General features: G+C 43.7%; 1 protein-coding gene across 2 annotated transcripts; it reads left to right on the top strand.

Moving 5' to 3' along the window:
* Positions 1-71326: 71326 nt before the first annotated feature.
* GLRA1 (glycine receptor alpha 1) lies at positions 71327-143885 on the top strand. 2 transcript variants are annotated; one of them, XM_033096431.1, is made up of 9 exons: positions 71327-72188; positions 101047-101174; positions 106632-106699; positions 122605-122828; positions 126039-126121; positions 127285-127422; positions 129956-130170; positions 137414-137560; positions 143421-143885. In XM_033096431.1, exons 1-9 carry the CDS (start codon positions 72133-72135, stop codon positions 143709-143711), a joined length of 1350 nt encoding a protein of 449 aa, XP_032952322.1. In that variant the 5' UTR covers positions 71327-72132; the 3' UTR covers positions 143712-143885. The 2 variants fall into 2 exon arrangements, with proteins under 2 accessions (XP_032952322.1, XP_032952321.1); XM_033096430.1 differs by having other exon boundaries at positions 143397-143885.
* The last annotated feature ends 294 nt before the right edge of the window (positions 143886-144179 follow it).

Raw genomic sequence — 144179 nt, 5'->3', positions numbered from 1 at the left:
AACAAAACAATGTCAGATGATGTTAGGTTGTATGAAGACGAGAAAATAGGACAACGTGATACAGGGTATGCAGCTGGATGAGACAGCAGCAGACTTTGGGATGAGTTTTAGATAGCTGCTTCCCACTCTGGTTCCTGACTTAGCATCAGTTCTAGACAAGCTTTTGTGGCTCTCCCCTGAGAATGGTGCTCGGTGCCTCCTCCTCATGGGAAATCTCTGGGACTCCTCGGCCCAGCCTGACTCCATTTCACAGATGAGAAACCAAGCGTAGGGTCCAGCTCCTATTTGCGACCCAGCAGGTCCCTAACTCCATTTAATGTCAAGTGCCATTGTTCAGGGTACAATATGTCTGAGGCCACCTGTTTGACTTTGTTTTGTTGCTCTGTTGGACTACTGGACTTATTACACACCGAACTGAGCCTGAGGTGAGCCTGCCAAATGTGTCTGGCAGCCGGCTTGGCTGTGACCCAGACCAGCCAGGACAGAAAGAAGCTGACATCTCTGCTGTGCTGACCACTCACATGTTCCTGCCCCTCCGTCTGCTCTGCCCAGAAGAGCTGGTGTATATTGGGACAGAGCAGGGTGCGCTCTGGGGAAGATAAACACAATTAACAGTGTTCCACCCCTGCACAGCTCAGACAAGCCTTATCCAGAGCTCTTCACACCTTTGTAGGACAAATCTTTGGGGGAGACCATATTTATAGACGTGGACTTGACATCACACCCACCTGGATTTGAAACCCAGCCTTGCCACTAACCAGGGGTGTGACCTCGGGCAATTCGGTCACCTAACTCTTTAAACCTTAGTACTTCACCTACACAGTGGGAATAACGTATATATCTACCTGGAAAATCTGTTGTGAGGGTGGAATAAAATATCTAACGAACTTAGTGTCAGGGCACATGTGTCACTTAAGAGTTTAGACAGACATTTGGAGCTAGAGGGAAATTTAACACCCTCACCGAAGAGATGGGGAAACTGGGGCCCAGAGATGGAAAGGGATTATCCAAAGCTAGCCAATGGGAGAGCCAGAAAGAAACCTCAGCCCCTGGGTCCTATCCAAAAAGACGGAGAAGGCCCAGCCTTGCAGCAAATGGCTTCAGCAGCACTGGTTAAACAAAGCAATCAGAGTTTGCTCTGATTGAAAGTTCGAGCGGTCCCATCAGCTTGCTGTGTAACTTGAGGTAGGCAATGAGGTTCTCCACCTCATGAAATGGCCAGGGACTATGGTGAGACTTGCCCCACGACTGGGAGGGCTAATTGCACGTGCCGTGTAAATTCGATTCAGCCACACCAATCTCTGCTGCAAAATACCTGGATCGCGCTGATTCTCCCTCGTCCAGGTGATCATGTTGGCCCTGCAGGCTCAGGGCCAACCACACAGCAGGTTGAAGTCCCTCTACAGCAGGAGGTTATCTCTGGATTTCTGAGACACTCAGTGCCAGTGTCCTCGGGCTGCTGTGTGCTCCGCAGCCATCATTGGCCCTCCGACTCAGTTTCTAACTTTCGGCGGTTGTATGTACACCACTTCTGTCCCTGTTCCCCAGTCAGAACATTCTCCAGAGAATCACAGCCCTGGAGAAAGATTCACCCCAGTGAATCACGTGGGAAGATGATGAGGATTATCGTGGTGGTGGGTTATGGTATCTAACAGCTAGCGACACGTTTTCTGTGCCAGGCACAGCACTCAGCTAAGCATCACCCTCTTCACAGAAAGCTGTGCTCCTAAATCTCATCACCTGCATTATAATACGCGGGGGAGGGGGGATAAATATGGATCCTATCAAGTTTGATAGTGCTTGTATTCAAATTTTCAAATAAGTAATCAACCTTTATATGTATTTTAGGCATGTATGTGTGTTTGTGTGTGTGTGTGCGTGCGCGTGCGCATCTGCAAAAAGAAAGAGTGAGAGAGAATTGAGTCCAAGATAAGACTTTAAAGATATACTAGAATTTTACCCCCAGAAAGTATACTAGCAAATAAAGTCATTAGCTACTACAGATAACGACATAGAATCGACAAGGTTAATCGACAAGGTACGATGTTATGACAATGATTTAAAACTTGATTCATAAAAAAGACAATGAAGTCAGACAAGGAGTAGTTATACAATGCATGTTCTTGTCCAGGCTTGACTCTGCCACATAAACTCTCCAATCCTTGGTTTCATCCCCTGAAGAACAAGGAGTGAAACTGGAAGATTAGGGCCTTTCCAACTGCAAATGTCAGTCATTCCACATCCAGTGAGACAGATAAAAAGGGGCACAGACTCTGGCGATGGGCAGGCAACCAAGATAAACCTACCCAATCTCATTACTTTGCCAAACACCAGCTTACTTTCCTCAAGCAGCAGAGTACCGAGGCTGAACAGTAGGCTGAACAGTACTTATCAAGGAAGGGTTGGTGGGTTGGTGGATTGGTGGGTTGGTGGGTTGGTGGGTTGGTGGGTTGGTGGGTTGGTTGAACTCTAAGTGCACAGAATTGGATTGATCATAATTCCTGGTCTCATGATTGGCCCTAGCATGACCTGCTTCTGTGTATTTGGTAATTTCTATGAAATAGGCTTTTTTTTTAAGATTCCACATATAAATGATACCATGCAGCATTTGTCTTTCTCTGTCTGGTTTATTACACTTAGCATAATGCCCCCACCCCCACGCCAGATTCATCCACGTTATTACAAATGGCAGGATTTACTATTTTACGCCTGAATAATATTCCGTGTGGTTATTTTTAATAATATATTTAGTATCCCCAACCCTCTCTCCAGTCAACAGGTACAGCCTTAACAATAACTTACTTCTACTCATATGAATACCCGTCTTATCCTTCTGTCTTCCCCTATCTGAGGTACGTATCAACCTAAATTTTGTATCCGTAAGTCCCTTTTTCTCCTTTTTACAGTTTTACTATATCTGTATGAATTTTTTTAAGTATTTCTAGTGTAGTTATTTTTATTTTATGAAGTGATTATCAAATTGGATGAAAATGTGAGTACTTGCTTTTCAAACCCTTTATATTAAGGTGCTAAGATTCATCCATACTGTTGCAAGAGGCTATATTCCATTGCTTTGACGACTTTATAAGATGAAACTATGTGAACATAACACCATTCATTCATACACTTTCCTAAAAATGGGCATTTGGGCCATTTCCAGGTTTTTGCCACTATGAACAGCATGGCTGTGAACACTGTTTTATATAGCTTTCTGCTCTTCTTCTACAGAAGTGTCCTGGCTATTGTCCACCCTTTACTGTTGCATGTAAATTTTAGAATTATCTTAATCAAGTTCTATGGGAAAGAAAGAAAAACCTGTTTTAATTTTCATCGGAAATCCATTGAACCTACAGAACAAGGTTAGGAGAATTGACCCTATGATACAGTAGTCCCTCCTTATTTGAGGTTTTACTTTCCACAGTTTCAGTAAGATGCATCAATTGTAGTCCATAAATATTAAATGGAAAATTCCAGAAATAAACAAATCATAAGTTTTAAATTGAGTGGTGTGATAAAATCTCAAGCCACCCCACTCCACACTGCCTGGGACAGGAATCGTCCCTTTGTCCAGCATATCCAAGCTGTATATGGTACCTGCCCATAAGTCACTTAGTAGGCTTCTCACTTATCTGATTGGCTGTCGAAGTGTTGCAGTGCTTATGTTCAAGTAACCCCTGTTTTACTTACTAATGGCCCTAGAGCGCAAGAGTAGTGATACTGGCATTTCAGATATGCCAAAGAGAAGCCGTAAAGTGCTTCCTTCAAGTGAAAAGGGGAAAGTTTTAGACTTAATAAGCAAAGAAAAAAATTGTATGCCAAGGTTGCTAATACCTACAGTAAGAACAAATCTTCTATCCATGAAACTGTGAAGATGGAAAAAGAAATTTGTGTTAGTTTGTTGAGAGAGAAACCACACTCACATAACGTTTATTACAGTATATTATTATAATTGCTCCATTTTATTATAAGTTATTGTTGTTAATCTCTTACTGTGTCTAATTTATAAATTAAACTTTATCACAGGTATGTATGTATAGGAAAAAAACATGGTATATACAGGGCTTGGTACTATCTGCAGTATCAGGTACCCAGTAAGAGTCTTGGAACTTATCCCTGACAAAAAATGAGGGGGAGGGGGTAGTGTATAACGAATTCCTGTCCACGAACATGGTATATATCTCCTAAATAAATCTCATTTATTTAGGTGTTCTTTAATATCTCTTTAATTAATTTTATATCTTCTTTTTATAAGCCTTACACATATTTTTGTTAGATTTATTTCTAAGCCCTTGATATTCTCTAATACAATTATAATTTCTTCTCTTTACCTATCAATTTTTGTACCTGTTGCTTTTTTTAAAATCTAAATTCATGCCAATTATAATGACTTTTTAAACACAAAGCCTGCCAGGCAGGTCTCCAATAAGCAGGGAAAGTTTTTAAACTTCAGTATCGGGTGGGAAGATGTGGAACTGAGACTTTCTCAGAAGGTGGATTTCGTCTTATATGATTTGAGCTCTAGTCCTCACTGTGCCATTGCTGGTCTGTGGTCTTGCACGAAGTCTTTGCTTTCTCTGGGCTCAGTATTACCTATGGTAGCTTGTCTCAAAATGGCTACCTTAATATCTTCCCTCCCTATACAAGCTATTTCCCTATTGAAATGGAATCTATTGCTCTACCCCTTTGAATTTGGACTAGTCTATTACTTCTTCAACAAATAGAAATGGTAATTTAATATTGTGTAATTTCCAAAGACAGGTCATTAGAAGCCTTGTAGCTTCTGTCTGGGTCTCGTGGAATGCTCACTCTGGGAGGACCCAGTCACCATGTCAGATGAGACCACCATCCTGTGAGGAAGCCCAATCTGGTCATATGGAGAGGCCAGGTTAAAAGAGACATGCCTAATCAGCCCTTGGCTTCTCCAGCCATCCCAGCTCAAGCAGGAGATATGAGAGTGATGAAGTCTCCCAATGATTTGAGCCACAGATGCCATCTGAATGCAACTTTATGAGAGACCTCAAAAAGAACTATTCAGCTGAACCTAGCCAGCATACAAAACCATGAGAGAAAATAATAAATTGCTGTTTGAAGCCATTAAAAATTAGATGGCTTATGTACCAATCAGAAACAATAAGCAATAGATAACTGAAAACCAATGTTTTTCAAACTGGATTAGGTAGAATTTTCCCAAACAAACAAACAAAAACACCTTTGCTGGAGAATAGATTGGTTTGTAAGGCTCTATACTTTCCTCATCACCGACTTCATTCAGGGAAGCCTCTTTCTTCTGTCTTATAATTTCAGTCCTACAAATAATTTATTTAAAAACAAAAAGAGAAGAAGAAGAAAGAAAAAGGAAATAAGCAAGGGAGTTCTAATGCCATCACTTTGACAGATCCCAGACCAGATGATGTCTAAGTTTCCTTCTATCATTATCTTTCTATGATAATATCACTAGACATCATCCAAAGAAAAAGCAATTAGGACAGTGTCAAATGAGAAATGGTGGTGAGAATAAGGAATGCTTCATCTAAAGGGGAGACATACAACCTGGATTCCCTAACAAAGACTGGACTTGTCTAATAATTAGGTGACCTTCGAGTACGTAATAAGGAGGTGAGCTCCCACCCATCCTCCCACCCGCAATCCCTGCTTACCATCGACCTACGTTGTACATGCTTTTGGTCTAGGTCATAGTTCTTACATTTAATTCAAGACCTACTTTTAAACTTTTACCAGTACTATTATTTATTCAATATCGTATTTCCTTTACATTAGAATACTTTTTCGTATAAATGAATTTTGAGTTGATTCTCCCCCAATACATATATACTCCAAAACACATGCACAATTATTAAAATAACATTCAATGGCAGACTAATTAAAATCACCACACAACTGGACTAGCGGACCCTTTCAACTCTACGGTCAAATAGTCTTCAAAGGGTGTATTAGCTTGTAGCCTTTGAAAGACCTGTTTACAGTGTTGACCGTTGGCTGGTGTCTAGGAACTTGGATTTTGGGAAAGTTCCCACCTTTCCCATAACTGATAAGAGAGGCTTATTGTGCCTAAATTGTTTGTACAAACAAAATGGTTTTTGCGGAACACCTCCTTTCCTTCTGGCATCGGCAATTTTGGTATGTGACAAGCAGAGGCTGCTTACATGACCCAGTAAAACCCCTGGCTGCTGAGTCTCTAAAATAATGAAATTAAAAATTTTATATATATATATATATATATATATATATACAATTTTGAATATATATGTATATATTCAAATATATACATAAATATATATATTGAATATACAAAAAATATATATTGAATATATATGTATATGTATATACATATATATGTATATATAAATGCAATTTTGAATATATATGTGTGTATATATACATATATATGTATGTACACATATATATGTATGTATATATACATATACATACATATATACACACACACACACACATATACATACATATATATATTCAAACTTGCATTCATTCCCGAGGCCTGAGCCAGCTTTCCTCATTTATTTCAAGGTCTTGCTCAGGTCCTCTTCTTCATCCCTAACACTTTCTCTTTTTCTCATATTGACAAATCCCCATAGGTGAAATACTCAGATTACATTATAAAAAAAAAAATAACATTTATTGAACACTAACTCTATACTAGGCCCCATCCGACGTACTTTACATGAAGCCTAGATACTAACTTTTTTCCAAAGCAACTGTAAGGAACTACTTATATTGGCCTAGCTTTGCGGGGTTCTTTAGTTCCCATGCCTGGTTCTTTTCTGCTCTTGGTCCTATTATTACAAAGAATGATATCATTACTTAATCCTCTAAATGAGATGCCTGCTAAGATCCCTATTTTGGAAAAATGTCAACCCCATCTTGCCAAAAGCTAACCACACAGCAGACATGTAATAAGAAAAGGAAAAAGTTCCCGGCTTAGCTTTCCAGAATGAAATTAATTGTAAGAATTCAACTCTTTCTAAGTTTGTGGGCACTCATGCCTTTCCCCCTGAGAGTTCGTTATAAATGATTTTGCACTTTCTGTGCTGAGTAATGTGGACAAAAACTCACAGCCTGGAGAGGAAGTAGAACACTGAAGTATGGCTTAACCTTCCTACTCCAGCTTGCAGGGACTCGTTCAATATTACTGGGCTGGTTCCTCCTGCTCTAAAAATCACTGATACTCTCTGCGCCCACCATTTCATAGCCTGGACCACCCACCTAAGGTTAGCTTTGTTAATTTTACATGCCTAGGCCACTGAGAAGCTATTAAAATTGGCTATGCAAGCATCTCCTCAGCCAAATAGGCCTGAAGTCTTAACCTGCTCAAGACACTCTTAAGCACTCTTAAGGATTTGTTTTTCCAAATCCTACCTAATAAGACATTCAGTTTGAAATTATTAATTAAACAGACATTTACCAGCTCCTGTTGTGTGCTGTCCATTATAGGAGATTGGGGATGCATCGGTGAATAAAATACTCTAACTTCAATAAGCTAAAATGTATAAAACCAAACACTTAAAATAGGTGATAGGTCAAGCTCCATTGCCACCACCTCCATAATACTGAAATGGTAGTATCATGAAGACAGAAATTATATCTTAGATATTATACTCCAAGCACCTAAAAATGTGACTGGCCCATGATAGCAGTTAAAAAAATATATTTTAAATCAATAGAAATATTCTGTGAAAATTCCATGAAAAGAGAAGTTATTTTGGTTTGGGATATCAGAGAAGTTTTCTTGGAAGAAATGGTAACTGAAGGAGACCTTGAAGGAGATAGAAAATAAAATTTGAGAAATGACTTTTTTATTATAAAAGTAATATAAGCTCTTCTTGAAACACTTGGAAACATAAAAATGTTTTTAATATTTAAATTATTCATAAATATAACAGTCAAGAAGTCTAGGTAGATATGGCAGGAAAAGAGTTTATTGCAACTCTCTCCCCCAATACCTAATAAGCATCCTCAAATTTCTTATTTTAAAATGTTTACAATAAAAATCAATAAAAAAAGTAAAAGCACCAGGAGCACCCAGGCCTGTGGGGTGGTCAGAACAGAAAAAAGCGCTAACTTCCCCCGTCCTGTGCCCCCTAACCCACCCCAGGCCCAGAAGACTTCATGGTACATTAACACCATCCCCGAAGTTCTCATGAATATCCCAAATTTGGAGAGCAATAAATTGTAAAAGGATTATTCTTACTTTCCCCCCTCTGATTTAAATACTGTTGAGGGAATTTATAGAAATGATTGATGGAAAGTGAGGGTAAAAACTGAGTTAACTTCCTTGTGCAGAAGAAAAGATTCAAGTTTCCATGAGGAAATGGGGAAACGATTGCAGTTTCAAGAGTCTATTCTGTGATCTCCACCAGACCATGAGATTAAGAAACACTACCATAGATGAGATTAACAAAATCTCAGAGGAGATCAGGATCCAGTTTCATTTTCTGGTGATCGGTAGCAGTCAGATGACCACATTATATATATCAGGCAAATATGCATTATCCAATGTTGTGGCAATTATGTATTTTGTAGTTCCATCTATAAATACCTTATTTTTAATCATTTGCAACATAAAATTTAAGTATAAGCAAATCCCTTAGTCCCAGGTTCCAATCTTCTGTTACACCTAAGCCAACTTAATTTAGAAATATGGACCCCCACCACTATTCAAATAAAGCAAAATTTACTCATTTCAAGCAACCAGAAGACTAACTAGAACTTCTCACACTACCTGTAAGCAAAATTTTAAAAATAAAATAGAGTTTGGCAAGTGTGCCAGCATGCCAGAGTAAAATACTAAAAGGATGAAAAGTGGTAGGCAAAAGGCAGCTGAAGGACCCCATCTAGAAGAAAACATGCTCTATGAAACAAAGGAAAATCCCACACAAATGCTTCACACTACTGAAAATGTTAGTAAGACTTCATAAAACAACTCAGATCCCAAATGATAAAAGAACAGAATAAGATTAAATGGCTAATTGTAGAGCTATGGAAACAAATTAAGACCCAAGATACAATTATTATAAAACTGATAAGTAAATTAGAAACAAAAGAAACCAGATAGACATAGCTATACAATGAATCACTGACATGAAATAAAGGCTTAATATAATCACAGTGAAACAATAAAGAATAAAATCAAAACAATTACAGAATAATCAATACAGAGGACAAAGATGATCTAACTTAAAGATCACTGGTACCCATTACAAATTTATATTTAACTACAAAAACACAGTAAAAATAGAAATTATCCTTCAAACGAAACAAAGTCTAAATCTATACACTGAAAAAGCCCACAATAATAAAATAAAAATTGATGTATGAGTATCAAAACCCAGTTATTAATGTAAATGTGTGTACGTATATGTATAAAATATTATATAAAATATATATTACATAGCACGTAATATTATGAAACACATATATTTTCTATATTGTTTCTTCTAAGGCAAAAAAAAAAAGTCAAGCTGGTCTAACAGTTCTCCTCAGCAACTTCCATTGCCAGAAGATAATAAAGGGATAGGTGCACAAAGTTCTAAGAGAAACAAAATATGACCAAAGAATACTGTATCCTACCAAATCACCATTCAAGTATAACAGCAATTTTTTAACATGAAAAATTCAGGGAGTCCAAAACATACAAGTCTTTCTTTAAAAAAATTAATGTACAATTAAGTCAAAACAATGAAGGCAGGAGTGAAAAATCTGGGCCCATTTGTACTAACGTACCATCAAAAGTCAGAAGATACACAGTTTGGAAAGAATTAAATTGCAAACACATTGTTGACTGACTTCACCTAAGTTAAGAGCAAATATGCAACCTTAGATATAATCATGTGACTTACTTTTGTGATTGTCAAGATAGCATTTGACGTATCCCTCATGACTACACGGGTCCATTCTGCTATCAAAATTTTATTTCCCCAAAAATACATTTGGGCAGGCAGGATTGATCCCCGTATGTATATCCCCATACATAAATCCCTATTCTTTTCTACTCCCATGATATTTATTGCTCACCTGGCTCATCTCTACCCAAAAGGCTCTTATTTATATTTCCAAGCCCTTCCTATATATTACCATTATAAACAGTACAATAATGTATTTCCAGAGCTTTAAATATCTTCAACATTTTGACCCAATGAATTCTCTTCTAAGAATTTGTGTTAAAAAATAGAGATATGGGCAAATACGTATGCTTATTATAGCATTTACAAAGCCAAACTCAACAAGCAATATAAATGCCCCCAAATAAAGAAATGATTAAATTATGGCAAAAAAAAAAAGGAATGTTTACATTTTTTAAATTGTTGTGATACCACAACATGAGTACAATAGAATAATACATGAAAAGAATGAGGGTATAACAAATGTGAGGGTGTACATATATATGGTAAGATTCAAAATGTGTAAAAAATTATGTATATGAATATAAAAGATAATAGAAGAAAATATGCACACTCTGGTTTTCTCTCTAGTTTTTAATAAATCATAATTATTTTTATCAAAAAAATTATGAAAAATTTAAGGTATACAGCGTATACAAATTAGAGAAAAAAGTCACCTAAACTCCATTATTAAAAATATGTAATCCTTAACATTAGGTGAACATAATTTATTTCCATGTGTATATGACTTTGCGTGTGTATAATATATATAACAATTAAAATGATTATAATATAGATCTGCCTCGAAAATGAAGTGTAATAAGTATAATTATACTCAAGTTTAACAGATAAAAATAAGAAATTATTAATAGAAGGAACTATTGGCCTATAGAAAACAGGTGTTTTTTTTTTACTCCAAGAAATGGAATTTCTTAAAATATATCTCTTAAAAGGGAAATTATGAGAGATTAAGAAACTATAGGATTATGGAGACCACTTCAGGGACAGTGTAGGTGCCTGACCACTGCACTGTACACCTGAAGCTGAAGCTGAACAATAATGAATGTCAACTATAATTTTATACATATATATATATGTATATATATATACACACACATATATATATATATTCACAGGAGGTGGAGAACAGCATAAGGAATAGAGTCAGTGGAACTATAACAGTCATATACGATGTCAGAGGAGTAGTAGATTGGGGGAGGGGGTTATCACTTTTGGAGTAGTATAAATGCCTATTACATTGTTTTGTACACCTGAAACTAATAATTTAAAAAAAAAGAAAAAAAAGAAACTATGGTACTTTTTTCTTTTTTTACTACCATGTTTTAATTTTGGATAGTGTCATCTGAGTCTCTATTATAAAAATGTCAGAATTCACAATCTTACACTTTATTCTCCACATTCAAGTTTTTTGTTAGTTTCATTATTTCACACTGTCAAGGTGTGTAACATTTCTATTCTAATTTGTAATCACAATTTCCAGTTCCTGAGTCTTCACTCTATATTTACGCTCATCACCTGTCCTTTAACTGGAGCTTCTCTATAGCCAATTTCCTTATTCTGATTCATCATTTCATGAGCTAGATATTTTTTTCCCCAACAAGCACTTGCAAATCTTGACTCGTTTCATTCTTACATACTTGAGACAATGAGATTATTTGTATGTATACCCAAAGGACAACCTGATTGGGTATTAATTTGCTTTAGATGAGTTGCACTATTGTGACCCAAAGTCTAAGTCTTATTCTCTTCTCCCTAAAATTTTCATCCACATCTAAACCATTTCACATATTAATTTCAGAATATGTCACATGAAAATTTAGTTCTCTGGATTTTGCCTTTAAGGCTTGAGAAGTGTTTTTGTGTGGGGTCAAGGGAAGAAGCAGTATTTTAGGTTCTGGGAATACAGTAGTAACCGAGACAGACAAGGTCCCTTTTCTCAGAGAGTATGTATGATGAATGAGAAGATGAAAAGGACAAAAATAAAAAACAGAGCCTAGACTGGCAAGGTCTGTGATGGGGGTGATGTCTGGCTATGCCGTGAAGGAGAAATTAGGAGACCTGGTTTCTAGCATTGACTTACTGTTTGTTTATGAGAAAACACGGACTTTCTCTGGACCTTGGCTTACCTCTAAATTGAACATATTAAACTAGGTTACATCTGAGATCATTTTCCAAAATTTCCTTCCATAAATTATTCATGTGATTCTCTATCTTCTGCCCATATAAACCTTATGTTGGTTAGTCCCACCTCTTTTTACAGGAAGCCCTGCCTGAGCACTTAAGCTCAGTGATGGCTTTGCATTCAATGCAACATGTGATGTGAATTATAGACTGCTTCTTCTCAAGCAGATAGGAGTTCCCAGAAGAAGAGGCCAGGTCTTGTGTTTTATATTCTGCACAATACTGGGCACATTGTCCAGGACTTCCAATGAAGGACAATTTAAAGTCACAGAGACACTGCCTGAGTAGAGCCATAGTCCACCAAAGAACGTTGGTAAATTAGTCATTGGTGAGAAAACAGCTTTTATTCCTGCCTTTATTATCAACCATCATGCCAGTCTGTGATTCATTTCCCTTCTAAAAGGTGAGGTGCCACTACTGCTAAAACAATATTTAGTATATTGCAAATCTGAGAAACATGATAGTCATAACATATTAAATACTTTTTTTAAGTTTTGAAGATCCATATCTGCTCTAGTCCCAACTATTTGTGAACCTTGAACTCCAGTTTATTTCTTTGGAGAACAAGGAAATAGGATTATAAACAATCTCTAACGTGCATGGGTCAAACTCAAATGCCTACGTTGTTTACATGGATGAAATCGCTGAGTTTTACTGCAATGACATCTTAAGTTATAGTTTTTCAACACAAACTTAATATTTGTTCTTAATTTCCACAAATAATGTATGTTCTTCCATTTTTCTTGAAAATTAAGGCCTTCCAAGTCCATCATTCATTTTCCCACTTTGATAAAGAAATGTATATAAGAAGTATATTAGGTTCTTTTTAACTCTACGACCAAAAAAGGCACATGCAAAATGATAAATGTCACTGCCACATAGCCTCAATGTTGGCAAAATCAAACTGAAGACTGCAAACTGAGCCCTTTACCTAACCCACCCGAAAGAGGCAGCTGCTCCTTCTTTCCAGTGAAATGTTTCCTGTTTTTTGTTTTAACAAGAGAGGCTAGCAATCTGTATTTTTGTGTCGAGTCCTCCAATTTTAAAACATTCGCATGTACTTCAAATATTTTAAAATACTATACATTAGGTGAAGATCGCCAAAAGCTACAAACTTCAAGTTCAAAAATAAATAAGTACTGGGGGTGCAATGTACAACATGATGACACTGCTGTGTCATCAACTGATAGTTAACACTGCTATACGGTATATTTGAAAGTTGCTAAGAGAGTAGGTTCGAAAAGTTCTCATCACAAGGAAAGAAAATTTTGTAACTATATGAGGTGATGGATATGAACTAAACTTATTGTGGTAATCACTTTGCAATATATGTGTATGTCAAGTCATTATGCTGTACACCTTAAACTTATAGTGCTGTATGTCAATTATATCTCAATAAAACTGGAAGAAAAGAATCAAATAAAATGAAATTTAAAAAATAAAATAACTATACGAAAAATGCATATGAAAGGTAGCCCACAGATTGCAAGTCTGTAATTCCTTTCCTAACATTTCTCCAACTCTGACGTGCAGTGAATTTCTTTACTTAAGGTAGAGGTAGGGGGTGAATACTACGCAGAGTTCTGCTGCTATTGGCAGGGCTGACATTTCCCTTCTTACACAGCAGCACTGTGCAGACGAGCCTATCTGATCTTTCACTGAAGAAACGTGCTGCATGCAGGGCATCATGCTGAATGCAGTGGAGGGAATCACAGATGATTCGTGTGGGTCGCACCCTTCTCAGAAGACGGTGCCTTTGAGCTTTATTATGCAAGGAAAACGCACTTCGATTTCCGATTTTTAACGATAATATATACCCTTGTGGTTTATCGCAAACAAACCACTTTCACATCCCTTGTCTCACAAAGTGCTCCTATCAACTGAGAATTACCGAAGCTGAGATTAGTATCGCCATTGCTCAAATAAGCAAACGGTTCAGCAATGATGAGGTACTCATCTAAGGTCACAGAGCCAGTAAGCAGGAGAGTTGGGACTCAAAATCCTGTCTTCTGATTCTCAATTCTTTGATTTGTTCTTTTTCTAATATCTCATACCATACTAGTTCACCCTGATTCAATCAATTGTATATATAGGCAGCCAGGGTCAGACCTACAGTCCACTCTCATGGAGAGAGAAAAGTAAATATGCCAGATGGGACTTCAATTCATAACCTTATTCACTAATATCTCACGCCCAGACCACCAAGCATATTGCCTACTCATATTACAGTTACAAAATCTAAGATTTATGGTGTCTTTTTTAACATCTTTGTGCCATCAGTACCATGTTTCCCCGAAAATAAGACCTACAGGACAATCAGCTCTAATGCGTCTTTTGGAGCAAAAATTAATATAAGACCCGGTCTTATACTATAGTAAAATAAGACCGGGTCTTATACTAATTTTTGCTCCAAAAAATGCATTAGAGCTAATTGTCCAGCTAGGTCTTATTTTCAGGGAAACACAGTAGGTCTTTGATCAGAATTACAGCAATCTTTTTTTTTTCTTTTTTAAAGAAATCATCTTTCTTATGAGTCTGGTATAGTGACAAGGTCTTAGAACATGATAATCACTCAAGACATAATTATTACTAATTGAAAAGTGTTACTGATTTATGCTTTAATCCAAGATGGAAAAACAGAACCTGGATTTACTCTCTCACCTGAACTAAAACACTAGATAAAATACATGAAAAGAGTCATTTTTCAAGACAATTGTACATTAGGCAATGAAGGACAATGATCCTTGAGAGAAAAACAAACAAGATGAACTGTACAATTACCCCTGCTTATTGCCTTGAATAATTACCTGTCAGGCCATATCACAGGCCACGCAGGCAGAGCCCAGGGTATTCCCTGATTGAAGAAACTTAGTGGAGAAATCAGGTACACCAAGGTGCCTAGAGTTCACAGGTCAGAGAACCAGAAAGGAGAGAGCTGAAGAGAAGGGATTTCAGAGATGGGCAGAGGGCCCTCCTCAAGTATTCAACAGAGTACTGATCAGGACATGTGTGTGATGAAACTATGGAATGCCAGGGAACTACCTGAAAGGATTAGAAGGAACAATACTCAGTGGTCATACAGGGCTGGAAAGAGAGCCATTTCCCACCAGCCAGACTGGAGAATCTCATAATTTATGGGGCATTGACTAAATAATTCAGAAGACTTGCATGCCTCAGTAGTGGAGAATAATAAGCCCTAGAACAAAAGTTGCTCTGCTCTCACCTAGCAAATATTAAAAACAAGACCTGAAAGAATCAAACTGTTTCTTTAAGAATTAACTGTTTCTTTACAAACTGTTTCTAGTTAAGTACCTTAACTCTCTCCCAAAACAAAGCTCAAGAATATTTATAGGGATACAAAAATATTCAGCACTTTACAAAGTAAAACTCACAGTGTCTGTCACCCATCAAATCAAAAATTATCACTCATGCAAATTAGCAAGAACATATGACCCATAATGAGGAGAAAAATCAACTAACAAAAACCAACCTAATACTGACATAGATGTTAGAATTAGCAGATTAGAATGTTGAAACATTATAACTATATTCCACATACACAAAAAACTAGAGGAAAAATTAAAGATGTTAATTAGTGATGTGGAAGAAATTTTCAAAAGGCTAAAATCAAACTTCTAGAAGTTAAAACTACAATATCTGAGATGAAAAAGACTCTGAGTGGAATGAATCACAGATTAGGCATTACAAAAGAAAATATTAGTAAACTTGTATATTGATAGCAACTATCCAAAATGAAACAGAGAAAAAAGATTCAAAAGAAACAAAACTTTAAATGGTCTAACATCCATGTACTGAGGGTTCATGAAAGAGGGATGGAGTTAGAAAATAATTTTGAAAAAAAAATGACTAAAATGTATCTATTATTTTATGAAAACTATAAACCCATTATATTACTTTATAAAAACTGCCATAACAAAATACCACAAACTGGGAGGCTTGAACAACAGAAATTTATTATTTCACATTTCTGAAGGACAGAAGTCTGAAATCAGGTGTTGGCAGGGTTGTTTCCGTAAGGGCGGTGAGAAAGAATCTATTGTATTCCTCTCCTTTAGTTTCTGGTGTTTGTTGGCAATCTTTGGCATTCCTTGGCTTGTAGAAGCATCACCCCAATCTCTGCCTTCATCTTCACATGACATTTTCCCTCTGTGTGTGCCTGTGTTCAAATTTCTCCCATTTATAAGGATATCAGTCGTATTATATTAGGGTCCACCCTAATAAAATCATCTTAACTAATTACATTCACAATAATCTTATTTCCAAATAAGGTGATAATTCTGAGGTACTGGGGATTAGGACTTCAACATATTAATTTTGGAGGTATATAATTCAAACCATGACACCCATAGACACAAGAAACTCAACAAACCCCATGCAGAAAAAGCATTAAGAAAACTACACTGAGGCATACCAGCAACAAATTGCTCAGAACAACGATAAAAATAAAACTCTTAAAAGCAACCAAAGAAAGAAAGAAACATTACATACAAAGAAAAATAAGGAAGACAGCAGATTCCACGTCAGAAGCAATGCAAGCAAACCAACAGTAGATCAACAAGTTTAAAGTAATGGGGGAAATGGTTAATCTAGAATTCTATGCCAAGCAAAAAAAATATTTTTAAAACGAAGATGACATAAAGACGTTTCCAGACATACAAATCCTGAAAGACATGTTAAATAAAGAAAATCCTTAGGTAGAAGGACAATAATAGCAAATGGAAAAATGGATCATACAGAAGAATAAAGAACACTGGAAATAGTGATTATGTGGGTAAATATATGAGATATGCTTCTTATTATTTGAATTTCTTTAAAAGAATTGACTTTTCAAACAAAAATAATTGTGGAGCTTATAACGAGGAGTAGTAAATTATATGACAATGTTGGCACAAAGGCTGGGAGGGCAGAAATGAAAGTATACTATTGTAAGACTCTTATACCATATGTGAAGTAACAATCTCTCCTAAAGGTAAACTGTGATAATCCCTAAAGCAACTACTAAAATTAAAAAAAAAAGAGTTATGGCTTAAAAACTAACCAAGATATCATAAAAAAAAAAAACCAAAAAGCAGCTGTAAAAAGAGGGGAGAACAAATAACAGATGAGACAAATCAAAAAACAAATAGTAACAAACTAGACTTAAAACTGACCATATCAATAATCATGTTAAGTATAAATAGTATAGATGACCAATCAAAAGGCAGCAATTGTCAAATTGGATTAAAAAAAAGCAAGACCAGACTATATGGTGCCTACAAGAAACCTTTTAAAATATAAAGACATAAATGGGTTAAAAGTAAAAGGATGGGTAAAGATATATCACGTTAATCTGACTCAGAAGAAATGCGGACTGGTTAAAATCAAACAAAATATATTCTAGGGCAAAGAATAATATCAGGGATAAAGAATGCAACTTAAAAATGATAAAGAGGGAGGAGGGATCTAAGATAGCAGCATAAATAAACTCTGTGCTTGCCTCATCCCAGGAACGCATCAAAATTACAACTAAATTATAGAACAATCAAGCTGGAGAGCCATCTAGCTGAACAGAAGTTTTATAACTAAGGATATAAAGGAGAAACCATGTCAAGACTGGTATATGCCATAAGACTGGTATTATGCCATAACACCACAGGACAGAGCAAGTCCCACAACTTATTCCCTGTGGAGAGCTGTGGAGTGGCTAATAGAGAGGCGGGGGTCAGAGAAATTTCACGTCTCCTCATCTTGGGACTCAACTGTGCCCCTCACCAGTCATTGCATGAGAGGTCTTATACAGGCAATGACAGAGCCAGGATGAGTTGCCCGGGTCACATGCTGTGTTGAGCAGTGACCAGAATCCCAACCTCCAGTTCTTGGTGGTGTGGCTGTACCTGTGAAATAATATTGCCATGCTAAGCTCTTTAATAACTGCGAGGGTTTTCTGCACAAAATTTCCTTGCTGGCTCTGGCATAATCAGCTCTTCCACCCGGACAGACATCTGAGCAAGTGATTGGTTCTCAGTGACACTTGATGCTGCCTCACGATCAACAAACATGATTGACTAGAAAATGGGCAATAGACCCAGGGAAGGGTGAAGCTGAAGGAGACTTAGGTGTCAGCTGGCCCAACCCCTTCCTTTTATTGTAATACTGGCTTCTGTTTATCTATCACTTATTATGTGCTCGTGCTGTTTGTATTCTTTACGAGGATTAGCTCATGTAATTCTGTGAAGTCAGGACCTTTAGTCTGTCCTCGAGAGATGAGGAATTTGAGTCCTGAAGAGGTTATGTAGGGCCTGAGGTCACGCAGCCCCAAGTGGAAGAGCCAGAATTTGAGCCCAGGCAGAGGAAGCTGTTGGCCAGGGTTACCCAGCCAGTGGCAGAGCTGGGCCAGAAGCAGAGAACTTCAGAGCTGGGAAGAAATGTAGGGTGCCTCAGCATTAGTCTCCTCCTTGTGTAGATGAAAATACTGAGACATGAAGAGGGTAAGACTGCCCCAAGTTTCTCCAGTGAGTCACTGCCAGGACTGGGGTGCAAACTCAGGCCCACCCACCAAAGCCCTTTCTTTTACTTAGGCTCCCCAGGGCCAGGTAAGTCCAGATTCAGTGACTTCTCTCTATAAGAAACTAGAGAGGAAAAGGGAACTGACAGTCTCTCCTCTGAGAACCCATATGAAACCACTTAGGAAGGTGTCTTAAAAACAGGTGAGTAATTGAGCCAATAATAATTATGGGAGCGGAAACACACAACCCACTCTATCAACGTGGGACTGCATTAGAGAGAGACACATCTTACAGACCCAGAAACATGCCTAGCCAAAACAAAACAAAACGGAACAACAAAACCAAACAACTAAAACAATAATAATGGCAACAGAGGCATGCATGAGAAAACAATTTAAATAGTAAAGGCAATTCTGCCTCCATTCCCTTCTGTGATGGAATGTTCCAGTGTAAACGTGAGAGGGAAGATGTGAAAGACATGGGTTCAGTCGGTCTTGATTTCTATGCTTTCTCTTAGTGTGAACATTTTGCCACACTGAGTCATGTGCAGCGTTTAAAGATTTGAATTTTTACGTGTAGCACAGTTGCTATCTATACATATTGCCAATCAGTGTTGATATAAAAGATCACGTTTACTATATTTTAATTATGAGAAATGTATGGCATTTTCAAAGGTAATTTTGATTAGGCATTATTTTCACTCTTTGCCTAACTGCAGAAATTAACTTCATCTTTGAGCATCCGTGAAAGGCTTTCTCTGTTGCCCAAATGGCCTCTAAGCCAGGCTGACCATAATGGAATTAAATTAGAAATCAATAACAGAAATACATCTGAAAAATACCTAGAGATCTGGAAAGTAATTAAAATGCTTCTAAATAACCCATGGGTCAAAGAAAAATCAAAATGGAAATTACTATTACAAATAAAGTTGCAATGAATATTTGAACAGAATAAGATTAAAAATGCATCAAAATTTATAGGATGCCACTAAAGCGAAACTTAGAGAGAAATATATAGCATTAAATATCTATAGTACTAGAAAAGGAAAAAATCAATTATCTGTTTTTACTAGATAAGAAATAATAAAGACCAGAGCATTAATCAATGAAATAGAAAACAGAAAATAGATAAAATCAATAAAACCAAAAGCTACCCCTTTAAAAAAATCAATAAAGTTGATAACCTCTACCAAAACTGATCAACAGGTAAAGAGAGAACTCACAAATTACCAAAATCATGAATGAGAGAAGTGCTATCACTATGGATTCATTCCACAGATTTCAAAAGGAAAATAGGAGAGTGTTATAACAGCTTTATGCCAATAAATTTGATCATTTAGATGAAATAGGCAAATTCCTTGAAAGACACAAACTATGAAAGTTTACTCAAGAAGAAATAGATAACCTAAATTGTCATATATCTATTAAATAAATTGACTGTATAGTTAAAACCTCCCCAGAAAGAAAACTTCAGGCTCAGATGACTTCAATGGCAAATTTTACCAAAAATTTACCAAAGTTTTAAAAAAAACATTTTTTAAAAAAGTAATACCAATTCTACACAAAGTCTTTCAGAAAATTCAAGAGGAGGGAATACTTACAGGACTTCACCACCCTTTTCACACGCCAGTGTGCATTTTGACTCTGTAAGGCCATGATGTACATACAGTATTTCCCCAAAAGTATTTTGTTTTGTGAGACCAGTATTACTCTCATACCAAAACCAGACAAAGACAACAGGAAAGAAAGCTACCAATATCCCTCATGAACATGGATACAAAAATTCTTAACAAAATATAAGCCAATCTCATCCAATGCTACATAAAAAAGATAACACATCATGACCATGTGAGACATGTGCCAGAAATACAATCATACATTGATATAAAGACTTGTACACAAATGTTCATGGTAGTTTTGTATGTGACAGCTAAAAGCAAGAAACCAAATGCCCAACCGGTGACTGAATAAACAAATTCCATGCAGTAGAATACTACCTAGCAATAAAAACAGATGGATTATTGATGCATATGCCAGTAGGGCCAATTTTAAACAGGATAAACTCTACATATTGGCATTATTAAAAAACCAAGATATGGAAAGTTTGCAAAAATCATACATCAAGCTTATACCAATGCCGGGCTGAAAAACATCTAATCCTCACTTCACTTGGAGAGCTAGGTTGGTTTGGTTTGGTCATTAGTTGTTGCCAATTCTCCTTACCAAAATCAAGGCTTCCTGCAGTAAGCTCTAAATAACACTGTCTACAGTGGGATGAGTAAGCGTTACATGCAAAAAAATACGGTTCTGTGATCAAAAGGGTGGGAAACTTAAAACTAAAACTGTACTCTTTCTTACAGGACTTTGCCAACATTTTCATACGCCAGTGCGCATTTTAACTCTGCAATGTGCATACAGCGTTTCCCAAAAGTATTTGCTCATGGAGCCCTTCCTTCATTTTGCAGACGTTTTCCCAGAAGTAGTATCCCATCGAGCATTCTAGGGGCGTTCTTTGAGAGCATATGTAGGCTCCCCACTGTCCTCTGGCTTCTGGCTGGATAGTGCTAAATGAAGGGAGATCAAAGTTAGACATCAAATAAGGGGTGATCATATGCATATATGCTGTTCCCAATAGTTCAGGCAAAACATGAGAATTCTGAAACCAAAAATAAACTGCTTTTGCAGTTTACATTGTTTCGGTTTTTTTTCAGGACACTAACATGAAAGATTTCTTCTCAGCATGATGACACTCCCCTTCACGAACACGGGTAATCAATCAGTAGTTGGCTGTGCTCAAAACGGAGTGACACACTCCTGAGAGGAACAAAGAATGCCCATCAGGAGAGACAGAGAGAAAGCAGGGGGCTTGGGAACCATCCGTGTTAAGAGAGGTGATCCCACCACCAACAGCTACATCCCCAGGGGCCTCATTTATTACCATAACCTCCCACTTCAGACGCAGAGTTCCAAGTCCGGGTGCCTCCATCCATCGTGCGGTTGACAAATGGCATCATAAATCTTCCTTTCACCTTTCAAAAGGGCCACAGCTGAGCTATAGCACCCCTCCCCCAGTCTCTCCCCGCCTCCTGCCCCTTCAACCTGGGTGCCATTCTTCTCGAGGAGTTAAAAAAAAAAAAAAACCCAATCTGTTCCACCCAGTAGTAAAAAGAGCCTGACCTTCTCCTAAAGGAGCTGGGGCTCAGACCCAGGAGACAAGCCAGCTGGGAAGACTGAACAATGAATGCAGTGGGTAGAAGAAAGCACATGAATATTCAAGCATGTTCAGGGGCACTGGGAGTCACTTACCCCTAAGGGAAGCCTGACTACTCCCTCCCACTCCACAAAGAGCTAAGAGGACCAGTCAACACCCTTCAGATTTCCAGCGCTAAACAGACAGAACATCAATGTTCAGAAGCTGCTCAGATTCAAGAATGAAGAGTGGGAAGCCTCCACCGCCCCGATTCTTTCTTCCTGGGTTTCTCTGAATATTAGGGTTTGAACTGCCCTATCCACACCATCTTGGGTCATCCCCCTGATTCTATAAATAGAAAAATTCATGCTCCGAGAAGAGACTTCCCCAAATATACACAGAGGGGGTAACTGGTAAAAACCAGGGCTGGGACCTAACCCTCTTCATGCTCTATACATTCCACTAGATGGACTAGAGGCTTCTAACCTTAAAGCCAGGGAATCTCTGGGTTTCCAGGTAGAACTTCAGAGGTATGTGCATACTTCCAGGAGAAGTTCAACAGTTTTCATCATATACTCAAGGGAACAGATAATAAAAATTAAGAATCATTGTATGCAACCAGGAGTAATTCAGTTCCCAAAGCAGAAGGAATGGCAGAAAGAAGTTGGACGCAAATATCAGGTGCTAATTTTAGGACAGAGGAAAAACAAATGAACAAAAGTATTTGGGGAGGAAGCATTGGTAGGGCTGCCCTGAAGGAAAGTATAATACGGGGGATGTTGCTTTACACCCCGCATCTCCTCTTTTATCTTGCTATCCTGAATCGAGTCTTCCATCTCTTTCTTCATTTATCTGTGCCATATCACATGCCCTCAGGCCTCAAGTTCTTTTGAAAACCAGTTCATGCTAAACTACTAATGACTTACTGAGATTTTTCTTCACGTGGGTCTTCATTGCCTTAAACAAGTAGATAATGATGGAATATCAGACACCATGGCAGCCTGGCTTAGGAGCCATTTGGGCAACAGAGAAAGCCTTTCACGGATGCTCAAAGATGAAGTTAATTTCTGTAGTCAGGCAAAGACTGAAAATAATGCCTACTCAAAATTACCTTTGAAAATGCCATACATTTCTCATAATTAAAATATAGTAAACGTGATCTTTTATATCAACACTGCTTGGCAATATGTATAGATAGCAACTGTGCTACACGTAAATTTTCAAATCTTTAAACGCTGCACATGACTCAGTGTGGCAAAATGTTCACACTAAGAGAAAGTATAGAAATCAAGACCGACTGAACCCATGTCTTTCACATCTTCCCTCTCACGTTTACACTGGAACATTCCATCACAGAAGGGAATGGAGGCAGAATTGCCTTTACTATTTAAATTGTTTTCTCATGCATGCCTCTGTTGCCATTATTATTGTTTTAGTTGTTTGGTTTTGTTGTTCCGTTTTGTTTTGTTTTGGCTAGGCATGTTTCTGGGTCTGTAAGATGTGTCTCTCTCTAATGCAGTCCCACGTTGATAGAGTGGGTTGTGTGTTTCCGCTCCCATAATTATTATTGGCTCAATTACTCACCTGTTTTTAAGACACCTTCCTAAGTGGTTTCATATGGGTTCTCAGAGGAGAGACTCTGTCAGTTCCCTTTTCCTCTCTAGTTTCTTATAGAGAGAAGTCACTGAATCTGGACTTACCTGGCCCTGGGGAGCCTAAGTAAAAGAAAGGGCTTTGGTGGGTGGTTAGGGGGCCTGAGTTTGCACCCCAGTCCTGGCAGTGACTCACTGGAGAAACTTGGGGCAGTCTTACCCTCTTCATGTCTCAGTATTTTCATCTACACAAGGAGGAGACTAATGCTGAGGCACCCTACATTTCTTCCCAGCTCTGAAGTTCTCTGCTTCTGGCCCAGCTCTGCCACTGGCTGGGTAACCCTGGCCAACAGCTTCCTCTGCCTGGGCTCAAATTCTGGCTCTTCCACTTGGGGCTGCGTGACCTCAGGCCCTACATAACCTCTTCAGGACTCAAATTCCTCATCTCCAGAGGACAGACTAAAGGTCCTGACTTCACAGAATGACATGAGCTAATCCTCGTAAAGAATACAAACAGCACGAGCACATAATAAGTGATAGATAAACAGAAGCCAGTATTACAATAAAAGGAAGGGGTTGGGCCAGCTGACACCTAAGTCTCCTTCAGCTTCACCCTTCCCTGGGTCTATTGCCCATTTTCTAGTCAATCATGTTTGTTGATCGTGAAGCAGCATCAAGTGTCACTGAGAACCAATCACTTGCTCAGATGTCTGTCCGGGTGGAAGAGCTGATTATGCCAGAGCCAGCAAGGAAATTTTGTGCAGAAAACCCTCCCAAGTTATTAAAGAGCTTAGCATGGCAATATTATTTCATAGGTACAGCCACACCACCAAGAACTGGAGGTTGGGATTCTGGTCACTGCTCAACACAGCATGTGACCCGGACAACTCATCCTGGCTCTGTCATTGCCTGTGTAAGACCTCTCATGCAATGCCTCGTGAGGGGCACAGTTGAGTCCCAAGATGGGGAGATGTGAAATTTCTCTGACCCCCGCCTCTCTATTAGCCACTCCACAGCTCTCCACAGGGAGCAGGGTGTGGGACTTGCTCTGTCCTGTGGTGTTATGGCGAATCTCTGTTTGTTATCAAAACAAACAGTGCTTTGTTTGATCCTCATGTCAACCTTGTGAGGAAAGCAGAGCAGCTAGTATCCCCATCACAGATGGCCCAGGGATGTGACGTGATTCACGCAGTTCACAGAGAAAATCAGTGCAGCGGCAAGACGTCAAACCCCATTCTCTTGACTCCAGATTTAATTCTTAGGTGCTTATTTTATTTTCCCAGCCACTAAACAAAAAGGATCCTTGTTCCCCTCCCCCACCCTTCAGTTCAAAATACCTCAGGGTCTCTATGGTGACTGGAAAATGCCCTAATAACCCAAGTCATGGAGGTCACCCATTCCTGACGTCCTCAGCTCTCGCCTGATCCCTGACCTCGGCCTCATTCTGAATCACCCCACATCTCTGTGAATAACGCTCTGACCACTCCCCCACCTACCTCCTACCCCATAAAAGAAAATGGGTTGACCGATCGCCCTCGCTGACCAGTTGTCCAGCTCCTGAAAGGTCACCCACCCTCTCTGTTCTGCCTTCCTCCGCCCCCGGCATTAGGGCCCAGAGGACCGCCTCAGCCACCTCTGCATTGCGACGGTCCTCTCGCTCATTCCAGTCCACGCATCGCCGCCGGGAGAGCAGTGCCCAGTACTCTCTTCCGCCTGGACCAAAAACTACAAGGCAGCCAGGCAAAGCTGGGGGTGGCGGATGGGGGTTAAGGGCTTCAGCTCTCCACTGGCCCCAAATGCAGCCCACCAACCTCCATCTGCGGCATCCCGGCAGCCACCCAACCCACGCGTCCCCTCCGGCGCACGTGCGCGGCAGTCTCGTCATTGAGACGTGAATGCTCCACCGCCCTCGGTGAGATGGATTGAGAGCCAACCCCCTCCCCCTTCTCTGGGTGGAAACTGGACTCTTGGCAATGAGGCTGGTTTGGAAATCTATCTGTGCTGCAGGAAACGCACATTTACAGAGAGAAAGTGATTCGGTGCCGAAAAGGTGTGCATTAAATATGCCAGTTCCCAGTTGAACTGTGCAGCGGCGGGTGTCACGTCAACCACCTCAGCCTCCGCCTTCTCCGCAATCCATCACACCTTCCCCTCCCACCCAGGAACCCGATGTCTTCACGTTGTCCTCCTCTCCCTTTGTCAAAGACTGCCCTCAGAAAAGCCATCTCATGTCTGTCCTTTAGCGCAGAGTGAGAATGTCAATCGCTGTGTTTTCCCTGCTATAAATATGTCCGTGTCTACCTCCCCTCTCATTGTGAAACGGAAGGTGGTCATTCTTTGGGGCCACAGGATAGGGTCGGATGAATGACCAGGCACTGGACACGGAAGGATGGCGTCCCGTGTGACCTTGAGCAGGAGACTTCCCTTCTCTGAGTCTCCAGTCTCTCATCTGACCAGTGGGCATGACAAGATCAGACAGAGCTCTCTCATGGGCTGTTTCATCAGAGAATTTGTTGACAAGATCCAGTGATGAGACACCTGGGCTTCAGCACTCATACCTGAGTTCAAATCCTAGCTGCGTGAGCTAAGGCAAGTTACCTACTCCCTCTAAGGCTCAGCTTCTCTGTCTGTAAGACCAGGGTGATTAAGTTTTAAATACTTCACAGGGTTTAGAGAGAACTGAAGAAGACAGCGCAGCCTGTACAATGTTGTGGATAAAAGCATGGACTCTGCAGTCAACTTATGTGCGTTTAAGCCCAGCTCTACTATTTACTAGCTGTGTGACCTTGGAAAAGTCACTTAACTTCTCTGTGCTTCAGTTTTATCATCTGTAAGATGCCAATAACAGTCCCTACCTCGATTGATAGTTATGAGGATTGAGTGACTTAATATATATATAAATGTTTACAACAGTACCTGGCTCTGGCGCATAATAGGCATTAATAAGCATTAGCCATTATTAGTGTTGGTTATTTAAGTAAAGCCCTTGGTACCTACCATTCCTGACACAGAATAAGCACGCAATGAATGATGGTCATCATTATAATGTCATTACTATGATATAATAGTGTCATCCTTATAGCGTTATCGTTATAATGGTGACTGCCTCTGACACCCGACCATGTAAGGACGACTCTAGCCCTTAAAAATCAGGGTTGGGACTGAGGAATACTTAGAATTTTCAGTGACTTGTCGGGCATTGCTTAAGAAGCAATGGGTGGAATCACCCACGCGTGCAATGCGCTGGAGGTAGAAAGAAGGAAAGGGGTTAAAAAGGGCAGCTTTGCTCTCATACATGGATTCTGCAGCTGGTCGGACCCCCTGTTTGCATCTACTCACCAATGCGACAAAGCTCTCAACATCCCTGCCAAAGTTACTGACCAAAAACTCATTTCTAAACAATGACAGAAAATGCCTCTCCATGTCACAGAATCAGAATTTTGTGGATTCTCTATCCAATATCCTTACTTACACATGATGCAATTCAGGCCCAGAGAAGGAAAGGAGTTTACCCAAGGTCACACAGCTGATGAGTAGCAGTCAGGACTAGAATCAGGATTTCTAAACCCAAGTCCAAGGTCATACCCACTAGGCCAAGTACTTAGAAATGGAAATTATGGCACAGGGAAGTGACGCATAAAACAGGTCCTCTTGGAGGGACATGCACAGAAATGTACTGTTTGGAATAATCAGGTATGCACTCTCCCCTTCACCTGGGTGAGAGAGGTTCATCTGCCTTTCACCCTCCGTGCTGTCTTTCCTCAGCTTCTGTGCCCTAGCGCTTCGCAGTCATGCCCTAAAGATTGTCTAGCCCACTGAATTATATAATGTCTCCGTGCCATGCTTCCCTGCGGGGCTCCAGATGTCCAGCCATTGGTATAATTGCTGCAGGGCTCACCAGGAAAGGGAGGGAATTTCAGATACAGCCAAGAGGGAAGAAAAAGGTTATTCTTTGGCTATCTAAAGATGATCTATCCCTATATTTATGGTGCCTTGGCTGCTTCTTATTGGCCAGATGGTCCTGGAGTTAATATGTTTCTATCCAATAAAATACAAAAAAAAAAAAAGAAAGAAAGAAAGAAAGTAAAGCAGCTATGACTTCTGCTGCTGCTGGCCATCATACGGGCTTTTCTGCAGATAATATTGGGGAAAGAAGCTTCAAATGTTCTGCAGAAATGACTATCAAAATGTCCACGTTAGATCTACAGGCAACACTGCCCAGATTTTCTACAAACCCCATCTCTAGAGCCAAATCACTCACCCTCACTTCAGCCACACTATAAATTCCAAAGAGGTGTGTGGTAAATTCTCTCTGGTCCTTATGTTATGATGCAGACAAACTCTAATCACTGAACCAGTAGTTGCCAAACATTGCTATGTACAAGATTCCATGAGGGTTATAAAGACAAATAAAATGCAGTTCATTCTTTCAAGGACCTAAGAGTTTGGTAGGTGTATATACTAATAAGACATAATATATATGCACTTATTAAAAATTAAACAGAACTGGACAGCCAGATGGCTCAGTTGGCTAGAGCGTGAGCTCTGAACACCAGGGTTGCCGGTTCCATTCCCACATGGGCCAGTGAGCTGCGCCCTCCACAACTAGGTTGAAGACAACAACCTGCCGCTGAGCCTCTGGAGGGGCGGCCTGATGGCTCAGTTGGTTAGAGCGCAAGCTCTCAACAACAAGGTTGCCGGTTCAATTCCCGCATTGGATGGTGGGCTGTGTCCCCTGCAACTAAAGATTGAAAACAGTGACTGGACTTGGGGCTGAGCTGTGCCCTCCATAACTCGATTGAAGGACAACTTGGAGCTGCTGGGCCTTGGAGAAAGACACTGTTCCCAAAATAAAAAAATAAAATAAAAAAGATCAAACAGAACTCTAAAATGCATCTGCTTATTAGCACCAATGCAGCCTTTGTCAACTTTCCACTAAAATATCCAAAAGGTAGAGGAAACACACAAAAATTCATAATGAAAGCAAACAAAGAGAATCTGGTAGGAATGGTTACTAATTGTGAGGCAGCTGGTGTTGCTAGAGAAAAATTAACCAAAGCCTTGCCTCAAGAGAGCCAGCTGTCATCTCCTGAAACCCTAAGAAGCATCTCTCCACTGTCTGCCCTACTCAGACTCAGAGACTCGAGTGAACCCCCAGATAGCCATCTCGCCATCACACGGATGCTGCAGCACAGTGCTTGGGACATGGTGCTTGGTACTTGGTACAGTAACCACATATCTGCTAAATGACTGACTGAATGAACAAACCCTTCCCCCATCCATCCTCACCCTGCTACTCCTAAAGCCCTAATTCTATATCCACGGAGAGACAACAACTGTGTGGGCATGAGGCAGGGAGAGTGGAAATGGCAAACTGCGTCCTGGAACATGTCATTCTTATGTATAAAATAATTCAATCTGGGAAAGAAGGAAAGGATTTCTGATAGTAATATAGGCTGAAAATTGGATTCTACGTGTATTCCATTGATCCAGAGTATCAGAAAGAACGGTAGAAAGACTAAGATGAAATGCCGCCTTAGTGGAACAGAGTGTTGAAGATCAGAATTTCTCAATTTTGGTTCTATGAACACTCGGGGCCATGTAATTATTTTTGTTGGGAGTATCTTGTGCATTCAGCAGCATCCCTAGCCTCTATCTACCAGATACCAGTAATGTGCTCACACACACACACACACCTCCTCAATTTGTAACAACTAAAAATTTCTCTTTATCAAATGTCCCTTGGGGGACAAAATCACCCACAGTTGAGAACCACTGTCATAGGTGAATGTTTACAAAACTAGAAATCACATGGGGGAGCTATTCACATCGCATTGCCCTCTAGTTGAAAGCTGACCCATCAGCACACAAATACACTTGGACGAGAGCCAGGGGAAGGCTATACCCTTGAATATTGACAAACTGGAAGTTGTGATATACTTAGAAGGATAACTAGTGTGAAAAAAGGTTACAGGCTTTCGGGGGCAAAAGTACAGAACAGAGGAAAAGGAAGATTATCCATAAACCCCAGAAATAAAGTCCTGCAAGATACAGAAGAAAATTTCAAAAAACTGTTTTGTGTTCTCATCCGAGAGCACAGATGTGGCATCCATGAAATTAAGCAGGAACAAGTAGGACAGATGGCCACTATGGAAAGATAACAAATATAACATGACCCAATGAGATAAAACGATAGAATGAAATAAAAATGATGAGAGTTTTTTTAAAAATCAAAAACTAAAAATATAATCATAGAATCAAAACACACAGGAGAAGCAGTAAATCAGTAGAAGTGATAAAGCAGAAAATCACAACAGTAATGTGAGATGCTCGCCCTGACTGCAAAGAGAAAGGGAAAAGTTAAAAACTGCAAGAAAATTGGAAGAAAGAAACTAAAAAGCTAATAGGTAGATAGTTAACATTGCTGAAAATGGCATTGGAACAAAAGAAATCACAGCAATTACCAAAGATAAAATAAAAATTAAATGTGCTCAAATGGAAAAGACTCATGATACACATGTTGAAAGGCGTACTGGTTTCCAGATCAATTCAATTAAAAGTTACCCTCACATTCTAAAAAAAAAAAATGATCTTTTTAGAAATTATATGAATATTGAGTGTAATGCTACATACATGCAGTGATTTTTTAAAAATGAAATTTCTATGAAGGAACAAAATGCAAGCACTTTCCATATTCCTGCTCTGAAATAAATTATAACCCAAGAATCACACTCAGCCAATATCGTCCTAGGTAGGCAAGAGCTCAAAAAAACATACTATCTATCTATGCTCCCTCCTTTTAAAAAAATTATTTAAAGATACACCCCAAAGAGCAAAGAAATTAGGATTGAAAAAAAGGAACACCTCAGAAATAGAGAGTTAATGGTATAAAAAGATTTCCAGCAAACACTGAAATCAGGTAACAAAATCTCAATAATTATAACTTGAGATAAAATAATGAGAAAATTATTATTGATGTATGGAGTCATATGGGTACTAGACGAACTGGGGTGTTCACTTCATAGGATATATAAATGTCTAATCGCTATTTGTATACCTCAAACTAATATAATATTGTATGTCAATTGTAATTGAAAAATAAATTGAAAACAAGAAAATTATTATTGAAATAGAATATAAAAATTGTTAATTTAACATAAATAAGTGGCCTAAATCCCAAGAGTACATTAACAAACAGTGAGATATGCATGAAGGAGATCAGAAGTTTACTAAAAGTACACTAAATGTTTCAAAGTAAATGTAACTTTGCTCTTGACAAAATTAAATATAGATAAAATATAACTTGCAAAAACATGTAAGTAATCACAAATAGAATATATTCAAAATCACCAAGCAAAAAATAACATGTATTTCATAAAACACAGAAAATAATAAAATAACAAGGAAGCATAAAAGACTGTATTATGGACATTAAAAAATAAAATCAAATGAGTTTAACAACTCCCTTACATGACAAAAACTCTCAAAGTGGGCAAACTCTCCTGGCGAAAACTAATGTAATATTGTATGTCAACTGCAATCGAAAACTTTTTTAAAAAATCATCCTTATGAGCACGCTTACATTTTTCAAAGCCCGTTCCTAAACAGCATCTTATTTTGGTAGTTGCCAGACACCCCGTGAAACAAGGCATGGATCTTTGTCCTCTTTGATAGATGGAAGTAAAAATGCCTGGCAGGATTGTACACGGGCTGAATGAAGTCAAGTTATGAAGTACTTAGCACAGGCGTGGCGCAAGATAAGGGCTCCCTCAACGGTGGCCAGGGTCCAGGTGGCTTTAGCCCTGACAAGCCCAGTTTCCAGGAGCTTACATCTGACTTCACTCTGTCCAGAACACCTTTACCTCTTACCTGAGCAACTACAACGGCTCCCTAACTAGTTGCCCTATCTTCAGATGTACCCCGTGAATACGTTCTCCACACTAGCAATCTTACCAATACTCAAGTCTGATCACGCCACTCCGCAGCTTGAAACCCTTCATTAGCTCCCCATTTGGCCAGGATCAAGTCCCAACAACTTACAGTGGCTTATTGAGTCCTGCAGGACGAGCCCGCTGCCTCTCTCCCCTCCCCCACCACCCCAAGCCCCTTTTCTCCAAGCTCCCTATATCCCAGCCACTACTGCTCTCTCGGCTCCCCCAGCATGCTGTGCTCCCCCTTGCTTCTGGGCCCTTGCACGTGCTGTGCCCTACCTGGAGCTTGCCCCACCACTCTGTTCCCCCTTCCCACCTCCCTTCTCAACTTTTGACACTTTCCCTAAATGTATGCAGCCCCCCCAGCTCTCAACTGAAATGGTACTTCCTCCAGGAGCCTTTCCTGACTCTAGCCTAGGACAGATACTCCCAGAGTAACTTGTCCTTCCCATTAGAGTACATATCGCTATTTGCTGCAATTGCTTATTCATTCATTTGCTCTGTTACATGGTAAGCCTTATGTAGAGATGGACAACTGAACCCGAGAATCTAAGGAAAGGAAAGGAAGAACAGGATGAGGGAAAGCAGGAAGTAAGAAACTGCCTCTCCCAGCCAACGTTTTCCTTCTTGGGGCCCTTGCTAATGTCTTCACAGTTGGGTTTCTTCTCCATCTGACCTCTGGGAAGAAATGAAGGATAAGGGGCCACCCCCAACAAATTGAAATAGGAGAGCATTAAAAAGATAAATTAAAGCATAACAATTTTTTCTTTACAAATCAATACCTGTACCTGAGAAATTTATCCATGAAAATTAAGAAAAAATCAGAATCAAGATTCAGAGTGTCCTTGGAGCCAAGGGTTCCTTCTGAGAAAGCTCCTTGGAACAGCCAGTTCCTTACAGAGAGAGAAACAGAGGGCCCCAAAGCCCTGGCGGAGATATTAACAACTGTCTCAGGATGAGGTACCGTCACCCCCTTCTTCCTGTGTGTCTCATGGTAACCCAGCTCCATCTGCTAGGTTGTGGGCAACTGCAGTCAGGACTCAGACCTGAGCTGTGTGTTCCCAGGACTCCAAACACTGCCTGGCACGTACCTAGTAGATGCTCAAGAAATGTTTTCTGCATGAATGAATGAATGATCTTTCCTCATACCCCTCTTTGAGTACGCTACCTATATCATTCCTTCTTTCAATGCCTATTTACTATGTGCCTATGCAGGAAACAAGACAGACATGATTCCTTGCCTGATGGAGTTTGCAATCTCTTGGAGAAGGTAGGTATTGAGCACAAAATTCCAGGTGTGCTCAGTGTTAAGAAAGAGACATGCACTGTGAACTGGGAGCCTACATGAGGGCCAGGTAAAGCAGAGAGACCTGAACGTTGTATGGGATTTAGCCAGGCAAAGGGAGGGGAGGTGGTAGAGAAAGTTCCAGGAAATGGAAGAGTATATGAGGAGGTCCCGGATGGAAAAATGTGGCCGTGGAGGCAGCTCTGAGAGGAGACCAGATTCTCCACGCCTGAAAGCCAACACAGTGTGGTACAGCGGTTTTCACACTTCCCTAGCAGGGGAGCCCTTTCTTCCAGTAAAATTCTCTGTGGAAGCCATTAACATAAAACATAAAAGGAGAGCTGCTCTGGTTGGAGCCAGATGCTGTGTTTGCCAAGCAAGGCAAATATTTTTGCCCAGAGCTTCTCAAACTTCAACAGGCAAACAGATCACCTGGGGATCTTGTTAAAAGGCAGACTGTGACCAGGAGGTCTGGGGTTGGGCCTGAGAGTCTGCATTTCTGACTGGCCCTGGCTGATGCCCACACTGCTGGCCCACCCACACCGCACAGAGCAGCTCAATCCTCACCACTTCTCAGGCAGCTAACCAAGACCCACGAGAGGGCAGGCAGTGGCCCAGTGACCTCCCCAGATCTGAAGGCAGGCCTGCGTGGTGTGTGTTATCAGTCCACGCGTGGGTCTGCAGGGAAATTCGAGGCATTGTGGACTCAGGGCCTGTTACGGAGATCGTTCATGTATACACCCCGCAGCTGCGTCCGTGTGAGTGTGTGTGAGTGTGTGTGTTTCTTTGAGCAGCATGTATGTGTGCATGCGTGCACCCCTCAACAAATGCTCATGACCAGAACAAGATTGATGGGCACTAAAAATAGTTCCTGGGAGTTACAGCAACATAATCCGGATTTAGAAGAAAATAAATTATTTGATCTGTCACTCTGATGTTAGCAGGTCACTTACAATCCACCCAACTCTTGCCCTGTTATTTTAGTGCCACTGACAAAGGGGAGGAAGAGATACTCAGAGCAGGTCTTCCGCTTCTTGGAAAGGAATGAGGGCGTGATGCCGCATAAAAGAATTGTCTCTCTACTCTAGTCTTGGTTCAGAGGTCTCATGTACCCCTTGGGTGTCCCCAAATGGCACATCACTGCAGGTGTCCATGCCTGGAGAGCAGACAGCTAGGACTGCCTTGGGATTTCAGGACAATAAGCAAATACTCTTGCCCAAAGCAAGCACCCCCACTGCCTGTTAAAATGCCTGAACCCACACTATTAGAGTTTGTGCTCTTGTCATCTAACGAGTTCCAGCCTAAAGGATTGTCAGTCTTCAGCGTTGCTATTTGGTGACATTTTATCATGTAATTCTTTAGGGAGTTTGAAGACCAGTAAGTGGAAACAAGCCCTTCTGGAATGAGGCCCTGGATATGAGCCACTGTTTGTGTAAAACTGCCTAAAGAACAAATGTGATTTTGCGTTATCCTAAGGAGAATAGAGGGTACGACCTAAAAGAGATGATGTCCCCAAAGAATTACATATATTCAGAATCCAGAGCAGCCAGAGTGATCTTCAAAGGCAAATCTCTGTCATGCTTCTCCACCGCTTCCAGCCCTTGAGTGGCTTGGCCGCTGCTCTTAGAAGACCCACGTCCTTCAAATGGCCTGTGAAGGCCTGTACCACACGGCCCTACTCACCACTCCAGTCCCATATCTCCCACTGCTCTCTCCCTCACTAAGCTCCATCCACGTTGGCTTGCTCTCAGCCCCTGCCTCATGCCAAGCAGCTCTCCTCCTCAGGACCCTTGCACATGCTGTTTCCTCTGCTTGGACTACAGGCCTTTCCTGCTTCACCTGGCCAGCTCCTGCTCCCCCTCCAAGCCTCAACTTACATACTACGTCCTTAGTGAAGCCATCCATGATTCCATGATCCCTTAGTCTACGTACCTGAGCGTCTCTTCTGCTCCAGTGTAGTAGTAGTAACAATAGCCAAACTTTTCCCTGTGTTTACAATGTGCCAAGCTTAATTCTAAGCACTTTCCTCTATTAACTCCGAATAATAGTTCGCATGTAGCAATTATTGTTATTTGCCCCCATTCAACATAAGGAGACACTATGGACCAGGAAGGCCAAACACCTCGCCCCACGTCACCAAATGGCAAGTGGTAGAGCTGGTGTTCAACCTCTCCCCCAATCTAACTTTAGAATGATTTGCTCATGTATATTTTTCCCACCATACTCCAGAAGCCAGGAAGCAGGTCTTACCACTCTAGCACCAGCACCAGGCCCGGCACAAAGTAGGCACTTAATAAATACAGAGGGTGCCAAAAAAATGTGTACACATTTTAAGAAAGGAAAAAACTGTATTAAAGTAATACCAATATTACTTTACAAGAGATGAATACAAGTCACGTGTATACATTTTTTTGACACCCCAGTGTATCCCTTCTTTTATAAAATGACAGTGGTAGTAGATAGTACGTGGTTTGGGATTTTATTTTAATATTCTTACCAACAAAATGAAAGTTGACAACAAAGTTGAAAAACCTGTATGTGGGTACCATAATTTGGGGGAAGTTTTAGAAATCTATAAAATCTGCAAATTACTGATCTAAAGCAGCCTTCTTCTTCTTTTCTTTTTTTTTTTTCAAATAGCTGTGTGACCAGAGGACCTTGGGAAAAAGTAAAATATTTCCATGGTTTCATGGTTGATTACAAACCAAACCCAAAGCGTGAGTACACGTAAAACTACTCCCACTCAGCATTAAAGTTGCTGTGTGATCCTGGGCAAGTTGCTGAACTTTGGGCCTCAATTTCCCTATCAGGCAAATGGGCACAACAACCCATGCCCTGACTTCCTCGTGGATAGCAAAGGCCAACATAGGTGAGAGTGCTTTGAATGTGAGGTCTAACTAGAATCAGCTCTGTGCAAACAGCTGTGAACACCATAGAAACAAGGGAAGCAGGCCAAGGGTAAGGGAACAGATGGCAGCTGCCACTCAGTCTCTGCGTTGAGAAGACACTGAGGTAGAATGGGGAGTGGAGAAAATTAGCAAGTCAGGCAGCTGAAGGGAGGAGAGTGGCTACCCCAGCCAATGTTTGGCCATGCGGTAATGGGAGCCTAGTATTATATACCAGATATTCTCATTTTCAGGGACATTGGAATTTTACATTTTTATTTGCTATCTTTATATTTTTCAATGTTGACCGCAAATTTCAAACTTGAAAATTGTGCGAGACGAGCACAATAATGTCATATGTGGGCTGCCTATATGTGAACCTCTGGCCTCCATGATTCCTCTTTTCTCTTTTTCTGGAAGCCCCCTGGGCAGGTCGTATCAGTTAATGCTGACGTGCCCTTTATTGCCTGAAAACAAGAACATAGCTCAGACGAACCTGAACAAAGAAATGTGCAGTAATCAGTCCCCGGGGATCTGTACACACATTTCGGAGTTGGACAAGAGATAAAGCTGGTTTACAAAATACTCCGTGAATTAGGATGACACCCTCTGCACAGGCTCTCCTGGACACTTTAGCATTCTGAATCTTTTCTCTGAGCTCTCTAGCCAACTTGAAATACAGTTTCCTTGTCCTAAAAATGGGACCAACCATACATGTCTTGCCTACTGAAATAAGATATTGGATACAATTCGGACAGAACAAGGGTGGCAAGAATGTTTTATCCTTAGTCACGAGGACGATGATTGTAACTAATAGCACGGCAGGCATGGTTATATATTAGGTATATTAATCTAATCCTCGGGCAACCCAATGAGGTAGACACTATTATTATTAGCATTTTATAAATATGAAAACTGAGGCACAGAAAGGCTAAGTATTTGACCGGTGCTACACAGCTAAACAGGGGCAGAGCCAGGAGCCAAATGACTGCACTTTTCCTTCCTATGGAGCCTCAGAATCTTGTCACTAACATGATCCAAGAAGGCCTTCCCAATTGATCAAGCTGGCAGGACGATTAAAATCTATTTTCCCAACTCTACCCTAATTCAATGCCTGGCACAAAAGAGGTCCCATTACCCTTATTAAATACGAGCTCCCTTCCTCCAGCTTCACAATTTGTTATGAGGATCCAATCGTAGCGTGGGTCTAAGGCAGGTGTTCTTGCCCTCAGCATTACAGACACTTGGGGTTCAATAATTCTTTATTGTGGGAAGCTCTGCTGTGCTCTTTAGGATATTTAGCAACATCCATTGTTTCTACTCACTGGATGCCAGACACACACACATACACACAAACACATACACACACATACACACACACATATAACATACACCCTTTGCCAGCTGTGACAAACAAAAATGTCTTCAGACATTGCCAAATGTCCCTTGGGGGCGCAAAATTGTCCCTGGCGGAGGTACGCTGGTGTAAGCTATGAGAGTCAAATTCCTCCCCATGGACCCAAAGGGATTCACCCTACTTTCCTTTGCTTCTCACAGCTGTCAAGCCCCACACTATACTGGGAAGCACCTCCGTCTTCTAACTGTGGAAGGAGAAGCATCTCCCCAGGAACTGCCGTCTGCTGTCCCGAAGCAGATCCCCAAGAACTTTCCATTTTAAGGGTTCCACTGTTAATTCTCAAAGGAAATGGATGCAGTCTGGGGCATAACAAACAAGAGAGAAATCGGGAAACAATGAAAGTTCCAGAGTTCTCCTAACAGTAGAGCCATGTTATAATAGCTACCTCACAGGGTTGTTTGGAGGACTTGGCAAAGGTCTGGACATGGGAAGCTCTCAGGTAAATAGTAACTATTAATAGTAACAATCTTAACTTATTATCCCTTCACTCAACAAATACTCTTCCCATACCTTCTAGCAGCCAGCCATTTTGTAATAGCTTTACTTATATTTTCCTACCCCTAATACTTACAAAGGAAGAAACTATTACCTCCTGGGCAGTTTGTACCGGGAGACGAAAAGACTGAGTTTTGGGGAAGTTAAAAACTTGCCAAGTGCAGGCTAGAGAGTGGAAGAAGGAGGCAACCCTGCTGCCACCACAGCAAACGGAACACCGCCAGGTAAGGTAAGAAGAGCTTCATACCTCAGCAGTGCAGCCATGTCTCCCTGGCAGCCTGGTGTCCACAGCTCAACCTCCCTGAGGCCCAACGTCCCCATGTACAAGAAGAGGGGACTGGATGAAAGTCCGTTTGGCTCTGAAATTCCATAACCCTCATCTGCTACCCCCTCTCAAGCCCTCCTCCAAGACAAGTGATGGTAATTCATCATTAAATTAGGATTTTTTTTAAAACTATTGTTTAAGAAGGAAAAAAGGAGATTAACTCTCAAACTGAGTGTTTCCCATTATAAAACTCCATTTTCTCACTAAATACCGGATTAATGGTGTTAAAATTGCGTTGCTGGAATGAGTTGGGGAAGGGAGAAGTAATGGACTGCTAAGCAAACATGTTCATCAGCTAGAGAAGATCTAAATTAATGAGGAAGAAATGCTAAAAACAATCACATCAGGCCAGCTTTCTCTAGAATTATACTATTAACAAAATGCAATGAAACAGCAATTGGTTCAAAGTGGAGAACAAAGGAGAACAATGAGGGAGAAAATGCAGTGGCCTGTTTATTAATAGAAGCCAAGAAATGTGGAGTGGAAAGGAAACCATGGGGAGCACAACATCCAAAATAAGAGTAACGACTGTTAAGAGCTTTACATAGATTGCTTCACTTAATCCTTACAATCCGGAAGTATAAAAACTGTCTCCATTTTGTTGCTAGGAAAACTATGTCTAGGGAGGTTTACTTCCCTGTCCCCACAGCTAGTCAACGGCGGAGCCAGGATATGAACCAGATCTGATGCCAAATCTTGTTCTCACAACTTCCAAACCGTACTGCTTCACTCTGGCTGGCGTTTGTTTGAATATCTCTGTTGCCAGGGTACACACTACCTCATAAGGCAACCCAACTCCATGGCAGAAGGCTCTTGGCGATAAGGCATTTTCTCCAGTTGAGCTGAATAAGCCTCCTTGTGACGCTGTGCAAAAGACTGAGTCTGCCTCCCTCACCCCTGCCCCTGTGACCCTGGTGTCTCACAGAACCAGACATGTCCCTTTTCCTTGTAGCAGTCCTTCAGAGATTTAGTCATGGATCACCCACCACGTCTCTGCTCTGGGATAAAAATGTCCCGTTCTTTTTCTTGTTCCCCATTTGGTTTGGCAAAGTCTCCAGACCCTTCTTATCTCAATCACCTTCTTCAGGACACACTCAAGCCTGACAGAGGGACTCCTAGAGAACTGAACCTAGATTTCTCTGTGTATCCCAGACAGAAGAGAATGAAGAAGCACCATCCCCTCCCTCATTCTAGACTTACTTTTTTTTTTCTAATTATATCCCAGTAGAGGACAATTCTTTTTTTTTTTTTTAATTTTACTGGGGAATATTGGGGAATAGTGTGCTTCTCAAGGGCCCATCAGCTCCAAGTTGTTGTCCTTCAGTTGAGCTGTGGAGAGCGCAGCCCAGCTCCAAGTCCAGTTGCCGTCCTCTATCCTTAGTTGCAGGGGCGCAGCCCACCATCCCATGCGGGAATCAAACTGGCAACCCTGTTGCCAAGAGCTCGCGCTCCAACCAACTGAGCCATCCGGCCACCCTAGGTTTACTACTTCTGTTAACGCATTTCAAGAGTCCATTATCTGTACCGGCAGCCAAGTCACATATTGGCTCATGATGGGACTTACTCTCAACCAGCTCAGGCCACTCTAAGTCTTTTCCAAAGTGGCCTTCTTGAGCCTGTGCTACACTGCTCAACAATTAATTGGTTCATAGCAGAATGCAACCAAACAGATCGCACCAGACAAAACCACCAACGAAAGTCATGTGTTCTGTCCCACTCAAAATCCTTTTCTCTCTGCAAAGTGATTAATTGTTATTAGTTAGTTCAATAAGAATAGCTATTCTGTTAACCAATAAAATAACTACCATCCCTCATAAGCCCTAGGTCTTTATTTTATAAAACATTTTCATGTCAATAACAAAAACTACCAATTTGAGCACTGGCTATAAGAGAGGCATCAGGCAAGTTGATTTTCCTACTAACGCTTATGATAATCCTGCAAGTTGGGCATTATTGCTTCCTTTTTCCAGATGAAGCAGCTAAGGCACAGAGGAGTTTAGTGACCTGACCAAGGTTTCACAACTACCTTGACACTTTCTCTCCTAGAAGTACCAGGTGTGAGATTCAAATCCAGGTCTATTGGATCCAAAGCTCACACTTTTTCCACCAAGCATGATGGCTTCTGAGCCAAAATGTCCTGCACTGGTCCATCCTGGGCTGCTAAGTCTTTCTCTACTTAGCTAACTTCTCATTTGATTGTCGAAAACATCCTCGAATCCTGGACAGGAGAGACTGTGGGACTCATCCCAGGTCCCAAAGACTGTGCTTCTTTCTAAGTCCTCATCAGGTATTCGCTCCTTGTCCTGGATCCAGGCACAGAGGCCCCTCATCCTGCTGTATGAATCCATGCTCTTGTTTCTGGTTGAGGCTGCCAGAGCTCAGAAGACCTCTACAGGTCAGAAGGTTAGACAGGACCAAGTCACATCCCCTGCAGAGAAAACCAATCAATCTCATGTCGAGCCCCCTGCTCACAAAAAGAGCAGCTGATCAGCCAGGGCCGATAAGCTGGAGGTAATTTAAAGGTCAAATGAAGGCTGGATGTCTCTCTGCCCTTCTTTCATGACAAATGTGTCTGAGATGTGAGCACAGGGAGATGGTGACATTTTCACATGGGTAGCTTCTCGGGAGCACTGAATTCACCCAGCCTGGGGCAGCCCCATTTTATAAAATGCAGTCAGTGTCCAGGAGTTACAAATGGCAGAGTCATGGAGTAACATGAGCACTGGAAGGCAGGGGACACGGGGTCAGCTACTGGTTTTGGAACTTGTTACTTGGGTCCTTTCAGTCCCATTTTGCTCATCTTTAAAATGAGGAGATTGTGTTAGCCACCGTCGAAAAGATGCTGTGATAAGAACACGGAATTGCCCCTCGGATTGCTAATCTCATTTCATCCAGTGCTAGAGTTGCAAGAACCTTTAGAAAGCAACTAACAGAGCAGGTTATAAGTAGTGGACCCTGTTCTCAAAAGGATTCGTACGTCGAACCCCAACCTATCAAACTGATAAAATCCGAACAACTGCTCTGAGTATCATAGAGCTGGGGGCTTGCAGTCCCCACTCCCACCCCGGCAATCACCAGCACCTCTCTGAAATCTGAGTGTACCAGGGCACAGTCGAAAGACCAGCCATCTAAAAGTCTGTTTTACAAATAGGGAAACTGAGGCCCAGAGAAGTGAAGTAACTCAAAGTCTCAAACTGAACTTGAGGACAGAGTCCAGACTAGAATGCAGGACTCAAGTTCTGGCTGGGTGTACTCTCTGCAACGACATGCTGGCTGCTCATTCTTTCTGCTGTGTGCAGCTACAGGTGTCTGATAGAAAACACAGTGTCCCGCAAAGCGCCTTTCCAACGATGCTCACAGGTCTGCAAACCTGGCTCAATGGGCAAGAGTTCAGGGAAAGGCAGAACTCCTCTCTCTGCTCCAGTCAAGACGAGGCCGCTTCTGTCTCCGCTCCCTGTCACTCGCGTCAGCCAGTATTTCTCGAGTATACCCCTTGCCCTCTTGTCAGGAACTTATGTGAAGCATTTTCGTGTGCATGGTCTCATTTGATACTCCCAATGAGCCTGGATGGAAGCTGGTATTTTTATCCCCAATTAGGTGTTAGGAAACTGAGGGTTAGAAAATTACTTGCTCAAAGCCATAAAGCCAGCAAGAAGTAGAGCCGGGGTCCAATCCATGGGGGCTACGCCGACAAGGCCCACCCAAGTACAATTTCCTTTAAACAAAGGGACCCACAGCCCACCTCTCAGTTTTTTCTTTTATTTATTATTTTTCAGTTTGAAAGGCCCTGCTCTGAGATAGAGGAGCGACACCCAGCTTCTCTTCTCTCCAATCTCCTTACCTGTGTCTTGGGGGCATCAGTCAGCTAACAAGTCAATCAATCTTCCCCAGGAGTAAAGTGGGTGGCCTTTTGCATGGCCACCAGTTGAGGGTCTCACCAAAACTGTGCCCTCCACTGGCGTGACACAGGCGAGCGACCTGACAGCTCTTCCACTATCTGCCACCATCGCTACCTCCAAGTCCAGTGAGGGCACCTCAGAGCCCAAAGCAAACAGCAGTTATTTCAGGCTACTCCGGGTTTCCCTCTCTTCACCCATGTCATCTGAAGCTGTTCTACAAGGTAGATGAGACGAATGAACCCTTGGCGTGCACACAACTTCTCTGGAATCACACTACGTTATTGTCAAACCCAAACCCAACCCTTGGCTTTGGAACAACCTACTTTCCACCAGCCAGTCCCTGCAGCTTTCACTTGTCCCTGATCTTTTCTTCCTTGACCCTAAAAATGCCAGCTCTGCACAAGGCTGCTGAGATAAAAGCTATATATAAATGCCTGGGCCCCGAGGTTCCTATTTCAGAAGTAGTCGATACATTCCTGTCTGAAGGTCCCACTCGGCTCCCCAAGCTTGCCTGGGACCTGAGTGTCGAGGTCCCATTGGAAAGGAGATGTGAGGTAGACATCCTCTGACCTAAAACACAAGTCAGCAGGGAGAGCTGGGGCCGCAGATCTCAACACCAGCTCTCACTGCTGCCCAGCTCTCCTAAAGGTTCTCAGTTATCAGCTGAATCATCCTACACCAATAACAAAATATGGTCCCGGGCAGGGTAGTGTAGGGTAAGATACTGAATGGCAAGGCATGGTGTTTACCATTGGCAAGTGGGAAAACCCTGTTTAAAAAAATAGCGCATTTCGTTTTTCAAAGCACATGTATTTGTGCATATGCAAACAGACTACACATATCCTTACAAAAATTATTTCATGAACTGTTTTCTATCCTGGCTTTTTTTCACTTAAAGTGACATTTTGCTGCACAGGCACACGTGTGTGTGCCTGAACCTCTTCAGTGTTAGGCTACCAGTGATTTTCCTCTTCCTTATTTCTATATTTTGCTGGACAGCCGTTGCTGTTGCTTGCGCCCTTCTCCTTTGGGGAACAACCCCGCCTGCCCAAATAGTGTGGCAGGGCAATCACTGTGCTCTTCTCCCCACACCATCACCCCATCCCCGCGGAGATCGTCACAGGATGCAGGCGAGCCAACCCGGTTCTCCCCGCATAGTGGATGGTTCAGAGGGGAGCTCACAGCCCAGTGTACTGTGAGAGACAGGGCCTTGCTCTTCCTCTGGAATTTCAAGCTGAAAAGATCATAATAAGCCAAGAACTGTTGGGAGACTTACTACGCCACTTCTGTTTAGAGAAATCCTGCCTTAGAATGAAGGCAAGACGAAGCAGAAAGTAGAGCCAGGAAATGGAGAAAGTACCCTAATGAGATTGTTTGAGCGTCTGGATCCAGTCATGCCTGAAGCCGGCTGAAGTGATCCCTAAAATTCCTAATCACGTGGCCCAATAGATCCCTTCTGAAACCACTGTGAATTGCTTTTCTGTAACAGACTTAACACCCATGCTTTCTAATAACTACATGTGTATGTATATTACTCTTTATGAACAATGGTAAATAAACCCAATCATTCTTCAAGCTATCCGTGTATTTCTCAACATTCTCTTCTCTCTCTTTATAGCACCAATTTTGCACTCCAAACGCCTACATAATGTTAACTTGTTCGTTTCTCATATGTCAGAACATCTCTAAATAAAAGGAGCTATGTCTACCTTACTCTGCAATGCCCAGCACCAGGCACTGTTAAAAGTAGGAGCTCAGAAAGCGCTGCCCTGGCCCACCCGTCCATCACCAGCAGACATGCACTCAGGTTACATTTCTACTGGGGGGCGGATAAGTTGCCTTATGGCATCCTAAGTTTCTCATACAGTTCACAAGAAGCGTGCTGCCTGGGATCTGCATCTGGGTTCGTGTAGAGAAGGATCCAGGCCAGAATCACTGAATGTGAGTGCAGGGAGAAACTTCAGGCATCATCCAGTCCAGTGGTTTTCAAAGTGCTTCTACAAAGGCCCTGGTCTGTGTGTTGGTGTCAGGAGGCAGAAGTCTCAAAGTACAATGAGAGAAGTGGTTATGCTGAGTGAGCTAACTCCGTGATCCCATTGCCACCACAGCAGCCCCCATTTAATCCACTTGAATGCTAACAGTGCAAAAACAGTCTAAGTGCTTTAAAAAAATTAAATCACATATCCAACCAATCCCCTTTGTCCTCCCCAAGTACGTCCTGGAGAGGAGAAAGACTTGCTGAGTGCCACTCGGGGGTCACTGACACAGCTCCGCATCCTTCTCTGCTTTTCCAGATGCCTCTAAGTCTCCAGTCTCCAAAGGTTGTGGGAGAGCCCGTTATAGACATACTCCAAGGTTCATGAGCCTCATGCATCAAAATCATCTGGGAGCTTGTTAAAAATGCCAACTCCTGGTTCTACCACAGACCTATGAAAACCTATTGTCAGGTGTGGGATCTCAGGTTTTACTTTTTCACAAGCTTGCACTAAAGTCACTAAAGTTTAGGCAGCACTACTCTAGAGTCCCTTGAGAAATGGAGTCCCTTGGCCATTCTAATCTGGAAACGCTATCTGTCTCTACCAGCTCCCGGCCTGGCTAACCCTTGCCCTCCTGAGGAGTGGTAATTAAATGTCACATGTTAAGAATAATCCTGGAAAATCCTCTGTCATCATACTCAAGTCCCAACAGCTCAGAGTAATTAGACCTAGACCGAGGAGAGGCACAAAGGAGTAATATATTAATACAACTTGAAGTTTGTGAGGTTCGTGCAATGAGGGAGACCAGGACTAGCAAAGGCAAGCACAGCCATATACCAAGTGAAGAGCGTCATGGGGGAGCCACACTACCGCTGGAACATGCCCGATTCCCTCACGTGTGCTGCCCCCAATCTAGGGTCCCATCAAACAAGGACTACAAGTTCATCCTTTGCAATGTTAAGTGGTGATGGATGTCAAACCTCTCCTTCCCTAGACTGGCTGCATTTTAGCAACTTGGTTCAAAAACTGAAAACACTTCCTGGTCCTTCTCCAGACCTTTTGAATCAGAAACCATGGCAGTAGAACCCTGGGGTCTGTATTTTTATAAAGATCCCCACTGACTTTCACATAGCCAGCTCAACTCCAATCTATGAACTAAATTTAGGAACCCCCATACATGTTCACATTTGGATGCTATAAAAAAAAAAAGATTGGGGTAGGAAAAGGAGATAATAGAGGCTCTGGAAGGAATGAAAGAATTTGAAAGTCACCATTTTGTAACCATGAATGAAAAGATAGATCTAGAAGAGATGATCAGTGGTTCCTAAACCCATGAGGTTAAAAGTTGGTAGAGAGATTGCTTCGCTATGGTGGGACCAGGCTGATTGGCGTGATGGAAATTAGGACAGCCTGACATTGTGTGTCAAGGTCATGGTAGAAAAGGAAGAAGGCACTCACTACAAGGTCCTCTAACCTAAAAAACTGAGCCTGAAGATAATCACATTCTGGACTTAATACCACTTCACAGGAAATACTGGGGTTAAAAGAGCAACTTAAACACCACCAGGAAGAAGCAATCACCTAAATCCATAATGGGGGACAATCTACAAAAGACCCAATTTCTTTAACACGTCAGTGGTATTAAAGAGTGGAGAGAATAGGACACTAGGAGAAAATAAAGGAGACTTAACATACATAATTACCAAATATAATGCAACGTGCAAACTTCGTTTAAAACTGACTTCAACAAATCCACTCTGAGGGGGAATTTTTGAGACGATCTGGGAAATTTCAATACGACTGGTCATAGATGATACTCAGGGGTGATTGTAAAGGTTGCTAGGAACAATAATTTTCAAGCCTTTATCAGTTAAAGCTAGATATGAAGTACTTACAGGTAAAATGACATGATTCTTGTGTTTAAAATGCTCCAGTTCCAAAAAAGAAAAGTAGAGGGATAGTTAAAACAAGATTAGCAAAATGTCAATAATTGCTAAAACTCGGTAATGAGTTTATTATACCATTCTTTCTACATTTTGTGTACTTTTAAACACCTCTATTACAAAAAAAAAAAAAAAAAAAAAGGAAATTCCTGGCACCACTGCTCGTACCTAGTAGGAAATGAACAATGATTGTTACGTGGGAGGGGAGGGGGGTGGTAAAAATGCACAAATGAACAAGCAAATAAAAATATAACTGATGAAAGCATGGGAGGCTAAAAACTAGGCTCCTGCTCAGCACTACGCAATATAAATATGAAAACATCTCTTTAGACGTTCATTCATTTCTGCCTCATATTGTGTTTCACGGCTGATATTAGCTTCTGTGAGGTGACAAGTACCTTGGGGAGAGTGGAGTCTAATAAGGCTATCAAAATTGAGGTTAAACATACTGTACAGAATAATAATTAAGAAACGCTAACTTGTTTGAGTTCTTTCTCTAGGAACTGCCCACTTACTACTGTCCTATTTCATCCTCATAGCACCTTCAAAGACAGTTACTATTGTCCCCATTTATAAAGAAATGGAGTCTCAATAAAGCCAGGTAACTCACCTAACGTCATGCAGGTAGTAACTGGGGGAGCCAGGCAGCCTAAGAGCCATCATACCACACGGGGAGAAAACGTGCTGAGGAAGATGGAATCATTTCTCGCTTGTTCCTCTGTAAGAACGAGTTTAATGATGGAGAAGATAATGTCCTTGCTTTGAACAACAGGGCAGCCTGGAAGCCCAGGGAGCATCTGGACAGTTACGTTGACATCAGTTTCCTTTTTATCTTTGGAATAGCGAGGAAGCTTGAAACATTTAGGAAAGTTCAAGTGCATAGAAGCTTTCCTCCTTGGCCTGGCCTAGCCCTCAATTTCCAACTCGATTCTCACTAGAAGAGCCAAGTCTTTAGGGATTGAGGCCGTGGGGTCAAATAGACGTGGGGTTCAATCTTCTCCCTGCCACTTACCAGCTAGTGGCCTGTGGGAAGCAAAGGGGTTCTCATACACTCTACACCTAGGGTCCATCTGTAAAGTGGGATGATGACTGTCCCTCCTTCACAGGGGGACAGCGAAGGCTCCATATAATGTGTTTGACACCCTTCAGGTGATAAATAAAAGTAACTAGTAGGATGATGAAACTTTATACCCTGCTGAGATTTTCTTTCTTCCTAAGCTCACTGACCAGTGAACTCAACCATAACAAGCCAAGGCCTAGCATTAGTAGGCAGTCAATAAACCCTTACTCTGTGGGTTAATATGTCACCTGGTGATGTCTCTCCCATGGGCTTATAACATTATTTCACTTTTGTACATGCTCCTCAACTATAATATAAGTACAGAAGGTTGGAACTTGTCTTTCAATTCTGTATCCTCCCATTTCATGCAGCATGAGCTGAGAGGCTCAACAAATGCTTGCTGAAATACCTAAATGAATAGCAAAGCACTGGCTGTGCCTCTGGGACAGTGACCAGTTGAATCCATTGCTACAAGAAATACTGCAAAACCTAAGGCGTCCAGTGGGCATAATTCAAGCCCCAGGTCACCAGAAGCAATTTCCCCCGCCCCCTCCCCCACGACTCTGCAACACCCACCTCTTCTCTCAGCTCTGCCAAGCCAGGGAGTGGACACGTCCCTCTCGGTGATTTGTGATGCCTCCATTGGGACAGAGGAAATGCAGCAGCAACGACAGGGTCTACACAGCCTCGCATGCAGCAGGCTGTCCTGCTGGAGAGATGTGGGCCAGCCAAGGAGCCGAGGGCTGGCCCCCCTGGGCATGGCGTGCTACCGTGGCTGACCACGGCAATTCATCATGTTTAAAATCATGCCTGAGGGAAGGGCCCTGAAAGGAGGCGGCTGGGGCGGGGTGGGTGGGAGGACTCTGAAGCCGCAGGTTCTCAGGGAAATTCAGGGTATGTGATCATATTTTTCTTCTTTTTCACCAAACCTAAAAGGATGGTGAGAAACATTCCATCCATAGAGTGCTATGAGCACGATCCAAAGAGGAACACTCACTCCGGACTGAACAGTCCAATCTAAGAAAAATCGACCTCACCTGTAAGACAAATGCCTGTCTTCCTGCAAAGTATGTATCTCCTCCCATCCGAGCCCTATTCTACTGCTTTAGACTTCATTCTCTGTGCCGGGAAAAGAGCTCTGGTTTGAGACCCAGATGGTCTAGCCTGGCCATTGTGGGACCTTGGGCAAGTCACTTCTGCCCTTTTGACCTCAGCTTCCTTGAGTCTGAGAAGAAAAGGGTGACGTAGATCAGGGTGCACACATTTAAATGATGGGGGGCAGTGTACATATGTGTGTGTGTGCGTGTGTGCGTGCGTGTGTGCGCGTGTGTGTGCGCGCGTGTGTGCGCGTGTGTGTAGGCAGATGGCAATGGTGCTAAGCAGCTTATACTGTTCCCTGACTAAAATTCTGGAAGGAGATAACCCCCCCCCAATAAAAGCAAAGCAAACCTCTATTCTACCTGTTTGTGTCCCACACTACAGAGCCACTTGGGGCCTTTCCAGTTCTGTGGGATCCCCCTTCTCCTTCTCTCAATGGCATCTACAGTTTGCTCCCAGGGCACCGTCTCCTTGGCACTCTGCCAGAGTTGGCAACCAGCTCTAGAGCACGGGGGCCATCCAAGAGATCGCCTTCTCCCAAAGAATAACTGGGAAGAGGTGAGAAAGAAGGAGGAGGAGGGGGAAAGGAGAAAGGGAGGGAAAAAGAGGGAGAGAGGGAAGAGTGTGGGGGGAGAGGAAAAGCGATCTCTTCACTGACATAGCCCTCCAAGTGAGAAAACTGCCACTCAAGGAGGTTAACTAATGCAGCTCAAAGTCCCTCTGCCAGTGAGGAGCAGAGCCAGGATTCAAACCCAGGTCTGCCTGAATGAGAAGCTCTTACTCTCTTCCTCCTCCACATTTCCCACTTTGGGCTCCAGAATAAAAGACACATTTAACAATGCAGCATTTTAGAGCTAGATTTCCTCCCAGGGCGTCTTACTCTCCCTTCCATTTTGGCGCTGAAAAATTTGCCTAGAATTTCTCTTTGCCTAGAATTTCCCCCTAGTCAGACTCAAAGGACCAGAAAACCTGCCTCATCCAGGAAGTCTCCGCTGATTCGTTCCTCTCTGCGCCCCCAATGGAAGTTGCCTCTCGACAAGGTTGTAGCCACACTAACAGTAATAAAAATATGAATACAGTCACAGCAATAACAGTTTTTATTGACTGAACTCGACTTCAGGCTCTGTTCTTAATGCTTAATAGATACAAAATGTAATCCTTACCCCAGCCCTGTGAGGTGAGCAGTATGACCCTCTGCCTCCAGCAGTAAGCTGACTGCACTGCCACGTGTTTTAATGCTACTTTTTACAAACAGCCTCCTCATCTTCCATCTCACATCCAGCCTCATAACAACCCACAAATGTAAAAAGAGGGGACTCAGAAGAAGACAACAAACCTATAAGTTAGGAAACTTGCCAAAGCAACACATTTGGTACATGATCTTTCTGGGACTCCAGGTCTCACAGAACCCCCCGGGGCGGGCTTGAAAGAAAGTCTTACAACCAACAGCAGAGTGTCTGAGAGGTGGCCAGGTCGGTACCAAAGAGCAGCAGGGCTGGGCCATCGCAGGGCCCAGGTGTGGCCATGACACTGAAGACAGTGAGCGGGAGCGGGAAGAGGAGGACCTGGGGAGCAAAGCTGACCACTACGCAGACCCCGGTGGAAGGCACGGGGCTGCCATGCTTAGCCCATGGAAGGACTGCACATGGAAGTGTCCCATAAAGGATGGAGACTTACTGTGTGTATGTTTCTCTTTTGAGGACATTGTATGACCTGGAAGAGTCCGTGCTGTACAGCCATTGCCTTCTTGGAGAAAATGAAACGAAGGCCCAGAGAGAGGAAGGTCTTGATCAAGACAACAGAGAGAATGAGCACAAAGAACTGAACCCAGGCTCCCCCCTTCAGCCTTTCTTCACCAGATGTGTCCTCGCGGCACCCAGCAGGTCCGTTCAGGGACCATCATTCACTGGACAGGCAGCCTGGGAAACCCCAGCCATCTGGCCTCTGTCCCAGCATGTCCCCAGCCTCTGCAGACGGACGTGCCACGTGTAGGAAGGTTGGGTGCCACCATCTGCACAGAGACCTAATGAGAGGCCTGTGACTTCTTGGTGTCCTGGCCAAGCTGTCTGCTGGTCCCAGCAAGTGAGCACCTTTGGCCTGACCTAACATAGACCTTTAGCCTCTGCATGGCCAAAATAAATCACCTTGGACTCCTCTCATCTGCTCTGTAATAATAGCTTCCTTGGTCAGGGAAATGCTTTGTAAAATTCCTGGCAGCTGGGAAAGAATGGAATAAATCCTGTAGGATTTATGGGTTTGAAAAGAAAACAGTCATGTCTTGGTCTGCCTTTATACAAAAATGAGATTCTTAAGTGCCCAGCATTCTGGGGTCCCTTTGCTATGGAAGCGAGGGATGGTAACCCCACTTCAAGGGTCTTGAATGAGATGTCAGTGGAGAATAAGGAGGTCGTTGGGGAAAGTGGAGAAGGAAGGTGATTCTCACTTCGGTAAAAGCCCACTAACATTTAGTGTTCCTGGTCATTGGAACAAGTTGGCTCCACAGGACAGAGAATCAAGTGGAGCGGAATCTGTCGGGGCTCCTGTGAGGGTAACACATTAAACAGCGGCCCTGAAGGCCCTTCCAAATCTTGGGTTCTCGTCCCACACTCCTTGGAGGGCCGCAGTATAAGAAGCACAGGTTTTAGAATCAGGATAATACAATTCAGTCCTGGCTCTGCTATTTAAAGACTGGATGACCTGGGGTGAAGTGTGCCTGGTATGTAAAGTGACTGACCCTTCCTCTACCTCTTTGGGTTATACTGGGGTTGAGAAAACGATGGTGGTCGGGGGGTGCCCTGCACCCTGCAGGCACATAGGTGCTCAGCCAATATTAGTTCCTTTTCTCTTCTAAGGGAGAACGCAGAATTCTAGGATCCCCTGATCTCAAGGATCCCCCAACCCTAAGACTTGTAAACATTTTTCAAGTCTGTGATTCCGACAGAAAGAGGGCAAAGCAAACACTGACACGGACGCTTCCTCGGCCGTCTCTCAAGAACACGCAGGCAGACTTCCCTCCAACCTTTGAGATACTGCTTGTGTTGGTTTTTATCTTCAAACTTGCAATTTGGCAACCTTCTCTGGGCTTTTCCCCCATTTTTCTTCAAGTGACTTAGGCTAAGCTGTTGCTTGAGCAAAAAAAGAAAACAAAAAAAAAAAAAACAACCCACACTGAAGCCTGCACCTTTCCCTCCAGAAGATAAATTATGTTGGTTTTTGCAGTGAGTGAATTGGGGCAGGAGAGAGATTTCACTAGAATAAAGTGTTCTGGGCTAAAGAGGTGACTTGAGGTAGATCTGCTTTGTTTGCAGAGGCGCCCAGACCCCCTTGATTTCCCAGCTCCAGCCTGGGGCTGCCACTCATCTCCAGGCTCTCAGCGTGGCCTGGCTGAGCTTCTGAAGCCGTGGAGCATGGGTGGCTGTGGATGAGAGGGCCCTGACCACTGGAAGCTTGCTCTCTGTCCTCCTGCCTCCCTTGGGAAGAGAGTTGTACATAGAGACAGGAAAAAGTATCTTTGCAAGAGAAAGAGAGCTTTTAGCAGGATTGTCTAGGCTGTCACATCCAAGGAGAGAGAAGGCCTGCTCCCACTGACTCAGCATTTTCCAATCAGTGTAACACTTGCTTTACATGGTACAGGAGGTGGTTGTAAGACGCAGGCACAACATTAAATCACATGGAGTCACTTAGTGAGGAAGTTATTTCCTCTCCAGCTCTCATTAAATTCTTCCTCTTATGAAAAAGAAAGCCTCAGTTTGGGGTGTGTTCAACACCATTCTACCACTTCTTCATCGCAAAAAGCAGGACCTGGCTCAGGTCCTTTCAGCAGGCAACAGTGTCTGCTAGGCTGCAATTACCATGTTTCCCCGAAAATAAGACCTAGCCGGACAATCAGCTCTAATGTGTCTTTTGGAGCAAAAATTAGTATAAGACCCAGTATTACATTACATTATATCATATTATATTATACCATTTCATATCATATCATATCATATTACATAAGACCCGGCCTTATATTATAGTAAAATAAGACCATCTCTTATATTAATTTTTGCTGCAAAAGATGCATAAGAGTTGATTGTCCGACTAGGTCTTATTTTTGGGGAAACACAGCACTTATTTTTGTTATATTTACTTTCACATCACCTATTTTTAAAGCAAGTGATAATCGCTTCCCATTTGTTGTAGTGTTAAGACTCCTTTCAAATAAATATATGTATGTTTTTTAAAGTGGGCTGATTTTTTTTAAATATTAAATAATATAATAGCTGGTTCACAGATACGGAAACAATCAAAGACAGAATACAAAAGACTAAAATTGGGGAAACACTGGATTCACTGGAAAGAAATACATGGCGTGAAACATTTTCTTACTTTCTCAAGTTAAATAATATATCTCGTTGCCTTGTTTTTTCCAATTGAAATAAAGACTGGGGCTCTTCCACCTCTTTTTTCCTTTCTTTTCCCATCACTTCCTTAGCAGTAGAGAGATTTGCAGCTGGTAAGAAATGTGACTATATCATTTTTCTTTCCTTGGAACCTAGGTAAATGTTTTGAGCTATACATAAATGCTCATTATACTCATTTGTCCACTCAGTAAACATGTGTGGGCCCCCATACCAGTCCTGTGCCAGGTGCCATGAAAGAGCAGTGAACAGGAAAGAGCAGGCCACGGTGACTCTCAGGCTTACAGACTAGTCGGGGAGACAGAGGGCTCCACAGCGACGCAGGGCAGTGTCACAAGGAGTGGGGTGGGGGAACCACCTGCCACGGGGAGCACAAATGCGGGGGTGAAGGGAAGCCTGCAGGCGCGGGCAGCAGTGTGTGTACTAAGCCAACCAGCTCCCGTGCGGCCAGACATGGAGACCATCCCAGCACCAATCCTTTCCTGCTGGAAGATCCTGGGGAAGTGACTGCAACCCTCAGGCTCATCCCCCAGTCTATTAAGCAGGCATGATAACTATATCTCCCTCTTAATATTATTGAGAGGATTAAACAAGACAGAGAGTATAAAATGCTTTAACATGGTGCCCAGCACATAGTAAATGCTCAATAAATGCCAAATAATTTCCTCCAGCATTGATCATCCAAGTATTATCTCTTACATACACACACACACGAAATTTCATGCAAATATCCCTGCCTGAGCAAATTCTATTTGAAAAGGCAAAGAGAAGTTAAGTATGTTTTTATAGCACACACCAGATCTAGGACACTACTAAATAGAAATACTTTCTTATTTCTGATCTGATAGTATTCCTTAAGTAAAATTTGGTCTGAAGGAAGAATCCTGGGTTGGGGTACAGTTGATTACAATGGGAGAAATGAAGAAGCTCAGAAGAAAAAGTGGGGAGGAGTATTTCCTAATTACCAGTGAGAAAAAATAAAACAGTGGAATATAGCAAGGTAATGAATATTAGAAGCAGGAAAAATAGGAGAGAATAATCTCTCCTTAGCTTAAAAATAAACCTCCAGATTCCGTTAGAAAATATGAGGAACTGGAGCTGGTATTTATGAGTGCAAACTGTCTTTTACAAAACAAAAGTTAGAACGATTGAGGGAAATACAAATATCTCATATTTTTATAACGCTTTCACATTTGTAAAGTAGACTCACAATCTTCCAATCTCACGACGGCCCTATGAGGTAGGTCATATTAGCTCCACTTTATAAATGGGAAAACTGAAGCCTGAAGAAAGAACTTGATTTGCCCAGGATCACCCAGTGCCTACATGGGAAGGCCAGGGGTCAACCCTAGGACTCCTGACTACAAGCCTGGTGACTGTCTAGAACGGGGGTCAGCAAACTTTTTCTGCAAAGGCCAGAGAGTAAATACTTTAGGTTTGTGGGCTGTGCAGTCTCTGTCAGAACTACTCAACTCTGCCAATGTGGCAAGAAAGCAGCCATAGATGACACATAAACAGGAGAGGGTGGCCATGTTTACAATAGAACTGAAATGTGAATTTCATGTCATTTTCGCATGTCATAAAATATTACTCTTTTTATTTTTTATTTTTTTTACAGTCTTTTCAAAAATGTAAAAACTATTTCTAGCTGCTGGGCCGTACAAATATAGGTAGTGGGCTGATTTGGCCTATGGATGGAAATTTGCCAACCCTTGTTCTAGAGTCTCTCGGAAATGAATGAAGCACGGCCCCTGCCCTCACAGAGTCAGAGAACAGGAGGCATAACCAATTCTACTCCTACAGGATTTGTTTCAGTTCAGTTTCAGTCCCTGCGTTACAACTTCCACGCACTTGCCATATCTGTGGGAAACTTCTATTATTTAATACTTTTTCTCCCCTACCAACTCATTTGTTGACTTAAATAAGTCTCTTTTTTAATGTTATGATACCTTTATAAGTAGAAAACAGAGGTTATTTGCCAAACACAGAAGATGAACATAAATAAAAACAATATAATTAGATGATTGTTATTAAATTCTAGTTACCTACAACCACCTGTCAAAGACTCTGGGCCTGAGGCCTACTCTGCCCTCTGCTGTTATTTGAAAAAAGGAAACTGGCAAGGAGCAAAAAGGTGTTACAGTCATAGCGTCACCAACACGAGGCCTTCTTCTTGATGTAGCCATAACTACTTTCTCACCACGTGCTTCCATTCCGTGTCTTTTTCTAAACCACCTTCCCGGCCACCAGGCTCATGTAGCCCACATTCTGGGAACCGCACACGCAAAGGGCCATATGTCTGTACGAGCAGGAGGGGAATATCTGGACTGGGGGCAGGAAAAAACTTTCAGAGGACCTGGCCTTTCAGCAGGACTTTGGATAACATCTACGATTTCATTAGACATAAAATTCAGGAAGAGCATTCCAGGCGGACTGAATGTAGGAGTCAATGGAGACGAGACTGAGAAGAGAGGTGGCTTCGGAACGGTGAGAGGCCTGGGACAGCACGCCCCAGGTTTTAGACATAACCCTTCCTGTTTAGTCCAGTGTCCCCCCAAGTCCGTGGATGCTCAAGCTTCTATTTCTAGGCCCTTCTGTGTAAGGGAGATAAGAAGATGAGGACCAGGGTCTCTGGAGAAGGCCCATGGGGATAGAGAGAATAATTAGGACTGATGGCTCTTGACTTTTGTACCACTGAGGACCCACTTGCATTCCTGGCTTCAAAATATTTCAAATACTGAATTGCGTGAATTAAATATTGATGGTCGTCCTTCTGTTTTCTTAACCAGTGGCAGGCATTCTGTCATCAGGAAAGGCTGGTATTGACCACAGTGAGTTGCTCTGATTCCAGCCAAAGTGAAGCAGGAGCTCTGACAGGAGAAAATTGGGGTGGTCTCGTGTGGGTGACGATAGTGAGGCACTTTGGTTCCAAATCAAGTGCTCTCGGTGCTGGACCCCACTGTCCTGCTCTGACCCCATATACAGAATACAAATTAAGGGCCAGTTTTCCAGGGCCACCAACTATATCACACCGCACAGAACTGGCATGGGAATGGAAATGGGACTGGAACAGCCCTGATGGTAATTTTTGAAAAGAAAGAGAAAAACAGAGCATCGTATGCTCAACTGCTTGCTCTCACCTTCATTGGGAAACCCATACATAAATATGGAAACTGTGCTTCCTTTATAGACTGCAATGTAATCACAGAGAAGCAAATGTAGTTTGCGGGAGCTGCCTCCCCCCTGCAGTGCTCCCAGAGTGTTCGATAACTCGATAACCTCACGATTCGTCGGGGGAGTAACAGTGTCAGGCAGTGTGGCTGCAATGCAGCTGCAGAAAATGCCCAGCGGGGTCTCTCCAAGGAGCTCCACGGAAGCCGCAGGACTAGCCGCTGGCAGAATCATCACAGAAGCAAGGCCCATCCTTTCACCTCCTTCGTGATAGTCAACCCCAGTGAACAGAAGGCTCTGAGGCTCACAGAGGACTCACCTAATCTCATTCCAGGCTCACAGTCTCCTGGAGACCAGTGGAACAAGGTGGCTGAGACCCAGTGTCTGATGTGAGATGACTCCAAAACTCCCACTGCCTAAAATGACCTCTCTTGATCTTGCCCACGTACCTGAAATTCACAGCTTCTTCCTCTGGCATGGAAGATTGTCTCATTAAAAAAAAAAAAAAAAAAAAAAAGCTACGAATTCATGATGGCTTTTTCATGTTGTAGCAAACACTCTGAGCAGGTGAGCACCCACATACCCAACTCTGTTAATCTCTAACTCAATTTTGCCTTCCCTACCTTCACCCTTCTTAAACCACTCAGCACGTCCCGCAAGTTGGTCTTCACTTTTCCCTCCAGCTTTATTCCCCACTGCTGGCCTCCATACCCTCTGCTGAGGCCCACAGGCTAAGCTTACTCTCTAGACTACCCTCCTCTCGTTGAAATACCACTGACCTATCTCCGAAGCTTGAAGTCCACCTCTTCCAGGAAGCAACAAGTCCCTCTGGAGCGTGCCCAGGGCCCCCACACTGCCCTCTTTGCGTGACAGGAGTCTGTTTCCAGGACGATGCATTCCTTATATGGGCAAGGATTTTGCCATTGTCCCTACTGCATTCCGGCACGAGATCCAGTACCTCCCCCAGTGGAGAGTCTCAGAGAATGTTGCCTGAATGAATAAATCGCTCATCAAATAAACAAGGAAGCCAGGCTTGGGTGTCAGATATAACTGGTTTCAAACCCTGACTCTCCTAGTTTGTAGTCTTGAGACCAGCCCATGTGACCATGAGTGACTCAAACTCTCTAAGCCTCAACTTCATCATCTGTAAGGGAGCCCGAAGACCCTCCTCGGGGGTGGGGGGCTGGGGAGGAATAAATGACATGCTAAACTCTTAGCACATGCCTGGAGCACGAAAAGCATTCAGTAGATGGCACCCATAGCTGTAGACCTAGACCCTCAGCTTCACACCAGGAACCAGCTAGGCACTGGAGATTCTGCAGTCATTAAAACACAGTCCCTGTTTCGCACTTTAATTACTTTATTTAGTCTTATCTCCCCAATTCATGGTGCTACCATTCATTCAGCACTCACTATAATAATAAAAGAGCACATGCCTTGTGCTAAACAGTTTATATTAATGACCTCTTGGGATCTTCACATTAACCCTATAAATTAGGCACATTTGGTAGATTAGGAAACAAGGCTGAAAAGTGTTACTTAACTTGCCCAAGGTCACACAGCTAACAAGGGGTCAGACATTTGAAGACACTTATCTGACTCCAGAGACTGATCTCTGGATCTCAATATGAGCTCTCTCTTCTTGTGTCTAAGAGCTAGACACTGACTTTGTCCCACTCTCACCCTGACCTTTGTTCCACAAGGGTAACACTTTCGGTTACCTTGATCATCTATAAAACACAATTTGTTTGTGAGCGCTGAGGTCCCTAAGGGGTAGGACAGGTACCAGTAAGTGGGGTTGGGGAGAGAGCTAAGGAGTGGGGAAGTGAGGAGTAAAGCGTGATAACTGGTTTTCAGGTGAACTCTTCCCTCAGCAACTACCCAGCATACAAGGTGTTGGCTGAATGAATAGTGGGAAGGGGAGATCCAAGGAAGCACCAGATTGGAGGCCCTGAGTGGTCAACAGAAATTTAACAACTCAAGGAACTGGGATGGTGGGCGGGACAAAAAAGGAAATAGAGGAGAACCAAAGCTGAGCCTCACATAAGTGAGAAGAGCTGGTTCTAACCCATCCTACTGATTGTGAACTTGTTTAACATTAGGCAAACCTCTTCACTTCCGGTCTGTCATCACTAAAACACCATGCCGAAAGCCCGTCGTGCACCAGGCTCGTTGGATCGCTGAGAGGCTCCAAGAAGTTTCCATAAAGGGCTTTGAAAACAATTAAGGAAGGTATATTTTGAGGATGATTTTTAAAATGTATTTCTTGCAGGGCTCCAACTGTGTTGTGATGGAAAGTGCGTCACCCAGTTGCTCAAGAAGCAGGGTTTGCACCCTAGCTTTGCTCTTCCTTGGGCTGGTTTGCTACCTTGAGCAAACTTCTTAACCTCCTGGAGTCCGTTTTTGCTGTCTGAACATCAGGGAGCGGAACACTGACCTCTTGGGGTTGCCCTGAGTGCTAACTGTGGAGATGTGTACATTGTCTGGGATTTCTACACCTGAGTTTTGTTAATTTGTTAAATCTAGTATATAAATAATAAATCCGCTCCCATAGGCCTCCTCACAGAAGACAGCATGATTCAGCATAAATGCCCAGGCTTTGGGGTCAAGCACATCTGCCCTGGAGTCTCAACTCTATCTCTTACGAGCTAAGTGGGGTGAGCGGCTGTGCCTCTGTTTGTCTTTAAAGCAGAAGTGATAATACTTCCTTAATTCCTCTTCTTTAAAATAGAGACGATATTAAGTAGATAAGACATATTTATTAATTACCTGAAGTGTGTAATATTTTCTTATCAAGGAGCTTACATAAAAGAATTTATAGAAGAGAGGCTTTGAGTCTATTTCATTCCACCCTTATTAAATCTCAAACTTTGCAGGACAGAGAATGACTCTGGGAGCAGCTCTGCTCTCAACCTAGGGGTGGGCTGGGGACTTATCTCCTCCTGCTGTACTTTAAATGACTGAAGGACAAGAATGAATTTTCTATTCCTGGGACGCATGTTTTTTGGATGCACTAATAACCCAGGCCCTGGAAATTCAGGTCAGCGACTTGGGGGGAAACGGAAGAAACTGCCATTAGCCTTTTGGGAACCCAATGTTAGACTCTAAACATTTAAAACAAAAAAGGACCCGTTGCTTCCAAAATTCAGGAGAAAACTGCCTTTAATGAGTGCCGGCAGCCAAGATCCCAGAAGAGACTGGGGAAATGATATTGTGTTTTTATCTTACATTGTTGGCTTTGGAAAGCGGCCGGGAGCCTCAAAGACTCAGATCTCCAGTCTCACAGCCAGCTGTCGCTGACTGCTCAGGGGCACAAGCTCTGGGGCGTCTGCCCTGACCTCTTCTGCTTGAGGCCTGAGATGCTACCGGAGGGAACGACTGAGACAGCCCCCAGGAAGTACAGGTCACAGACACAAACTAGGGCTCACATGGGAGAGGGGAAGTAGTGCTGGTAAACAACGATAATCACCAGGCGCTTTCTCTGTGCCAGGCTCTGTCCTTTCTCTGCGCCAGGCTCTGTCCTTCCTCTGTGCCAGTGCTTTTTGTGCCTGACTACACAGCTCACCAGCAACACAGTACTGTTATCATCACCATCTTACAGATAAGGAAACTGAGATTCAGAGATGTTAAGTAACTTTGCCAAGGTCACACAGGAGTAAGTAAGAGAGAAAGAGTCTGAACCCTGGAGCCCACGTTAGTCAGTGTGCCCGCTGCCTATGGGTATGTCGAATGAGTGAGGATTCACCTCCTGAGTATAAGGTTCCTCCCAAGAACATTCCAAAGCCAACCACACCAAAGAGCTCTTGAATATGACTGCGTGCATAGGAAAGGAGGCTAGAAGCCTACTCCTTCCTAAGACGCTTGAATCTCGCTGTACTGCCCTTGCCAAGTGGTCATCCAACAGCACCTGCTTTCATACCTTCAATTACGCAGACCTGAACGATCTCGTAAGACAGCCCCTTCACCTTGTAAGGGCTTTGGCTACAGAAAATCCTCTACTAAGCTAAAACACGTCTCCCTAAAATGTCTATCCATTGGTGATTTCTGCCCTTTGGGATGGCCCAGGACAATTGAGCCCTTCCCCTACCCAACAGTCCTCTTAGGAACTTTGTAAACAACTATGGCCCTTTCAGATATACCCCCCTACCCCCGCAACCTCCTCCCCTCACACACTCACACACACACACACACACACACACACACACACAGAAAGGCATTTATTTACTTGTTCACACTCTCAATAAACACTGCCTGAATACCTGCCACAGATCAAACACGTTGCTATCTATGCGCTGAGAGGCCCATGGAGCTTAAATTCTAAAGGAGAAGATAAAATTACACACAAATGATTCTATTACAAGGAATAAGTTATGAAACTATAAGTTATGAAACTGTAAGAATACCTGGAAGAGTACTGTACAGGTTCAGAGGAGAGATCTTTTCCAGCTGGGTCGTATGTGAAGACGACATAGAGGAGATGTGTTCAGGCCTGGTCTCGAAGCAGCATTACTGACCATCTGCTGTTGCAAAGAACGGGGCTGTCGGAGGGTCCTGGGGTGGTGTGATAATGAGAGCACTCGGCTGGGAATGGATCTGCTTGGAATGGAGCTGTCTCTCCCTGCACCTGCTCATCCTCATCTATAAACTAGAACCAGCAACACCTGTCCTGACCATCCGCAACTTTCCATATGGGTCAGGTGCAGGGCTTTTGAAATAAGATGATAACGAGAGGAAAATGCTCGGGGAGTTCAAGGAATTGTTAGACCCTATTTTCCTACTTGATTACTCTGACACTGCCACAATTTAGTAAGAGTTGGAGGGATCAGAAGACACATCCTCTGGTGAGAGCCTATTGGGGGGCTTCTATTCTGGCACGAGCAGCAGAAGAAGAAAACCGAAATGCCAGAGCAAAGAAACACGGCCTATGTGTGAGCCAAGGCAGCCGCATATCAGCCTCAGTTTCTCGGTCCCATCTCATCACAGAATGATCCTGTAAGGCGTGATCAAAGAAAGGATCAACAGCTCAAACATATTATCAGTCGCCTAAGCCTTTAGAGGAGACTGACCTACGGAGAGATTAAGACACTTAGGACACGTCTGAGAGGTTTTCCTACAGTTCGAGCTTCACTAATTGTTATTCAGGCCTCCACAACCACTCCATCTGGCTCACTGTTATCACCACCTGAGAAAGGAGATCCCGCCCTCACGCAGTCACGGCCCCAAAGCAGAGAGCAGAGGAGGCACACGGTGAGGTTTGCTGCCAAGGTCACACAAAACACCCTTTTGCTTCTAATCAACCTGCACAGATACTGTTGGGTTAGGTACAAGTTCCAGGTCCACACAGTCAGGCAACGATCAAAGGGCGTTGACGGAGCACTATATGAATCAGGGCTCTTCCAGGGGTCCAGGGAAGAGAGATCCAACAAATACTGGCTCAAGCACAAAATAAATTAATTGGCCCATTTAACTAAAAAGGCCGGAGGAGATTGTGGTTTGAGGCTGCTAGCTGGATGCAAGTGCTCAAAAAACATCATTGGGAATCTGGCTCTCTCCAACTCTCGTTCTGATATCTCAGGATTGGCTTCATCCTTTTTGTTTCATTTCAGTGGGAGGAGGGGGAGGGGCTCTCCTAGTTGCATCCTCAAAGCACTAAGTCTAATGAACTGTGATTGGATGGATTTCGGTTATATGCTTATTCCTGAGCAAGTCCCTGTTTGCTGGGATATACTGATTACGCAGCTCTCTGTCAGGCCCTCCCTCCCACCTTTGGATTTTGGGCTAAGCCCACCCAGACCACCTGGACTGACAGTGGTGAGGTGAGGGGTGTTCCTCGAGGAAAATCCAGGTGCTGCTACCAGAAGAATGACAAATGCGTGCTGGTTGAGCAAAAACAACATAGGTCTTACTCTCAAAATTTTTTCTGGTGGAAATCCAAAAAGGAAATCCACAATAAGGCCATATTTTTGCCATCAAGGAAACTATTCTTTAGTTGCAAAATTAATAGAAAAACCAAAAGTGACGGTGACAAACAATCTAAAGTATACAGTACACTCCATAAGTCTAAAATGTGATGTCAGGGGTTAAAAGTGCAGGCCTGAGGCTAGATCCCAGTACCACCAGTTACTTGCTAGAAGTGAACCAGACACTCGATCTCTCTGTGCCTTGAGCATCGTTCCTCTGTAACCTGGAGACAATAATAAACTCACAATAAAGGTTATTGTGAGAATTTAATGACACAGAATGATGATGATTTAATGACACAGAATATACAGAAGAATGATGCACAGCGCATGTCACGTAGTAAATAAAGCTTGTAGGATTTCACTCATTCATTGAAGGCTTACTATGTGCCAAGAACTGCCATAAGTACTGGCAATACAGTGGAGAAGAAGAAAGTTCCTATTATTGTGCTGTTTATGTTCTGAAATGAAAAAGTAAATATGCAAATGAGCAAAATAATTTTAGATAAGGATACCTGCTATGAAGAAAGATAAAACCAAATGAATGAAAGCGGTGGAGGAGAGAAACTTCAGGGAGGATGGTCGGGGGAGGCATGATTCAGGATGTCACATTTTAACTATGACCTGAAGGACAAGAAGAAGTCATTATATGAAGACGTGAGCTCAAAGATAAGGGGAAAAAATCTGTAGATTGCTGAGATAAGGGGTGAGTGACATGAGCTGTGGTCAGAGAGGGAGGTCAGGGCTGATAATTCGGTGGAAAACGGTGTTTTATTCTAATCGTAAAGGGAATTTAATGCAAAGACTTAGTATTGTAAAGATTACTTGGGCGACTGTGTAAAGAATGGGCTACGGGTAGGGTATAAAAGTAAAAGCAAAAGCTAGAGAAGAAAAAATGTGTGTTGAAGGAAACGAAGTAGAGAAGTAACCGCTGATCCCTGAGGAAAGCACACAGTGAGACAGAGAAGGATGGGCCAAAGGTGAGCCCGTCGAGGAAAGCACATTACACAGTAGTGGTGAGAACCCCTCAGTGGACACCTATTGCCTCCTGACTGTGAAGGAGTAATTTGTACCTGACAAACCCTCCTACTGAGAACAACTATAAAAACTGGGTCAAAAATAAAATCATGTGATTGGAGGCTATGGGGAGCAACCAAGGCAGCTATGACTGGAAGGGCCAGAGGAAAGGAAAACATCCCAAAGTGGGTCCTACGCGTCCAGGATGATTTCTCCACTTAGGGTACGTTTGGATTGTCACTGCAGAACAAAAAGTCAAATCAGGAAGCAGTGGCCTGGAGTTTACGGCAGTTTCACTGGACTAGAAGGATGGGGGACAAAAGATTACAGGCAGCCGGAAATTAAGGAGCCGCCAATATCCTAGGAAAAGGCACCACAGAGAAGTGAGCCCACCATTCTCCATGTAATTTCTCAGATGCATGTGTATGTGGCAAGAGTCTGGGAAGCCAAGCAAGCATTGATAACCTCTTTTGGGAGGTGGAACTAATTTTCCTCTCTTTGAGTGAGAGCTGGACTTAATGACTCACTTCCAAAGAACAGAGTAGGGAATGGGAAACTAGTGATTGCAGTGGAGAAACCTGCCAGATATACGGTAACCACACAATGAAGGTTAATATCCACGGTGAGAAATCGTGGCGATACCACGTACCTGCTGATACCGAAGGGTACTTTTCTGCTGTGACCTTCTTCCCAGAACTCATAACCTCTGTCTAATCAAGAGAAAAAGTTATACAAACTCAAATTGAGTGACATTCTACAAAATACCCGACGAGCACTCTTCAAAATTGTGAAGGTCATGAAAACAAGTGGAAAACGAAGAATCTGTGAAAATTCAGAGACTGAAAAGACATGACGTCTAAATGTAATGTGGCATTCTGGATTGGACCCTGGAACTATAAAAGGACACTAAGGAAAAAAACTGAAGAAATCCAAATAAAGTCTATAGTTCAGTTAAAAGGAATATACCAACATTGCTTTCTTACTTTTGACAAATTTACCACGTTATGTAAGATGTTAACATTAGGGAAAACTGGGTGAAGGGTATATGGGAACTTTCTTTTCTGGATATCTAAAAATAAAACAAAATGAATGATAGTAGTGGGGGGAGGGGTGCTTCAGGGAGAATGGTCAGGAAAGGCTTCATTACAAAAATAAAAAGATTATTTTAGAAAATGTATCTGCTAAGAGATGAAAAAGCTAGGCAATGATTTCAGCAGTCCCATAGAGATGGGAAAACAAAAGTTGGAATTCAGGGCCCACCAAAGAGAAGGTACTGGTTTTCCATCGAGAGCTTGATGGGTTTATTCCTTGCCCAAGGAATAAGGCAAATCAGAAATAGACACCCCTCACAAAGACTGAAACACAGCTTTAAATCATCTCAATCCATGGTTGCATCAAGGTGTTCGGTCTGTACTCTGCCAGCCACAAGGAAATTTAATCCTTTCTAAAAGATAATGTGATTCAGAGCCACTATAATTTTTCATATACAATTTAAGGTATTCACTGCAAAAATACCAGGCATGACAGTAAACAGGAACAAATGATCTAAATCCAATAAAATAAAATATCAGGCAATAGAAACATACCAACAGATAACCCAGTTTCTAGCATTATCAGAAAGAAACCATAAAATAATTGTGATTAATATGTTCCTGAAAGTAGATGAAAAGATGGAGAATTTCTCCAGAGAATACATTTTTTAAAAAAAGGAAAAAGCAAGTGGAAATGCTAGCCTGAAAATTAAAACAGTTGAAATCAATTCAATAGGTAAGTGTAAAACCAGATTAAACACAGCAGAAAAGATTAGTCAAGAGTGGAAAAGATCCAGATTAAGGCAGGGAGGGGGGAGAGAATAAAAAATGCAGAAACGAGCAAAAGCGACAAATGAAACATAAAGAAAAGGTCTAACATGTGAAATTGGGATTTTAGATGGAGAGGAGAAAATGAAGAAGCAAAAATTAAAGAAACACTGGTTATTGATGAAATACATCAAGACACAAATTCAAAAAGCTCTATGAGCCCCAAGCAGAATATTCATAAAGAAAACCAAACCTGGGCAGCACTGCGGGCTGAAGTGGGATGGGACAAGGGTGCAGAGGGCCGAGGCTCAGTCCCAGTGTTACAAGGACAAGCCAGAGGGCAGGCGTGAAATGGGACCTGGCACCTGTCTGAAGGAAAAGCCTCTTCATGATGTCGGAAGGAAGACAACACCAATGCTTTGAAATATCCATTTTTTTAATGTAAAAGATCAATGCTAGGTGCCTGATCAAGGTTCACAGGAAGAAAAGGGTATTCATAACATTGTGTTGAAACCAAGGTGGAAACAACAAAGGATTTTCTCGGGTCATTAAAACAGAGAAGACAAAAGAGGAAACATATTTTTTGCTCCATCTGTTTGGTTGGACCAATTTTTCCCTCCATGGAACACTGGAGAAAATGGATGAGTTCTGTTTTTTTTAATATGTATAAAGCAAACGATTCTCTTGCTCTAAGTTAATTTTAGAAGAAAAATTTAATTGAACAATTTGGGGTGGGGAGCATAATAAACGTGTTTCGAGTATTGTTCTAAAGCACAAAAAAATGAAAAGATTATTATTTTCAAAGTTGACGCTTCAACCAAATGACACAAATTATACATCTTCTGTGAATATAACATGAAGGCCACCGATGGGGCTGATACAATCGATAACATGCAGCCTGGTGAGAAAACGTCTATTGAGAAACTTTAGAATAAAATGTCCCTCTATTCAATCTGTCCTATTCAGTTCTAAAATAAATTATTTTCCCGAGGAAAAAGAAAACCAAACTTAGGCACATCATATAAAACTGAGGAAAACCAGAGACAGTAAAATATTAAAAATCACCAGGAAAAAAAGTGCATTACCTTGAACATATCAAAAACAAGACTTATAGCTGACTTTAAAAAGATATGATATAAGGCAGGAAAGAATATAATGAAACCATTAAACAAAACAGTACACTTCCAAATATCTCTAAGGACCTCATATTTTAACTAGAAAATATTTTGAACTGATAATATTGAAAATATAACAATTTATGGGATGCATATACAGTAAAGCTAAGGGGAAAATAAAAAGCCTTCCATATATAATATATATAATAATATATATAAAAATACACACACACACACACACACACACACATATACTGGGAGTGCCAAAAAATGTACATATTTTAAGAGATGTTATCTATGTATTACTTTTCGAAGTTGAATTGACTTACGGTAGCAAGGTGTAGTATGACGTTCGCTCAAAAGATAGCATTAATCAAATGAATGCTAGTGTCAATCATTGTATTACAATTTTAATACAGTTTTTTCCTTTCTTCAAATGTGTATACATTTTTTTGGCACCCTCTGTAAATATATTAAAATAAGGAAGGTTAAAAATCAATTATCTAAGCATCCATTTCAAGGAGCCAGAAAAAAAGACAAGCAAATTAACCCTCTCCCAAAATTGTGTAAGTTGGGAGGGGGGAAATAAAGAAATAAAAAACAAATTTATAATATAGAAAAAAAAATAAACTCATTATTTGAAGTGACCAATAAAATGGCTAATCCTCTAGAAAGAATAATCAAGAAAAGAAGAAAGCACAAATTACCAATATGACAAATAAAAAGAAAGATATCACTACAGACTCTATAAAGTAAGAAGATAGGAGGATTATAGTAATTTTATGCAAATAAATGTAAAAATGTATACTAAATGGGCAAATGCCTAGAAAAATACAACTTACTAAAACCAATGCGAGAAGAATATACGATCTTAATAGTCCTATATCTATTAAATAAATTAAATCGATAAATAAAAACCTTCCACTGAGAAACCTCAGGCCCAGATGGCTTCATCAATGAACACTTCCAAACATTTAAAAAACCAATAACACCAATCTTATATAGACATTCTAAAGAATAGAAAAGGGAAAATATTCACGGCTTATTGATGAACCCCCACAATCTTTATACCAAAACACGATCTTTATACCACGATCTTTTCATGTTTTGGTATACAGATGATTTCTTTTAGTCAAAAACAAGCAAAGTAGAAATAACAGAAATTAGGACAGTAGATACCTTTGGCAGATAACGACTGGAAGGAGACAGGAGGCGGGCTTCTAGACGGCTGGTAACATCCTGTATTGTGACATGGATAGCGTCCATCTTGGAAATAATTTATCAAAATGTATGCACTTTATATGTGTGTATTTGCATTTTAAATGGTTTTAAATATGCAGTACAGGAATTTCATCACCTAGTTCCTTTTCAAGCGACACTGATTATGCTCTTCTCATGCTCCCATTCACTGTAGCTCCTAACACAGAGAAGGTACTAATAAATACTGGTTAAAAACTGAATGAACACATCTTTTGTTAGACACATAAAACCTCAGCCCCATGTCAGACATGCAGCCGTAGTTCAAACTACAAGTACTTTTTGAACAAATGAATGAACCGCTGAGTGAAAACTCAGGGAAAAAAGTGAATCCTCCGTCAAACCTTAGGATCAAAAGTCCTTGTGGAGGCCGAGATGAGGGACGCAGTAAGAGGAACTGACTGAATAAATATGAAATAAGAGTTAAGGGCAGACTGAGAGGAAAGAAGGAGAGACGGTTTGAGGGAAAGTGAGGATGGAGCACAAGGAGATAATGAAAAGTTTCACACGGCGGTTGAGCTGCTAGAACCCACAGGACAAGCATAGACTTGGCTTCCAAAGAAAACGGGGGAGTCTCCGGGCAGAAAGACAGGGTCTAACCAGCCTTGATATGACGCTTTTCTTCCTCACTGATCCCACCTCCTCTTCTTTTATTTCGGGACTTGAGAGACAGGATTCCTGAGTCCTACATTCAGTTTAGTGGTGATACCGTAAGCCAGTTATTACACTTTCTTGGCCCCTGGGCAACTAATCAGTAAAATGGGAGGGAAGGTCTCTCAGCATTTTATGCATCTACGTCTTATAACGAAAAATTCTCCTGATGCCATTGAGATATGCCACTGAGATAGTTCTGTGTTCCCTTCTTTATTATTGTTTTGCAATAATAAGTAAATGAATGAATGAATGAATGAATGAATGAATGAATAAATAAATAAATAGATAGATAAATAAATGGCAGCGAGCACATCCCTAGGCTGGGTTAGGAAAGGCTGGCAGTAAGCCTCCAGCTCCTTGGAGGAAAGGCTCTTCCATAGTCCCATTTTCAGACCCATAGGCATCATACTACCTCAGCACAATTAGGCAAGCTGCTCAGTTGCTGCAAATATCCATTTCTCTTTACAAAGTATGGTTGCAGCCTGTCAAAGCAGTGTTGGAGCATTCAGCACTCTCCTCTGCAAACATCATTATCGTCAGAGGCTTGCATTATGGGAATTATATTAGCTGGCTCGGGACAACATAATCTCACATGATTACCATGATTTCTTCCTCTTTTCCTCTCATCAGGCCCTGTCCCTGAATCTTTTTGTTCACGTTTCATTCATTCCTCCTCGCAAGAAATATTTACTGAGCACTTCCTACGTGCCAGGCCCTGTGCCAGGTGCTAGACATAGATCAGCAACAAGCCAGGTAGACTCCCTTGCCTTGGAGATGTCCTCGACCTTCTCTGTGCATGCCCTTTATCTTGGTGCAAAAAATAGTGGAAAGACCCTTTAGCCGTAATTAGGGTACCTGTCTTCTTGTCCCAATGCTGCTACTACCCTAAGGGTTAACGTCTCTGGACATGATTTTCCTCTTCTATAAATACAAAGTTGAACAAGAGCAGTCTCTAAGAATCTCTCGCATGGGATTTTTTTCCCAGCAGCTCCTAACTAATCTCCCTGCTTTCATTTTGCCTCTCCCGCCCCACACATTTTATTCTAAACACAGCAGACAGACTAGTCTTGTTGAAATGTGAAGTCAGATCTTGTTACTCTGCTCTCAACCTTCCAATGGGGCTCACTCAGAATAAACTCCAAAGCCCTTCCTATGCCCTGGAGGTAGCACGTTGTCTAGTCCCCAGCTATTTCTCTAACCTGGCACGCTCCCCTCACTCACTCCACCCGGTCACACTGGTCTCCTTGCAAACTCGGAGCACAAGTCCCCATACAGGCCTTTGTATTTGCTTTTCCACTGCCTGCAAAGCTCTCCCTCCCCTCCCTGAGGTTCACAGGACTCATTCCCTGAATTCCCTCAGGCGTGTGTTCAAATACCTCCCTTTCAGAAAGCATTCATTCCCTGACCCAACCACCCTATATAAAATATCACCTTCATGTCACTTTCTGCCCCTTTACCCTTTTTTTCCTGATCCTTATGATTGCCTAATACATCATAATTTACTTGTTTATCTTGTCTCCTTCCACTAGAAGATATACTCCATCAGACTAAGGATCTTGACCTGTTTTGTTCCCTGCTACATCCACATTTACTATGTGCCTGACACATAGTAAATGCTCAATTAATGTTGGTTGAATTGATGAAAGACTGGATCTCCTCTACTAATAAGTCTCAGTGTGTGTCAAAATGTATTCATGCTTAGGAGGATTCAAATCTGCTTACTGGAACCTATAAGAGACCAGTCAAGTACTGGAATTAGCCTACCAATAGAAATGGACCATCAGCTGCAGCCAATCCATTCCTTTCCATTGATTTCCGTTTCACAGCATGGTAGTCACAATAAGATTCGACCTGAATGCCATTTCTTTTATGCAGCTTCTTGTGGTGAGAAGAGTAGACATTACCGCCCTTATTTGACTGGGACCCAAAGTGGTTTGGTCATTTCTCCAACATCATCCAGGCTTTTTGAGGCAGAGATGAAATAAGAACATAAATCCCTGCCCTCCACACCTACATTTCTTTATTTCCAATAGTGACCTACACAAGACAGGAAGACCTGGGTGTACTACTTATAGACATAAGAAATATGTGAGCTATGGGGTAAAAATTGTAGCTTCACAACTATTCCCACCGAACCTCTGAAGTGATTGCATGTTCCAGAGGTTCAAAGTACTGTTTATCTTACATATTGTCACATCCACAATGCTTGGCACATGCTTAATTCATGTGTGCTCATTAAATAAAAGTAGCGGCCTCATATTAAACAGAAGCCTAGTAGGTAATAATTACTCTCACCTCCTACACAGGTCACAACCTTGGAGGCATTCACACCTGCAAAGAGCAACAACAACACACACACACACACACACATACACACACAAAACACACACACCATCCATTGAAGGAGAAGAAAAAGTAACTTCTACCCACTCTATGCACACCTGCCTGCACATGTGCTTCATAGCCAGGTGAGGAGCAACGACAAAGTTGCTAGTTCACAGTTTGCTTCAGTACCTCCAGGGGCACACCAGTGACACACATAGATGCATACAGATAGGCCTATGTAGACAGAGACCCACTTACAAACACAAATGCACAAATATACACCTGCACTTCTCATTCACTTCAGAATTACGCAGGATTCAAATCACACATCAATTTCTGTACACAGGAATGTACGTGCCTGGCCCAAGCATACTCACAAATCTGCACACACAGGTACACACACTCATTCCTAAAAAATAATGTTTACCTCAATATATGACTGTAAGAAGTAAATGAGACTACATGAAGTGCACAGCAGTGCCTGGTATATAGAAGGCACGTTGACAAAGGTTCGCGATAGATACGTAATATAACTTTGTATCAGACTTATGTGAATACCCACTTTCAAAGCAAAATGTTCTTTCCAGTCACTACTCAGAACCTCATGGAAATTCTAAGCAGCCCATGACTGTTCTGGTTGTGGGAGCCAATAGAAGAGGGAGTAATGTAGGGTGTGCTGTAGCCCTGGGGGCAGGGAAGAGCCTGGTGAACAGAGCTTTCCAGACGTCTTTGCTGGGGAGAAGGCCTGGGCTTGGAGGGAGTTGAGCTGTTAAGAACTACTCCAGGGAGAACCAACCTCTAAAAAGTCAAAAGAAGGGGTTCCTAAAGCTGCTGAGTAAGAGGGAGGGGTTGTCCCCGCTCAGCACGCGAGGAGGGAGATACCCTCGAGTCCCAGCCAGTTCAAATCGGCCAGAAAATCCTGCAGAAGCTATTAATTCACTAAAGTCCGGTATACTAGCTTAGAGAAAATCTGATTAACTCCACCTCCCCAGCTGGGCTCTCGAGTGAAATATATAGCTGGTTTCTGAGACTCAAATAAGGTGGGAAAACAGAGAAGCAAAGGGAAGAAAAAACCGAGAGTGGGGATGGTAAGTACTAGATACCTGTATGCGCAGCTTGGCTCTACCATTGTTTTCTAGCAAGCCACAGCTCTCTGTGGCTCTGTTTCCCCAGCTTATGAACTGGAAATAAAACAGTCTCCTGTCTAGTTGGAAGATGGCATATCTTCTTCATCTCCCAAAAGGGTGCCAGAAGTGAGGCCAGGACAGCTCCCTCTTGACCCTGGAAACTGTTCAAAGAATTTCCCTTGTATTTTCCTGCTGCAGTGACCCCGGGGACAGTGGGGGGGGGGGAGGGACAGAGGGAAGGGGTTTCCTTTATCGACCAGACTTCTTTTTGAAACCTCTCCTTTTTTTCTGGGGCCAAATATTATAACTTCAGAGCTCTAAAGAAAGAAACTCCAGAATCTGGTTTAATTCTTCCCTTTTAAGATGCACAACTGAACTGAGGCCCGTGGTGTTTGTGTTATTCACATACAACTACAAACTTTACAAATCAAGGCAATATTCTGACAGACCTCGAGAGATAAGCTCCATAACCTCCCCTACCCCATGCCCGCATGCAAAGGAGAGGGGAGATGCGGGTCTCCTCCAGCACTCCAAGCGTTAAACTCAGCCCAGAGTCTAAAACGCAATTGGCCGAACACCGGGAAAAGATCTGGTTTTCGCTGCCGCGGGCCAATGAGCACCTCGAGTGGGAGGGTTTGAAGATACTAAGGAGTTTTCCCCCCTTTTTTTCCCTCTCCACCCCCTCCCATCGGCCATCGCCCGCCCCCTTTCAATCCCCCACACCGCCAGTTTGTTAAATTAATGCAGTAAGAAAGTCTTAAGCTCTGAAGGAGTCCTGGCCAAAGGAAGATGGGCGAGCTGAGAAAACCGAGATGCATCTGAAGCCTTGGACTCCTGAGCCCCGCGGGTTCGCCATGGACCCTGGCAGCCCCTGAAACTTGCCCTGAGCTCTCTCACGTCTGCAGCCCTAAGCAATGGGACACCTTTCCTGCAGCGATCATAACTTATTCGGCGGGGACCAGAGAACAGGAATCGCAAGGCGACAGCAGACAAGCACGCAGGCAGGGGAACGAGATTCTGGGACTCGGTCGCGATGCGCCAGCCTGGCACATTCTCTGGGATTTAACTGAAGGCATCACCGTCAATCGCTTCCCCGCGCCCCTAACCCCCTCAGGCCAGCCCAGGGGTATTAAGCCCTGCTCTCTCTACCCAAGATGCTCGCTCAATCTAACGGGCCAGCGCTCTGATCTCCACAGAAGATTTTTTTTTCTTTGCATGGAGCTGGCCGTTTAAGCAGAAAAACAGGGGTAAAAAAGAAAATATACCCACCCCCAAACGTGCCTCCCCAGCGCCGCAGGGAGCCAACAGACACGCTGGAGTTTAACAAACAGCAATACTCTTCGCGCTCTTGAAAAGCAGGGCTGGACGCTCTCCGCGGTGCTGAAACGCTTCGCGGCTGCCGCTGTCCGTGGTACCTACAGCCCCCTCGCTCCAATTTCCCCTGGGGCTTTCCCTCCCCTCCTGTTTCCCACCTCCCCTTAGCATCTGGATTATTTTTTCCATAGCGCTCGCTGGTTTTGTAAGTGCCAATTTGAAACATTTTTTGCCCCCATAACTCGTGGACTACAAAGCACAAGGACCTGAAAAATGTACAGCTTCAATACTCTTCGACTCTACCTTTGGGAGACCATTGTATTCTTCAGGTATGCAATTTTCTACTGACCACATAGCTCTGCTGAAAATGGGGGAAAGGAGCACGGAGGCTGACTCTTTCCGTGATCCTTCATTTGGGGGGAGGGGGTGCTGTATACCGCTGCAATCGGGTCCTTCCATCCCCCCGCTCTCCCCCCCAAACCCCGCCCGCAGGGTGTCTGGCTTGTGCGTGGAGGTCTGAGACAGTCGTTGCTCGGGCACTGTTTGTCTGTTTCTTGTGATTTGTTTGTCCTTCCACCTACTACACCCCTGCCTCATCACTGGCCCCCAGCCCCCCTGCATACTGGCTTTCACTCAGCTGGGGACTTTAAGAGGAAGCTTTAGGAGTTACTCAGTTTAATTAGGACTGCATTCTCTCTAACCGCAGTGCCGAAAATCTCAGCTCTCCCGTCTGGGAGCCAAGTGACAACTAGCGGTGACGGGGAAGGTTGCACTCGAACTCGCTGGACACAGAACAACATTTCATTTTCTATCTTTTTTTGTTGTTTTCTTTTTCTGCGGGGTGCGGGGGAGTGTTGCTGAGGGTTAGTGCTTGGAAACAATAGTGTTATGACCTCAGGTTGTAAAGCCCTCAACTCGGGTCCAGAATGGATCTATTTAGAAATAGATTATGGGAAACATTTCCCTTCTGAAACTTTGGCTCTCTCCTCTCTCCCATTCACCTTTCCAAACTCTGTGTTGTTAGCTGAAGATCCTCAACTGATAGACAATTCCTGTTTGTTTGGTTTCTTACTTTATGTCTCTCCCTAACTCAATAACTTGAGTTCCCCCACCAGTTGTCTCCCAGGTTAAAATTTTCTGCCTACAGGCTTAGCATTCTTATGTTAGTAGAAGTGAAAAGTGAAAAATCACCTCTTCAGGAAGCATTGAAATAGATAGTCCTTTTGTAAGTGGGTGAATCATGCCCTCTTCAGAGATGGTTATGATAAATTCCATTTATATAAATTGAAAAAAATTATTCTTCTTCCATGACCTGCAGGGATCATTAATCTTCCTCATTTTAGATGCCTGCCTCTCATGTTTTACATGGCATTGGATTAACAGTAATTTGAAAAACCTACCCTAGGTTTTTTAAAATAAGTAACCACCAAATATTAATCTCGCCTATCATAAACCAGCAAATAATTCTTGGGGTTTCTTGTTGTTGCTGTTGTTATTGTTGTTGTGGGGTTTTTTTTACATCGTAGAGTACTCTGCATATTGTTGGTTTGACTAATCCATTGGTTGGTTTATTAAATGAATGAAACCTCCCCCTATATTATAAAGGTCTATATGTCTTCCTGTTGAGATGAAGACATGACCCCTTTTCTTCTCTGAGATACCCAATGCTAAAGCTTCTAATCTCCAGTTCAAATAATTCTTTGATAGGCCACAGTCCTGCCCACAGCTCAGAATGCAAATAGTGAGGGAGTCAGAATAGAGAAGTGCAACAAGCCAGGGCCTTGTGAAATTTAGTGAAATGTAGCTACTTTGTGGGGAAAGGGATAAGAAGCATCCTCTTAACTTAACAATACCAAATCCTTTCTTCCCTACATACATAGAACTGAAAATGTTGTGGAGGTGGGTAACATCTGTATGCAAATCGATTCTCTGTTTGGCTTACAGAGACAGAAATGAACCACAGAGATTAAAGAGCAAATTAATAAAACCAAGCACATCCCCCCTCCCCAAACTCCTTTTTTCTTGATGAACAGTATGTAATGCTTGATTTTTCTTCTCCCAGACGTTGTCTTTGACAGAAGGGAGACACAGTCTAAGAGGTGTGCATTGTAATCATTTTGATAAGGTTATGAATCCACCATGTTAATACTTCAAGTAAACTGGTGGTGGCCTATCAGGAAGCATCAGTCTTCGTCTCCCTTCCCTCCGGGTGTCAAGGCATACATGAGCTACAATGGATATGGGATATAATCCCATGTGTCTATAGGAGAACAAGAGTCGTAACTATGGAGAGCTGGAAAGGGATTGGTACCACTGCACTTTTCGAAATATAGGAATGGCTACATCATTTGAGGGGTAAATGTTGTCTCAGAAATGTCCTGAAACATAAAATCATAAAAACAAGAATTGAACTAAGGAAATGCCCTCAGCAATTTTTCAGAGAAGTGGGAAGGAAAAAAAAAAAAGGTGATAAGGAGGGAAAGTATCTTTATTTAATTGGCATTTTCATTTCTAACTCTCTCATTTGCTAAATTTTAGGAGAAAATAAAGAAGCATTAAAATCTGGAGGCTCGATAGAATGTATGTGGGGGTAAGTGGAGACTGGCAGCTCCCTAGAAGGTTCCATGAGAATAAGCCCTTTTCCCCCAAGGGACAGGCACCGTGTTGGAATGAGCCAATCCGATCATCTCAGGCTCCCAGGTACTCCTTAGGATTAAATGATGCCAGCTGCTCACCTTGTTGGGGAAATCTGGGGGCTAGAAAAGCAAAGGAGATAACAGAAGTGCTGATGCATCAGCACATAACCAGTGAAATGGCAATTATGACAGCAAAACAAACAAAACAACCATCAGAGTGCATGAGGCAGAAATCTCAGACAGTGCCAACACGGAGAACAATTGAGGCCTTAGAAAGAGCTGAAAGGGAGAGAGATGAGGGTACAGGGTGGCAAGCAGCACTGCAGTGCTCATCAACTGGCCCCCGTAAGTAAAAGGAAGTGATTTGACTAAAGTCCCTGTTCTGATATTTTAAAAGCCTGTGGCTCTGAAATCCATGGGTGACATTCTAGGATTCAATAACCTAAATTTTGTTTATTTTCACCTGGGGATGCGGCTTTACATCCAGACTGGTCAAAGATAATAGGCAAAGATATGTTTCTTACGGTAGAAACACATTCCTTTCAAGCCAAAGGAAACTTGCTTTGATTCCTAGAGCCCTTACGATGGCTTATGGTTGGCAAGGGACCAGGGTGACCCCAAAATATTCTCACCTTCTGAGTAACCGAAAGAGACCCAGGATAAATAACCATGTTTCTCAGTCTCAGCACTATTGACATTTTGAACTGGATAATTCTTTGTTATCAGAGCTGTCCTGTGCATTGTAAGATGTTTAACAGTACCCCTGGCACCAGTAGCACCCCCTCCCCACATCATGACAATCAAAGATCTCTCCAGACACTGCCAAAAATCCAGGGAGTGGCAGGGGGTGGGGACAAAATTTCCTGCTGTTGAGAACCACTAGTATAGAATGACCAACTATTTCGTCTGCTGTTCTGAGGTACTAATTATAATGAGGAGGAAAGTCTAGTTTCCCAGAGAAAATGCCCCTAATGAAACATACGAAGCACTCCAGTGAAGCAAAAAGAACCTAGCTTGTGCCTGAGAAGGGAATAAAGGCAGAGATGATAAGCCAAGTCTAACACATGGGTGGTTTTCCGAAAAGATGACAGTTGTTCTTTATGTGCCATTTCCATCTGCTGTCCCCGTAAGACGTTTCCTTGCACAGGGCATGGTACTAAATATATGGCGCTCACTTGCTAAGAAAGGTCGCCAGAACCTTGAAGGAAAGATATTCCTACTCACCCTAGGGTTGAACGGAACATGGCAAATAGACTGTTTCATATCTCAGTCTTGAAAAACCACCCAGTCGAAAGATACATGAGCTATCCATTGAAGTGGCCCCTCTGGCGTCCCAGTCTCCAAACTTGCTCAGAGGGGCAGATGACCACCTGGACCTTTTCCTCCTGGTAGCATATCTGTATTCTCATCTTACCTGCTGCATTTTTGGGCACTGCGCACAGTGTCCAGGAGCTTCTGAAATGGGTCAAGGACTTTTTCCTAAGGAAAGAAGCCCCTTGGGAAAGTTTGCAGGAGGGCCAATCAAAATGTCAATCTTCCCTCTTTTGTGGGCTCAGGAACCTTGAGAAAGAGAAAACATCATGTCTTGTATTCCCATGGGACAGCTTGGACAAGCACCCTAGGCTGGAAAATGAAGTTATGAATCAGCATGTGACTCCTGCATATTTGTAAAACTGATAATGACCTTTCGGGGCATGTTTAGGGAATTTATCTTTGAGACCACCTTATGAAAGAGATTGCAACCATGTGGTGCAGTGGAAAGAGCAGTCAGGCTATGATTTGAGAGCCCCCTTCTCGAGTCAGCTCTGCTCCCTTCCTGCAGTATGGCTTTGACAAGTTTCTTTCCCCTGGGAAGACTCAGTTTTCTTACCAATCAACTCAGATGACTGATTGTCACACCTCTAAGTTCCTTCCAGCCTCGCACAAGGTCTTTATGCCACACACAGGCCCAGTCCCTCAAAGGCCCAGGATGAATTTGCGTCAGTGCTGACACTGCCTTCGTTTTTTGAGCAGGCATTTATTTATCATGTGTTTATGTGTCCAGTCCAAAACTAGGTACTCTGCAGGGCACACAGAGGTAGCAGATGCCACAGTCCCTGTCCTTGCAGAAAGGGGAGACATCGCTCCCTTTAAAGCTACATTAAAACCCTTTTTCCTTCCTCAGAAGGCCGGCAGAGCTCCCCGCAGACAGCCTGTGCGCACGGCCTGCGACATTTCTGTGGGCGTCATTAACTTTATTTCTTTCATCAGATGGCAGAAGCCAAAATGATTTTTAAGATGGATGGCACTGTCTCCCGCCTGGCCATCTTGATGCTATTCTGTAGGTTTTTCTGCTGCTTTAGGTAAAGCAGCCATGGCCCAAAGGGCAGGAGACCTGGGATCCAGAATTGACCTAGTGGCATGACCTTGAGAGGATTCCATGACCTTTCTGGCCTCAGTTTCCCTCACTATAAAATGAAGGGAATTGGCAAATCACTGTCTAAAATAATTTTTAGCTGTGCCAGTCAAGAATTACACTCTCCCAATCTTCTCCATAAGAGAACAGCTTTGGGTACAGCTATCAGCATATTTCAATTATGACGAGAAATAGGAACAATGAATTATATTCAGGCTCCAAGTTCTGAGAGTATTGAGGACCTCACTAACAATTTCGCTAGGTTGGGAGTTACCCCAACCTAGGAACAATTATTGACAGGTCCCATAGATATGTCAGTTTCCCCAGGAAACCTTCATATGATAACAAAACATAATGCCTGATAACTATCCTCACAGACCTGACGAGTGGCCTGAGAAAGAGGCCAAAGGTTTCTATCCTTTTATCAGGGACTCTGTTTGGGTTTTTCTCCCACATAAAGGCTATCTTTTAAAATTTTTGTTTTCCAAGCCCCATCCATCATTAACTTATTTTCCTTATCATTATTAGTCAAAGGCATACATAACTGTCAGAAATACTGAACATCATGAGATAAGCAATGTCACCACACTGGGTTGACCTAAGAAACAAAAGTAAAGACACGTGATGCTTTTTAGTGAGTCCGTAGAGCCTTGTCAGAAGTAAATATGCAATTTGTTGGATTCTTTGAAATTACCATTTCATGAACCCCCTAGGTACACAGGGACCCCATTTGGAAAACATTCGATGTGATTTATTCTATAGAGCTCCAAGAGAAGAACTGGAATACATTGATAGATTATTTTTTAATATGCATATACAAATTCTAGATCAATGCATTTTCAAACTTTCTGGTAGATCAGTCAAATGGTGAAAGGGGCTGCCTCAGTGGTAGTGAGGGTTCCTGTCAGCGGAGGTATGCAAGCAGAGACTGGAAGCCTACCTTTCGAGAAGGACGTAGAAGAAATTTAAGCTGCTTTTGTGGATTGAGTTTGTAATTTGCTACAAAAAAGTACATGAAATGCAGGTCAGAGACAAATCTTCATAATACTTATGTCCCCTCCTTTCCTGTTTCCCAAATTACCACCTGATCTTTGTCAGTTCTCTGAGTCATGCCATAAACACACACTCACTCGCACCTTTTTCTTCTTTAAAATGGATTGAATAATGAATAAATAAGGCAATGGACACCAACACACATAATATGACCAAGGATTATTAAATGGAAATCACCTTGGTTATGTAAAAGCCTGGTTTTCAGCCATGAGAAGGACCTCAGAATAAGAGAATGTCAGAGCCAGAAGAACCACCAGAAAAGGCACTGGTCCATAGGCACGGATGGTAATCACAGGACTGACAGCCTGTATGGCGGAAGGCCTCTCAGCCCTGAACTCCTGCTGTCTCTCCTGCACCAACTCCGGTTAAGCCTGACACACAACTGAAAACACCATAGGGCCGGCCAGCAAATTCATTCCAAGGGAACAATGTCCTGAGAAGCCCGGAAGAGGGGCTTATCCGCACACTGCCTACTCTTTGTAATGCAAGCCCTTCTGAGGGGGGTTGAGGCCCCAACGCTTTTGAAACTCCTTATAAAGATCCCTTTGTGGTTTTCCGAAGTTGATATTGTCCGAATCTCCCGAGGCTAATTCAGTGCAATTAGATTACCACTCTCTGCCTTTGAATTCGGCTGTTTTTCAGTGTCCGTTGCTAAATGAGTTTACCGTCTTAACAGGGCGCTGCTGACAGACATGAACCCCAGCCATGAAATGGGCAGCATTCTCTCTTGCCTCATATGCTGGGCAACCCACAGGCACCTAAACAAGCTCCGCTGCCTTCCTCACAAGGTCCATCCTCCATCTCCCACCCTTTCACCCCCAGAGAATCACACTTTCCTTCAGTGTCATAAGTGCCACCAGAATCAGGGGGATGTAGGGCACTCCTCTAACGCAAGGGCTCTCCAATCTAGCTGGGAGGGGCCTGTCAAACACACACCTCCCCACAATCATACCAGACTACTGACACAGAATCTCTCAGGATGGGGACCCAGAAAACTGTAATGCTGACAAGAATCTCTAAGTCGCTGCTTTTCAAACTTCAGTGTGTGTCTGAATCACCTGAGCATCTCATTAAGATGCTGAGTCAGACTCAGGAGGTCTTTGGTGGGGCCTGAGCGTCTGCATTTCTAACAGCCCCCAGGGGATGCTGGTGCTCCAGGAGACCAAATGTGTGAGCAGCAAGGCTCCAAACCCTTCTGACTGGGGGCCCCTGACATAGATCAGCCCTTTTATTCTGAGATGAGGAGAGGAAAAGTGGCTTCCTCAAGGTTAGACAGAGAGCAGCAGAGCTCCCAAAGCTCTACCCCACTGTGCACATTCCCCGGGCGTGTTCCCCTGCATGCCATCTGTAGAGCTCTTGTGCCCTGCACTCTGCCACTGCACTTCCCTTCCTTCACCCTTCGCACACACTGCTCTCCCTGATAAACAGAACCGTGCACCTGGAGAAAGGCTCCTCGGGGAGCACTCCCATGCCCTGAGGCCCTGTGTACCCAAAGCCCCCATTCCCACAGCTGGGAACTCCCACTGTGTGCCACTGGATAAAAAGAAGGAGCAGCTGAGGAATGGGCTTTGAATCCTGCCACCAGGGGCCCTGTTCACAGCAGTGAGTCTGCGGGGACTGATGGAGGAGGGAGATCAAGGGATCAGGAGGGAATCTGTAGTTGCTTTCTCCAAGGGTGATCTCACTGACTACTAGTCCTGTGTGCGCTATCAGCCCTGAGTAACTAGAGACTTCCCTTAGTGCTCACAAACGTGCAGAGGATGCTGCCCCATTCCACCATCTGCCTGACCTCAGAAAGGTCCTTCCTTCTTCTCTACCCCTCTGACCTATCATCCTTTCTGCAAAAGCACGTTAGTATCTTACACATCAAATAGAGTGACTGCTACGATCTTCAGCCTTCGAAAGCTGTGTGTTTCTTGCTGTGTGCTCAGTTCTGCAACACTCCCTATCTCTAGAGGAATCCTGACTGCCAGGCAGACTTGCAGTCCTCTCTTACAAGAGCACTTTACAGTTTATAGAGTGTTTCACATTCACGATCCCACATGAGCTTCTCAATCACCTTTAAAAATAGATACAAAACAGGGGTTACTATCCCCATTTTAGAGTTGAGAAAACTGAGGCTTGGAGAAGAAAAGTGACTTGCCTGAGACCATGCTATTAATCTTAGGGTAAAGCCAGGATTCAAATACAGATCTCCTTCCTCCCATCTGACCACACTGTCTCTTTCCTCTTAAAGCTGGAAGATAGATAGATAGATAGATAGATAGATAGATAGATAGATAGATAGATAGATAGATAGATAGATATCCATCCCTAACCCTATATGCTGTATATCTATTCCTCTTAAAGCTGTAGCCCCTGTGAGCTGGTGCACATATCAGGCTAATAGCCCTCACCCTCTGCCAGTGGGATGTAGGGGTAGAGAGAAGAGCTGGGAATTTCCCATCAGGTCTTAGGTTTGACAGAATCATTTCCTTCTGATTCTCAGCCAAATAGGTATTCCTTTCTTGTTCTTAATAATTTTTAATTGTACAATATATGCATACAATCTCATTTTTTTTTAATTCTAATACTAGACTTAAACCTAAAATCCCCTCCCAGCTTTTATTTCTTTTTTTTTTCCCTCCCCCCCGCTTTTATTTCTTTAAGGAGTGATTTTATACACACACACACACACACACACACACACACACACACGAAATGATAGCACTATAAATATTTCAATATTTATATACACATGTTGAAATATATATGGAACATTATTGAACTACATATACTATCAATTGAAAAATGTACACTATGATTTCATGGACTCGCACTGCCCGTTTAACTCTGTAATTTGTTTTATTCATGTATCAACACGTCTTGGGAAGTTTTACCTGTTGAGGCATACAGCTCCACCTCATTCTTTTAACTCCTGCAAAGCATTTTATGTTACACATCTCCCATTGTTTTCCAGCCATCCACCTATTGATGGGCATTTATATTTTTTCTAATTTCTCCACTGTAATTAGTGCTGCAAAAAAAATCACAGTGTACCTACATCTTTGTGAAGACATGTGACTTTTTCAGGCAGGTAACAAGAACAAGAAACAGGACTGCTGGGGCACAGCGCGTGTGCATCTTTTGTGTTAACAGACGCTGCACGCAGACATTCCTTTCTTCCTGACCATTCCCTTCCTTCTTCCCTCCCTCACAAGGCTCCATCTCAGCCTTGACTGCAACAACTCACCAATAATGGCCAGTACAATTTACTGAGTGTTTACTGAATGCGAGGTATTGTGCTAACAACTATATGCCTCATTTCATAATCCCACGGAAGTCCTTACATGTAAATATTATTATTATTATATTCCCATTTTTTTAAAGGTGACAGAACTGAGGCATAAAGAGGTTCTATAATTTGTCCAAGGATGATGGGAGAAAATTTGTGACTGAGTTGGGAGGTCAGGAAGAAGGACAGCGTAATCTCTGGAGAGTTGTTTTCACATTTTTTTAAATTGCTGATCTCTAGTACTTAGACCAAAGACCTTTTCAAGCCCTACATTCTAACCTCCAAACGCAAATAAGACCCGGTCTTATTTTACTTAAAGATAAGACCAGGTCTTAATATAATAAATATAATATAATATAATATAATATAATATAATATAATATAATATAATGTAATATAATATAATACTGGCTCTTATTTTACTATAAGACCGGGTATAATATAATGTAATATAATACCCGGTCTTATTTTACTATAAAACTGGGACTTATATTAATGTTTGCTCCAAAAGACGCATTAGAGTGGATTGTCCGGCTAGGTCTTATTTTCGGGGAAACACGGTAGGTCTACGACGTTCATTTGTGCTGCCCTTCACTGAGAACACTGGGCTTTAATAGGACAAAACACTCAGTTTGCCACAATATGGACTCCACCTCCTGTTCCAGCTCCTTTCCTTCACACAAACCAAATTCCAGCTCCAGCTGAACTGCGCACTGGTTTCTGTAACGTGCCCAGGAGTCTTATCTCTGTACTTTTCTCACACTGTTCCCTGTCCCTCCGTAAGTCTGGAAAAACGCCTTCCCCCATTTCTGCACTGAAAGGCACACCAACCAGCTCTGGATTCAAGCTAATTTCATTTTCCTTGCTGTATTATCTTGGCAGTTTGCTCAACCTTTCCAAGCCTCAAGTATCTCATCTTAACAAATGGAAATAACAACTTCACTGGTAGATAAATGAAGCCACCTTTTGATAAACGTGCCACCTTGGCACGTTTTCTGAGCCAAGGACAAGCCCTTAACGAATGGTAACTCCCTCTCCACTTCTCTGAGATCCTCTCCATGCCTCACCTCCTCCAGGAGGCATCCCCTGGATTGCCCCCTCCCTGCCCCCACTGGGCATGGGCTTTCCTTCCTAAATCCTTTGGAAACGGAGGCCTTACTCTTGGTCTCAGTTTGCTCAATGTGGCCTGCCGTGTATTTGGGTGCCCTTCGACCTGCCCTGCCAGATTGTAAGCCCTCCGAAGGCTAGGAACTTAATGCGTTTCTTGGTGCTGTGAAAGGCCAACAAGAGCAGGGAAACACCCCCGGGGGCTTCCCAGAGTTTTCAACTTGCTCCACTTCCTCTTCATGGAGGTATGATCCAGGGGTGCCTGTGTATTAGCTATTCAGTGCTTGTTGAATGGAATGAATTCCTTTGTCCCCACTGTCTCTCCTGTCTTCCTCTTACTGGCTCTGCAGAAGCCCAGCACCGGAAGGCTTTCAACCAGCCAACCCCAAAAGCACTGCTGTGTCTCCCCGTGACCCCTTTTTGCTCCAAGAAATGAGTCACAGTGAGAGTGAGCCAGACACGGCAGCCCAGCCCTGGCTCAGCAGCTGTTGCAGTGAGTTGTTCAGCCTCATCCTTGCTGTCTGGCAGAGCATGGCCAAATCCTGGGCTTCTCAAAAACATTGGAGCCCTCGCAGATAAGGCTGCTTCACACCATCACCTGGGTCTATAGAGAGGACCCTTCCACAGATAAGGCAAACTTTATAAAATGGTTTTTAATTGTGCAGAAAGCCTGCACTTCATTGACGATAGTTTTCTTGATGGGCCCTAACCATCTAGTAGAAAAAGGAAAGCTCTTCACAGGAGCCAAGAAAAGATTGCATCACGCCTAGAGAGAAAGGCCTTAGAGGAATCTGTTGGATATGCCTTGAAATATAAGAAACTACACCTCCTGAAAAAGAGGGTGATATGGTTCCATAAGAGATGTAATCCCCACGCTGCCTCAAATTGAACAGCCTAGAGATTAAAGCAAGTTTTCGTTCCCTGCAAGCCCTACTCTGACTTTGTAACTTAAGTCTCAGTGTTTCCATCCCTAAGGTAAGACTGGACTGTGTAAAGACTATGGGTCTTTCCAGCTGTCATTGCAAAATTCTTAAATGAAGTTGACTCACAGAAGACCAGCAATTAAAAACTCTAGCTTGGGAATCAGTCGCATATGTTCTGGAGTCCTGGTTACACAACTTGCTAGTGATCTACCTTGGAGCACAATTGTTTTTTAAGATTCCTAAGCCTCAGTTTTCCTCATCTGTAAAATGGCAATGATAATTATTCCTCCCTGACAGATCCGCCTAAGGACAAAATGGAAGAAGACACGTAGAGTGTTAGCACTGCATGTGGCACATAGCAATTGTGCAAAGCAGGAGAACCATGATTACTATTATTAAAGAGGGGTAGGTGCAAGGCATTGTGGGAACATAAAAAAGAGCCTGACTAACTCTGCCTGGAGGTGGGGAGACAGTACAGATTTGAGAGGAGTCAGGACACTTAAACTGGGCCATAAAGAATGACTAATTCACCAGGTGGCAAAGAGTGCCAAGAGAGGATGATGCAGGCAGAGGAAAAAGGCCTACAGAACAGGCAAGACGGAGGATGGGACGCTCAAGGGCACTGGATGGACCAGCTGTCCACCGTTTCCCAAGCTCAGCCCAGTCCTGCCCTGCCCTGCTCTCTCCCAATGGGCCTTTGATCCCTTGGAAGCATGGGTGTGAGTGGATAATTTGTTCATTGCCCCAAAATAATACTTACTGTAAGCCAGCAATTGTTCTTAATTCTGGGGATAGGAACAGTGATGAGCAACACAGACATGGTTGCTGCTCTCACCCCACTTAACTGCTAGCGGGGGTCCAGACAAACAACTTGGGAACTACAGAACTTCGGGCCACGGTCAGTGCTATACACCCAGTAAAACAGGATAATAGGACAGAGAAAGGTCCCCTGGAGTCCACCCCAGGGCACCTACACTTTCACTTAATCATAGGGAGATGGACACGTGGAAGAGGACGGTTCCTTTTTACTGATGAGGAAACAGAAACCCTGAGAGGAGCAGTGATTCATCTAAAGTCTTGAAGCCAATAAGTGCCAAAGGCAGGTGGCCTCATTCCATACAGAAGAGTCAAAAATATCCAGGACAAAAGACTAAATGGGAGAAAAAAGCAAATAGTAAAACAGTATGTATAGCAGGATCCCATTTCTATTTTGTTAATGTTTTATTGCTTTCATAGAGGAAAAAAAAAAAGTCTAGAGAAATAGACCCAAACTGTTTATAGTTGTTATTATCTCTTGAGAATGAGACTATGGGGGACTTTTTGTTTCCTACATTAAATATTTCAGTAATGCTAGAATGTTTTACAACAGTATATATTCCTTTTGAAAGCTGAAAAACAGATATTTTAAAAAAAAAAAACAAAAGGATGTCAGAGAGTATGGGCACGCACACAAGCAAATTTGGAGTCTACCTTAATAAAAGACAAACTGCACCAGGTGAGAAAAAAAGACATTTGGAGTGATCCGAACTGGTGTCTTTTGTCCTGTGCTACAAGTAAAATGTCATTGGAAAAGAGAAGGCCAGAGTTATAATATATACCTGGGTTTTTAGAAGAAGTGAAGTGATGCGACATATTTTCAAAAGAGAATAAGAAATAAAAAGGAAGGGGGAAAGAGACGCGGGGGAGAAAGAGGGAGACAAGAAGAGTAATAAAGAGAGAACAGCACGCACGCAACTCAGTTCTGTTCTGGGTTCGGCCAAGAATCTACTGTGTGAGTCTCTTTCCTTCTCTGGACCACGGTATTCTCATCTGTACAATAGGTGGGTGGACTATACTAGACAACTTTAAAGATCTCTCTCAGCTCCATGATTCTAGGATTCAGAAACCAACGAGGGAAAAGAAAGCATATAGAGGACCAGAAGGGGAGAGAAATGTAGGTGGGAAGAAGCAAATACTGAGAAGGAATGATGAAAGGAAGAAGAAACAAGAGGAGAAAGAAAGGAAGGCATTTCCCAAAGCAGTTGGAGTCTGCTTATCTTGTTGAAAGAAGAGAAGGAAGGACTCTCACATCAAGAATGACAACAACAAAAACTTTATCCTCAGGCAGCCACTCCCCCATCTCCCACTGGTGGGGGCCGTGGCTGATGTTGGTAGGAGCCATGGCTGATGTCTGAAGAACAGGCTCCTGGAAGGATGGAGGATGCTGCCTCGTTCTCCATGTCTAGGTAGGAAAGCAGCCCCTCCTCCTGTGGGCCTGACAATGGACAACAATGATTAGCATATTTCCAGGCTCTGGAAGATGTCCTGGGGAAAAGACTAGAGAATGTGCCCAAGGGAGCTACAACTGCAACATTACCCTTTGTGCCCGTGAGGCCGCCATCTTGGGAACCACCAAATAGAAAATCCCGGGCCAGAAAGAATCTGCCAAGGTCATCTTCTCCAACCTCCTGCCTCTAAGCATCCCTTCCCTAGGCCGTGTGCCTAAGGATTTAGCCCAAAATGACACTCAGTCCTATTCTCTGATCTTGTCATAGTTGTCGGAGCCATTCCAGGCCACAAGGCCCCTGCAGACGAAGACAATGCCTCCAAATGATGGATGATCCCCTAATCCTCATGGCACAGTGCTGGGCACACATGGGCTCTTCAAACCCATCTAATAACTGATCAGTGGGGTGAAAGGGTTCTGATCTCTCTTTCTCAGTAATATGTAGTCAGCTGCTTAACATCTCAGTCTAAACACCCTTCCTTTTGTTTACTCCACTGCCCCGTTTCAAAGTCCAAGCTATCATTTGCCTGAGGGGACAGAGCCTGGCAGATACCTTCCCCGCAGAAGTGAGGTGGAATACCCCTCTGCAGGTAATATCTGCAAATCTGGAATTGACCCCAACGAGGGAGTAAATAAACAGTGTCACTATGTAAACGAGAACCACGGGCACAAATACAACATTACCGATCATTGTCCATGAACATATAATGAGCAACTTCAATATAACGGCTTCTTACCTAAGCAATTTTTCTGAAGTAGTTGACTCTTCCCAACAATCCAGAAATTAGAATTAAGTATTCCTAGTTTACAGATGAAGCAACTGAAGCTCAGAGAGGTTAAGCAACTTTCAAGGTCATACAGACAAGTAGGTCACAATTCTAGCCTGCTCCTCAGATGATTCACCGCAGAGCGTGCACCGAGAGTGCAGCCTGTAAGTGAACAGTTCCAGCGACAAGAAACTCGCCATCTCCTTAAGGAAGCCTCTTCCTTATTAGGTAGTTTTCATGGTCAAAATATTCTTTCCTCACATGTACCAGGGAGCCACCAACCTCTTTGAAAGTCCCATCTGCCTTCGCTAGGACAAGTCAGTGGGCTATACAAGGACCCTAAGTTATGGAATCAGAAAGGTCTGGTTCTATTCCTACCCTACCCCCCACTAGCCATCTAACTTTCAGCCAAGTCACTTCCGCCATCTGGGCCTCAGTTGCCTTATCTGTACAATATGAACACAAGTAGGTACCGTGTTTTCCCGAAAATAAGACCTAGCTGGACCATCAACTCTAATGCGTCTTTTGGAGCAAAAATCAACATAAGACCCGGTCTTATTTTACTGTAATATAAGACTGGGTCTAATATAATATAATATAATATGATATAATATAATACCGGGTCTTATACGGGTATTAGTTTTTGCTCCAAAAGACACATTAGAGCTGCCTGTCCGGCTAGGTCTTATTTTGGGGAAACCAGGTACCTCATATAGAGTTTTGGAGAAAAAAATTAGTAATATTTGCAAAGGGCTTATCTCAGTGCCAAGCAAATAGTAAATACTCAAGAACATTATTTTATTAAGTCGAATCCCTCTTCCCATGACAGCCCAACAGGGATTTGTGAAAAATGATCTAAGTCTTCTCTGAGCCAAACACCACCGAGTCTTTAATTATTCTTTACAGGTCAATTTCAAGTTTGTTTACCAGCCCAGTTGTTCCTTTCTGGATCTGTTCCAATTTGTTAATGTCCCTCTTAAAATGCAGAACCTATGATGGAATATAACGAATTAGCCAAGATTTGAAGTACAGCCCACATCCAGCTTTTCCTGCCACCCCTGCCTCTTTCAGTCTTTAGATTTTTTTCTGAAGTTCTTCAGAATTACTAGGTGCAACCTGGACTGGAATAAAATTTTAGTGAAGACTGTATGAATCTTGTCAATAGAAACTTTAATTTGTCTTTGTAATAAGGGCTAGCATAACAAGTGGTCTCTATGGGCGTGCCACTGTATCAGCACTTGATGTGTATTTTCTCCCTTCACCCCAACAATCCTAGTGGCACCATTATTCCCCTCATGTTACTGGTAAAGAAACAGATTTGAAGAGATTGAGTGTCTTGCCTGAGATGACACAGCTCTGTGGCAGAATCAGAGTTGAGTCTACCATGCCAGCCTACCTCAAGCGTGTATGGGATGTTTGGAATACGTAAGGACTTTCAGAGCTAGAAAAATGGATATGACACAAACAGAAGACATAGGCAGGGCAATTTAATTGTAAAAAAATGGTATCACACAATGTTGGACTTCTGAACTACACGGCCACAAAGATCTCTCCTTCTCCCCTCTAGCACATTCCAATGGCTCCAGCTTCTTGGGCAATATGAGTTTACAGAGAAAAGGGGTAAAGATAGATGCCGTAGTCTCTCTTCTAAGTCTCACCTTCTCACCACTGTCTTCAGCCCTGGCTCCTCCCAGACTCCGCCTTATGAAGAATTAATTTTCAATGAGGAGCCCAGCGCTAGCCCTGCAGCGGGGAGGGGCTCCTTTATACTGGTAGAGCTTTTCTGCTTTAGAAATATTTATAACCTTTGACTCAGCAAAATTTTGCTTCTAGGATATGAACAGAGGTTTGTGACGGGGGGGGGGGTGTTTTCACAGCATAATTCATAACAGCTAAAAATTGAAAATGATATAAATGCCCATCAATAGAGGGATAGCTAAATGAATGCTACTACAGCCACACACTGGCATATGCAGTCATTTATAATCATGTTTCTAAAGGTTTAACAACATGAGAAAATGCTCAGTTAGAATATTCAGTAAAAAAGCAGGAAACGAAACTGATTACAATCTATTGAGGGGGAAAGAAACCTAGAAGAAATTTACTAATATGTTAACAGCAGGTATCTAGATAATGGAATTTCCAGGTGGGTTTTATTTTTTGTTTTAAACCTTGTTGTATTTTTCCAATGTGCCTTTATTGCTTTAATCATCAGAGAAAAATGTTATTTTTTTAAGGGTTGAAAGAATCTGGTCTGAGGGCAGCCAGCCAGCTTGTGAAGTACAGTTTTTGCCACTGGACACTTTCCATCTGTCCAGAAGCCATTACTCCTCTGTTACCATCAGATCACCTTCATCCTATTGATTGAAATGCCAAAGTAATACTATTAATTTACTACCTAACAGATAAATTCCTAAGAGCACAGCAGAAGGATTACCTGCAAGTCCTGCGGTACTCCTCTAGGTGTGAGAGTGGGTGGTCCTTACAGATGCAAACACAAAGCACAAAGAAGGCTTTAGAAGCTCATAAATTTGTCCCCCATCATAGAGCCTAGATCAACCAGTTCTCTCTGAATCAATAAAAATCATATTGGACATTACTCCAGATACCGAAGTAAGCACTACAAAAAAATTATTTATTCCTTACAGTAACCTTATCAGTAGCAACTATTATCACCCCCATTTAACATATGCACAAACAAAGACAGGCAGGATAAGCAATTTGTCCAAGGCCACACAGCTAGTACCCTGTTTCCCCAAAAATAAGACCTAGCCGGACAATCAGCTCTAATGCGTCTTTTGGAGCAAACATTAATATAAGACCCGGTCTTATTTTACTAAAATATAAGACCGGGTCTTATATTGTAATATAATGTAATATAATATAATCCGGGTCTTATATTATTTTTTGCTTCAAAAGACACATTAGAGCTGATAGTCTTGCTAGGTCTTATTTTCGGGGAAACATGGTACCTGGCAGCCTGGATTTGATGACAGAGTCCATGTGCTTTACTCTGGAACAAGCCCCTGTTGAGTCCAGAAATGGGTTCTTACTTGTGTAAGATCTTACGCTTTCTTCAAGATGATTTCCAATAGTAATTTATAAATTAGGACAGGAAGTATCTATACTCTATGGATAAGGAAACTGATGTTTAAATATAGTGAAGGACTCTCTCGAGATCACACAAGGAAAGGATCAGAACAGGCAGAAGTCAAACCCAGGATTTCTGACTCCACATCCACAGCTTATCTCATCCCATGGGTGGCTTCTCTTTGCCTCTGAGACATGCAACAAGAAGCAGGAGGCAGTGGCAGTGGAACTATGAGCTACAAAGAGGTGGCTCTGCTACAGGATCCTGAAGGGGCAGGATAAAAAGGAAATAAACCCCTGAAAGGCAAAGAAAGACTCAGCAATGACCCCTGAGATTCTTTGACCATTAGCCCTCCTTCAGCCTAAAACCAGGCAGGGGCACGGGCCACAGCACCTTATCCTTCCCCGATCATCCATCTATCTTCCTTTCACTCATTAAGTCCCACAGGTTTTACTCACACATCTTCTCAGTAAATGTTCTGTATGGAAGCTTATAGTAAACCACAGAGCAGCAGGAATTTACAACAATGCATATTTGAGTTGAGTGAGCTGTTTTAGCACATTTGAACAGCTGCTCCAAAACATATGCCAAAATTCTACCTCATTTGGATTCATGTATCAACTCTGCCATCAAAGCACCTTGACTAAGTCATTGAACCTCTCCAAGCCTCAGTTTCCTCATCTTATAAATAGACAAGAAAATGGTGCCTACTTCATAGAGTCACTGGGTACATTAGAAAACATGCATGGAAAAGTTCTGTGCATGGCACCTAAAAAGTGCTCATTCGTAGCAATTGCTATTATTGTTAGTCAATCTCCAAATCAGTTTCCTCGTCTATAAAATGGAGATGATCACCCCTACCGACATTGCAGAGTCATAATATACAGTCACGAATTTATAGCAGGTGCTCAGTAAATGTCTTTTTTTTAATGCACGAGATGACCAAGGTCCCATAATCCTAAGACTTCTCCACCTACTTCTTCCCAAGACTTTTGTAACCTGCTAAAGTGAGACAAAAAAGTTCCAGCCCACTGAGCACAGCTGCAGTTCTCTGTCATTAGGGATTCAGGGAATCAAGGAGGGCTATTTAGAACATTACTAGAGTCTGAGCTGCTGCTGCTGCAAATTCTGTATTTACATACAAATACCCACTTCAGCGCTCCTAAACCCTCTTAATTCAGTTAAGTGTTCTATTTCTGAAGAGTAGTCACTCAGTTTATTATAGGCAACTTCAGGTTTTAATCCAAGTTGCTCTTTCTACAATTAAAAGTCATTTTCCCCCTTAGTGCCCGGTAAGGCTTGTTTACTTTCTCAACATTCACCTCTGAACCACAGTCTCTTGGATGATTGAAGACCACACGTATCCGAGGTCCACTCTTAAGAAAACCTGTTTTGTCTGGGATAAATAGCCCACCTTGCTGATGTATTCCCTATGGGTTCATTGCAACCTGGCTTATTTTCCACTACAGGTTTGAACTAGTATAGACTTGGGAGGGGGAAGCGATATGTTTTTTCTAATAGGTGCAGGTATTCGAGCACTTACTTGTCTTCACATAAGTTTCCCTCTATTAGTTTGGGAGCTCTTGCAAAGTAAGAGCTATGACATATTCATTACTGATAGAGTTAAGAGAGAAGTCCGTGGGGTGAGGGGGACCTAGATAAGTTATTGAACCTCTATGAACCTCAGTTTCCTCATCAATAAAATGGGAGGTAACAATACCCAATCCATAGGATTATATTCAGGATTAAGTATTGCAGATAAAGCTCTTGGTGTAATGCCTGGTGTTTTATAACCACTCAGTAAGGGCTAGTTGTTATTATTTTATTATATATCCTGCTCAATCACCTAGTACAATCTCTGACATATAGCAGCACCCTATAATTATTTTGGATAAATAAGTAAATAAATGAAGTAGCAAATTAATCCTATCTCCTATGAGATGATGGTCACCCCAAAAGTGCTTAGTGAATGGAAAAGCCTGACTGACCTGAGAAGGCAAAGAGTTTATTTCCACATGTGTAAAAGCACCGTGAACTTTTGCCATTCAAGCAACATGCAATGGGTAAAAGCAGGTCACATTTTAAAGATGAGTGAACTAAGATGGAGAGAAATAAAACGAGCGGCAAAGTGACTAGAGAGAAATTCTGAGGGACAATTTAATAAATAATCAAGAAGAGTTCGCCCACCCTCTTCCTGTCTTTGGGGAATACCTTGAAGACAGTCAAGCAGAAGAAGCCCCAGACCAGACCTGCAGTCCCTGGTCACGTTATGGCTCTGCCATGTGAGACCCTGAGCAGGTCTCTTAACCTTGAGCCTCAATGTCACCACATAGGCATGGAGATGTTGTCATGGGGATGGCATGGGGACCCAATGCAGTGATGGAGTGTGAAGTGCCATATAACCTGAAAGTGTGATTTGTGTGACAGTGGTCGTACGTTATTCTCAGCCCATACTTTCCAGTTCCAAGGGCTCCATGAATTCTCACTTGTAGCTCCAGGGAATCACACAAACATTAATATCACAAACCAGAGCAGCTCCTCAGAGGGACCTTGCAAATCACTATCACTTGGCAGAGTCGGTAGAGTGTAATGGTGAATAGGGTGGGCTTTAGAGACCAGCCGACTGGTGGGCTCTGCCTCAGCCAAATCTCTGAAAACGCAGGTGTCATCTATAAAGTGCAGGTGATCCTGTCATCTTCATAGGATGGTTGGGAAGATTAAATACAGTAACATATCCAAAGTACCCCGCACATAGTAAACACTAAGTGAATGGCAACTATTACTCTCATTAGTGACTATCACGTCTTTATCTATTTTCATCCTATTCTTATTGCTCCTCAATATTTATATCACTATTTGAGGTCTTTGCGACCTCAAATGGCCAATCCCTGCTGATTAATGCAATCTCTATTTCCCAAAATATTTTGTCCAGAAGCCCTGAGCTCTATTCTCTGCAAAGACGTACTTTTCCAGGGAGATTTATCTGATTAAAAAGAAAGCTGCATTGAAGGTAATGAGAGCCATTTTCTCTCCTGTCCAGCTCGTGGGACGCATGCTGATTATGCAGGGCCTGCTAAGGGCTTGGACTCAGGCAGAGTAAATCCCACTGGCCTGTTCTTCAGCCTCTGAAAAATGCCCCTGGTGTCCTCACATTGTAACTCATCGTGGGGCCTACTTGATGCCCACAGGCTTGAGCCCAGACTTCTTTCACCAGAGAACCAGACTGGAGAATCACGCAGAAGGTCAGAGGCGCAGGAAAATGTCCCCACGTGAGACATACGGGGACAGTCAGGGCAAAGCGAGGTGGCTGTTGCAGAATTATAATAAATGACCTAAGTCCGGAGAAATGTAGAGCTTATGCACAGACATAGGTTTGACCTAGCCCATGGGTCTGCATCATTCCATGGGGTCGGAGGGTTGGGGATACTCCTGAAAGAAGAGGCTGGCTTCTTCTGTTTTCCTGCCTTGGATTTTCCCAGAGGACATCAGGTATACTTCCCCAGGGACTGACTAAAGCTATCAGGGCCAGAATCTGGGGCTTTTTACTCCAATCAAATCAAATTAGCTGTGCCAAGTACCCGCACAGCTAAATTCAGCTTCTCCTGGGAGGCAAGGTGTACATCACCTATTTAACAAATATTTATTGATCCCTGAGCATATGCCAGGCCCTGTGCTTCGTGAAAATCTTATTTATTAAGAGTCTGGAACAAAGCTTGCAAGAGTCATTCTTTCAGGGTCTTGTCTACGTAACACGCGATTGCCCCAATTCTGAGGGAAAGGAAGGTTGGAGAGCTGAAGGCTGAGCTTCAACCAGAAAACACCAAAGGTTGCCATGATTCCAGCCTTGAAACATACACATGAAGGAGAAGAAAGTGAGAAAAAAAAGAAGAAAACATCGACATAATTTTAGTAAATACAGTGTGGTATGACAGAGTTAGAGCAAGTCACGCATCTTAAGCCTTAATTTATTTGTAAAACGGAGACAGACATCCCTACTTCCTACCTCCCAGGCTGTTAGCAGGATAAAATGAGATAAAATATATAATGCTGCTTCTTGCCATCAAACAAGAAACATAAAAAGGAAGCTTTTTGGAAGTAAAATAACAGGCTATGAGAAATAGAGACTCCCTCTCCAGGTGAATACGTTGGATTAGCTACAGGAAATTCTACCCTCCACAGACTGGGTTTGAGGGTCTTTGATGCTGTAGCAGGGCCAGGATTAGGGTGAGGCAAGGGAGGCACCCAGGGCACAAAATTTAAGGAGGCACTCACTCTCAGGATCCTGCAAGTGCAGAGTTGCCACTTACACAACCCTGAGAGTGAGTGCCTCCTTAAATGTTGCTAGGTGCCTCGTTCTCATCTTCCTGCTGGCCCTGCCTTGTGGGAGATACTAAAATAAAGGAGGAGAGTTAGTGGACGGAATGCTAGCCAGAAGAACAGACTGGAAGCAGTGATAAGGGGTATGAGAAATCCCTAGAGAAGCAGAGTTCCCTAGGGACAGGGGAAGAACCAGATGGAATCTGAAGGTTCCCTCCAGCTCCAAGGATCCAACATTGTATCTTACAGCAGAAGAGAATCATATTCAAATGCGTGTGCTTTTTACTCAGATAAAAGTTCCTTATAGGAAGTCGATATAGCTGGGGGCTGGGGGGTGGGGACAGGAGGGGGGAAAATGTCTTGTTCCGTAAGACCCTGGGAGAATTGGGCTCAGAGCATGCCAACTGTGACATTCTGCCCCCAGGGGTGTTTAGCAGGTCATGGAGTGAGAGCAATGAAACCTCAGGCACTCCCCAGTCAGCCTAAACCCCTCACTGCAATCCAATAAAATCCGAATTGCACAGCTGGCCAGGGAAAGCCAGATGTTGATCTAAGGGTACAACCCAGGCAGAGCTGAGGGCGACCAGTGGGGCGCGCGCGCGGCACAACAGCCTGCACGTCCCTGGGTTGGGCCAGGGACAGGAAACTGGTTCGGTCCACAAGGCTACACAGTGCCAGCCTCACTCAGCCCCACACGGCCCTCCCCACCCCACCTCCATTCCTTTCCTGAGGATAGCCCACGGACAGAAGAAAGCTTTCTCCCCAAATACACAACGTGGACGATGGCAAATGTTAGGTCTTTCTAAACGTGCACAGAGGTTTAATTAATAACTCTCAGAAAAATTATCTGACTCATGTCCCTACCTCCCCCCAAATACTGCCTTCTTTTTCTGAACCGCCACCATAGTCCAATTAGGCCACCTAGGCTGGGTAGCAGCCTCTTATAATTGTTTATGTACCTAATCTATTGTATCTGCCGAACTATGAACAATGAAAGGCCGAAGGCCATGCATCAACAAGATGATGACTGATTGTAACTCCATGCTAGGCACTGAACAGACCGACACCAGCCCTGCCCACGCGGAGGCAGTGAAACGTTTATCTGCATCTCCCCCACAGTGCTTTATGCATATAGTGGGTGCTTAATAAGTCAGAAGGATCAGAGGCCAGGACTCCACAATCTAATCCCTTGGCACAGACTGGTGATCCATCCTGCTACCCTTCCCTGCTGGGCCGGGCCCCAGAACCCTTCTCTGGACAGCCACCACTAGTTGAATGGAGTGGGCACTTGAGCTAAAACTGTTTACTATGCCTGATCTAACCCAAAACCACCATTTCACGGAAGAAGAAACTTAGGGCCATCTAAGAAAAAGAATTAGCCCAAGACCACCCAGAAACTTAGAGATAGAGCCAAGATTACACCTGGGTTTCCCAGCCCCCACCTTAATGTTTTGTCCTCTATTTCACAATGATCTTCAAAATTGTGTATTAAGTAAATGCCCATGAACACACAGAGCTGACCTTCAACGACCTTGACTAGTTAACCAGGTACTTTGTACACAGAATAAACACCAGCTCATCGGACCACCTCCCTGCCAAGATATTCTGGCCCCAGAGGATAAGTTGCCTGGAAACCGATGGGCACCCACTGTCTAGAGGTGTCTTTGGAAGACACATTTCTCCAGTTTGAGCAGGCCACAATTCAGTCCAACCAGAAACAAATAAGAAATCAGAATGGATTATTTTGCTGTAAAGGGATTAGGAAAGGAGAGTCTTCCCTTTACTTTCAGACCCACCTGGTTGCTACTCCCAACCCCGCAGACACCATGCTCCATCCTCACCTCTTATTCTCTCTCTCTCTCTCCTCCCTTCTCTCCCCACTTCACACACACACACACACACACACACACACACACACACAAAATGTCTCTGTTCGCCAAGTCCTCTCTCACCTCTGGACTTTACACATGCTGTTCCTTCTACCCAAAACACTCTTCCTCCCTATTTCTTCCAGGCCAACTCCATACCCAACATTCACATTTAAGTGTTTTATGCATATAGTGGGTGCTTAATAAATGGCAAAATCCACTTTCTCCACATAGCCTCCTGGAAACCCCCATTCTTCCAAGTGCTGTTGGGTGCCTGTCCTCTGTGTTCGCTGAATTCCTCGACTCTAGCACTGGCCATACCTCAAACACCTCCACTTTCACACTTCCCTCTTCCTTTCATCCTCCTCACCCATCTCCTGTCCCCTCTCAATCTGCACCTCCAACATCCCTCCCTTGGTTACCCTCAGCCTCTTAGTCTCTCTTCTGCCCCTCACCTTGGCTTTCCTCCTCCTTTCCCACCGCCGACCTCCTGACTTCTCTGCCCGTAGTGAACTGAGGAGATGGAACTGATGGGAGGACCCTCTCTGCTAACCCAGAATGGTTTTGGGGGTGTAGTGCCATGCAGGGTGCAATTGAAACTGTTTTTCTCCGGTACCATTGCTACTCCAGCTCATTTGAAATTCAGATTGACAGCTCCACATTGATTCCCTATTTCTAACTGATGTTGCAACAGGAGAATGAGAATCTGAGCATTGATCTGGCCTTTCTTCCAACAAATCCCTGAAAAACGAGTTGTTCCATTGGAGAGAAATCTTGATAGTAGATGGGGAAGAACCAAGACACAAACACACTGCCATTTCCCCAAAGGACTCCAGACAAATTCAAATCCCACACCAGATATGTAAAAAAGAAAAAAAAAGAAAAGGAGGGAACATTATAGACTAATAAAATGATTCAGAGCCAGAAGGATACTTAGATATTATTCTAATTCCCTCATTTTATAGCTTAGGAAACTGAAAGGCAAGAGGGAAGTGACCCACCAAAGGTCACACAGCACCCACTTCACCTGTCACCCTGCCTCCAACCCCACTCCTGGAATTTTCCATGGTCTCCATCATTAGGAGTCAAAACCGAGGTCCTTTAGATACCAAAGTCTCCTAGTGTGACAAATCCCCTAATGAAAAGGTGATAGATAGTTTAACTCTCTGTCTATTCAGTGCAGCTATCACCATAAGCCTTCTCCGTGAGGGCCAGAACACTTGGTCCCAGAAGACCTCACTGTCTTTCTGGAAATTACTATTAATCACACCTGTCTAAACCAAGTCTGATTCACTACATTACATTGCAATAATCCCTGAAGCAATTTGCATCATTTCCAAATACTTGTATAGGATCAGCAAATCCTAACAATCAAACGTTTCATTTCTCGGCTCCATTCCTAGCTTCTCTGTCCAGTAGCTCGGGGTCTATAAGCAGACGGTTAAGTTCACCGGAGGGTCGTGATTCTAAATGTGCATCGGATCGGGGGCGCCGTGGTGCATATTTCCTCTACACAGATGCACAGAGCACAGGTTTACTATTGAAGGGCCTTGAACTCATTCTGTGCAAAATGTCTAAATATAGACAGATGGGTACAATGATTGTCAGGTGGAGGGGCGTGGCTATTTGGACATTAAAATGGAGCCTTTGTATTTGACAAAGAATTAGGGAAATTTCGGCTGAGGGCTGTAAGAGACAGGGGATGATTTGGGGTGGTTTACACACAATAACAGAGAATTATTATTGAACCAATTCTCTTTCAGTGCTTCTCACTCTCTCAAGGAGAAAGGCTCCATTAGGTGTTAATATGTCTCTGACACCTTTCCAACACGCTGAACTTAGGGCAGGCCTCAGGCTCAGAACACTGGCAATCCACAGCACCTAGCTAGAATCTTCAACTCTTCTCTTTTTGTTTTGTTTTCATTGTAGTCACTACTGTGGTTATTTTTATTATGGCGAGTAATACTGGTTGTTTTCACTTGTGAGTAGTGCAATACAAAGTTCCCTTTTAAAAGGGGGTCAGTTTAAGGAAAAATCTCAAGTGACTGATAGTAGAGGTGGTGTAGAAATGGCAAAAAGTGTGAAAGTGACACCCAGGAAACTACTGGTACATGACACATGGGAGAGACTGGACTACAGAGTCTCCAAATTTCAAAGAATTCTGCTGCTGTCAATCACTTGACAAAACAGAGGAGCATTTGGTAACTCACAACTATTTCTTCTCCACTTTTAAGTGTGGTAAACTTTGAGTTGTGTATATCAGGATTGCTGGGAGTCAGACACAGGTTTTGATCTTCTTGGATGTAACAGAATATAACGCGCTTCAAAAACAAACAGGAATAATAGCAACTATTGTGATTTCTACTCCTCACAAGTTACAAAAGGCTTTCCCATACAAGGTAGCGTTTGACTGAGGCAACACTTGAAAACCTGTGTTCTGATTCCTTCTCCCCTTCAACTGCTGTGTGACCTGAGGCCAGTTACTTAACCTGTTAGATTCTCCATTCTCCCGTTCAGCTCACCCCGCCAGGGCTTTTACTGCGAACGCCTTGCTGCAGACATGGGAGCTCGGGGAACCAGAGGACTCTTCAGCTGTGCAGAGGGTTCAGATATTAAATGGCACATTCTGCTAATAGCAAATAGGAAGAGGTAATTTGGGGCAAATTCATTCTCTCACTGCACCACCTAATAGGATTCAGGCTTATGAAAGAGGCCTAAAGGCCAAGAGACCACTTGTGCTCCAGTAAGCACGGGGAGGGAGTGCTGTGTTCCCAAATCTTATTATCTGGGAGGAGGGGTTGGGCAGAGAACAGGAGCTTATGAAAGCGTCGTAACTGCCACTCCTGGAGAGGTTCTAGAAGTGAATTATGGCAGCAGAAAAGTCATAAATCACCAGTTGCATGCCTGTGGTCCCCTTTCCTCACACTAGTGCCACGCAGCCGCCATGAGTCTGGGGCTGAATGGAGAAAAGGCTGGAAATGTGGTACTTACTACCTGTTGGCCATGGAAGGCATCTGGCAGGACTTCCTCACCACGTGGGGTCCATGGTGCAGCTGAAAGCTCAGTGAAAACCCAAGTCCAGACTGGTTCTGAACTGCTTCACACACACACACACAGCAAGACAAGGGCAAGACAATATATTGAATGACTGTTCTATTCAAAGAATTATCCTAAGTGTGTGTGTGTGCGTGTGTGTGTGTTTTCCTTTTTAACCTGTGCTTTTTGTGCAAAACTAGTTTGATATATGAGGTAACTAAAGTTCAGAGAGGTTAAGTAACTTCTCCAAGGTCACACAGCTAGTAAATAACTGAAATAGCATTGATTCCAAATCATCTGTTCTTTTCACTGTTTTGGCATTATTGTATTTTACATCTCACAGCACATTTCAGAAACACACACATGCAATATACACACCATATACATACACCCAAAAAGGCATTTTGCACATTCACACACTTACCCCATGTATACATATACCTCACATATACACACAAAAGTGTCCACACAGAACATCACACTTAATAGCACACTTTCCCATGAACACAGATATTCACATTTTTCACATACAAATCTGTGTAACACAATTCACTATTGATCCACAAACACCCCCATGCACACCCTAATCTCCACACACATCCACCCACCTGTACACATAACACGCACACGCATCACACCTAGAAACCTACCCACATCACAGAAACTCACAGACATCCACAGTCACACACATAAAAACAGTAAAATGCATCTGTCCTTCCTCCTGCCAATCAAAACTAGCTCTTCTGTATATACTTAAGGACCTTCAGATTACTAAGCAGGAGTGTCTAGATAATCCTGAAATATCTTCTGAATCTTCAAAGGAATACCGGATTGCTTTCAGTATTTTTTCATTCCTGGGTATAATAGTCTAATTATTTTTAAATTGTTAATCTATATATGCATATATGCATATTTACGAATATCCTACTCATCAGGATATTTGATTAATTACAGTAGCTATTATTCATGCATTCATTCATGTGCTGTGCAATTACTGAGCACCAATTATGTTTGAGACACCACGGTAGCACAGTAGGAGATTAAAAGAACAAACAAACAATAAGTAAGAACACTGTGATTCCTGGTCTTAAAACACAAACACAAGTAACTACGTTACAAGACATTTCGGCCAGAACCTGGCGAGTGAGGGGTCTGAGAGGAGAAAGGGACGAGGAGGTAAGATGGCTCGGAAGCGTCTGGTCCTAGAGAATGGGAAAAGGTTGGTGCCATCTGGGGAAGCAGTGGTCTGGAGAAGCAAGTCAGGGAAGGCAGCTGTGGTGTTCCGCTCCGGAGAGGCATCCGAGGCACAGGCAGGACATCTAGGTGGACGTGCCCTGCAGGGGAAATGAGGAAAGCGGGCTCCAGGCAGAAGCCAGCACAGAGACACAGATTTGAGGGTCTTGCATTAGAGGTGCTCCGTTACACCGCTACAACTGGTGAGAAAAGGAGCCGAGGAGACGCATGAGAGAGGTGGGCAGTGAATCCTTGGGGCACAATGTCCTCCTTGGCAACATACATATCTCTCTACATGTCCTTCCTCCAAAGTACCAGCCTCAGCACACACGACAGAGGGCACCAGCTCCCAGCTAACTCCTGGACGTAGTTTCAGGACTGGGAAAACTCAGCTGCACAAAACAAGGCAAATGATTGTCCTGCGACCCTTCACTTTCCAATCCTGACTCTTCTAGAAGTGTGCGTGCCTTTGAGAGTGTGGCAGGGGAGGGCCACTGTTAGACATCAGTAATTCACAATAATGCACTTTGTGCAGTGGGAATGGGGGGTCGGTCCCTTCCACCAGCTGTGCCTCACCTTTCCCAACTGAGCATTTCCTAAAGTGCTGCATGTGATGCTGGTCCCAGAAGTGGAGGCATCTAACCTTGTTCAAGTGTCGGAGAAGACCGCAGATAAAGATGCCTGATTAAATTTGTGTTCCCAAAGGCGTTTGACTTGGGCAACTTCTCTTTTTCTTTCTTTTCTTTTCTTTTTTTTTTTCATTAGTGACTGATTCTGAAGAGAAACTTTGGGGAAAGCCTGGACTATTATTTGATCTCTAAGATTCTTCCTGGTAGTGCTGTTCCATGGACCTACGTATGAGAGTGCAGGCACCCAAAACACAGGACTGGGCCTAGCAGGCGGTTAACCCTTCAATCTCCTCTCCCAGGGAGACAGACAGACAAGTAGGATTGCTCACATCCCCAGAGCTGCAGCCTTAAAAGAGTCAGCAGCTTCTCAGCAGACTCAGACACTTAGATGCCTGCCAGGATCCCACACTGGCTGATATTTGCGCTGGATAAACAATTTAGCCTGGGTCTTACCTCATTAAGAACACGTATTACCTATTTCTCAAGCTAAGAACACTCTAGTGGTTCCACAGGGGCTGGGCAAGGCTGGGATCTGACCACAGCATGGGAAAGGGCCATTGTTAACCCTCTGCTTTCCTCTCTCCCTTATTAGCCTTGCTGCTTCTAAGGAGGCTGAAGCTGCCCGCTCTGCGCCCAAGCCTATGTCTCCCTCGGATTTCCTGGATAAGCTAATGGGGAGAACCTCTGGATATGATGCCAGGATCAGGCCCAATTTTAAAGGTAGGGAAAAACTTTCCTTCCAGATCCCCGGGGATCAGCTTTCCTCGATTAAGAAGCAAGCATCATGGTATTGGATACAGGTGGTAAATACATGGTAGGAGTCCCATGACTCTTTCCTCTGCCCGAGGCAGACATTGTTAATCAATTCAGTCTGCTACCTGACCCAGCCCAAGCAAACAAAGCCTCAGAATCCAACCCAACAGTACCTCTGGTCACCAGGAGTCAGTATGTGAATTAAAACCTATTTGCTACGTCTAGTATAATGGACAGAGAGACAAACGTAGAATGTAAAGAAATGGGTTCCAGTTTGGGTTCAAGTACAAACTGACTCTCTGAGCATGGATAATCCTCTTCCTTTCTCTGAGCCTCAGTTTCCTCATCTCTGCAGTGATGGACATGGCTATCTCTGTGGTCTTTAAACCATGCTTCATGGAGCTACCACCATGTGCCCCAAAAGGGAGAAGCAGAGGGCACAATGGGCACGCCTACTCACTTTGTCCCCCATTTCTCCCCCAAGCAGCTCAATTTTATCTGTTTTAGATAATAGGGTTCCAACTAAAATTCATCTGCTGAACATTTCCCAGGAATTAACAAGTAATTTTAAAACTTTCTAGTCTAAATCAGAGTCACAGTTTCAAATGCTACAGGGATTAGCCAGGTAACTTAAATGAGTGAGGGGAGCCGAGAATAAGGCAATAGGAAATGGTAGAGACTATGGAGAAATAGAGATGCAGACCCCTCCAGAGCCGGCAGCCTCTCCTTAACCCCAGCCCACAGTTACCCTCCAGGAATGTGGGCCCCATGTTGCCAGATCATCCAGTATTCCAAGAAGAGCCAGAAATCAAGATTTATGCAAAATGTCCTGATTCCTAAAACATGTAAATTCAAACAAAACATGTCTGTGAGCCAGACATGCGCTGTGGGTAGCCAATTTACAAACCCTCGTCAAAGTGACCTGGGAAGTTTCTTTCAGCTCTCACAGTCCTCTGAGATCCCCATGTCTATAACAAGAGGGGACCGGTTGCCTTTGTGCATTGATGCCTTAGGAAGTTGTAACCGTGGCAAACTGCTGAGCAGAATTCTGCACATGGAGTCTTTAGGACCTCCTCGGGAGCCTGTGCACTTGGACCTTCCTCCCAGCACCCCTGCAAAAATCTTATTTCAAGGACCCTCTGCCAGCATCCTAATCAATTTTGATTCCAGATGCCCTTCCTCACTGTTCCTTTTGGCTCAAGTCCAAGACCAAACAAGGAATGTGACAGCTGGTAACAGCTTCCTAATATTTGCTCACTTTGCCCCCTGTTCTGAGTGCTCTGCAAATAGAAAACTGTCAGGGAGATGCACTGAGGTTTATGATTGGGCCCACCTCCCACCCGTTTACCTCGAGGCTCCTTTGCTCCCCTAGCACCTCGCTCCTGAGGCCACATCTTTCCAGCATCATTAGAATGTCCTTGGTCCCCTCAAGGACAGGTAAATCAGGACCAAGTTGGCTGTCATAGTCCACTAGGCCCAAACCCTTCACCAGGGTCATAATCTCAAACACCCAGAGGGACCAGGCAGGCATGGCACATGAGTGAAGCAAGATGAAGACAAGAAAACTAGAAAGCACAGGGCTAATCTAAGGACAGCCAGCCACTTCTCAGCTCCTGCAGTAAGCTGCCAGGGAAGAGGAACGCAGGCCCGGGGCAGCAGGCCTTCCAAGATAAGACTGGAGTCTGGGGTTTGGTGAAAACTTCCAAGTTGGCAGCTAAATCACATCTTTTAGAAACACCATTGGACAAATCAAACACATTCAAGAACTGACCACCAGGTTGTATCCCCTACCTGCTGGCAGATGTCAGGAATCCCAGCCCACCGCGCCCCCTGGTGGGCTCTGTCAGAACTCCATCCTGAGTGCCAGGGTCTTGCTCTCCTGAGAAAGGAGGGACTCGTCTGTTGAAGGTGCATGCCTCCAGGGTTAGTTGTCTACTGTGCACACCACTGTACTTGGCATATAAAAGGCCCTTAATAAGCCTTTCATAAATGAATGGATGAGCAGATGAACCAACAAATAAGGCTTAGAGCAGTTAAATGACTTTCCCAAGTCACGCTGTCAAGGCGGTAGGGACTTTAACCCAGCGAGCTACTCTGACTCAGCTCTCTGCCTAATGCCAGTCATGTATTTGTTTATTCGCTTATTCATTCATTTATTGACTTACTTACTTAGCAGTGGACATTTTTAAGAAATAATATTTCACCCGGAAATAATATTTCTCCCTCTCCCCACTCTGAGAACCTTATTCCAAACACTTGGGCCCCAAATCTATAGAACTAGGTCATCTCTTAGTCCTCTCCCAAAACTGCACTGTCTCTAACCCCTCTGGGCCCCTCCGAGTCCTGCTCTGAGCAGGTGCAGCTTCCTGGAACCCCACCCAGGAGCTGGGAAGCAAGGTTTCCCGACCACCCCACCCCTTGGGGTGAGGCCTGAAACACCAGTCTGAGGGGTTCTCCCACCCCTGAGCCCCACGGCCCCTTCGCACTTCCACCCAGGCACCAATAACATCCCCGAGAGCCCCCACACAAACCACAGTCTGTACTCCTGATAAGGCCCCTGTAGCCTCAACACAATAGGAAGAGGGCTGCATTATTTGTAAACTCCAGAGGGATTAATTAATGACTCAGCAGTTTTCTTCAAGAACCAGAAATTTTGCCTCCTCCTGACTCTCCTGAAGATAGGGGTCTCCAGGAACAGCAGGCTGGGTCTACAGAACACAGTGGCAATGCAAATTGTAATATGGAAGTAAAAGAACGCTCAAATTGGATTCTAGAATTCCCACTACTTACCTGATACATATGACCCAGAGTAAATCATTTGACGTATCTGGGCCTCTGTTTCTGCATTTGTAAAATGACCCAGTAAGAAAAGCCCCTTCCAGCTCTGTATTCTGTAGCCTTTCTAAGACTTTGTGTAGGTAATGGTTCCCAGGATCCAGGGCACAGCCCGATGCAAACACATACACAAAAGCAAAATTAAACTTTAATATTTAATGAAATATATACATTATCCTGCTGCCAAAAGCAGCCAGATTGTAATTTTCTCGAGGATAATTTAATTTCAGATTTATGTCAATGAATCTCACCTCCCCATGGGGTCCTTCTGGCTGGCGTCCTCTCGCACACATAAATCAGGATCTAATTTATATGGGAGTCATAGCACCACACACTTGCAGGGCTTGGGTGGGAACTCTGTGCACGTCCTTCCAGGCATGGGTAGTAACTCTTTGGGGCATCTTGATGATGTGAGGCTAGATGAAAAGAAAAACCTGGGTCTGAGTCTAAATGAGAAAAAAAAAACCTATGGGCCTTTTCCAGGTGGAAGTGACAAGGAGGCACATTTCCACTCAGTACCAGGAAAGTTTTTTAGCAGATGGAGCTATCCAACTATGGAAAGGACTGCTCAAACCAAAATGAGTTCCCCACTCCGGCAGGTGTTCAATCACTGGGCCTTGAATGGGTAGCTGGTCTCTAGCAGCGGTTCCCTAACCTGGCTGTGGAGGAAAATCACCCAGGTAGCTCACTAAAATATAGACTCTGGGCTAATCTCCAGAGATTTGGGTTCACTGTGTTTGGGGTTGGGCCGAGGGATCTGCCGTTTACTGGTTCCCCGGGCAATGCTACAGCAGAGAGCCTTGTCTGCACATCAATGAGGGAAGCAATTGATTAGGTGACCTTGAAGAAAATTTCCAACCCTGAAATCCTCTAACCTTGTCATTCCAATGGATAGCCTCCATGATGGAATTCCAAACCACTGGAGCTCAGACAGACTGCCCAGATCAAGAGCTACTGTCCGAGATGGATGGGGAAATTGCGACCCAGAATAAGGAAGGGGTATGCCTGAGGTAAAATAGCCAGTGAGAGCTGGAGTTCTGCCGAAAATGGAGGGATCCTGGTACTCCCTTGGCGAGAAAACCTAGATCCTCACAAGGTTGAGTCCCTTCCTACACACAAAGATTTCTGAAAACAAGGAAATCATGGCTGAGTGTGGGGGAAATGCTTGGGCTACTTTTCCAAGAGGGACAGAGAGGAGTTGGTAACAGGGCACGAGGATATCTGCTTCTTTCTTTCCATAATCAGAAAACTGGGGTTCGAGTCCTGGCTCTACAACTTGCCGGCGAAACAAGCCCAGGGGAGTTGCTAAAACTCTCTGTGCTCCACTCATTCAGTAAGGACAGAAACTTGACCTTGCCCAACTCAGGACGTCACAGGGACCAACAAGAAAATGGACCTGAAAAAATTCACAAATTGCACATTGCAATCTCCATGTGCAGGATTACAACCTGTTAAGTCTTCCCTACCTCCAAGGTCAGCTCAAGGTCACCACTTTCATGAAGTCTTCCCTAATACCTTGCTTTCCAGAACCTCTCTTGTACCTGGTCTCCTACTGCTTATAACACTCTTACCCATGATCTCACATTCCTGTGGATATTTTATGCCGGCCTCTTGTCAGCTCACGTGGAGGAAGTCCAGTGCTGAAAATCCTAGATTGCGCCACTGTGTGACTGAGCATGCCACTTCCTTTCTCTGAACCTCCCTCCTACAAGGGTAGCTATTAAGACTACCAGCTTTGGAATTAGATAAATCTGAACTCGAACTCTGGTTTGACCCTTTACTAGCTATGTAGCTGTGGACAAATAACCTCTCTGAGCCTCTGTTTCCTCATCTGTAAAACTGAGGTAATAACCAGATCCTTGCATGGCGTTGTTGAGAGGATGGCATGAGATCCGTGTTAGGAGCACTCTCAGCACAGCGGCAAACCCTGTAAAGCTCAGGAAACGGTTCACTGCTATAATTCATAGTATAAAATGAAGAGATTGGGCTTCCTCTTGGTGGAGGTCCCTTTAGTAATATGACTCTAAAGAGCAAGTATTCCTCCACTTCTTGCTTATCCTTTGCAGTAGGATTCAAAAAGCTTGCCTGGAAAGTATTTAACAAAGACTTATGGACTTCCCTTGAGGTGCCCTCTGGATTCCTCAGCTGGTAATTCCCATCAACGCCCTTTCAGACAATCATTCTTGGTTCATAAGTTCAAGGCAAGAAACTTACTGTTCCTTGCGATTCCCAAGATGGCCTCCAAATGTTGTAGCCGTAAACACATTTCAGCCACAAATTAGAAGGCAGCCGATGGGGTTTGGGGAAGGGATTTCAACCATATGGCAGGATGATGAATCATCCTGTGTTAATGAAAGTACATCTCGGCTCAGTCTCTGGTGCTCTGTACCTGGTGTTCACTTGGGGACAGGGAATCTGGCACAGTGATATGTCTGGGAGTCCCAGCTGCTCGGGGGTTGGGTGGAGGGCAAGCAAGGGGCTCCTCACCGAGGGGGGTCCACCCCTGAAGTCAGTGTTCCAGGGATGGGTCCTATCCTGTGGGTTTCTCTATGGTCATGGAACTAAGCAGGGATCTCTCTTGATTGGCAGGCCCTCCGGTGAATGTGAGCTGCAACATTTTCATCAACAGCTTTGGTTCCATTGCTGAGACAACTATGGTGAGTGAGTCAAAACGCAAGCTGCTCTTTTGTGCTGGGGATATCTCTCTCCCTGAAACACTTACCCTCTTCATTGGTCTTCCCCAAGGAGGTGGGGAATCTGGTGTGTTTTCAGGTCTCCAGTGGTATACCAGGAGACTTGGACATTTTTACTATCTTACTCAATGTTTTGTTTTGTTTTTGTTTTTTGTGGGGTTTTTTTAAGTTTATTGGGGTGACAATTGTTAGTAAAATAACATAGATTTCAGGTGTACAATTCTGTATTACATCATCTATAAATCCCATTGTGTGTTCACTATCTTACTCAATGTTTTGAGTGAGGATATACATCTAAAAATGGTCAAAGAGCCAGCAGGGCTAGCACATGCCAAACACCCAAGATTATAAAAACAAAATTATATCAATGGGCTAAAGTGTTAGATTAAAAGAAAATGTAAAGACCTGCTTGTAAGTTTCAAATTCAACTGTGGCATAGCAGAAGACTGGTTATAGAAGCTGCGATTGGTGTATTGGGTTGATTCTACTCTACTCTCTACTTTTGTATGTATTTTAAAATTCCCATTGTAAAAAGTTTAAAATCAGCCAATTACACAAGGAAAGAAGACCAGAAGGAAAAATACTAAAAGGTTAATAGCAATTATCCCTGTATCATAGACTTACAGATAATATTATTTTCTTCTTTCAGTATTTCTATATTTTTCAAACTTCTACAAAGAGTAAATATTACATTAGTAATTATAAATGAATGCAATGATACTTATAAAATGTTTTTCTCAATCTTTGAAAAAAATCAATTGTACTTGTCTTGAAGGGCATGATCTAGCTTGTGAGAAAATAATTAAGGCCACCTCAAGTCATTCTTTATGAGTAGAGTGAGAAGTAGCTGGCCAGTCACCAAGTCCTGTAGATGTTACTGCCCGGAAGTCCTCTAACCCAGCCATTTCTGGACATCCACCTGTCCCTAGTCTAGTCCAGGCTTCCATCATGGCTCGATCACATTACTGCAAAGCGATCACATTACTGCAAAGCGTTCTCGACTTGCATCTTGCCACCCCCTGCAATCCATTCTTTCTCAAATAGGGGTCTTTCTCAAATTCAAACTAATTACACTGCCCTCTGCTTTCACACCTCCCCCGAAACTCCCCCTCACCTTCAGCATTAAGCCCAAGTTCCTCTGCAAAGCAGAGAAGGCCCTCTGTGATTCTGCCCTGCTTCGTCTCCCCTCTCTCTCACTTCCCACTTGGGATAAACGGAATCACTTAGAGTTCTCCACACAGGTGGTTCTCTCTCTCTCTCTCTCTCTCTCTCTCTCTCTCTCTGGTTGACAGCTTCTCTTGCCGCTGTTGAGGCCTCTGCCCAGAGCGCCCACTCCAGCTCCCTTCCCCTTGCCATCTCCTATTCTCCTTTAAGTCTCTGCTTACAATTACCTCCACAGGAAGCCTTCACACTCTAACACATGAGCATGTGTGTGTGTGTGAGTTCACATGTGTTCTTGACCCAACGCTAAGATGTCTCCCTTCTGCCAGTTCTCATGACATGTTTTACAGTTTCCATAATAGCACTTACCACTTACACTCAACACCACCACAGTCTGCTTATTCGTCCCTCTTCTCACCATGTAAGTGCTCTGTGGTCCAGAATCTTGTCTCATTTTCTGTGGGAACATCAGCAGCCAGCAGTGATTTAATAATAGGTACTCAATAATTTTTTAAATAAATAAACTAAATCAGATATATTATTTGTCAGTGAAAACCATTATTTGGTCCTAAACATTAGATCTAACCTTGCAGTCCCAGACTGGCAAAAATCACGGTGCTCTGCAGGTCATGGGGCAAACAGTTCAAAATCTGTCCTTTTGCGAAGAGACCAGTCTTGATTTGGCCAAGGAGACCCTGTCCGCATCCAAAGGACAACCGAGCAAAGTCCCCAAAACTAAAAGGCCCCTTATCTCCAAACAAAAATGATCCCACCTGTCCACTGGGAACAAACAGGGCTGCTTTTCACTGGGTATCCAGCTCAAAAAGCCAAGTTTTTCCACACTGAAGGGATGTCTTGGAAGAGCTCCTAATGAGCCCCTCTGCTTTTCTTCTCCCTCCAAAACCAGAGGTGCACCAACATTTGCATTACTCATGGTCTTTTTGTGGTGAGTGCTGACATCTTGGCTCTTCTTCAGGAATGGTAAATATTAACAGTTCTCCACCCTAGCGCGGGCGGGACCAGCCGCTATGTAAAGACCTCGGTTACTTGAGGACAGGTGTACACATCTGCACTCCGCCACCACTCCCACTTGTTTCCCTATAGTGACCACACAGACCTATTTCCTCGCTACAGATTTCGGAAAGCGTGGCCGTTTGCCCTGACTTTGTGTGGTGGTTCAGAGCTTACGCTCTGGAGTCACATAGACCTGGGTGGGCTCCCTCACTGCAGGTGAGGAGCTGATTTGCCTCATGTCTTTAAGCCTCAGTTTCCTCATCTGTAAAATCCCAGTGGTAATGAAGGTGCTCACGTCATCGAGTTACTGTGGGGGGTACGTGCAGGAAAGTGCGAATAACAGTAAATGCTCTAAATGTTTTGACGATGACAATGATGACGATGGACACTCTGGACACTGAAGCCTCAAGCTATCACCGATCAGCTGTGTGATCCTGAGCAAGGCTTCTCTGAGCCTTAGCTTCCCCTCCCCCATGTCTCCTGTCTACCATTCCAGACTCCACTCCCACTGCACTTGGCTTCCTGCAGAGACAAGTAGGACACCGTTTTCCCTGCTCAGACAAAATCTGAGGCTCATCTCTGTGACCTGGGCAGGGTGGCCTGTCTAAGTCAGCTTCCTCCTCTATAAAATGGGGCACCAGTAGCATCCACCAGGTGACTTGTTGGGAGGACTGGGAAGTAAAGCCTCGGAAGCACTAAGCACAGTGCCTGCCACGAAGCACACACACTGTGGATATCAGCGTTGTTATTAAATGCCACTTACAATTGTCAACACATTTCACACTCACGCTCTCATTCGATTCCTTCCCCCAACTCTTGGTCTTAACAACCATTCTGTAAAGTAGACATGGCAAACACTACATTCCCCACTGCACAGCTGCGGAAAGGGAGATTTGAAGACGTGACAGAGCTAGTTAGTGACTGACCCAATGGTCATAATCCATAGACAAGTGTTTGCTCTGCATTACGCTGCTCTAACACCGAAGAGCACAGACTTGGGAAACTGGGGGATCACAGACCCACAACGCACACTGACAAACAACCTAAGTTCTGTCAGAAGCAGAAACCCAATCTCCGATAATGCCAGGCTCAGCACACCTCAGGGTAAACTAGCAAATCGTGATAATGGAGATCACCAACAAGTGGAGCCCAGAGGAGACGGCTTCCAGGAGAGACACAAATACTCTTTAGATGGGAAAGAAAGGCTCGGCAATGATATGCTTCCTTGGAAGTGGTCCACAGGTGACACAGGTTTCTTGCTTATTAAACTTAGTCCAAAGTAGGAGTTGCCATGCTCTAGCTTGCACATTCTATAGTGCTGGGAGTCTTTTTTCCACTGCATTCTTTATTATCTACATGGGTTTAATTTGTTTTGCAGATGATTTGGGGGGGTAGGGAGGACTTAAAATCTCAGAGCTAGAAAAACAGTTAAGAAATGGTCTAAACCAGTTCTCCCTTTTACAGAAAGGGCATCTGATGGCTAGAGTGGTGTCATCACTTGAGCAAGGTCACACAGCATGGAATGCGTGCCCTTTGCAGTAGCCAAAGCTTCCCCTCCCTTCAGCTTTTTTCTCCCCTAGCTCCCACCAATCCAAGCATTTGGACCGCTTTGGAATATAATAGCAACAACCACACATTAAACGGTGCTGCATGTCAGGCAGTATGCAAAGTACTTCTGCATATGTCATCTCATTTAGACCTCTCAACAACCCCCAGGAGACAGGAAATGTTATCCCCATTTTACAGATAAGGAAACTGAGAATCAGAAAGGTTAGATCACTTACAGAAAGGCACACAGCTAATGAGTGGCAGAGTAGGATTTGAATTCAGATCTACCTCACCCCAAAGCCCACATTCTGCTGAGCCAAATATAAATGTTGAATTCCTGGATGTTTGGGATTACCCAGCTCCTCTTGTTTCCTTTGCTCATAGGGAGTCACAGCTGAAAGGTAAGTTCATTGAACAGACATGCCCCAAACCCCAGACTTCCGTCCCAGGGCTATGTCTCTCCAACCACGGGAAGAACTGGTTGTGCACCCTCAGGCCACGGTAATACGGACATGGTCCCAGTGTCAGAAACTTCCCAGGCTGTACTTCAGGAACAGCAGGAGTGCAGAGCAGCTCTGTGAACAGCTGGAGCCGCTCAGCCTGACTGTCTGTTTCCCAGGGCCTGGTTTTATTCACCAGAGCTAACAGACCTGACAGCAGAGAGAGGCAGCCAGCAAAGCAACAGGGGTCTCTCCCCATTCCGGACGAGGGGAGGGCTGAGCTGCCTGTCCTTCCTCTGACCTTTCCGGGGACTCTCTTTGAGTCTAGGCAGCAAGACGAAGGTAGAAGTTGGAACAGGAATGAATGAGGGAGACGCGGGAAGGGGCTCCTGATCTAGAGCAGCCCGTCTACAATCCACAAGAGAAAGATGTGGAGCTAGAACCTACAGGGAACCACCCAGCTTGTCTGGAAGCACGTGCTTGTGTGTGTGCGTGAGAGTACACTGCGGCATCTATATGTCTGTGGAGTATGTATGCACGTGTGTGTTAGTGCAATGTACACACAGGCGTGTGTGTGTGTGTGTGTGTGTATGCGAGTTTGAATATATTTGGTCATGTAACCTCAAAGAGAAATGTGTATGACCACGTATCGGTATGAATGTAAGTATGTGTGTTTCTGCGGTTATAAATGTACATGTGAATATGCAGAAGTGTGGATGTGTACGTATCTGTGTGTATGCATATATACTATGTAAGAATATGCAGAAGCGTTAAAGAGAGAATGTAGGTGAAGTGCAATGTTTTCATTTATGTAACGGTGTGTGGATATTTGTGAATATATCAGAGCATATTTAAGTATGCATCAGCATGAGTCAGCATATTTATATGTGTGTTATACATGTGCATGTGGATGTATATACATGCAAATACATGTGAGTAAGTGAAAGAGTACTGAAATATGAATCATGTATGAGTGTATGTCTACACATGTGTGCAGGTGTACATGGGAGTGTGCACGCGTGGGGGCATATATACAGCATGAATTCATGTGGAATTACAGGTAAACAAACGAGAGAGTGTGTGTGCATGTGTGTGCACACACATGTGTGTGTATTGACGTCCTCTGTGCACGAATCCCAGTATTTCCATTATTAGGTCATAAGCTCCAGCCTCTCTTACCAAGGGTCAGGCTAGCCTAGCATAGGACAGGCACACTGGCAGGACCCCTGTGGGTCAGTGACAGCCTAACCACAGCACGCTTACGGACAGTAACACGCCGGCACTGTTTTTCAGTATATTAGTAATAGATGAAAACAAGCTTTTGTAAGAAGTCCATTGAGAAAGAAAGCAGAGAGAGAGAAATAGGAACGCAGACACACGTCCTCGTGTACGTCCCACTCGTCTCCTCTCCTTGCGTGTACAAACATTTTTGTACCTACACACATCTTTGTAAAAATAGGATTGTGCGGTACAATTTGCTTTCTTCACTTCCACCATGTCCTGGAATCTCTCCATATCACTACGTAGTGGTCTGCCTCACTCCTAACTCCGCACACCACCAAAGGCAGAAAAATAAGTATTCGGCTGGTACAAAAGTAATTGCAGTTTAAAAGGTTAAAAATAATTGCAAAAGCTGAAATGACTTTTGCAGAAACCTAATAGTTTATTATCGTTACATTTGATATGTGACTAAATGATTTTAATCTATGTTTCCAGACTTTATGGCCTGCCTAGAAAATTCCATTGTCTGGACAGCATTTCTTGGTATTCAATCAATAACCCATATATATTTTACTATAATATAAGACCCGGTCTTATATTAATTTTTTGCTCCAAAAGACGCATTAGATATGATTGTCCGGCTAGGTCTTATTTTCAGGGAAACACAGTAGCCCTTTAGTCTTATGCAGATTTTCACTATTACAAACAATGCCATAATGAATATTCTTGTACATAACTCTTTGTGCATTTCCTTAGGATATATTCCAGAAGTGGAATTACTTTACCAAAAAAAAATGCACTTTTTTATTATTTTGACATATATTATTGCCCAACTCACTTCCAAAGAAGCTTCAATAATTTACTGTCCTCACAACAGTGTTCATTTCTCTTTATCCTTGCCAACCCAGGGTATTATCAAGGTTTTTTATTTTACCAGGTGACATTTTTTTAATGGTTCTTCATTGTCATTTAAAATTTTCACTCCAGATTCCTAGTGAATTTGAGCATCTTTGCATATGTTTAATGGGCATTTTGAATAATATTATAGGTTCTTTTGTTTTTACATGTACCTCCTGAATCCATCTGGTCGAGTTTAGTTCTCTGTAAAGAATTTGGTGGTGGCTTAATTCTACTTTTCTCTGATTAGATAGTAATTTTTCCAACATCATTCTTAAGTAGCTATTATTTCTCCACCAATTTGAAATGCTATCTTTTTCATAAACTAAAGCTCCATACGTACTTAGTCTGGTTCTAGTCTCAGTTTACTGTCCCATTGCTGTTTGTTTCTGCACCAATACCCCACTATTTTCATTACTATGGCTTATCATTATGTTTCTATGACAGGTAAAGAAAGTCTTCTGTTGTTCTTCTTTTACAAGGTTTTCTTGACCTTTCCAGCCCTTTCTCTTCCACGTAAACTTTAGAATCAGCTTGTGGAGGCCTATAAAAATTGCCTCAGATTTTACAAATTGAGTTTATAGATTAATTTGGGAAGAAGTGACACCTTTACGATATTTGATAAACATGGTGTGTCTCTCTATTTATATAGGTATCCCTTTATGCTTCTCAGTAAAGTTTTAGAGTTTGTTTGTTTGTTTGTTTCTTAACATGTACAACTCACACATTTGTTAGGTTTGTTCCTTGCTATTTTGTGGAGTTGGTTGCTACGGAGGATGAGATCCGTTTTTGTGGTTGCTTTTTCCATCACACTTTCAGTCTTTCTTCACAGCTAATGCTAGGTCACTTCTTATATGTTTGGGTTGTGGGGATCCAAGAGAAAGTCCATTAAATGTCATCCAGTCGGATATGGCTCAACACTCCAAAAAACCTTGGTAAACTGAAGACAAAGAGAAGACCAAAAAGAGAGCTCTCAGAAATGCCATTAGAGTGCTACCGGCAGAAAACAGATTTATAGGCAGTGTTGGTATTGTCTGCTGGATGGCTTTCTCCCAACACACCACCAAGAGAGCCATCACCATGACGTGACATGAATTTATGACAGCCCAGCACTGGCGTTCCATCAGATCCGATTCAGGAAGGCTGACTCATGACAATCAAACCCACAAAAGACTGAAGTGGGTAAATAAGACTGCCAAGTTATTTTAACTTACAGTGGATCTTTCTGTTCTAATAAGAGGAACGCTCTCGTCCTCCATGAAAGCACTCCCTTGCTACTCTCTGAAGAGCAGGGAAGCCAATCAAAATTTGCTTTTGACATACCTGGAAAATTCAGACAATCTTGTGGGAAATGTCACCCAGGCCAGGAGAGAGGTCTAAGAAACTATTCTTGCCTCACCACATAGAAACCCTCTTTCCAGCGACAAAAAAGCTGGGGTTCCCCCAGACAGAGTGCCCTGATGCCCCGGATGATGCTAGATTACCAATCGCCAAATTCCTGCTCCTCAAACTGCCCTTTCTTGTCCTACTGAATGAAAGTCTCCCACATTCATAAATAGTTCTCCAAACAAGACGCAAGACGACGGATAAATTAGGGTTCTACTTACTAAATGACAAGCATGTGCCCGTCCTAAGTCACTGAGATCGCACGTGGGTCATTGTGACGGATCCTGGGCCTTGCCCAACTCCTCCACTGCATATTCATCTCTGCTCATAGTTTACCTCTCAAAGAGCAAGCTTACATTCCACGTGTCCAAGTTTGTTAGTGTCTCACTATTGTGCCCTGGACAGCGAGCACTGTCCTCTTTCCTCTTCCCAGGTTAACATCCACCCTTCAGTTTGCACCCTTCGGCGACCAGTGATGAATCCACCTCACTATGAAATATACCAGTCGAAAGTTCTTCACCTGATACTGACCGTAACGATACGTAGGAGCCAACCTGTCACACAGACCAGTGGGCGTGCCAAGATACTATGTTTACTACATCTCTTTAATCCACCCATCGAGGAACATGGACTTAAAAAAAAAAAAAGTGGAAATAGAGAGGCAGTATGCAATCATCAAAAGGATGTAAAATTTGGAGCCAGACAGTCCTGGATTCGTACCCTGGCTCTAGCACCTACTAGCTATGGAACTTTGAGCAAGGCATTTAACCTCTGTCTAACCTCTCTGAATTTCAGTTTCCTGCCCTATAAAATGAGTGGAATAATACCCAGTGTGCTGGCCTGATGAAAGGCTTATAGGTACAGTGCATATAAAGTTCTAGCAAGTGTTAGACATCCAATAAAAGTAGCTGCTATTAGCATGTTTATGTAATTATTAAACTCATGCTGGGCTTTAGTGATCCCCTAGAGACAAACAGAGACACTCAGCTCCACTGGTCCAAACCACCTACAGTTCTTTCCAACACATGCAGCTCTGCTTGTGTGAGATCCAAAGGAGAATGCACCAGGCAGGGTGGTGGCTTAGGAGAGGTTCGAGGCACAGCGCAGGCATCTAGAGCCAAGGAGGCAGTGAGTCCAGATCAGGGGAGCCTACCAGCCCTGGACTCGAGTGTAGAGCAGAAAAAGGGTCAAACCTGAAGGTCAAAGCAAGAATGAGGGAGGAGCACTCGTGGACTGCGGGACCCGGGACACAGGCCTTGTGGCCTTTGCCCTTTAATACTTCCTGCTCATTGTGGGTCTAGAAAAACCCACAGGTACATAACAGCAGCCAGAGGCGGTATCCCATGGCATGGAGGTGTCATGAAACTGTTGTGCTCAGTGCAATTCTGGGATATCCTGGGGAGTGTAGTCTAGTGGTTAAGTGCTTGGGCTCTGGCAGTGGGTTCAAATCCCAGTTTTGCCCCTTACCAGCGGTGTGAGGTCAAGAACAGTTCTTTAACCTCTGTGGGCCTTGATTTGCCTAACTGTAAAATAGGAATGATAATAGAACCTACATCACAGGAGTATTGAGAAGATAAAATAAGACACATAAAGCTCTTAGCATCATTCCTTGCATGTGGTAAAGCCTCAATCTCTTAGTATTATTTGCATTATTATCCGTTCTGGATCTACCAGTAACTAATGATGGGAACTTGAACTTTCAGGGCTTTAGTTTCCACATCTGTCCAATGGGGATAAGAATCTTTTCTTCCATGCCAAACCTCATAGAACAAAATCAACGTGACGGTGCTTTGAAAAGTAAAAAGCAGCAAATAAGTATAAGACAGTATTAATAAAAGGGGCCAATACAGTGTACTGCTTAAAAGCACAGGACTTTGGAGTCAGCCCGCTGTGGATTCGAGCCTCAGCTGTCACTAACTTTAAACAAAGCACTAAATAGCTCAAGGCCTCCGTTTATTGGTAAAATGGCGTCGCTGTGAGGATCTAGAGAGGGTTCATTAAAGTTCTTAGCACAGTTCCTGGCACTCAGTCCAGATTTCGTAAACTCTACATGTGCCGATGAGCTAGGTCTACACTCTCGCAGGGCTGAGGAGATGGGGCTGACTCGTCTCACGTTTGGAGGCAACGTCTATGACTCTGGTTCCACCGTGCTTCTCAGAGTTCTGGGAAGAAGGGCAGCAGGTGGGAGAGGAAGCAGCAGCTCATAAACCAAGCCTGGGCGTCCTCCACTCTGAACGCCCCCATGGCCTCTGGCTTTCAGCAGACTGGTCCAGTCCTCCGGCGTCTTCATCCCAAATCCTGTGAGAGCCGAGTCTCGGTTAGAGCTTCTCCAAGGAGAGCTGAGCCCACCCAATGGCAGATTCCCTTGGTTCTCCTCTTCTTGCCCTTACAGGTGTAGGAGTGGACAGGAGAAGAAGTGGGATAGGGGCCCAGATTTCTGTATGCAAGCCCCACCTTAGCCACTGACTTGCTGTGTGGCCCAGGGAAAGTCCCTTTCCCTCGCAGGGCCATGGGTAAAATGAAGGAGTTGAGACAGAAGTCTCCACAGGTTGTTTCTTGCTGTGATGATGGCAATGATGAAGATGATGGTGAGGACGAAGGCCTACGGTTCTGTCATCCAGCCCACACTCCATCCCTATTATGTGTTAGCCCCTCCTTGTCTCTCAGTTGGACCATCACAACAGCCTCTGAACAGGTCTCCCCGTGTGTCTATTCTCATGTCCAACATTTCATGGGCATTCCCACCGTGCTGCTCTCATTGAAGACAAACTGGGATACTGCTCCTCTGTGTAAGACTTTGGTGGTGCCAAACGCTACAGAATGAAATCCTGCAGTTTGGCGGTTCAGGATATCCTGTCTCAATTCCATTTTACAGCCTTGTCACAGCAGCATGGTTGAGAGTATGAACGTTATATAGTCAGACAAACCATATTCGAATTCCAACCCCACTGTTCACTGTGAATTTGGACCAATTACTTAACCTCCCTGAATCTCCTTCACCTATAAAATGAGGCTGAAAATACCTAAGTCATAGGACTGTTTTAAAAATAAAATGAGCTGACGCGTGTGGCTTGCTTAGCACAATGCCTGGTACAGGGTAGACCTTCAATAAGGAGGACCTTTTGTTACTTACATTGCTAGTGGTTGAGCTAAACTGAACTGTTTGAATGCCCCACCTGCACACCTTTGCTTGTGCTGTTCCTTCTACGCGATGCTCCTCTGACTTCCAGCTGCACACATCCTGACCCTAAATACACCGACATCGCACCCCTACTCTGCATACCCTGTCCTGCCCTACGCCTGTGCCTCTCCTCTGACTTCTCCCTCATACATCACTGACCTCCTTCCCTGCTGAAACCAAATACTGTCCACATCTCAAAACAATACCAGACCTAGAGAAGCTAACTACAGGAGGATGGACCAAACTGACTGGGGCAGTTTCAAATGCCACTTTCTCTCCAACAGCTTTTCCAGGTTCACTCAACCTGGCTGGAAGTAATCCCGGGGACTTGAGAGCAATACCTAACAGCTGTTTGTTAGCGCCTCTTCTGGCCCTCTTCACCTTCAGGGTTGTACGGTGGATATTCGTGTCCACGTCTTGCCTTACCTGCTGGGTACTTTGAGCTCTGCGAGAGTAGAAACCAAGATCCATGCCTCCACCTTCACTATACTCCCACTGCGCCTAATAAATGTTTAGAGTTGAATCGCGCTTGGAGAAGAGACTTCCCTGGGAGAGGTGGAATGCCGGGACTTAGGTGCTCTGTCCACCCTCTGGACGATGTCCCTTCGTGCTGCCTGCGGTAGGCACACGTCTTGCCCTCCCACATCCCTTTCGCACAAACACACTCACCGAGCTCTTCGCTCTTTCCTACTAAACACCACATGCTTCCTATTTCAGCACAATACAAAGTTTAGAGGCGTTTACTGGGAGGGCTTAGCATCTGAAATGAGACACAATGGGGGTGGGATGGGGGAAACCCCAACTGCAGGTGGCACACGGGAACCCCCAATCAATATTTGTTGAATGACAAAATGAGTGATTGAATGAATGAATGAGTTAATGCGCTACCTTGGTCTTACAAGCATGGCAGTTACCCAGTTTCCAGAAGAAATCAGATGATTAGGGAATCTCAGAGGCAAGATAGGCGAGTTGATGCTTAAGACTGGAGAGCTAGAGTTCTGGAAATCCCTCCTGCCTGGGCTGAGACAGCCCTCCCTTGAGAGTTTGAGACCTAGAAACCAACTCCAGGAGCCAGAACTTAAGGTCCTAGGGTGGAGAATTCAAATGTTGCTCCCCCACCCCACCGCACCCCTCAAAAAACCAAAGAAACAAATGTCGCTCCCCCAGCTCCTGAACCCTGAACATTTCCAGCACTGACCAACGTGAGGACAGGGTTAAGTAAGCGAAACAGCATTTGGCTTTCAGCCTTCACACCAATTACACTGACCGCTCCCGAGCTGCATTCCCCCCGCTGCTTCCCAACCAGGGAGGAGGGGAAATCAGTGGCAGCAACTTGTTTGGGCGGCAGCTGCTGCGCTGAGCAGTGGGGCTGCCGAGAGGAGTTCGGCTGCCCAAGGACACTGAGATACTTTCCCCAGGTCCCACTTGCCATTCATCATGTCATAAGGGGACCCTACAGTTTTTGTTTTTCTTCTTTTAGGAGATGTGCTGTTTTGTTTGTTTGTTTGTTTTTTACAACCAACATGCATTACTTCTGTAATAAAATATATATATATATATATTTTTTTTTTTAAATATCAGTAATAAAATACAAACGTAATAATGTCCTTCCCTCGTGCAAATGCTTCGAAGGCTCCACCTTGCTCCCAGGATGAGTCCCAGTTCCACAGGACAGCTTGCAAGGCCGTGCGTGCTCCCTCCCAATCCTCCCCTTACTCGTTTACTTGTGTTCTTTCCAAAGTGCTTTGTCCCTAGGCCTTCACATATGCAGTTCCCACTGCCCAGAATGCTTTTCCTCCCGGGCTCAATCACATTGGGTCTCATCTTAAATATCAATCTTCCCGGAAACTTCCCTGACCACCCCCCACCCCACCCCAAGCCTGTTTCATATCTCCCTAACACCCTGCTCTCAATCCCTACCAGGCCCTACCTCAGTATGGCGTAAACATTACACCGTAGGCTCTGTGACTGCATACACACGTCTTGTTCTCAGCATATTCTCCAGGGCCTACAACAGTGCCTGGCACTCACTAGAAGCTCCATTAAATTGCTGTTGAAAAAGTAAAACTAATAACAGTTAATGTAGTATTAGATCTGGAAGGATTCTTAGAGACCATTTAGCTTAACTCCTTCTTTGAACTGTGAGGCCCAGAGAAGAAAATCAGGTTCTAATCCCAAGTCCTTTAGTGAATTACAATGTGACCTTAGAAAAGGCCTCCCCTCTCTGAGTCTCAGTCTCTCCAGCTATAAAATGACGAAAGCTCCACCTGCTCCAACTTTTTCTGGCTTTGCCCCTCCCCTGCTCCTCCTCCTGGGTATTGGGTAGCTCTTGGGTGCATGGACTGGGTGAGAAGGTAGGATGGTGCAGGAGAAATATAAACTCAAGTTCATCCTCTCAAATTTTTGCCAACCAAGTTGAGGAGATAAGACACACACAGTGAAGAAGTGTTAAATTAAATGTTTCTGGTGATTCCATTTTGCTAGGAGATCGGAAAAGGAAGAGATCAGGCAGGGAAGCCTGAGAGCATCAAGTCTCCTGCAGGAGATACGGCTTAAGCTGAGCAGGTGGAATTTACCTAGGCTGTGAGGGTGACAGAAGAGTATCCTGGGCGCAGGACGGACTGTCCACGCCCATGGGACTTGCTCACTGAGGGCTGGGCAGATGTGGATTCAGACCCCAGCTCTGCTGCTCACCAGCTCTGGGCCTTGGACAAGTTTCTTAACCCTTCCAAATCTCAGTTTCCTTACCCTTACTATGGGAATCTGAATGTTTAGTTTGCAGGGGTTTTGTGAGGATTAAATGTCCTCATATGTGACAGTATCTAGAAGAGCACCTGGTGTCTAACAGACCATTTTAAGAAATGCCACTTCCTTTCCTTCCTTCCAGCCACATAAACAGGCTTGACATGTCAACGGCAAGAACATTAAAAGTGCAGCTGGGATTTGGGGACTGAAAGCCTTTTTTACCCAACCATTCATAGCGTGTTTACTCTGCCATGACTTGCCCGGTGCCTCAACACACACACACACACACACACACACACACACACACACACACACACACACATTTCATATAAAATCTAAGGCAGAAAGAGCCGTTTCTAAAGCCTTGATCCGATGGGGCCAGCCTGGGAGCTGTCCAACATTGTCAGCAAAAAAAAACACAAAGAATCAACATCCAGGTCTGGCCTGAATCCCTCCCTCCACCATGGGACTTACAAGATAAGACATAAGGTTAGGAGACCAAATGTCATTTTTCTATGGGGTTGGAGGGAGAGGCTTCAATTAAATTATAAAACATTTCTATAAAATACCTTGGAACATTTATGAAGCTACTGATACTTTTCGTAGGCAAACAGAATGAGGCATGTGCTGTGGGAGGAACCGACAGGGGTGAGGGTGAGGGTGGGGAGAAGGATGGTTGGTTTTAGTTTACCCCTGCTGATGGCAGACTAAGACTGATTAGGATGTAGAAGCAGCACCCCAAAGGAAATACAGCATGATCTCATTTATCTGGCACCCTCAGGAGAGAGCGGCAGCAGGTGCTTGTGAATGGACATTATTTCTTCAAGGAGAGCATTCAGGTCGGTCTTGAACAGAGGTTATTCATCTTGTAGGACCATAAACCCTCCCGGTAATCCAACAAAGAGAACTGTGCTCTTGTTCCTGGGAAAACACAGATACATCCTGAATTCTACTTACAGTATCATAAGATTTAGGGACCCCAGGTTTGCAATGCCTCTCTAAAAAAATGTAAAACTTTTCTTCATGCAGCTATTTCTTAACTTCAGTACCCAGTTTCCTGCCCTGGAGACCTATCCGGACCACTAATTGTTTCTCAGGTTGTGAATGGGAACTAAATGGACTCTTTCAGTTCCTCCAGGACCAGTTGAACAAACCCTCACTTGAAGTCAGGACTCTTGGGTTCCAGAATCAGCTCTGCTCTGCTTTTTCAGAGTGACACTGGGCCAATATCAATTCTCTTTGAACTTCAGTTTCTCCAACTAGAAAAAAGGCCTGGGGGGGAGGGGTAGAGTTTTGACTGCGATAGCAATTCCTAACCTATGTTCTGTAGAAGAGACGCCTCAAGCACACAGTAAAAGTTCTATGGCCAAAATAAATCAGGGAAGTGTTGCATACTCTATTGCCCTGTTGGAGACACACAGAATTCATTAGTCTATAGTAAGGTCTCTGAGAAGTCCTGCAATAAAGAAATCTGTTGTGTTTGGTTTAGTCAAGTGTTTCCCGAATTGGTTTGATCTGTGAATTTTCTCCAGTGGGGTAACTACCCTGCAGTCCCATCAGAGAAGCACTGGACTTAGCGCTGAGTTTAGAAGCCAGGAAGACCTAACGACATCCATCAATCCTTCCCAAACAAAGCAACGCATGCTATAGAAGGTTACCGAAAGGTGGTATTAAAACCCAGTGGTGGGAACCCTAGGACCCGCAGGAACACTATACAGTTTTTCTACCCACCCTCCCTTCACTGCTTCAGAATTAATTGTTCTCTTTAGGCAGAACAGTTTGAATGCCCAGGCATCAGCTTTAAGTCTTTCCTTTTATCCCTTCAATCTGTCTAGAATAGTGACTCTCAAACCTGCGTGTGTGTGAAAATTACTGCACTGATGGGGTTGACGATACAAGGGGGATTTCACCTCTATCTGTAATGTATTATTTCTCTTACCTAAAAAACCATATTAACAGGATGAAAACCGGTGTTTATTACGTCATCCTGAACTTCGTTTTTTAAGTTTCTCGAAAGAAAGAATAGCGTTTAAATAATCTCAGTCCAGAGTTGAATGTACTTAAAGGGGCAGGTCGAGAATGTCCAAGGATACCTGATCCTCCCACAGCACACGGCCTCATCCAGGTTTTTGCCTGGGGCACAGACTCCTTGCCTCGCTCCCACATAAGGGGCAACCACACTGTAGTGCCGTCCTCCGGAGGAGTTTTGGGGAGCACAGGCTGAAAGCACTGGGCCTTCCGAGCGCTGACCCCACCTCCTTGTCTCCCGGCTGTAGGACTATAGGGTCAACATCTTCCTGCGGCAGCAGTGGAACGACCCCCGGCTGGCCTACAACGAGTACCCGGATGACTCTCTGGACCTGGACCCGTCCATGTTGGATTCCATCTGGAAACCTGACCTGTTCTTTGCCAACGAGAAGGGGGCCCACTTCCATGAGATCACCACAGACAACAAACTGCTGAGGATCTCCCGGAACGGGAACGTCCTCTACAGCATCAGGTGGGTTCCATACAGCTCCATCCCCGCCATCCTCAGACAGTGCCTTGCCCCGTTGCCTTCTGGGAGCAGACTCGAAGACGAAGGTCAAACAGAGGTGAACAGGCCCTGGCAACACCACACCTTTGCCAAATAGGCAGAACCAGCTCTGTTACTTACACTCAGTAAGTAATAAAATACCACAAGTAGTCCTAGGAGCAAGTGCTTCCTGCAAACCAGGGAGCTCAAGGAAGCATCCGGAAGTTAGGCCCCTAAGCTTACTCAGAATTTCAGTCAAACACGATGGAAAAGGAGTGTTCACAGTCAATAGCCAGAGCGTTGGCTACACAATATGAATGAGTTCTCAGATCCACTGTACAGCCTGGTGATGACAGTCACCAGCACTGTATTGTGCATCTCGGCGTTTATTTAGAGGGTTGGCCTCGTTAAATGTTCTTATCACAATGAAAATATATCCCCCCAAAAAAATATATATATACATATATATAAGACCCAGTATGTTATATTATTATATTATATTATATTATATTATATTATATTATATTATATAAGACCCGGTCTTATAGTAAAATAAGACCGGGTCTTATATTAATTTTTGCTCCAGAAAATGCATTAGAAAATGATGGTCCAACTAGGTCTTATTTTCAGAGAAACACAGTGCATACAAATATATACGTGTGTGTATATGTATATAATTATACACACACATATATATACATGTGTGTGTGTGTATATATATATATATATATATAGAGAGAGAGAGAGAGAGAGAGAGAGAGAGGCTTCTCAATTGAAAATTCAGTCTCTGCCCATATAGTATATTATACATATTATATTATTATTATATATACTGTATATATATTATATTCTATATACCATATACGTGTGTGTGTGTGTGTATATATATATACACATACATACATATCAGGAGCAAAGGCACAGAACCTGACAGATGCCAGCAACTGCCGTGTAAATGAAGGGCTTGCCAGGTGGATGGAGCCGCTCACACGTATGCGTCAGAGGGGCTGCATCCCTCTAGAAACGCTTTCAGTCCTCCATACCTTGCACTGAGTCTAGGAAGCCAGGACCCTGTTCCCCAGCTGGGGTGCGTCATGCAGTTAGGGGCAAACTTTCAGGGTCTCTGCCACCTCTCCACACTCAATTCCCAGTCTCCTCCCCCAGGGCCTGGAGAAAGTGAGCAATGTCCACATCATTCTTACATCCATACCGTCCACTGAGAATGTACTTACTAGGCTGGGTGCGCTATATATATAATGTCTTATCCTCCTAACAACCCCATGAAGTAGGCTTTATTCTGCCCATTTTACAGATTAGACAAATGAGGATCTGAACGTTTATGTAAATTACCAAAGTTCCCACAGCTACTTACTAGCAGAACCTAGATTCCAGTGTGAATCTGACGCCCACTCAGAACCTAGAAGTACAGGATGTGGCACTCAATAGGCACTCAAATATTTGATGAATGAAGACATTTTTGTTTGAAAGAGCTTAAAGGGAGCATGGATCTTAAATGAATTCCTCTCCCTCTCTAGTTCTTCAGGGGAATACATCTATTTCTTTCCATTGGGAAATGAGCTTTAAATGTCCAGGCCCATAGGAAAAGCAGCACAAGTCCTGATCCTCAGATGTGACTGAATTCAAAGTCCCTCCTGAGAGCAGGCAGGGTGGGAGAGGGGACATAGAATATCAGCAGGGAAAGTAGGCAGCAAGAGGGGCAGGCTGGAGGGAACCAGAGGCAGATGTGGCCTTCCTCACTGGGAGCTCACCCCACTCACGGCACGTCCAGAGTGGAAGGCTTAGGAAATGGCCACCAGGGCCCTGGCTGGCTGGCTGGCTGGCAGGGAGGGACGGGTCACCCTGCTTGGATTTTGCTGCTGCCAGGCTAGTTTCATGTCTCTGGGAAGCTAAGGCCCAGTACAGCATGACAGGACAAATCAGCAGAAAGTGATATTCCCAAGGTCATTCAACTTCAGGAAATTAACCCAGTGTGACAGCTGTCCCACTTTGGAGCTTTTATCTTCAGAAGTCAACTGCATTCACTTTCCCCATCCTTCTCCCACTCCCTCCTTTTTCTCTTCCGCCCCTCCCTCTCCCTTGCCTTTTCCCCCTCTCTTGCTTCCATTCTGTACCTAAAGGGACCCACACCTGGAGCCACGGGTGTGAGCTGGAGGGAGGAAGTTCACACAGGGCTTTGTGCCTCAACATGGGCAGCCAAGATGCCAGCAGCTAGCTAGGTGCCACTAGACCACCACAGTTTGATGGATTTCAGGATAGCAGTGCTGGAAAACCTGCCAGCCAACACATGAGTTCAGAATCCCAAGGCTAGGAGACACAGTTTTAAATCCTGCCTGAGCCATCAGCTTGCTGTGTGACCTTACACGAGTCCCTATCCATCCTTCTCTGCACCTCAGTTTTCTCACCGGTCCAGTGAGGGAGTTGGTCTGATGATCTAAGGCTCTGAGAGTCTTTCTTCTCCGTTCCCTGCAGCAGGTGCTCAGAGGTTGGCAAAGCCTTTCAAGCTGAAGCCTTATATCCCAGCTGGAGCTGCAGACCTCGGATTCTGTTAAGGGACTTCCTCAGTTCATAGGCTGCAGCCTCTGCAAGGGTTGAACAACCCAAAATAAACAGCTAGTCCAGAAGCCTGGCGTGCCCGCCATTTCCCAGCTGACGCCAGATTGAGCCCACAGATGTGAGCCAGCTGTGTTTGGACACCCAGAAGGCGGGAGACCTTTGGAAATAACCTTTCATGAGCCTAGGGTGTGAAGGGAGGCAGCCAAGAACCACATACAGCACCTGCTGCGGGTGCACCTGGGGCTGCCTGACCCCTGGGGCTGCTCAACTGAAAATTCAGTCTCTGCCCCTAACCTGAGGGCTCTGGAGAAGGGTGGGGATGCGGGGCAACCCCTGGCCATCAGGCCTTTGAGCAACTTGCTAAAAGCAGGTCTGTAGAAGCCAGACAGAATCCAAAGAAATACAGGGGTTCCACTGGCTCTGTGTGACCTCAGGCGAGCTACCTTATCTCTCTGAGCCCCCATTTCCATATCTGAAGTGTGGAAATACACATATATTGGTTCACAAAACACTAATTCCCTGACCTTCTTGACCTCTCCTACATAACTGATTTCTGGGAGTAACTAGAACAGTTTCCCTGGTCTGTGGATCCAGCCTCATTCAACTCCCTTCTCTTCCCAGAATCACCCTGACACTGGCCTGCCCCATGGACTTGAAGAATTTCCCCATGGACGTCCAGACATGTATCATGCAACTCGAAAGCTGTGAGTCCCTTGCATGAGGCCTCTAGAAAGCACCAGACTCCCCTTTACCCATGGGACCGGCAGAAATTCCCACGTAGCTGCTCCTAACTACTGGGCCCCAAAACACCAGATGAGGGGCTTTGCTCCTAGACTATGCATTAGAAATATACCTCCCCTTCCATGGTCCACCTGAGATCCAGCTTTGGAGCCAGCAGTGTTCTCCAAAGAGGCTATCCCATGTCCTGGTGAACATGCTCTCCAGGAACAAAGGAGAAATAGCCGGAATAAGGCATGGTCCCTGAACTCACAGGGATGCTCACTCTAGCCGGGGAGATAGATGACGGGCTAACACTGGGCAGGAAGGAGTAAGTGTGTTGTTCCAAGTAGAAAACATGGTGGCCTCATGACAGAAAGAGTGCCTCCTTCTGACCGGGAAGGAGAGGAGGACTTGGAGAAGGCTTTGTGGGGGAGATCAGATGAACTAGGATTTTAAGAGATGGGATAGCTGACTTCTTTCATTACAAACACAGGCAGCAATCTGACTAATTTTTTTAAAAAGGAATTAAAGGAAGGACATAGAGGTCCCTCTTGAACTTGAAGGAGCTGCTAAAAGGACAGGAACCAGGGCAGAGCAGTTAGGCAGCAGGAACGGATGGACCATCCCTTTGGAGTGCCACCTCTGAAGGGAGTCAGTGCCAGCCAACTCTGAACCTTTTGTCACTCTGCTCAAGAGTCCAAGTCCTGAGGTAGACAGTCAGATTGGTCTAGCTGGGTCATCATCTCACACCTTGGCCCCCAGCGGATAGAACCACCACAATAGCGTACTGTAGAGTCATGCCCCAGGGGAAAGTGCGCTGTGAACAAAAGAGGAGCTTGCCGGGATGGTGTACCAGCACGAACAGCAGATGTCAAGTGAATCTGACCACGGGGGTAGGGATGGGGCAACAGGACAAGCTAAGATAGGATGCTGAGAGGGGTAGGAAGAGAGGTAGGAGGCTTGTGGGGTACATGTGAACAATTAAACCAGTTTTGTCCTCCTTTGTGGAAAGAAAAAAAACAACATCATGGCCTCATGAGTTCCATCAAGTGTCTGATGCCTCTCTGTCTCTAACCCTAACCAACCCGGACGTGCTTCAAATAAGTGCTTCTCGGTGGTGACTGCTCTTCTTCTCATCCCATCCCAGTTGGATACACCATGAATGACCTCATCTTTGAGTGGCAGGAGCAGGGAGCTGTGCAGGTAGCAGATGGACTCACTTTGCCCCAGTTTATCCTGAAGGAGGAGAAGGACTTGAGATACTGTACCAAGCATTACAACACAGGTAGGTTCAAGGGGTCCCTCCTCGGATCCCAACCCCCAGTCAAGGCCAGAGGTCACTTCAAACATTCATTCAACCATCGATTCCACAGATCTTACGAGGTATTCGTGATGGACACAGCTCCGTATTTATTACCTAGAGATTAAGAGAATGTCCTTTGAAACCAAAAAGTGGCTCTGACACTTTCTTCCTGTGAGTCCTGGGGCAAGGAACTTAAGCTAAGGCCACACCTCATTACAAGGGAAGCTGGGAGACAGTCTTTCCTCCAGGTAGCAGTATGCTTACCTCAAAATGGACCCTGTTCCCAAGGGAGAGCTGATATGTGGGGGAGGGTGGCATCTAGCAGTCTCTGTCACCCAGGAACTGGCATTTCTGATAGGACAAAGGCACAGAAAATGCTCACAACAGAGCTGAGCAGGAGGAAGCTGAGACGTGGCACTGCAGACTAGCGAACAGTGACGTTGGAAAACAGTGACATGGAAAAGGATCCACTAGCCTGAGCTCCAAGGGGGGAGTGGGGAAACCACCACTTTAGCTCAGCTCTCTACCCCTTGTGCCCAGCACAGCCTTTGTTTGAAGACTGAATACAGGAATGAGCTGGGGTCAGATCAAGCCTGGCTCTGCACACCATAGTTCAGGCTGTGGGGAGCTCATGGAAGCATGATGGAAGAAATTCAGTTAGTACATGTGCCAGCCAGAAGGCCGAGTAGGAGGCTGCTGTCTGAACCCAGCTGAGGAGAGCTGGTGACAGGGGCAGAGAGAGGAGGTAAAGGTGAAGAATGAGAGAAACCACCATGTGCTCTGGTGCAAGTAGCAAGCCCAGGGAAAGGGCAGGCAGCCTGGGCTCTGGTCTGTCTAGGACAGCTGCCCCTTTATGGGTGACTTGGGAGATGTGTCAGAACCTCCCAAGAAACTCTCTTCAGCCCTGGACAAGCTGAGACTCGGAGAGACAATGGCAGCCAAGAAGAGAGCAATAACTCTCATAAATCAAACAATCACAACTGACTTTCACATACCACAGCCTTTGACTGTTTACACAGCATTTTCCCATCATCATTTCATTTGCTGTCACTATTCACATGTAAGTGAGAGCTGAGTTCTGTGCGACACCATGTGGATACAAGGAGAAAAGCCTGACAAGGCCCTGCCCACATGGGGCTTGTGGTCCAGGGAGCTCTAGAAATCCACTGATAACTGTGCTTCAGTGGACAGGAGCAGAGACCATACTCCAGTTCCGGGGATACAAGGTGGGGAGGAGGCAAGCTGCCATGGTCTAGTGCAGAGGACAGAGATAATGAGAGATCGACTTGCCTACTCACCCACTGAATGCTGCCTTAAAGGCTCTGATGATCGTGTGAACAGAGCTGAAGGAACACAGGGAAAGAGATGCGTTCTGCTGGGGGAGACTTCACCTTTCAACTGCCAGGGATGAGAAGGAGGATTTCTTTGGCTGCTCATGAGGAGGAATGAGGGCATTCCAGGCAGAGGGATTAGTAGGATCAAGTGTAAAAGCATATTCAAGCCAGGGGATGGAGTGTAGGGGATCATGATAAGGGAAATGGAATAGAAAAACAGGCTAGAACTAAAGAATTTAAACTTTTCCTTCAGGTAATGGGAACCTTCTCGTATGAGGAGAGAAGGAAGGAAAGAAGGGGTTTACGAAGGGAAGTAACACGATCGAGTCATGTTTGGGGAAGAAAACTGGCAGAAGAATAGAGAATGGTCCACTTAGGCCCACTCTAAGGAACAAAATGTGATGATGAGGATTATGGCAACTGACGTTCCTGAGCACTAATGATGTGTGAGGACTGTGCTAAATTCTTCATAGGCACCATCTCATTCTATCATCACAGTAACCATGAGTAACCACGTGAGGTAGGTATCATCGTCATCATCATCGTTGTCATCACCATCATCACCATCACCATCACCATCATCATCGTCACCATCACCATCGTCATCACCATCATCATCATCACCATCGTCCTCATCACCATCACCATCATCATCATCATCACCATCATCACCATCATCGTCATCGTCATCATTGTCATCACCATCATCATGATCGTCATCACCATCATCACCGTCATCACCATCATCATCATCATCATAGTCGTCATCATCACCATCGTCATCATCGTCATCATCACCATCGTCATCATCATCATCATCACCATCATCATCACCATCATTACCATCATCATCATCATCGTCGTCGTCATCATCACCGTCATCATCGTCACCATCATCACCATCGTCATCACCATCATCACCATCGTCATCACCATCATCACCATCGTCATCACCACCATCATCATCATCGTCATCACGATCATTGTCATCATCATCGTCATCACCATCATTATCCCCAATGTACCCTAGACAAGAACACTGAGACACAGACAGACTCAAACACTTGCCTGAGGACACAGCTAGTAGGAGGCTGAACCAGGGCTCCAGCCAAGGCTGTTCTGACCTCAAAGCCCTGTTCCTATCCACTAGGCACCTCTGCCTTCTCACTATGATTTTTTAGGCAAATTCACCTGCATAGAGGCCCGGTTCCACCTGGAGCGACAGATGGGCTACTACCTGATCCAGATGTACATTCCCAGCCTGCTCATTGTCATCCTCTCGTGGATTTCCTTCTGGATCAACATGGATGCCGCACCAGCCCGTGTGGGCCTGGGCATCACCACCGTGCTCACCATGACCACCCAGAGCTCTGGCTCCCGAGCATCCCTGCCCAAGGTAAGTCCTACCACCCACTAGCACAGAACACCTGGACAGATAAGGAGGATATTCATCTCCCTTCCCTGCCTGAGAGAAGATGACCGTGAGGAATTAGTCACTGTTTCTCTACTGCATTTGGCAGGATCCAGCTTGCTGATCCATTAAACCTTTCCTCCAGATTTAACATTATGTTCAATACGGTTGCCAGACACCACATTTTGCTCCATTCGCTACCAACATTAGACACACATTTCATTTCATTTGCTATTAAAATTCAACTCTACCTCCTCCTCCATTCACTTTTAGTGCTTTAGTCCTTTCACCATTTATGGTAGATAGTTTGTGTTGGGAATCTCCAAGGCTACCCCCATGTTCGAAGATTTGATAGGACTCACAGACTCAGCATACAGTTGTACTGAGGCTAAGACTTCTTCCAGTGATGTATTCGGGATACACAGCTAGATAATAAGGGGACAGACACAGGCAGAGTCTGAAGGAATCCGTGGGCAGGCTTCCTGGCTCTCTCTCTCCTATGAGGGACCACACAGAGTGCCCTCTTAGCCCAGCAACAAAAAGGCAGCCACAAGTGTGAGATGTTTCTGCCCAGAGAGCAGGAAGAGAAATGTTTTGAGATTCATTTAAGATTCAGTACTGAAGGTTTGTAGTGGGTGCTGGTCCGGTAGGCACGCTCTGCCTAGCACATACTAAGATTCCAGACTCCCAGAAGGAAAGCTGATGTCAGCATAAACCATAGTGTTTGTACAGCAGTCTAGGCAGAGTGAGGCACCCTTATCACTTAGGGAAAGTGGGAACACTCCCCAAATCCAAGTTCCCAGATGTCAACCCGGGGCCAACAGTGCAAGCAAGTCCTTGGTAAGATAGCAGCCACACACCTGCTATGTTAACCCTTTTCTGCACATTCCTTAATCTGATCCTTACATTTCTAATGTCAAATGCCACATTCCGTCATGTTCCCTGTTAACTCTTGAACCATATGCTGCTCCATTCACTATTGACCCTACACACAACATGTCACTCCGTTCACTGTCAAAGCCAGATACACACGCTGCTCCATTCACTCTATGCTAGACACGACATTCTGTTCTATAGTCCAAGCCCCAGACGCACACAGCGTTCCACTTCATTCATTACGGACATCAGACACGGATTCTCCTCCAGTCACCCTCACAATAAATGCAACGTTCTGTCCCTTTCACTGTTAACACTAGACCTCACATTCTGCTACGTTGAACAGTAGACCTAATATTCTGCTTCACGTACTATTAATGCCAGACACCAGCCACACACTCCTGCACTGACCACACTCAGATCCAACATTCTGCCCCTTCACTGAGTGCTGGCTGCCTCAGTCTGCTGTGCTCTCTTCTAATGCTAGGCACTGCCTTTGCCTACGTTCCCTATGTCGTCTGAGACACACTCTGCTTTATTCACTCAACAGTAGAGGCAACATTCTGCTCTGGTGTTAGTGCCAACACCATCCTCTGCTCTACCCAACCTTATGCTGAATGTGCCATTTCCAATGAATGCCACACTTACCCTTCTGTTCTGATACAGAAAAGCTGAAATCATACACAGTGAACACCCAGGACCTTTCACCTAGATTCCACTTGTTGTCATTTTGCCAGGTTTATTTTGTCTGTCTATATAGGTAGGTAGGTAGGTAGGTAGGTAGGTAAGTAAGTAGGTAGGTAGATAGATTGATGCCATTTTTGCTCAAGCATTTGAAGGTTAAAGACATCATGACAATTCACCTCTGAATAAGGAATAAGAATCACAATGGTATCACATCTAAAAAATCAACATTAATTGAAACAATTATTATCGAATTATAAATAATGCCATAATTTCATCTAATATAAAACCTTCATTTAAAATTTCCCAATTGTCAAAAAAAGGTCGTCAATGGACATGGTGAGGGATCCAATCAAGGATCCAATATTCATATTGCATATGGTTGCTCTTTTAATTTAGAACAGTCTCTCCACCTTTTCTTGGTTGTTTTTCAGGACATGGACTGTTCCATTAGCTTCCAATGTGAGACATGACATCCACTTCCTTTGCCATCAACACTAGACACTACCCACCTCTATTCACCCTCACAACAGAACTCAACAATCTGCCCTTTGCACTATTAACACTAGGTTTTGCATTCCACTACACTCTGCATAAATGCTTGAAACCAAATTCTTTGTTTACTGTTACCACCTGACAGCATAGTCTGTTCTGTTCATTTGTACCAACAGACATACTCTGCTTTCTTTTCCTAATGTTAGACTCAACATTCTGTTCCACGCATTTTGGGGTCTCGATACTTGGCTCCATTTGCTACTAACCCTCAACATCAGATTCTTCCCCATTCTCTTTTGTTAAAGCGTAAAATCCAGTGGCATTTAATATATTCACGAAGTTGTACACTCTCACCACCATCAATTTCCATAACATTTTTCATTGCCCCAAAAAGAAACCCCCATACTCATCACCAGTCACTCCTCGTTCCTCCCTGACCAGCCTCTAGTAACCACTAATCTACTTTTTATCTCTGTGGATTTGCCTATTCTGGACAGCTCAGAGGAATAGAATCATACAATATGTGCACTTTTAAGACTGACTTCTTTCATTTATTAATAGCATATTTTCAAGGTTTATTCATGTGTACCATGTATCAGCACTTCATTCCTTTTTGTGGCTGAATAATATTCCATTGTACGGATATATCACATTTTGTTTATCTACTCATCAGTTGATAGACATTTGGGTTATTTCCACTTTGGGGTTATTATAAATAATGCTTGTATGAACATATTTGTACAAGTTTTTATGTAGATATGTTTTTGACTCTCATAGGTTTTTATCTAGGAGTGGAATTGTTGGGTCATATAGTAACTATATGCTCAACTTTTTGAGGACCTAGCAAACTATTTTCCAAAGTGACTACACCATTCTATAATTCTACCACAGTTCCAATCTCTCCACATCCTCACCACAGTTATTATCTGTCTTTTTGATTATATACATTTTAGTGGATGTGAAATGGTATCTTACTGCAGTTTTGATTTGCATTTTCCTAATCATAAAGAATGTTGAGCATTCTTTTTATGTGCTTATTGACCATTTCTGTATGTTCTTTGGGAAAATGTCTATGCATATCTTTTGCCTACTTTTTAATTGGGGTATTTCTCTTGTTATTGTTGTGTTTAATACTTCTTTGTGTATTGTGGATTTTAAACCCTTAACATATATATGATTTGCAAATATTTTCTCCCATTCTGTCGGTTGTCTTCTCATTTAACCAACAGTGTCCTTTATACACAAAAGTTTTTAATTTTGATGAAGTCAGATATATCTATTTTTTTTCTGTTGCTTGTGCTTTTGGTACCATATTTAAGAAACTAATACCTAATCCAAGGTCACAAAGATTTACATCTATATTTTATTCTAAGAGTTTTGTAGTTGACTCTAGGCTTTTGATCCATTTTGATTTATTTTTACATATGATATGACAAAGGGATATCATTCTTTCACATGTGGCTATTCAGATCTCCTAGCACCATTTGTTGAGCAGACTGTTCTTTCCCTCCACTGAATTTACAGCTTTGTCAAAAATCAACTGATTACAGATGTATGGTCTTATTTCTAGACTCCCAATTCTATTCATTGATCTATATGTTCATCCTTATGCCAGTACCATGCTGCTGATTACTGTAGCTATGTAGTAAGTTTTGAAATAGGGAAGTGTGAGTCCTCCAACTCTGTTCTTTCTAAAGGTTATTTTGGCTATTCTGGGTCCTTTGCATTTCCATATGGATATGAATATGGATTTTAAGATCAGCTTGTTAATTTCTGCAACAAGAAAAAATGAATTTTGATTAAAAATGCATTGAGTCTGTAGATGAATTGGGGGAGTATTGCCATATTAACAATATTAAGCCTTTCAATTCATGAACATGGGATGTCTTCCCATGTATTTAGGTCATCTTTACTTTCATTTGACTTCCAGACCCCATGGTTTCTACAAGAAATCAGCTTTTTATCTTATCGATGATCTCTTGCCTTATTCATAATGAGTTGCTTCTCTCTCCAAGACAGTCTTTGGCTTCTGAGTTTGATTATGATGTGTCTAGGTGTAGATCTCTTTGAGTTTATCTTGCTGGGATTTCATTGAGCTTCCTAGATGTGTACGTTAGTGTTTTTCATAAAATTTTGGGAAAATCTTGGTCATTTCTTTAAACATCCTTTACGCCTCTTTCTCTCCCTCTCCTCTCCTTCAGGGATACCCATTAAACATATATTAGTGCATGTGATGGTTCCCCATCATGTTTCCACGATGGTCTCTGAGGCTCTGTTCATTTTTCTTCATTCAATTCCTCAGACAGGATAACTGATTCTTCTCCAAGTTCACTAATTCTTTCTTCTTTCTACTCAAATATGTTGCTAATCCTCTTTAGTGAAATTTTCAGTTATTTGCTTTTCAACTCCAGAATTTCTATGTGGTTCTTTTTTATATAATTTTTATCTCATGCTTCACTTGGTGAGACTTTGTTCTTATACTTTTCTTTAGTTGTTTAGACATGGTTTCCTTTAGTTCTTTGAACATATTTAAAATAACTGATTTAAAGTCTTTATTAAGTCCAACATCTGGGCTTTCTCAGGGGCAGCTTCTTTTCCTATGTATGGACCAGTCTTAGTTAATTCAGGCTGCTATAACAAAGTACCCTAGGCTGAGTGGCTTATAAACACCAGAAATTTATTTCTCACAGCTCTGGAGGTTGGAAGTCTGAGATCAGGATACTAGCACAGTCGGATTCTAATGAGAATCCTCTTCCAATTGCAAACTGCCAACTCATTACCGTATCCTCACATGGTGGAAAGAGAGCTAACTAACTCTCTGGTCTCTTCTTACAAAGGTACTAATCCCATTCATGAGGGGTCCACTCTCATGTCATGACATAATTACTTCCCAAAGGCCCCACCTGCAAATACCATCACATTGGAACTGGGATTTCAATATATGAATGGGGAAGGGGAGGTGATACAAACATTCAGCCCATTGCCAGGCCATATTATTTGTTTCTTTGTATATCTTATAATTTTGGGTTGAAAACTGCACATTTTAAAAAATATAATGTGGCATCTCTGGAAATCAGATTCTCTTCCCTCATGATTTGTTGTTGCTGTTGCTTATTCAGTAACTTTTCTGAACTAATTCTGTAATGTCTGTATTCTTTGTTGTGTCAGGTCATCTGTATTCTTTGCTATGTAAGCAGAGACACTGTTAGTTTGGTGGTTAGCTAAAAATTGAACAGAGATTTCCTTGAATACCGTGTACCTATAAATCTCCCAGCCTTTGCCCAGGGGCTGTGTGTGTGTTTGTTAGGAAAAAATTTCAACACTCAGCCAGGCAGTTTATAACGTTCCTTAGCCTTCACTTCCTGCTTGCTCAGCATATCAAGGTTAGCCAGAGTTGAGCACTAAATGCCTTCTCTGGCCTTCCCTGGGCATGCACAAGGTCTAAGCATGCACACAGATTCCCAGGAATACATCAGAGCTTTCTAAAGTCCACAATTGACATCTCATGCCCGCTCCTTTTAAGCTTTTTGACCAACCTATTGTTTGCCTTAACTGTTAAGTAGGCAACTTAACTTAACTTAACTTAAGTACTTAAGTACTTAACTTAAGTAGGTACTGCTTAAGACTGACATGATGCTCAACAATTGCCACTGATTGTTTTCAACAAATGCTCCCAGGGAAAAGGCTGTTCACACTGGGTCAGCTCCAAGTCAGGTACAGTAAAGACAGCTTTGTGAGTGGGGTCTTTCTACGAATCACAAGGCAGATCAAATCAAATTTTCTGGGAATGGGGCTTTGAAGAAGCTCCGACTCTTTTCTGCCCCATTCAGTGGCTTCCAGGATACTGCTGGTTTCCACTGTGCTTGCAGGCTGTTGGTTTTTAAGGCTAGCATGGAGCTGGGGATGGGAAGATAGAAATAGGACAACTTAAAACTCCACAAAGTTCCAGGGAAAATGAAAACATATGTCCACATAAAAACTTGTACACAAAAGGCCATAGCAGCATTATGCATAATAGCCAAAAGATAGAAACAACTCAAATGCACATCAACTGATGAATGTGTCAACAAAATGTTGGGGCGGCCAGTTAGCTCAGTCGGTTAGAGCGAGATGCTCTTAACAACAAGGTTGCCGTTTTGATCCCCACATGGGCCACTGTGAGCTGCGCCCTCCACAACTAGGTTGAAACAACTAGACTTGGAGCTGATGGGCCCTGGAAAAACACACTTAAAATAAATAAAAGTTTTTTAAAAATGTGGTATATCCATATGATGGAATATTACTTGGCCATAAAAAGAATAAAATACTGTTACAGGTAACAATATGGACAAATCTGGAAAACATTATGCTAAGTAAAAGATATAGGTCACAAAAGGTCACATATTTATTATTTCATTCACATAAAATGTCCAAAACAGGAAAATCTATAGAAACACAAAGTAGATTCCTGGTTGCTTAGGACTGGGGGTATGGGAATTGAGGGAATCATGGGATGATAGCTAAAAGTAGTTACTGGGTTTCTTTTTGAGGTGATGAAAATTCTAAAATTGACTGTGATGATGGTTGCACATATTTGTGAATGTATAAAAACCAACGAACTGTACACTTTAAATGTGTGAATTGTATGGTATGTGAATTATATCTTGATGAAGCTGTTTTTGTAAAATGCTACATAGCTTGCTGTTCTTACTGAGATTCAGCTTTCATTCTTAAGTAAATGCCACAGGATTGCTGTTACCCTTTGGGTAATTAACAGAGTTCTGAAAAGTTTATTCTGACCTTGTCTTCTGGTGTTCTTGTTGCTTTTAGGGAGGAGTTTTTGAAGATCTTACTCCACCTTTTCGCTGATATTCTCCATTTTAACACTTAACAACATCCTGTTCCCACCACCCTTAGACTAAACACAACATTCTGTGCCACTAAATAATAAGGCTAGATACACTATCTTCCTCTCTTTAGTACTCTTCTAGGAAACAATTTCTATTTTCCTCAATATTCTATCCAGTCTTCTTGATGCATTTTTCTTGTTTTCCTCCGCACTCTCCATCTCAATATCGCAGCTAAGGAGGGTACAGCAGTAGGTGAGGTGGGGAGTTACTGAGAAGCAGAAAACATTCCACCATACTCAGTTTTTCACACTCCTCTATCCTCACTTGCCCTTCCCCCACTTCAGGTGTCCTACGTGAAAGCCATTGACATTTGGATGGCAGTGTGCCTGCTCTTCGTGTTCTCAGCCTTGCTCGAGTATGCTGCTGTCAACTTTGTGTCTCGACAGCACAAAGAGCTGCTCCGATTCAGAAGGAAGCGAAGACATCACAAGGTAGGCCTTTGGGTCACTACCTAAGCAGGGACAGCTGGTGGTAAACACAAGAGTTCCAGGCAGCCTTGTCTTGTGATACTTGTTTCACTGGACCATCCTTCTCAGTGGGTAAGGCAGGCACAAAATAGGGATTCGAGCCCTAGAAGTCCTAGCTTCCCCTCCCATAAATAACTGCCCTGATTGGGTCTGTAGGCAGTCACTCCTCCAACCACAATTACCCTACAGAAATGAGCAGGTTACACCTGAAGACAGAACTGATGGAGCAAATGCTAATGGGGCCAAGATAACAATGACTAGCCCTAAACCCAATGCATGGCAGGCTGAGAGATGTTGACTGGTGTTTTCTGCAAGGTAGCTTTATTTTAATGGGCGTGGTTCCAGATGGGAATTGTACCACAGTGAAGATCTTAAAGTAAAAGTTCCAGGTTCCAGGCCTTCGCTTCCTACCTCCAAGAAAGGGGCATCCAGCAAGGCCACCCCCCAGAGCAGGTTCTCTCGCCAAAGGGTTGAATAAAGGAATATTTGGCAGGCCATCTCTGAAAAGTCACCAACCTCTGTTAACTCAGAAGTTGTGTTCCAACCAGCAAATGCCACTGGGGAACGTGCCGCGCGTGGGAGCAAACTGGCTCCACATCCTGGTCCATAACTACTTCCCCAGGACCCTCTTCTCCCGGGGATCAGGGAAGCTGCCCTTCTCTCCAGCCTCATCTTCACATCACTTTCTCCTTTGCTCTCGGAGCACCAACCACACTAGCTTCTTGCCTAGTTAGTTCCTCCAATATCCACACAGGACTTCAGGTATCCTGTTCTGTCCTCCAGGGTTGCTCTTCCGGCGCACTTTGCTTGGCATTAACCCGCTCATTTTCCAGTCCTCAGCTGAGGCGTCTTTCCCTGATCCCTTAGTCAAGGTGTAGGTCCTGTACTGAGTCCTTTTGCAAGGCTGTCGAGTACGGCCGTGCAAGTTGTATCCTACAAGGGCCCTGGCCATGCAGGCGCCCTTCTCTAAGTCACGCCCTGGCAGGGACTGTATCAGCCAGAGGAAGAGAGTCTGATTTCTATGTCCAAGACGAGCATGCCTTCTGAACACGTATCTTGATTTATAACGATGCATTCAATGATGTGACTGTTTAATGCTCATCTCTTCCACGGAATCATAAACTCCATAAAGACAAAGGCCATGTCTACTCTTGTTCAGGGGTATGTCCCTGGTGCCTAAAAGTGAACATGCAATAGGTTTTTGTTGAACAAATAGACAAAGGAACAAACAAACTAATAAACAAAGAGATTCAGTCAGAAAGCCCGCCTGGAAGTTTTTCCAGCAATGGATGAGAACAACCAAGAACCCATATACTATGACCTGTCAGGCCACACCACACGCCTGCCACACAACAAGGTCCTGCAAGCTTTCGATTGACCTACTTAAGAGAGCTGAAAACCCAGCTACAATGCGCTATGACAATGGACTCTGCCTCTTAGATCTCTTTGGTATGTGACTTCAAGTGACCTCTCGTTGGGCCCACTTTCTCCTCTACAAAATAGACTAAAGGCGCACAACAGGGAGGGTGTGGTGAGGAGTAAATCAGATGCCAAAGTAGCTTTAAATTTTGTTCCTGCCATACAAGTGCCAGGGATTAAAATGATTCCACAGGCACAGATTTCCATCAGTATGTTTCTTAAACATTAGCAATCTGATTCACTTAACTTCTAATAGCTTACCAGAGGCAGAAGGCAGACATCCCAAGACAGAGGATGTCCGTGGGAGTTAAGATATAACCTGCGTGGAAGAGGAAACTACCTTGGGTACAGCGAGCCAGACAGGATTCCTTGACGCCTCAGTTTCGTCCTTCCATTGCTGTCCATTGGATACCTAGCCTCTGACTTAAAATTATCTAAGCAAGGAACTGATCAAGCATGACTATCTCTGGGGTTTACTTTTCATTTTCCCTTTTATCCCACAGCCTAGTGGCTTTTTGCAGTTCCCTCTGCTAAAAGAAAGTTAATACGTCTGTTGAAAAGACACTTATGTGGGAAGATTGTATCCAAAATAATTGACAAGCACCAGGCCCCTAGGCTGTGCGCTGCGTGGACTAAAATGTGACTGGTGCCCCTACAGATGTGTCATCTGCTGGGCTTATAGTACTTCCAAAGGCGGCCCCCACCCTTGCCAAATCCCTAGCAGATTTACACACTATAGGAAACAGAAGCTTTCTCTCTGGCCAAGTAAAGTGGGAATAAGGCCACTGTCCAGATCTGATCAGATTCTCTTGCTCAGTTCCTGCCTTGCTCTCTCACAGTGTGTCCGTGCTGGAAGAGCTCTCAGAGAGCATCCTGTCAGCAAATGACAAGCGAGGAGGAGCAAGGCACCAGGGCCACGGAGCCACTGGCGGCAAGGCAGGGAAGGAAGGTGCTGGGGGACCCAGGGCTCCTCTCAAAACATGGACCATACAGCACCTTATCTCCTTAATGTTTCCATCCGGAAGCAGATAAAAATAGTCTTGCATCTGTTGGATCTTAAACAAGAATTAAAATTTATCCCAAGGCGGAGGTCAACCACTAATGGCCAGGTCAAAAACAACAAACATGGAAATATCTTTAATCTCACCAGCAGTGTCTTAAAAATCTGGAATAAGATGCCAGCATTTAAAAATCACACTCCTAACTTCTCTCAAAAACCCCAGTCTCTGGTCTCCCTGGATGCACCCCAACATGGTACTATGCACTGGAACTGCCTTCTCCAGCTTACCACGCTGTCCCTTCTAACGGGAGACGGTTTTTCAGCCGGGCTCACTTCATCTGTCACATTTCTCCTGCCTGGTCCCTTGAGTGTGTTTGAATGAGGGTGACCTCATTCCTAAGCTCTGAACTTTGCGCAAATGCCAGAAATTACAAGGACGCAGAAATGGACTCTCCATAAAGAAGAGCTTCCTTTGCAGTTAGCCCCTCGGGATGTGGCTTGTACACTGGCCTGCAGAAACCTCCCTTTAGCAGGAAGTGTGCTGTTGGGATCCTATGTTCCAGGTGCTGGGTGAAGAGGAGCTAGCTGCATGCCTGAGAGTCTCAGAGCCTGTGATCTTGGCCGGCTCCTCCACTTCCACCATCTTCCCAGGTTACCTCATTTATTGGGCAGAAAGCATCTGGTTCTCGAATCTCCTGGCCGGCCTCATTAGAGTGTGAGGAAACCTCTGTGGGCCTGACTGGGCAGGCATACCAGATTTCCCGGGCTCCATCCCCAAGCAGCTCCCAAGGCAGCTGGGCATTCGTTTCCTGCCACCTGGTGGGCAGCATAGGAATAGCAAGACTTTGTCCAGTCATTTCTAGGGAATTTCCCTTCTCCTAGCTAGAAGGCCACAATGACAGTTATCTATCCAGATGGGGCCTCCAGTCCACACACCTCCTCCCCTCTTACTCCCATGTTTAATAGATGAGGAAGGCAGAGAATAGTTTGCCCAAAATTATACAGAAAATTAACTTGGTGCTTCCCGCTACAGAACTAGAGCCCAGTGAAAACGTTTTCAAACACACCCCTCTACTCCCTGCAGCAAAGGCAGATTTATGACAAGCAACAGTCGCATCCAGCCCTCCTTCCAGGTGCAGGACCCAGTAACTTGGCCAGCTTCCCCACCCCTCTCCTTTGCCCTGGCACAGACCCTCTACTGTCACCAAACTCAGAAACAAACATTTACTGAGCACCTATTTGCCAGGCACTGTAGCAATCCTCCTTCCGCTACTTCTGCAATAAAGATGTAGGACCAGATTCATTCATTTGCCAAACATTTCTTGAGCATTCATCGTATGTCCCAAATCCTTCCGGTGCTGGTGCTAGAAATACAACCCATTAGGAAAAACAACAAAAACGCTAGGACTGGTGAAGTTATACAAGTAAACACTTACTGAGTCAACAAACATTTACTTAGTTTTGAGCTTCCGTCCAGGAACTGTTCACATATTCCCTCCCCCTCCATATGTGTTGCGCACCTGCCATTTTTGTTGCACTTTTTCTGTGGCCCTTGTGCGTTCCCACCTCCCTGCCTTATGCGCACTGCCAAATGCCCTTATCCTAATTTCTCCCTTTCCCAGCTCATGGTGCTATTACCCTCTTCCTATGTTCAGTGCTGAGGGAGCAATGAACATGACAGGCTGCGTCTCTGCCTTCATGGAGCTTACCGTCTAGTAGGAGAAGCAGACATTAATCAAGGGATACAATACGTGAAGAGCTTTAAATCGGTGGGGAGAAATGTACAGGGACCTTATGGACACACAGCAGGGACACCTAGCCTATCTTGGCGCTCAGGGACGGCTTCTGACTAAGAACTAGTCCAGCGCACGGGGAGTTGGAAGCAGGTGGAGTTAGGGGTGTGTTCCAGGAAGAGAGGACAACTTGCCTGAAGCCCAGAGTTAATGAGCGGGAGCGAGGCACTTTCGAATATAAGGAAATAGTTCAGGGAGACCGGGGCACAGAATGCCAGGCAGAGAACAGCCCAGGTAGAGACTGGAAAGGGAGACAGGGTCCGGGTGCCCTAAGGCTTTGTTTACCACGTAAGGTTTTAATGACCGTGGAGTCAGTATCAGCTGATTAAAAAGTTCCGAGCAAAAGATGGCCAAAAACATCTGTGTCATAACCACCCAGATGGGGTCGGGGTGGGGGCAGACCGGAGGCGGTAGGGAGACCAGGCGGAAGTCAGTCGTGACAACAAGCCCAGATGGTGGCCTGAAGTCAGGTGGGCAGGAGTAGAGCTGGACAGGTGCCCTCGGCTCCTGCGCGGCTGCGTGTTCTCTGGCGGCCCTGCCCCGCACGGGAAGAAGCAGAAGGCAGGGCTGCTACTCTCAAAGCTCCCACTCCCTAGGAGGGTAGTGCAAGCTGCTGAAAAGTCCCCAGAACCACACACGGCATCGACAGCTCAGCCTCAGAATTCCAACGGGAAGAAAACAAAGCTGGACACGATGAGAGTAGACAGTAGTAGTGTCTCCATGATTCTGATCAGGGCAAGATCACCATGGGCCGGGAAAGGGAGAGACTGGAAGGAAAGGGGCAGCAGGCATTTTGGTTGTGAGCACAGGCAGGGAGGTGGGAATGCACAAGGGCCTTGGAGAAAGAGCAACAAAAGCGGCAGGTGTGCAAAGCATATGGTGGGGGAGAGAAAAGAAACCTGTCAAGGTAAGCTGGAGCCCAGTGATGAGGGGCCTTGAATGACAACTTGATAAACATCCAGAGGTCTGTGTGAGGTCACAAGTGCCAGGGCTGTGGGACCATGGAGGGAGGAGGAAGCTGTGGAATGGAGGGGAGACCCACAGCCCTTGCTCCCTCCTCACCTGTTTGCTCCATCCCCCCAACCCACACACAAGACTGGGGAACGGGGTGGGGGAAGAGGGCAAGGAGGCAACAGAAGCAAAGCAGGGGATCTGATCTCTCCAAATTGTCCCCTGGATTGCTAACAAAACAGCATTCAGAGCATCTGCTCCCCTATAATATCAGGTCAAAAGATCCTTCTGAGGTAGTGGGATGAATCTGACCCCCACTTATAGGGGGAAAAGTAAAATAGAAAACCCGGAGACTCACAGAAGGAAGTGACTTGCCTAAGGTCATACAGCCAGCAAGTGACAGAGCCCACATTTGAACACAGGTCTGGAAACCCTGTGTCCCATTCCTATCCCCTGGTTTGCATCTGTTTCAGCACGCGAGCGGCGCCCCTCTATAAGGCGTAACTCCCCAGCCAGCCCGAAAGCCTTCAGACCCCTGGGCAGGTGCAGGGAGCAGGGAGCACCAGACGGGCGTGGCCTGGCCCCTAGGGGAGTGCCTTGCAGGGAGGGTGCCCAGCCCCTGTCTTATTTTAAGTAGAGCCCCATGTTGAATCTATTCCAGGAGGATGAGGCCGGAGAGGGCCGCTTCAACTTCTCCGCCTACGGGATGGGTCCGGCCTGTCTGCAGGCCAAGGACGGCATCTCGGTCAAAGGCGCCAACAACAACAACACGACCAACCCCCCGCCTGCGCCATCCAAGTCCCCGGAGGAGATGCGAAAACTCTTCATCCAGAGAGCCAAGAAGATCGACAAGATATCCCGCATCGGCTTCCCCATGGCCTTCCTCATCTTCAACATGTTCTACTGGATCATCTACAAGGTTGTGCGCAGGGAGGACGTCCACAACCAGTGATGGGCCTGGGCGGGCGGGGCCCGGAGGGGGGAGAGGCGGCGTGGGGCGGCACCGGGGCGGAGAGCCTGGGGACGGCGGGGAGGGGACAGCGGGGCGGGGGCGGGGCGCGCACACAGCCGTCTCTCTCCCTCCGCAGTATGTGCAAGAGCAAAAGGCAGCGATGCATGAATCTTAGAATGTGGCACTATCTATTTAACTGCGGGTGGGCTGGTGGGAGGGGGAGGGAGGGTCTTTTCTAATATAGGAACTGAGGGGCCGGGAGGATGGGAGGGGTCAGGGTGGGGTGGGGAGCGGGGGATAACAGCTTTCAAAAATCTGAGTCCATAGGCTGTGCACTGTCCTGTTTGGAAGGAGGGTGCAGTCTGCCCCAGAGCAGAAGGAAAGCAATGTAATATATGACATATATTCATGCTTAATATTAATGCAAAACCACACGAACAAAAGATTTTTCTTGACCTATCAGCCTAC

Source organism: Rhinolophus ferrumequinum, chromosome 24 (genome assembly GCF_004115265.2).
Source record: "Rhinolophus ferrumequinum isolate MPI-CBG mRhiFer1 chromosome 24, mRhiFer1_v1.p, whole genome shotgun sequence".
Taxonomy (NCBI): Eukaryota; Metazoa; Chordata; class Mammalia; order Chiroptera; family Rhinolophidae; genus Rhinolophus; species Rhinolophus ferrumequinum.
The sequence above is the reverse complement of the archived record's forward strand: the minus strand, read 5'-3'. Positions and strand labels throughout refer to the sequence as shown.

What these genes read in the sequence shown, in the direction of transcription:
- GLRA1 (XM_033096430.1), top strand. Translation starts at nt 72,133, where the DNA reads ATGTACAGCTTCAATACTCTTCGACTCTACCTTTGGGAGACCATTGTA. An exon ending in CCATTGCTGAGACAACTATG is followed by an intron (nt 106,700 to 122,604) that starts GTGAGTGAGTCA and finishes TCCCGGCTGTAG; the next exon opens with GACTATAGGGTCAACATCTT. An exon ending in TATCATGCAACTCGAAAGCT is followed by an intron (nt 126,122 to 127,284) that starts GTGAGTCCCTTG and finishes ATCCCATCCCAG; the next exon opens with TTGGATACACCATGAATGAC.